The sequence below is a fragment of the Taudactylus pleione genome, unplaced genomic scaffold (assembly GCF_031769625.1).
Source record: "Taudactylus pleione unplaced genomic scaffold, aTauple2 ptg000003l, whole genome shotgun sequence".
Classification (NCBI taxonomy): Eukaryota; Metazoa; Chordata; class Amphibia; order Anura; family Myobatrachidae; genus Taudactylus; species Taudactylus pleione.
This window is the reverse complement of record NW_028284406.1, coordinates 2367504-2511682: the sequence shown is the minus strand read 5'-3', so window position 1 is coordinate 2511682 and position 144179 is coordinate 2367504. Positions and strand designations below refer to the sequence as shown.

The window sequence follows — 144179 nt, the reverse complement described above, 5'->3', positions numbered from 1 at the left end:
ATGAATTATTACCTTTCTTATTGAGCAAGGTGTGGACCCAAAACACAGTAAGGTTAATGTCATCTTATTGTTAATTTTAAATTTTTATTTATTCTGCATACTTTCTGCAGTAATTTTACTTATCTAGTGCATCTTTTCACAATCATTGAACATTTTATAACTTTAGGTTCTAGAAAATTGTAATTTAAAATAACTGAATTCATTATAATTTATAATTAAGTTAAAATTATATAATAACAATGTAGTTTATAAAAAAAGTCTAATATATTAATATTATAATCTAATAACATATTAATATTTAAAATATCTTAAAATAATACATAATCTAGACATATAGTTAATTTTTGAAAATAGTTATAAAATGACCTCATTAATACATTCTTTATTTCAAAATAAACGTTAACAATATTGATATGATGATTTCATTATACCTCACTATGTACCCAGGAAATACTCCCAATCTTATGAATTAATTACTTTCTAAACCTTGAAAATGCAACTGAAATTAACTACAGACTAAGTTAAAAATAAAAACAACAAATACAAATATTGTTTGTGGAACACAACAGGTGCAGTTTTGCAATTGATAGCTTTCTTGTATATTTTAAAAAGTTCTATTAATCATTTGCTATCTGAAAAAAGGCAATTTTTGTTCATACAGTTCTATAATTCTTAAATAGAATATAACAAATGTACATTTGTGTCTTTACAATATTTGGATGTGTTAAAAACATTTTCCTAATGTACAGTAATAAAGTGTAAGATATGCAAAGTGACAGATTACAGTGATTTAGCAAAAAGATTTAAAGCAGTAATTATTTTACAATACAAAACCAACCTGGTATTGCATTGTAAAAAATCATTGCTTTCAATCTTAGTGCTACAGTAATTTGCCGAATTCTCTGAACTTTGAATATGTTGCACACATTTGGGCCCATGTAAGAATATGTAGAGTTTGTAAGCAAAACTTCAGCCTCGTATTTGAAAATTTGGAAGAAGAGAAAAATTCAGGACAGCCTTGTAACCGAGAAATAAAAATATTCCAAGCTTTTATTTAGCTACCAATAATTTACCATGTTTTTTAGGTAAAAATTATTTAGACAAACGATTGGCATAAAATGTAAATTTAATTCATTTTCATGTTTTGGTGGCGGACAAAGCTGCAAACCCTTGAATGTTTCACTTCCAGTACAAGCAAAACAGTTTTAGAAGTAGCTAGTATTTGAGGGTGTTCTAGTGAAATTAATAAAATATGTAAAAAGATTAAAGGTTCCCATACATGCTGCAATTTTGATGGCCAATTTGGCTGTTTAAAACAAAAGGATGTTTGGCCCCTAAAAGAACTTGCATGTGGTACACAGTACAACCGCTCTTGTGGAGCACTGTCTGATACGGGCATTTGGCTCATGTGCGTGTCTGAATATAACCACACAAGTGTACATGTATTACAAGACACCTGGTGGCTCTGTGTTTGGTGAATGCAGGAGGACAGACATTTTCTGAGCTAAACCAAAAACAGTGCAGAACCAATGATATCACTGAGCAAAGAGATACTTTGAAACTGATTTAGAGGCGCACATAGCCGTGTTTTTATGCTAATGCAGCAACCAATGATCTTCCTAGTGAGGCGCCCACAGGCAGCTGCGCTAATCCGTCTTGGTGCATCTATATGTGTGTGTGTATATATATATATACACACACACACACACACAAACAAACACTATTTTTTTGTGGTAATGACGTACATATTTTTGTGTTTGACAGATTTACTTATGTTTGTTAAAATAAGAATTCATTAGTACAAAACTGTATTTTGTGAGAGTCTTTGATATCAATTTAAAATGTTGTGTGTTTTCATGAATTTGCATATTCATGTACATTATGACACTATGGTTAATTGCTTTGGTGCTCAAAATATGAGCAGTAAAATATTACATTTGCACATACCCGCTTGGTGCAAGTTTAGACTGATACTTAAATCTAGGAAATACGGTACAATGTTATAATAGCAACATTACTGTTGCGATGTGGCATCATTTAATTTATTGTATTTGCAATTTTATCAGTGGCTTATGTAACTTTTAAGTTAACTTGTCAACATCTATTATTATCTATTAGTATTTATATTATAGATGAATATTTCTTATCCAGAATTGGTTCGTATGCAATATGATGAGACAGAGGTTTTTGCCTTGATCAACATGACGAGAATTAATTATCGACTACAATAAAATAACATAGTCTACTATGACTATAGTCTAGACTCTAAGAGGAGCAGTACAAAGTGGATTCATTGCTGAGTTACAGTATATACTGTAGTTATACTGATATACAGCTGCAGTTAGCACATACAGTCTCCAATGATCCAAACATCAAAGTGGCACAACAAAAGGTCCTGCCACCTGAGGTGGTGCTCATGCCCTGATGAGCATCACTGGAGGAAGGATGACCTCTTTCACTATAAATGTATCCTATCGTCTTACAATGCTGCCCTTTCAATGGCAAAACAAACATACTGTATTTCTATAATATCCACCTAGTCTTTTGCCCTTCTGCTCCACGGGAGGTTTCTGTCCTCCCTGAGCTCGCCTTAGGACACATGTGTTACGGTTTGACAGGTGTACCGCCCCAGTCAAACTCCCCACCCTTCGCCTCTTTTCCACATTCATTGATCATTAATTTATCACCTGCTTTAAATACATAATTTACATAATTCAACAAGATATTTCTTCATGCAAGATCCAACACCCCCCACTCACCTCCTGCTATCATCCCCAATCCACCCTTTCATTTTATCCAGCCTCTGCACTCATCTCACCCTACAACCTACATACATCAGGCCCATGTGACCCTAGTTCCTCCTTATTTCTCCGCTACTTCTCCCCACGGCATGCCTGTCACTAGCTAACTTGTTTAACATATCTATTTTCACTTCTAGATTTGCATCCCCCCTTTTGCTCATCTCTCCAGTCCTAAAGAAACCATCTTTAGACCCATTCCCTCTCCTCAACTACCACACTATTCTATCTCTCATCTCATCTTAACTTCCAAACTACTTGAGGAACATGTGTATAACTGTCTATCTTTTTTTCTCTCCTTTCTCATATATCTGCTATGATGGCCTGCCCCAACATCCCACTGAGACCTCACAAAAGTGACCATTGATCTACTGACAATAAAGTTTAAAGGTTGCTCCTTCGTTCTGTCTATCTCAGACCATCCCCTTCCACTTGCAGTGTAGATTGAGGTACCAGAAGCTCCATTCTCAGTCCCTGTGCCCTTCTCACTGTATGCATATCCTCTTGGTTAGCTAATTCAATTAATGTGGCCTCCAGTACTACATGTACATTAATAACACTTGAGTCCATCTCTTCTCCCCTAACTAATCCCCTTCTGTACTATCTGTGCAACCAGCTGCCTCTCAGCTATTTCCTGAGGATCACTTCCCAGAGTGTCCACCTCCCTTCAAATCTCACTTACCTTCAACAACAGCCAAATTGCTTCAGTCTCCCAACCCATCTACTCCATTGTCTGCATCATTCTTCACATCCAGTCTCACTCCCAGTCCTGTCAACTCCACCTTCAAAGTATTGCAAGAATGAGCCTTTTTCTTACCAAAGATGCAACCAAATTTCTTATCCAATCTCTTATGATCTCCAGCCTTGGCTACTGCAACCTACCCCTGTCTGACATTCCTTTCATTCATGTGCCCCTGCTCCAATCCATCTACTGTAAAAGCTGTTGTCTATTGATATTTCTACCATCACTCTACGTAAACTGCACTACTCTGAAAACCCCTAGCATGACTCTCCATGTCCTCCAGCATCCAATACAAATTGCTCACCTTTATCCAGAAGACCTCAATGACAAAACCCCTTCTTATAGCTACTTCTTGATTCATCTCTGAAACCTTCCTGCAAGACCGCTATTCACTTATAAAATTCCCAATTATGCCACGGAGTCTCTCAAAAGCTTCAGTGATGTCTACAAACTGGACTCTACATGTCCTACTCACACTGGTGCACAACTGTCCCTATCTCCACTCTGAGCCATGCCCGCTCCTCTCAGCTGTGCCCCTTCTCATTGGAGTGGTTGGGTCTCCCTAATATTTATTTTCATATTTGTATTATTATTGTCTACCTTTTAGACCTCTGTTTTATGTATGTACCGTTTTCCCAACTGTCTCGCTCTACAGAGCACTTTAACGCCGTACAAACCAAACCTTACAATAATAGTAATAATAATACTAAAAATAATATATAAAGTGATAGCAATGAGTCGTGCTGCAGAGATTTTTTGCTACAAAACATGTATTTGTTTATGCTTCAAATTTGCAATACTATTAATAGGATATTTATACATTTCTATACAGTCAGTGCCTTATACTGTATGGTTCCGCTATGTGATTAATTCAGGGGTCTTCAACCTGTGGCCCGTTGAGCTCTGTCGGGTGGCCCGCCGACTGGGGGGAAGCTGTTCCATGTGGCCAGCCAACATGCTCCATTTGCCAGGCGCCCGCTGAGATATTGTTACCAGCGGGCGCCCGGCTCCCTACCTGCACCGCACCACCAGCCGGAGGCCGGAGCTCATTCCTGAGCTCCGGCTTCCAGCTCCCGCAGTGTGTGCAGTGCACTATGGGACAGACATCATGATATCTCTCCCATGGTTCACAGAAGAGCAGCCGGGTGGACTGGAGGCAGCAGACACGGGCGCGGGGTTTAAGGTAAATAGTAGTATTTTTTATTTTTTTTGTAAGCGGCTTCACTACTGGGGGCACTTCTACTAGGGTGCTTTACTATTAGGGGCACTACTACTAGGGGGCATTTCTATTAGGGACACTACTACTATGGGGCATTTCTATTAGGGGCACTAGTACTAGGGGCATTACTATTGGGGGCACTACTACTAGGGGACATTACTATTAGGGACACTACTACTAGGGGACATTTCTATTAGGGGCACTAGTACTGGGGGCATTACTACTGGGGGCACTAATACTGGGGCACCACTAATGGGGGCATTGCATAGGGGGCACTGCATAAGGGGCACCATTCCTGGGGGCACTACATAAGGGGCACTACCACTACTGGGGACACTGCATAAGTTGCATTACTGCTGTGGGAACTTCACTGCCACTACTAGGGGCACAGCTAATCAGGTACTACCACTACTGGGGATACAGCACATGGGATACTAACACTACTGAGGGCATGACATAAGGGGCACCACTACAGTGGGCATTGCTTTAGGGGCACAACTGCTGTGGGTATTGTATAAGGGGAACTACTACTGTGGGCATTATGTAAAAGGGGCACTGCTGTGTTTCATACATGAATAAGGGACACGACTATGTGGTGTAATGTGAATTGGGTGAATCAAGATTGTGCAATTGTGTGGCGTATAACTTAGTGGCCCTCGGGCTTTGTTGAATTTTTTTAAATGGCCCACACTGTAAAAGGTTGAAGACCTATGGGTTAATTGATTCTGATGGATTTGTTGTGTCATTATATCACCATCATCCAATATTAATCCTATGCCACTTACATTCGCAAATCTCTATTTTTTTTTGCTATATTTTATATTTAGTTCTGTGGTCTCTGATTTACAGTACTGTATTTTGTTTTATGCTTCTTTATAATATTAGTGAATACATGCAGATCTGCCACATTTAAGTGCTATATGCTATTTGGTGTTTATTTCTTATTTGTACCTGAAGATTGTTATTTTTTGTTGTTGTTTTATATTTTCCTTTTTTATGTATTGCATTTTTTTAGTGCAAATAGATTCTTATTAGTTTATAATAAACAAATTAACAAAAACTATTTTGGCTGTATATATTACAGTCTACAGACATATAGAAAATAGAGACATCTATATATATATATATATATATATATATATAATAAATAAATAACAAGATCATACAAAATAGTCGCAAAATAAATAAAAACAAAACCATAGCAAAAAAAAATAGGAGGGGTGGGAGGAGAATAAAGAAAAAAGGATAAAGGAAAAAGGAAGCAGCTCTGAATCGCACAGAGAGCAAAAGAGAAAGAAAATTAGATCCGCCAAGTCCAAAAGAACCAAATCAGTGCCGAAAACAGGGGACCGAGGACCCAGAAGGTTCTACATACCGTAAGAGGGTTTTAGGAGGGGTGAGAAGCGATAAAATCCCTATAGGTCCCTGAGTCCTTGAAATCCATCCAGTGGAACCAAGTATCCCTGAAAACGTATTGCATTTTTTTTTATTTTTTGCTGTTGCTTATCACTATGTCTGTTCATCTTCCCAGCTATTGTATAATTGCTTTGTTTTTAGCTATTTTGATCTATCTATCTATCTATCTATCTATCTATCTATCTATTTTCTTATCCCTTTACATGTACATTTGATCATGGGGAAGTGATGAATCTTAGGCAGGGGGAGCAACATAGATTTTATTTATGCTAACTAATTTTTCCTTCTTTTTTTTTATAGACAGCAACAAATAATCTAAACAATGTGTGGGACCAACGAAACTGTATTCACAGAGTTCTTACTTCTTGGATTCCACGATTTTCATAAAATCAAGACCCTACTGTTCTGCCTGTTCCTTGTGGTCTATCTCCTGATTGTAACTGAAAATTGTCTGATCATCACCTTGGTGTCAAAATGCCGCCATCTCAATATTCCCATGTACATATTGCTTAGGAATTTGGCATTAGCCGACCTTCTGTTGACTTCTAACATAACACCAAAAATGCTACATGTGACATGGGCAGAGGGAGCCATGATCTCCAGAACAGGCTGCTTCGTCCAGTACTACTTCCACTGCATTGCAACCTATACGCAGTCATTGATCCTCACCTCAATGGCGTTTGACCGATTTTTGGCTATCTGTTACCCCCTCCGCTATTCATCTCTAATGAGCCATAAACTCTGCTTTCATCTGGCTGTCTGGCCCTGGGCCACTGGAATCATTCTAATTCCAAGCGAGATGGTCTTAATAGGCCAACTGGGCTTTTGTCGCTCCAACATAATTGACCATTTCTTTTGTGATTTTTCTCCAATTTTAGAAATGGCCTCTACAGACGCCTACAAAGTGGTGTTTGAAGACTTTGTCCTTTCAATTCTCCTAGCATTTCTGCCATTTGTGCTTGTCATCATATCCTATGTCTGTATATTTATCGCTATTATTAAAATCGCGTCTAATGAGGGAAGGAAGAAAGCTTTCTCTACTTGCAGCTCCCACCTCGCCGCTGTGTGCACTTATTATGGGCCGTTAATTGCTATATATATGTTCCCAGTTGGTGGGAACACACCCTATGAAAATAAGCTGAAATCTCTGTTATACACAGCACTGACTCCATTAATTAACCCGATACTTTATAGCATGAGAAACCAGGAGATCAAGAAAGCATCACAGCAGCTATTTTGTAAGAAAAGAACATAAAGGAACCCTTAAGTCTACACAAAAGGGAATTGGTGGCACTTTATTAAATCAGTCTATCTACCAGCAGTGTAAAATGATTACCATGTAATATTGTGAAATGGATGTTTTTGCCATAGTTTAACGCACCAGGACATCCACATTGAGGGGCCTATTCATCATTATATAATTATCACTAGTGATAGTTACTTTTTAAACTCACTGCGAGTTTAAAAGAGGTTTTGGAGGCATTCATCATGCCTCACTAATAAAAGTATCACTTCCAAAAAGCTGCTCTTTTATGTGGAATCAGCTTTGGGGAAAATTTTCAGAAAAGTGATACTTTTCCCCTGTAGCTGAGGTATCCACAGGTATCCTCACTGCTGCATGCCCCTCCTTCAACTCCCCAGCCCCCAGTGTCCGTCCGGGCCCCCCTTCCACACGCTGGCACTGGTTTCTGTCCTGGCTCCCTTCACACCCGCGGCCACTGGTGTCCTCCCCCCCACCGCGGTGTGTGTCCCGGGCCCCCACCACCACTGCTGCTAGGTTGTTTAACACCAACATCCCCACCCGCTGGAGCCTGTGTCTGTTCCTGCCTGCCCCCTTTCCCCTCGTGGCTGCTGGTGTCCATTGCCCCCTCCATCCCCCGGCGCCGGCTGTGTCCATCCCCCATTCCCGTCGCGACTAACTACTGCAGTTGGACCCTCACTTCCCCCTTTTTTTCAGAACTTGATGAATGACCCTGACACTTATCTTTTACAAAACTATGTAAAAATTTAAATTTTCGCCTGCTTTTGTGAAATATAAGTGATGATGAATAGGCCCCTTAAACTCATTTGGACTTATTAGGATGAGTGAGATAACAGCATGACAACAGGAATAAATGTTTGCAGGATCAACAATGAGTTTAACAAATTGGCTAACTGGCAGCACTTGCTTTCAAGCAATAGAGCACAGGAATGAAGGATTCCAATGTTTCAGTTCCGTCTAATAGCACTTTCTTCAGACTTGAAAAGTCCTCGAGCGCTACCAGTCAGCTGGCATTTTATATTAGTATTATTATAGCAATAAAATTAGACTGTGTAAAAGGCAAGATGGCTTTGCTCGCAGCTTATATTCTATAGAAATATATGTGATGACTATATTACATTTCCAGGTATAAATGATATCTAAGAAATACATAAGCCAATACATAATGGCAATGTGCCTGAACTATACTAACTATGTGAAAAATCTAATAAATAAATATATACAATCTATGCACTGAGATAATTATACTGGTCAAAATTATGAATTTATTAATTGAAATAATAATAATAATAATAATAATAATAATAATAATAATTATGTGCAATACTCCACAAGATATTTAATTGGTAAGTTCCTTCCAATAATGGGCAAACACAGGATTTGTAAAGAGGGATTTCCATATGGTTGATTTTGGAAAAAAATAACACATACACAGTTTAGCTGTATGGCTACATGGGCATATTAATTTAAAGAAGACCCTAAAGAGTAAAGATCTTGTGTGATAATAGCAGTTTATAAGTCAAGCTCAGCCAGGCTCTGTATTCATTCCACAGCTGATGTACAGTCCCCTCCTTACAACATGTGCCACTGAACACAGCGCAATCATTTATTGCTTTTTAATGTGATACAGGTGAGCACAGAAGGTGCGTTACCTGCTGTCAGGAGCTCAATGGCCCATGGAAGCTGCCTGGGAGGAGCTCTCCTGTGCTCGGCCATCTATGTGGCTATGAGTATGTGCGGCAGCTCTGGTAACAGCCCGTTCGGAGCTCCGAGTGCGGCCCAATAAAATGGAGACAAAACTCTCTGGGCAAAATTTACTAAGCGGCGGTTTGATGGCGGTTTCTATTCTATTCTAAACCCCGGGGGTTTGGTGGCGGTTTCTATTCTATTCTAAACCCCGGGGGTTTGGTGGCGGTTTTGCATCGGTTTCTAAATGACAGCCCTGTTCAATTCTATTCTAAAATGTGTTTTGATGGCAGTTTTGCAGCGGTTTTGGGCTTAGAAAATCTGCAGAAAGCAAAACCGCCGCCAGACTACAGTCAAAACACATTTTAGAATAGAATAGAACAGGGCTGTCATTTAGAAACCACTGCAAAACCACCACCAAACCACCGGGGTTTAGAATAAAATAGAAACCGCCATCAAACCGTCGCTTAGTAATTTTTTCCCTCTGTCTCTCACAAAAAGATAACAATAATCGGTGCACTTGCGGAGATGGATCGGTCTGGCAGGGCGATTTCTAGGTGCTTAGAACCTTTTAATAAAGTTGGAATAATTATTGTAATCCACAATTATTCTCAGAGCAGTGCAGTAATTGTGACATTCATGCAAATACAAAACAAAACAAGAGATATGAGAAAAAAGTTCCACGATCACTCAATGAAATAGGTTAGTAGCTCCGTTATGTATAGATGTGCTTAAGAGGCAACCAATTGTATATATGCCAGTACTGTACAGTCTATCCCACCAATTTATGTCAGACAGAATTGAGGATGGTAGGAGCCACTTGCTTGGTAATTTGTGAAAGGAAATAAAAGTTCTTAACTATCAACCAGTAACAGCCAGAGAAATATGTCTAAATGCAGCATAACTGCGCAGTTAATGAATCAGGATGCATGCCGGATAACCAGCTTTCACCATCATCTCTTAATGATCCAATGAGGATTTCAGATCATCACTTTGAGAATAATAGTTTCTGGAGAAACTCCAAATTCTTCCTCTCGATCCACCTGAATGTATAACCAGATAAAGCTGCTGGACTTGAAAGATAGTTGCTCAATATGTACAGTAGCCACGTCAATGAAGCTTTCAACAAGTTGTTGATGTGCTGTATTAGATTCTTGATGCGTTTCATCATATAATCCCAATTTCTCCAGAGGGGTATAATGAGATATCACACCACAGTCCATATTAGTGATGAGGTAAAGTAGTTAATTCATTAAACACCATCTGTTATGGATGTTTCATATACACAGCGCACTAGTAATATTAAAAGATAATGTACATAATTATTATTTCAATTTACGATGGGGACCTGTCTATATCCTATGCTTGCTGCAGCTTTCAAGACAATGTCTTATGAGGTTGTAGAGCTTGGTGTAGTCCTTTTGTATGTTAAGATAGTGCTGGAGAGGCTCCACTGGAGCCAAATGCACAACCTCTTCAGCATCGCTAAGTGCAACATTTCTGACAGCTTGTTAGTAGGAATCCCATCAGTCTTTTTCAATAAATGAATAAACAGAAGTGATCTTATTATTATCCATAGCAGCATGATTTTTTTTTCTTTTTAAATTGTAATTTTAATTTTGAATAGTGGTAGTACAAATATGCAAAATAACAAAAAATATCAATCCAAAGATAAACCACTAAGTTTTGCAATAAGCATGGAAAGCATAATAAAAAATGAAAGAGGAGGAAGAAAAAAAAAAGAGAGACAGTTAGACAGACCGTAGGAAAGGATAAATTACGGAAACAGGAGAGGAAAAAGTGTGGGGAAAGGGGAGGCAGATGGATTGACCTCCAAAAGTAGAGTATCACAAGGAAAATGGGGTATGGGTGTAAATGTGTGTAGTCCAGGGTTCCCAGACCCAATAAAAGATCTTGGACAGTCGAGAAGTATGCTAGAGATGTGTACCAGATTCAACACCATTAAGCACCATTACACCATTACACCATTAAGCATAATAAATGATGGGGCTTTGTGATGTGGAGAACCATGTAGTAACTGATTTGATTTGTAGATTTCTTTGAATTATGACATATATGTTCCTGACCATCTTAATGAAGGTCCACCCCACTGAAATGCATGCAACTAGCCATATTCCTTTAAGAAGGATCCTTATACAGTTCTGCAACACTCAATTGTACAAAATCTAATTATGTAAAGTTTTGTACATGTATATAGCATATATCTCACACACCTAATTTGTAAATGATCTTATGGATCTAAAGTGATAATCCCTAAAACAATGGGCTCCTATGGAGACAATATTCTGTTCCGCCACCAAATCTCAAATTCTGAAAATCCATGTTAGCAGTTCTTCCCATGTTCTCTGTCTGTGTTTAACAGCAATGTCACTTATCTCCTCTGCGTATTTAATTTCTAGTGTCAGGTCTCACCGGCTGCTAAAACTGTCCACCTTTTGATTCCCACCTGTCTCTGAGTTATCTCCAATGCTTCCCATCTAGGTTGTGTGCTTGCAAAGGGATATTCTGTTGCAGTTTGGTAATATATGTAATGTCTATTTCAATCCCTAAAACAGAGTCAAAGAGCTTATTTCTAACCTTGGCCATGCCTGTTGTTTTATCCTAGTACATAGTCTAGCAACCTGTGTCTCTTACCCTGTGTTCTAAATTTTTATCTACAACCAGGGTCAGACTGGCCACAGGGGTACAGGGCAATCCACCGGTGGGCCCCATTGTTTTCTGAGGGCCCACCCCCTCCTTTAGGGATCAGGTTCCTGACTGTGCACTCTAATTATACATTATACATATGTTAATATACTGCACAGGACTATGGCGTATTTTATACAAGCTATTGCTGTTATTAATCTGGTACATTATCATGCATGCACTAGCAGTATTTACTACAGTATATACTGTATATATATTTTTAAAGGGGCCCAGACCATGCACTTTCTAATGGTTAGCCAAGCATCTGTGGAGGCTGGCCACACCCCTTCTGGAGGCTGGCCACACCTCTAAGTATGGGCCCCTATCACTGCATTCCTCCGGTGGGCCCTACATGCTCCAGTCCGCCACTGTCTACAACATTTACAACATATGTAATAGGGTCCAAAATTTCAGAGGCAGCAGGATTCCAGCGATCTAGGCTACAGATTTCTGTACACTGCAGATTCGAAACCATTTCACCCTAATAAATTCTATGGAAAGGAATGAGAACAAAGAATAACAGTAAATTAGATAATACAAGTTTTACTTTGCCTCAGTCTGGCAGAAAATCAGTACCCAAGTATAGTACCTAACAGTACCCAAGTATAGTACCTAATAGTATTATATGTACCTGCATTTTAGTAACCGAGATGAACAGTGATGCACGCATGAAACATTGAGGATTATCATTCCACAAGATTATTTCACCTAACCTGATCAAATTTGTTCAGACTTGAAACAAATAGTACATCTTTGATAAGTATTACTGTAGGGACAAACATATGGTTAACCTAGGAATTTCTCATGACTAGTAACCTTTCTTCATTGATTATTATCCTACTGTATTCACTGTAACTTGACACAGCAACAAAAATACAGTCTTTATTTATGTGAATAAAAAAACCAATTAATATATGTTGCCCATTAAGAGTTGTTTGCAAAGATAATATTTTTAATTTAATGCCCTAATTTTAATATGTTAAAATGTTATATTGTTCCCTGCTGAATATTTTTTTTTATATTGTACTTTATTATTGCAAAATTGAAGAACAATCAGAAAACATTTCATACATTAATTGCAATGTTCTCTGACTAATTATTATTATTATTATTATTATTATTATTATTATTATATAGTAATGGATATCAGGGCAGGATTTGGAACATCTGTGGCACTCTGAAGGATGGCACAATGACTTGTTTATTAAATTAATTAACTTAAAAATGATGGTTTCTTTTCTCTTGACTTTCATAAACTTATAATTAGTGCTCCAGGGATTTTATGGCATGCAGCACGCAATCAAATACAGAATAATGATTGTTTCTTTTAAACGTGAGACATGTATAAAAGGAAAAATACTAATGATCAGTTATTCTTTTCTTTTTGAACAAGGCTTGGACCTAAAACATAATAAGGTATATTGTCAATTTGTTATACTATATTTTGCATTATTTCTGTAGGAAGGGTCACAATCTCTAATTTGACCATTACAGCACATAATATTCTTGTTTTAGCACTGCTGTAATATTTTATAATTGCATGTTTAAAAAAATAAGAAATGTAAAATAAATAAATTCCCAATTAATTATAATTAAGTCAAGATATAATAATGATGTAGTTACTTATCTTAAAAAAATACATGTATAAAAATATTTACTTAAAAATGGATTAAAATAAAACATGATATTACTATTTATTTATTTTTCTCAGTAATATTTATTCAACTTAACTAAAACAACATTCATAGAATGCTCTTGTTATATCTCTCTGTATGTTATTAAAATAATATAATTTTGTTAATTAATTAAAACATTCCTAATCCTTGAAAAGGCAACTGAGATTGATTCAAGGTTGATTAACATGTCAAGATAACATAAAATCTAATTTTTTTATAGCAAATCTGTTGCAGCTTTTGGAAATATTCTGGTTTATTTAAAAATTTCTATTTATAACTCATTTGCTATTCTAATTCATAGTATGAAATATAAAAAAAAAACATACATTTTTTTTTACTATTTAAATAACTGGATGTGTTAAAAATAGATTGCTTTTAGTTTTTGAAAGCAGAAATTAGAAACTAAATTGTTTTGAGTTTATATTTCCCGCCATCAAAAATGTATGATATACAGTAGCTCATGTTCTTGAGTTGGCGATGGACAAAGTTGCAGATGCATCACTTCCAGAATGCACAAAACACATGTGGGAATAGACAGTGTTTGATGGTTCACAACTAAAATAAAACATGTTAAAAATAACATGAAGGGTTTCCATATAGTCTTTGACTTAAATGATAATTTTGTCAGTTTAAACCAAATGGGAGTGTGGTCGGCAGACAGTTTGTGCAGAGTAGTGCGCCAATGTTCTAATAGAGGGAAGTGAAATTATTACATTAACAATCATTTCACTTCTTACATATCGGAGGGATGGGCTTTCAGAGCTCCTGTCCCTGCTTGTGTGTTTTTGCTGTTTGTGTTTTACTTTGCATTTTCTTACTTTATTATGTTAGTGGATGCATGTAGCTTTTGTCTGTTTTCTGTGCTATATATCAATTTTGCATTTATGTTTTAGCTGTAACTAATGCTGTTTATTTGTTTTCTTTTCATTACTATTTTCTTGTCTCGTACTGATTTTCTCAATTGTTTTTTTTTTTAGTTTTTGGATTTATTGTGTGTACAGTATCTCTACACATTAATCCTATTTATATTGTCTATCTACTTGAACATTTGGGGAAAAAAAAGGAGATGCAGAGGGAGTGGTGGGTATGGGGTCTGGAATTGAGGGCAATGCAGAGACGCCACCTGCTCAAAGGCCCCTGCTCACCTGACAAACCTTTTACAGTATGTTCAAAGATTAAATAGAACAGAGTGAGGGGCCCCAGGTGAGACTGGCCTTGTGGGTTGCCTACCCACATTTTTTATATCGGACCCGGCAAAGCACTGTTTCTTTAGTATCCCCTATATGTGGAGCTGGACTTATAGGAGGGGAATCAATTTAGAATGATGAATACCTATATGAAAGATGCAAGGCTAGACTGCCTGCAGGGATGTCTTAACAGCATTGTATGCCCTGGGCAAAGCAATGCCCCTAACCACCCATTCGCGCAACTAAAAAATTTAAATGGTAAATAAAATTATACCATTAGATTTATTGGTATTTTCAACAACATCAACGTTTAGACATAAAAAACATTATGTAAAGTGAAAATAACGGACTACACCTCCCTCTTCTCCAGCTTGCAGTTCCTTCTAATGTATAGGGGGCCCTGTGAGAGGGGGCCCAAAGGGATGTGCCCCCTGTGCCATCCCTTAATCACGCTCTATGGCTGCAGGCTGCGGTGCAGGTAGTGCATGCTGTATGTATAATTCACTGTCAGAGAAGCCATTTATATGCCGACCGCTAGATCACGTCGACATAAGTCAACGTCGACATTTTAACTGTCGACAATTTGACCACGTTGACCATTTAACCATGTCGACCATTTGCAAGTTGACCATCTGGTGTTGATCTTTTGACTGTCTATCTAGACACTGTAGATCATCCATCCCTGTACCATAATGCAACCGAAGGTGGTGTCTGTGGACTCACCAATCAGTATTACTGCGTGTACGGACACTGACAGTGGGCCTCTCAGTCCTTGTGCATTCCGATGCATGGATGTACTCAAGGGAAGGACTTTGTATCGGCATTTGCATAAAGTCGCAGATGGGCGACCGCCAATAAATGCAGCTGCAGACGCTTCTGAACCCACCTCTGAATCAGGCCCTCTATGTGGAGTGCAGAGGGTCACATATGTGAGAATGACTCCCATGTGAACGTGCACTAAAGGACTCTGGCGAGTTGTTGGGGCTACAGACGTTGTGTATGTCCTAAGGCTCTAATGGTGAAACTTTCTCCAGCTCCCGGAATGTAAATGGTCGCTGGAGAATAATATAAATTCTAATCTTCATAACTTTATTCCTTTTAATTTTACAGACAATAACAAGCAATCTAAAACAATGTGCATGGTCAACGAAACCGATTTCACCGAATTCTTCCTTCTTGGATTCCACGATAGCCACAACATCAAGACCCTACTGTTCTTCCTGTTCCTAGTGGTCTATCTCCTGATAGTAACTGAAAATTGCCTGATCATCACCTTGGTGTCAACATGCCGCCATCTCAATATTCCCATGTACATATTCCTCAGAAATTTGGCATTGGCCGACCTGATGTTGACTTCTAACATGATACCAAAATTGCTGCAGGTGACATGGTCGCAAGGAGCTACGATATCTAAAACAGGCTGCTTTGTCCAGTTTTACTTCCACTGCATCGCAACCTACGCACAGTCACTGATCCTCCCAGTGATGGCGTTTGACCGATATCTGGCTATCTGTTACCCCCTCCACTATTCGTCTCTAATGAGCCACAAACTCTGCTTTCATCTGGCTGTCTGGCCCTGGGCCACTGGAATCATTCTAATGCCAAGTGAAATAGTCTTAATAGGCCAACTGGGCTTTTGTCGCTCCAACATAATTGACCATTTCTTTTGTGATTTTTCTCCAATTTTACAAATGGTCTCGACAGACGCCCATAATGTGGAGTTTGAAGACTTTTTCCTCACTATTCTTTTGTCGTGCCTTCCCTTTGCGCTCATCATTGCCTCCTATTTCTGTATATTAGTAGCTATTATAAAAATCACAACTAATGTTGGAAGGCAGAAAGCGTTCTCTACTTGCAGCTCCCACCTCGCCGCTGTGTGCACTTTTTATGGGCCATTATTTGCTATATACATGTTCCCAGTTGGTGGGAACACACCCTATGAGCATAAGGTGAAATCACTGTTATACACCACATTGACACCGTTAATGAACCCGCTACTTTACAGCATGAGAAACCAGGAGATCAAGAAAGCATCACAGCAGCTATTTTGCAGAAAAAGGATGAAAATTAATCCTTAGGTCTACGCAGAAAAAATAATTGTGGCACTTTTCTAAAAAAACATTCTTTCAGAGCTTTGACCAAATTTACAGCTCTGGGCAAGATTTTAGTGGGTGCCCCTTAAACCACGTGGTGAAGGGCCGCCACGCCCACTGGGCACTCCTCTGATGCAATGGTTCCCTAGATATCTGTCTCTTTGGCCTATGCCCAGAGCGGCTCTGCAGGCAGTCAAAAATGACTGCCATGCCATACAGTGTTACAGAAGTTTTTGGAAATATGTAATACTACAGGACATCCACATTTGAGGTCTGAAAATAGCTGCAGATTTCCGCTCGTATTAAGAGTCAGCTGCATGTGTGTGACTGCACAGCCCCTATACACCCACAGGTAAGAGCAGTCGTCATCACTTGTAGCACAGATTTGCATCAGCCCTATCCTGGGTGAGATCCATCTTAAATAGCCAGATCTATCAGTATGGGATGCAATCGGGAAACCGGCTGACGTGATCCCGACAGCCGGCTTCCCGACTGCTTTATCCCGGGCGTGGGTTAAATGACAGGCGTCTATATCTAGACGCATGTAATTTTCCCGATGCCGGGAGACAGCCATGGGGGGAGGAGGGTTAGGTTCAGCGCACCTGGGGGGGACTTAGGGTTAGGCACCCCCTGGGAGGGTTAGGGTTAGGCTAGGGGGAGGGAGTGTTAGGGTTAGGCACCCGCCCCAGGGGACTTAGGTTTAGGCAGCAGGGAAGGGGGGGCCAGGGTTAGGCACTTACAGGGAGGATTAGGGTTAGGCACTTGGGGGGGAGGTTAGGGTTAGGCACCCCTAAGGAGGGTTAGGGTTAGGGGGGTTAGGTTAGGTTAGTTATTACTTACCTGAGGACGATCGGAATTTCCAGCGCTGTCGGCCTGCCGCTGCCGGGATCTGTCCATCTGTCGGGCAGACGCTGCCGAGAATCTTTCGAGCAGATTCCATCAGTATGCCTGTGTATAGGCCGCAATTCATCCAACTGCCAAAGGCAAACTCATGCAAAGTGACAACTGCTGTCAAGTACACCCATTTATCCACAAGTGGAGATCCGGCTGGCTTCCATTCTACTTTGAACAGCTCCATAGGTCTGCAGAGATGCGAATAGGCACAGCATGCAAAATCGCAGAGGCGGCTGCTCTGCGTGTGGCTCCGACTCTGATCCTTAAATGCAATTGAATTTCAGATTACTGTTGGCAAGGAGCTTATACTGTATGTTTAAAGAGCCACCAATGCTAAAAATTAGATTGGTCAACAGGAGTATAGCTAGGGTTCTGAGCATTTCTGGCAAAGTTAGGGACTGGGTCCCCCTCCCCCATATTTTTGGAAAAACAAAAAATAACTTAAAATAGGGATTCATGTAACATAAAAAAGTATTTTATGATGGATATAATAAAATAATAATAATAATAATAATAATAATAATAATAATAATATTAGAGAAGTGCAGGATCTGAGCAGTGGCTTGGGCTTTCCCACCTTGCTCGGATTCTAAATCGAGGAAAAATGTCATTATCCTGGCATTGGATTCTCATGAATTTTGGAGTTTATATAAGTACAATTTTTTTGTACTACGGTACATCTGTGTGCTGTCCCCCAAGGAGTTTTTTGTTCACGTACATATAAGCGCTGTGACTGCACGCAGTGTCAGCTGAGCTGCGAATGAAAAACTAAAAAAAAGTGTTTTCTTCTATGGTTTGTACTACATCTGTGCGCTGTCCCCCAGTGCATTTTTTGTTCATGTACATATAAGCCCTGTGACTGCACGCAGTGTCAGTTGAGCTGCGAATTAAAAAAAAGTTGAAAAAAAAAAGTTTTTTACTATTGTTTGTACTACGTCTGTGTGCTGTCCCCCAGTGCATTTTTTGTTCATGTACATATAAGCTATGTGACTGCATGCAGTGTCAGCTGAGGTGCGAATTTAAAAAAGTTGAAAAAAAATATTTTCTTCTATTGTTGTTTGTACTACCTCAATATGGGTAATAAGGATCATTTAAGAGAAGAGCAGAAGCAGCAACCAAATACTAGCGCTGCAGCTGCTGCCACCAGTCATCATGCCGAATCCAATATTAGTCCTTCAACTTCATCTACTAAAGCCTCAGGGCATCCATATCTTTACAGTGGTACAGAAAAAAACACCTCTAGTAAAGAGAAAGTTTATTGCAGAAAAATATAAAATTGCCAACATGCCATTCACCACACATAGTGGCAAGGAAAGGCTCAGGCCTTGGCCTTTATTTATGAGTGGTGGTTCTGCAACTACTGTCAGTGAGGCATCTTCTTCTGTCTCTCATGACAATGCACTCAGAGTGTAGAAGAGGTGTCAAAAAAATTAAAACTGGAAAATCAGTGCTAAAAAAAGTAAAACCACAAAGCCAGTAGAACAAACTGTGTGTTCAGAAACATCTCAAATCCCTAAGGAGAGTCTGGGGGGCATATTCAATTGGGTGCGAGAATAGCAAAAAACCCACAGCTGCAGGATTTTTCCTGCAGGATTTTAGTTATTCAATTAGGTGCGTGTTTTTTTTTTTTTCACGCCAGGAGGTTTTCTGTCACGCGCCTCCAGAGCAAGCGTGATTTTTCCTAAAATCGTTATTTTTATGAAAAATCAGTGGGACTTGCTCTGGCACCCCGACTACACCCCCCCTTGGGACTGATTAAGTAATTGGAAGTTTCCAATTAGCTTAATTAGTCCTTAATTACTCACCTTCCAAAGTGCTGTCGTTGGGAGCCAGCTCTTCTGCAGCAGCAGTGAGTATGTAGTGTGTGTGGTGCTTGTAAGTGTGTATGAGTGACTGTGTGTGTGCATGAGTGTGTGTGACCCCCGGTGTATGTGTGCCCCCCCCCGGAATGGGCACTGGAATAACTACATCTCCCAGCAGCCCTTGCCCCTCCCACCATCCCCTGGAGCCTCCCAGGAGCCCCCGTGACTCCCAGCAGCCCCCTCTCCAGTAAGAAGAAAGAAGGGAGGCCACTGGGAGCCGCGGAGACCACCGGAGACCCCCAGCCAGGTAAGTGAAGAATTTTATTTTATTTTATTTACGTGGCGTGGGGTTTTCAGAGCTGAAAACCCTGTGACCACTATTTTTTTAATTGAATACCATAGGTAGCTACTCTATGTATCACTGCCTCCACTAAGAGGCATACTGGTGTCAACCTTTTAGAAAAACTCAGGGAAGTCATTGCAAAATGGTTACCCTGCTAGGACTCTCCTTGGGATTTGTGATTTCTGACAACACCGCAAATGTTGTGAGAGCATTACAGCTGGATAATTTTGAACATGTCCCATGTTTTGCTCACACAATCAATTTGGTGGTGCAGAATTATTTTAAAAATGACAGGACCATGCAGGAGATGATATATGTAGTCCCAAAATTTTTGGGACATTTTCAGCATTCAGCGGCTACATGTAGAAGATTGCAGCACCTGCAAGAATAGTTTAATTAAACCCTGCTGCCAGCTGAAGCACAAGGTACTAACAAGGTAGAGTTCCACCCTTTATATGTTTCTGAAGATTGTGGAACAGCAAAAAGCCATCCAAAACTAGACAACTAGCCATGACATAGGTAATATGTACCTTACTCCAGCACAGTGGAGAATACTTTCCATGTTGTGCAAGGTGCTGAACCCTTTGAAGTTGTCACCTGTGAAGTGATTTCAGGCACTGCCAGCTTGAGTCAGGTGATTCCCCTAATTAGACTTTCGGAAAAGCAGCTCGAGAAATGGAGGGAGGAGCTGAACTGAATCAATTCTTCTAAGTATGTGGGACTTGTAGATTAAGTTCTTTATTCGCTTCGCCAGGATCCAAGGGTTGTCAGCATCTTAAAATCAGAGCAATACATTTTGGCGACCATGCTTGATCCTAGATTTAAGTAGTACATTGTGTCTATCTTTCCAAGGGAAACAGATCTAATCATATGCAAAGAGCTGTTGGCGAGCAAGTTGTCAGCTCAAGCGGCATGTGACACAGCGACGTCTCCTCCTTCAGTTTCTCCGGCAACTGCGGCTACCAGGAAAAAACTCAGCTTTGCTAAGAGACCCATTGGTGATGCAGATGAGTCAACACAACATTTTTATATCTGGTTGGGTCTCAAAGAATTGCCTAAAATCTGTGACACAGTCACCTCTAAGAATGGTTGAAGATTATTTTATTGACAGCATCCAAATTGGCATGTCAGACAGTCTCTTTGACTATTGGCAGGAAAAAAAGGCAATTTGAAGGCCCTTGCACAAACTGTCTTAGCAATACTTAAGCTGCCCACCCCTCAGTGTGTACTCAGAAAGAGGTTTCAGCACAGCTGAGAACCTTGTCAGAAATCGGTCAAAGAGGCTACTTCCTCAAAATGAAAAAAGATGATGTTCATCAAAATGAACTACAAATTCCACAAGGAAGACCTTTATCGGTAATTACGTCAAAGTCCATAGGCAACTCTAATGATGGATTGCAGTGGGGATGAATTAATATCGTGTGAATAAGATGATGTACACACTGATGATGAGGGTGAGGATGATGACAATGATATCTTGTCTTTGTAGAGCCATTATGTACATAGAGATCATTGCCAGCTGCCTTTTGCCCAAACAAACCAATCACTTCAGCCACAAGTGGCAGTCCTTGTCGCTGAAGTGATTGGTCTGTTAAACTGTGCAGGGTAGGTGGAAGGGCCCAAGGACAAATCCATCTTGCACCTCTTTTCTTTGCATTATGCACTGCTTGGGGCATTGCTGACTGTCTTTTTGCATAGATGAAGAATATTTTTATAGTTGATTAAACTGTCATGCTGTCTGCCGCTGCAGTGCCATTCTGTTTTCTAGATGTGCCATGTTTCAATTTGAAGTGCCACAGCCACTGAAATCTTCTACATGCAGTGGATGAATGCAGAAAATTTTCAGAAATGTTTCTCCCCATATACAGCATCTCCTGAATGCCCCTTTAATTTTTTTTTTAAACTGGATCACCAAGTAGCTACACTGGGCAGGAACAGATGTGATTGAGAAAATGTTCTCCCCTCCTCCCTCATAAATTTGCTTCAGAATCCCAAAATTTTATAAAATTTGCTACCAATCAATCCTTCCTTTCTGTCCCTGCCTTCAACTACATACATACTCCATCTCCCATCTCTGATCTAGCTCTCAATTAATGAAAACATTCTTGGGATCTTATTATAGGGTTGTCTAGTTAAACTGCCATCCTGTCTGTCACTGCAGTGCCATTCTATTTCCTAGACATGCTGTGTTGGAAGTTGAACTGCCACATGTTTGTGCCTCCCACTTTTTAACCAGAAAAGAAAACAGTGTTAACAGCCAAGGATTCTTTACAAGGGTTACCAAGAAGTCAAGAAATTAAATGTTGCACTGCAGAGCTAGAAGCTCCAAATCAGCCTATCTTCCACAAACAAATGAAGTAATATATATTATATATCAAATAATTTAGGAGGCTGACCTGCTGACCATACTACCCCCCTTCCTACTTCATAAATTAGCTTCAGAATCCAAAAATGTAATTAAATTTATCACCAATCAATTCTTCCTTCATTTCCCTGCCTTCAGCTACATACATACTCCATCTCCCTCAGGCCTCTAAACTAGTTATTGATTAATGAAAACATTCTATAGCATCGTATAGTTTATATTAAACTGCCATGCTTTCTGCCACTTAGTGCCACTCTGTTTCCTAGATGTGCCATTTTTTGAAGTTGAACTGCCACGTGCTTGTGCCATCCACTGCTGTCACTTAGCTTAGTCAGCCAGCTAGCTCGGTCTAAACTTTTGGCCTAAACTGGATGAAAACACTATTGTGAGCTGTGATGTGGTCAAAATTGACTGGAAATTAATGTTATTGAGGTTAATAATCATGTAGGAACAAAACAGGCCCAAATTATGTGATTTTAGCAGTTTTTATCATAACCAAAATTTAATACAGATCCAAAACACAGGATGCGGAGCACATCTCTAAATAATATTAATAATAATAAACACTAACCTATTTCCTGCTTCTCCCAGTCGGCCTCCCCAGGTGCCTTTCTTCCAATTCCAAGTTGCTGCTCCCCTCAGGCTCCTCTTCTCTCTAGACTCCAAGTCTATAACATGACAGCTAGAAGCTGATTGGTTGCTATAGGCAACTTCTCCATTTTGATGCGTCTTCCCCTAGCAGTTTATCAATGACCTTCCTAGACCAGAGGTTTTCCAACTCCGCCATTACAGTCTGCTTTTTAAGGATATCCATGCTTGAGAACAGGTGACTTATTTAGTACTTCAGTCAATAAAAAATAGAATTATACATACATAGATGTGTCCATCTATAAACAATATTTATGTAACGAATCCTGTGCAAAACAAAATAATAGTCCAAAACTGATATCCTGATGGAAGTGTAGCAGGCCATAGAGGTTCATACAGTATATTAAATACTTTTTCAGATGGATTTCTAGTGGATAATCTAAAGGAAATGAAACAGGATATAGGGGTAGATGTATAAACCTTGGAAAGAGATAAAGTGGATAGAGATAAAGTACCAACCTCTGGTGGCTCCAGAGGTGGGACTGCAGCTCAGTCCAAAATTCATATAGGGGAGCCACACCAACTGCCACTCCAAATGCTGTCAAACATCGCCGGATGGGACTCACTGGCAGTTGGTGTGGCTCCCCTATTTAAATTTTGGACTGCGCTGCAGCCCCACCTCTGGAGCCACCACTGCTACCAACCAATAAACTCCTAACTGTCATTTTTCAAACAGCCTGTAAAGTGACAGTTAGGAGCTGATTGGCTGGTACTTTATCTCTCTCCACTATATAATACTCCAAGGCTTAGTGCATCTCTATATGTATAAACTTACCGGATTTGAAGAATCTCCAAGCATATCAAACTGTTCCGTTTGGCTAGGTAAATTTCCTACAATATGGGGGACAGAGTTTCCACCAATATTACCTCCATAAAAATCATTCGGAGGGCACAATACGATTAAGAGATTTTATTATAACATACAATAAAAGCAAATTAGTTACCCGTTCTTTAAAGATATTAAAAAAAGTGCTTATTTGGGGTACTAGATGTAAATACACCTTAACCTTGGAGTTTTGTTACTCTTTTTCTGGATTGAATATTGTTCCTGTTTCTGGCACCCAACCTGATAATTGAGATCTATCTATTTATCTATTGTACCAATCTGCTTACAAAGGAAGGGACTCGTTACACCGGTTGGCTTAGTCAGATGGCTTTACAAATGACACTAGCTATGCCTCACCAGCCCTAGCTATCGTCCAGCTGCTAGTCAGCGTCAGAAGCACTGCAGACCGGATCCCACTAACCTCTTATCCATCACACACTTCAGAGCAATCACACCTATGTAGTGCAGATGTGTATAATACCTCTCCTGTTGGAGACAGCAGGACCATTAACCCTGTCTGCTCCTAGGGAGCAAGTCCTGTTCTGGACATCAGAACGTGGCAAAGTACCCCCTTTGCCACGTACCCTTCCCCTTAGTTTTGCCATACTTGGCAAAGCAGATGCTGTACCTGGAAAAAAATTGCTTTTTCCTAATGCCCCCTTTCTTAGCTTTGCCAACTCTAGTGAATTGGCTGCCCTGGGAAGCGCAAACATTCGTGACAGGACATAAGCATTACTATGGAGAGCCCCAGCTCCATGTTCCACTACAAAGCTGAAATAAGGGCAGTTGTGCTGTCGCTGAAGTTTTGGACGAGGTCCTGTATCAGATGTAGTTTTGATTTTCCTGTCAGCTCCCTCTGTGGTCTGTTGAGGAGGGGGTCAAGGACGAAAGGGTCCGAACCTTCATGACAGAAGACTCTGCTGAGGAAATACTTTTTCCACCCACGGTTTTAACCGGTTGACGTAATAGATTTGCTCTATCCACTGTCTACCCAGCCATCATACTCTATAATTTACCGGTCCTACATCCTCGATCACTTCATAAGGTCCTTGCCCATTTTCATACAATTTGCTCTCTTGGGTGGGTAACAGGACAAGTATCTTGTCACCTGTATTAAAGGTACGTATGGTGGCTCGGGTATCATTTTTTTCCCACCCCTGTGCTTACTTTAAGTGTTGTTTTTCTAACGAAACTGGGATTATAGGAAGAGGTACCTGGGGAGCTAGGTAACCAGATTTAGGGGCAGTTTGTTGGCAGACTGTGCAAGCTTGGCAGTATCTCTTGAATGCCATGCAGATGCCCGGCCTGTAAAACCTCTGGAGCACCCAATTGAGAGTTTTCTCCTCTACCAAATGCCCTACTATAAGGTGTAGATGGTCTGCTGCCAAAACCAAAGGGACGTGTACCTGTGACCAGGGGTGTATCTAGGGGTCCGAGCGCCCATGGCAAAGTAAGGGACTGGCACCCCCATATTGTAATTATGGACAGCGCTCTGCAAAAGGGGTGTGGCCTTGTGGGGAAGGGACGTGTTCATGCATTAACTCCCCCAATTATAATTGCTCCACACAATACTGCACACTACTCGCATTACACTACAGCAGATTATGAATATGGCACTGCCAGAGTATGTACGTTATGCCACAGAGAGTCCATTCAAGTAGCACCCCTTATAACACATTATGCCATGCAGTAATTCCCCTTACACATTATGCCATGCAGTAATGCCTTTACACATAATGCCAAGAATCGTAATTCCTTTACACATAGCCACAATTTGTAATGCCCTCTCCCCCCTCCCGTGACTCCCTTCTCCTTCCTCTCGCCCCCTCCAGTGACTCACCTGCTGCTGTACCTCCAGGTTCAGGGCGCTCCCCTATGTCCCGGGACTCCTCCCCCCCAGCACATTGCGCGGCAGCGTCGACATCGCGGAGAGTGCCGCACCGGCATTCTGGGACTCGGGAGGCAGTGGGTGGGAGAGTGAGCTGCCATCATGACTCCACCGCGGTGGTCTCAGATGGCGGACGGGTGCCGTGCACCATCTATTTAGATGGCGTGCTGGCGGGGAAACTGCTCCTCTCCACACTGTATGATCATGCACGGCCCGACGTCATGACGTCACCGACGTGCTCTGATCCTATTGGTAGAACAGCAGGGGAGGTGGAGCTGTGGGACAAGATGCAGGTCCTACCGGTCAGGCAGAGGTAACGCATTCCTGACTGGGCGGACCAGCGAACTACTATGCGATTCTACACCTTGACCATGTGTGGCACTGCTAGGCGGCACCCCTACCTCGGCCGGCACCCCTGGCGAGTGCCATCCTGGCCAATGGGTAGATACGCCCCTGCCTGTGACACCAAGAGTTTATTAACTTTTTTCTATTGCACTACCAGTATCCTATATAGCAGGTTCCTTTCTATTATAAAGTAAGGTTCTCTCTCAGCCGGTCTTTCAGTCTTCAATACTACATTCACTTTCGCAAACATATCTGAAGGCACTTTTCAATCTTTTAACTGATCTCGAGCAAAGTCTTGGAGTGATACAGTCCTGGACTCTATTCTCCACCAGCTGGCAAGGTTTTTGTTTACTCCCATCCTTCTCTAACCGGGGCTTCTTCCTCATGTCTTCCGGAATGTGACGCTGGTCTGATTGCAGCCAAACCTGGTATGCAGGCTCTAGATATTGCTGCTTCTTGGTTTCTCTCTCCAGCTCCGGGGTATGAGTAACAGGATCATGGAGGTTCAGACGTCCAGCCGGTGATTCAGTTGCCGGCATGTCCGGACTGATCCGTTTGAGTATTATTTTCCGGAACAGGGGAAGTCTCGTCCCAGAATAAGGGGTATGGCAACCCTGGTGCTATTGCAGCTACAACTTGCACCATTCGTTCCCTCACGGAAACGGAAAGACAGACACAGATGATGCATAGAACTTTTACTGGTGGGTAACTGGTAACCGGAACGTCAGGCTTTCTGCAACTAGAGTGCTGGACACCAAGGTAACGTACTGGCTGAATTCATTAACACCAACACCATCTGTTGCTCAAGACAGGCACCCAGAATAGCAGAGGGCTACTAATGGATGAAGACATGGTCAAACAAACTGGGAACGCAGGGCCTCGTAACTCCACTGAAATATCCATCGGTTCCTGCAGATTTGATAAATTCCTCCGAAAAGTGCCCTGGTTCACCACACTCGAAGGACCCTTCTGGGGTCACCCTGCAGTCTAAAATCTTGTGCTGGTTTTAGCCTGAGAATTGGCCTGACAACCTTCTCCGCTGTCTGGGCCATATTTCCCAGGGTGTAATATCTTTGTTAACTTCGCCATGTTGTCCAGCTAAGCATGTGTGGCGAACTCCGGTCTATATTGACAGTCATAAAAACTTTGTGCCTTCCATGCTAGAATTGCGGCCTTTAACTGCTGATAATTCGCTGCCTGGGCTTTTGGCATATCCACATAGGCCCGCTGTGTTTCGCCCATCAAATAAGCAGCTAATTTCGACACCCACTCCTCTATTGGCCATTTAAGCTGAGTTGCCGTCCTCTCAGAGGACAACAGAAAGGCCTCTACATCATCTGAGAGTTTCATCTGCAGGCCCGTGTCCACCCAGTAGGAGCTGACTGACCTTTGCCGGCAACAATGTGTTGCTCTCCACCTGGTCCTCAGTGACGGCTAGCATTTGGCCCTGCTGAGCCTGTTGCCCGGGACATTCACATTTAGGGCCTGATTCTCAGTCACAGCACAGGGGCAGCATCTGCGGACACATTGCATGCTTGAAAATAGCTGCAGATGTCATCACTTTTAGCACAAAATTTGCAGCAGCTCTATCCTGGAAGCAGGAGATCCATCTTATATAGCCAGATCTATCAGTATGCCTGTGTATAGGCCACAATTCAGGCTAACCGCCAATGGCAAACTCATGCTAAATGACAGCTGTTGTCCAGTTGCATCTATCTATCCACAAGTGGAGATCCGGCGATGCGAATAGGCACAGCACGCAAAATGGCAGAGGTGGCTGCTCTGTGTGCGGCTCTGACTTGGGGCCTTAATCAGCAGTAAACGCAGCTGCGATTTTGTACGGAAAGCAGCTGCGAAAATATGCTAATGCTTTCCAAGGCTCAGCCGGCATAAAGACGCCCACTACTGCTTTCTCATATTTGTCCAAAGTCGCTCTTATGCGTAACCATTGGTACCATCGATGCACATCGGGCAGTCACGCAGAATTTACAACTGGTCTGACCAGTCGCAGACACTACAAGTCTACATAGAGCTCCCATGCTGAGAATGCAATCTCAGCAGGTAATTTATGCACGCCCATGAAACGGCGTTCAAACGTACAGACACGCCTGTGTATTTCTGACCCACCCGTCATCACGCCCAAACGCTGACAGCCTGTCACTCACTTTGCAATGGATTGCTTTGTGTGTCCGTAATCGCAATTGCGTTCACTACTGAATCAGGCCCTCAGATCCGTAAACACAACTGAATGTGAGATTACTGTTGGCACGGGGGGTATATGTTTAAAGAGCCATCAATTCTAAAAATGAAATTGGTCAAACATAAAAAAGGCTTCCTGTTACATGTACAAATATATGCGCAATACTGCCCACACATCAGGGTCGTATCTATAATGGGGGCTGGGTGTGTGGTACACATGGGCCTCTAGGTCCAAGGGAGCCCACACCGCACACCCTACACCCATATTTGTAATACTTACCTCTCCAGAGTCCCACATCCGCACTATCAGCGAGCCCCGGAGCGAGTGAATTTCTCATTCGCTGTAAAAATCGCCTGGAAAATGGCTGCCGTGGCCATTTTACCAGCAGTTTGCACATGAGCAGTAGAGAAATCGCTGGGAAAATGGCTGCCGCGCCATTTTCCTGGAGACCTGCGCTTGTGCTGTAGACTCCGGGCACAGACTAGTGCCCAGAGCCTACTGCTGTGGCGCTGCGCTCAGTAGCCCCGGGTGGAGACTGCATGCGGTCCCCCTCCTCTCTTAAAACGCCTCTGGGCTCAGGGGTCACAAATACTGTAGAGACACTCATATACAGGAAGTTTCATGTACTGTACAGAGACAGTCTAGTTTATTAAAGTACTTTATCTCATACATGCCTACTCTCCCGATTTGGCCGGGAGCCTCCCGAAAATCGGGTGCTGCTCCTGGTCCCCCGGAAAAGTAGGCAGTTCTCCCGACTTCTTCAGTCCCCCCGCAATGTAGCGCTAAACCCCCGCTGCGGAGGGGCTGATGACGCGATTTGCGTCATCATAACCCCGCCCCCTGCCTTGCAATGCCGGAAATATCGGCATTGTGTAGCGGGGCGGAGCATAAATGACGTGATTGCGTGGCTCCACCCCCAACCCCGCCCCTAAACAATGGTAATGTGTCTGGCCACGCCTCCTCTATACAGGCCGCGCCCCCTTGCTAAACCTACCTGGCTGCTTCCTCCAGGAGGAAGCAGCCAGGATGTAGGCAAGTATGCTTTATCTTTACCTCTCTTTTACCTCTCCGGAGTCCACATCGGCGCTATCAGTGGTGTGGGCCCCCCCTGGACCCAGAGGCCCGTGTGCACCGCACACCCTGCCCCCATTATAGATTCTAGGATGTGATGCTTAGTACATCCCGCCCAGAGAGAGAGAAAGAGAACACCTTTTATTTACAGCTTCATAAATTAGATATAAGTATCTGTAGCTGTATCCAAAAAATACCACTAAGTGGCAGTAGAGGCGCTCTGCAATAGATATGATAATATAGAACAGAAAATAGCACAGCTGCAGAGGGTAAAAGCAGTCCACAGATTCATTACACAAATGTCCACTAGATGGCAGATATAAATCTGTTTGTTGGAAGACTGGAGAAGGGAAATGTGAGCCGGACGCTATTTGCGCTCGCTCGTTCAGAAAAAAGGGCCGGCTATTTAAATTGAGCGCTCGCTCTTTGCGGTCTGTTGACGCCTCTATGTCTGAGCGAGCAAACGAAACATGCGCTCGCTATTTTGTAAAGACGCCCCCTGGCCGCTCGCATCCTACGTCATCTCCGCTATTTATTAGATTAATCGAGTACATCGAAAGGCGTCTGAACTGCTCGCAGTGCTTGTGGTTGGATTTTCCTACCGCAATCATGCGAACAGTTCAGGCTAAGAGACAACCAAGTGACGTGGCCGATGACGCTGCTTTGTTAATTATGCACACCCTTAAAACGCCTGTTTTGACCTTTTGGCACGCCTGCGTTCGGATCTCCACTCCCCGTTTTCAAGCACCTTCCCCTGTTACCACCCACAAACGCCTCATCCTGTCACTCAAATTAGCAGACACTCGCTATTTTGCGAGCGCTCGATTTCCAACCGCAATGACTGGTTGGCGCATGCGCAGTTGTGCGAACATCGCTCGGAGCGAACGAGTGGCCGCTTACGAGCGGCTCTGAATCAGGCCCTGTTGTATGATTTTGGCTGGGTCTGCTGTATTAACAGGGGCGTATCTACCCATTGGCCAGGATGGCACTTGCCAGGGGCGCCGACCAAAGGGGGGGCGCCGCCCGGCAGTGCCACCAGTAGCCAAGGGGTGGACAAGTCCCCCGGCCCCACAAGTGTAGGGCAGACTGCAGTGGTAGCGGTCTGCCCTTCACAGTTTACAAACACACATCCGTCAGCGGCGGCTGTGTGTTTGTAATAGCAGCCAGCCAATGAGAGTCAGACAGACTCTCATTTGCTACTGCGTCGTCCGCAGAGGGAGCCAGCAGGAGCTCACTAATGAATTACTATTGGGGGTGCTGCATATGGGGGGCGGCAGTCCATTACATTGCCAGGGGCACTTGAATCACTAGATACACCCCTGGGTATTAATCCCCTTTAGGAGCTGTACTTTGCTCGTAGTTGTTGTTTCATGTTCCCCTGTGTTTATAAGATATCTGTATTGTTTTACAGCACAAGAAACACTAAACCACAGCACCAATATAGATAAAAAGTTACCAACAATGTTTCCTATAAACAGGGATTACTATAGCACTCATTGAGGAGCGGCTCAAAGCTTCCTACAGGACCCACCATCAGACAGAGGGCCTGATTCAGACCGTTCGCAAGCGGGTCAATGGTTGCCCAGTGCGCACGTGCTGCGTGCGCAAGCCCCGTAGCGAGTGAGAACTTTACTCGCTATGGCGCTCGCAACAAAACGAGGCACTGTCGATGTTGATCGACAGTTCGCCCCGTTTTGTGGGCGGGTGGGGGGGTGGTGGCTGCACAAACGGAGGCGTTCCTGAAGGAATGCATTCCGTTTGTGGGCGGCCCTACTGATATCACTGGTGATGTCAGTAGTGAACTTCCTGCTCTATTAGAGCAGGAAGTCCACTCTGCATTGCGAGTGCTGAGACTCTACCTTAGGGTCTTCTCACAATGCCGATGGTCGCGATAATCGCGACCATCTCCAGCCCGCTCACACAAGCTGTGGGTGGACACCCACAGCTTAGTGAGCGGGCAGGAGAAAAAAAAAATAGAAATCCCCACCCTGATTGAGACTGAGCGCTCGCAAACAGCGAGCGCCTCTGAATCAGGCCCAGAGAACAGAGAAGAAGAGTTAGAAGAAAAGAATGGAATGAAAAAGGAAAAGGGAAGCAAAGAGGAACCAGTGAGACTGAGCCAAACAGCAATATTATCACTGTATGAGTCAGGTACTGCCCAGAAGGAAGGAAAGTATATTGATTTTTCGGGATGAAGTTGACATCTCGGCGGTCGGGATGCCGGTGCTCAGAATACTGGTGCCGGAATCCCGACTGCCAGGGCATCCTGACGATAAGTATTAGGTTGGGGGGGCATAGGTGTAAGGTTAGGTTTAGGCACTAGGGGGATGGTTAGGGTTAGGCACTAGGGGGATGGTTAGGGTTAGGCACTAGGGGGATGGTTAGGGTTAGGCTGCGGGGGAGGAGGGTTAGGATGCGAGGGGGGAAGATTAGGGTTAGGTTGCGGGAGAGGGTTGGGGTTAGGCTGCGGGAAAGGTGGCTTAGGGTTAAGGGGAGGGTTAGGGGGAGGGTTAGGGTAAGGCAACTTACCTTTGGCTGCCGGGATCCAGTACCCAGGCCTATTTTTCTTTGCTCTTTATGAGAAGCTGCCTGTGCCTCCTCACTGCGTCACCAGATGCAGACATCCTGGACCCGGCAGAGGGGTTCCGACAGCCATGCTGAGTAAGCAGTGTCTACAGATGCTACACTGAGATCGCAGATGCACGCAGGAGGTGTCGCATTTTACTGGTACGGTATTGTACAACGGCCTCCCTCCTGCGGCTGTGCAATACCATACCCTCCAACTATACTGTTTTAGCCGGTACAGTACCATTTTTTAATGGTCTGTACTGGCAAACGGGGCTGTACCATTTTGTACCGGGTTGGTACACTCGCCAGATTTATTAAGCAGTTAAGCAGCGCTGCTGGGACACAGAACTCCCGCAGTGCTGCTGAGTGACAGCCAGATCTTCTCCGACCTCCGTGCTTCTCTGTCCTGACCGTCGCCAGTGCCGGTATACAGAACATGCAGTATAACACTTACTGCAAGTTCTAAACCAGCCAGCGTCCGGGGCCTGCAGCCCCCATGGACACGCCCCTTTATACGTGACCACGCCCCTTTATCTGCGGTCACGCCCCCCATGTACCGGGTTCTTACTGGAAAATGTTTAATCAGCCCCAGTGTTTGGACCAGATTTTCTAGCACAGCAGACAGGAACTGCAACCATTTTGATTGCTGTCTTTTGCCCTTGACCAACAGAACCACTGAAGAATTAATCACACTTTGTATCCTCCCAAGATGGCCGCCACACACATGGGAATATGCCTTTTTCATTACTATTAGAACCTGGACACCTGCACTAGGGAAGCCAATTCTGGGTTCCTGGAAGTTTTCGAGTCCCGAAAATACCCGGGAGTGTAATCATTTAGGGGTATATTTAGAAGTGATGTTTAAGAAGTGATGTTGCCCATAACAACCAATCAGATTTTGCTTCTCATTTATCTAGCACCTTCTAGATGATAATACCTGGAATCTTATTGGTTGCTATGGGCAACATCACTTCTTAATAGAACTCCCATCTTAGTAAATCTACCCCATAGGGTCTGATTCAGATGTGGATACTGCTGCGTCTTCTGATGCCTCTTTTTGCAGAGTGGTAAATGCCAATCTCAGCCTTCCCTGTTCCAGCACCTGAATGTGGACCTGATTCAGAGCCGCTCGCAAAAAGCCATCACCCACAGCTTTTGCGCGTGGCCAGTGATGGTCACGATGGTCGCGACCCTTGTGGTAGGGTCTCATCTGCCGCAAGCCCCAGTGAGCTTCCGGCTTTAATAGAGCTGGAAGCTCACTACTGACATCACTGGTGATGTCAGTAGGGCCGCCCACAAATGGCAGGCGTTCCTTCAGGAATGCCTCCGTTTGTCCAGCCACCCCCCTCCCCGTCTACAAAATGGGGGCGAGCTGTCGATCAGCATTAACAGCCGCCCCATTTGTAGCGAGCCCCGGAGCAAGTGAATTTCTCATTCGCTCCGGGGCTTGCGCACGCGGCGCATGCACACTGCCCGGCCATCGACCCGCTTGCGAGTGCATAGCGCTTGTGAGCGGGTCTGAATCAGGCCCTGTGTGAGTCCTGGAACACCCACTCTCAGCGTCTCTGCACGCTGTAACACTGCTGGTGATTCTTGACACGCCACCATCGGTGCACCTTTATGTGCACCATTGACATGTGCACCACCGACGCTTGCACCAGCACTGTGGCAGCTGCAGCGTCTCCCTCTGAACATGGTCTCTGTGACTGCGGCTCTGCATCTGAGAGCCGCAGTCACATAACACTCCCATAACGCATTCACTTCAGACCACTTCCTAGTCACCGCATATAAGTCCAGCTTTTCTATTACAGGAACAATAATACATGACAAAGCCACATATGTCAAATTAAATTTAAATAACGTTTTATTGTAACTTTTTTGATTTACATTAAATACAAGAATACACACATATGTTACTGAATTTGCAAATAGGGGCAGCAATATCTTTATTAAACAACCCCTTACCAATGTACACTCCCCCAAAATCCCTACATATCCTATGATATAAATATAACAGAACTTTAACTAAGGGTTACATCTACTGTATATAAAAAATTAACTAAATAAAAAAACTAAAACTGTGCACCACCGCTTCCTCAGTAACTGGGACTTTCCTGTGCTGAGCTGACGGAGGGGCTTTACTATATGAGAACTTGCTTATTCGGGACTTTGGAGACATTGTCATAATAAAGCCCAAGCCAGGACTATAACGCCTCCAAGTGAGTTGGCACATGCTGGTATATATTACAGCATACTGGGGCAAACCCGCTCTCATAACTGGCATCTATACAAGTGGTATGTCATACAGTGACTGATGGGCTGATTTGCTACATTTATTTACACTGGGTTTATGTTGACACGGAACATTCTCCTAATTATATTCAACAATCCTTGCGGTGCAGACATTTGGAACACTGATTTCTCATTTCTATTAGCAGAATCCCCTTTCCTTTCCCTTTCTTTGATTATTATTAACATATATTTATACATATTTATATCAGCAATGTGTTTTATTTATTTAATGTTTTTCTCTTGTCTAAAAATAAATATATTTATTGATATGAGTATTTGAGACCTTAATTACTGAGGAAGCGGTGCGCAGTTTTAATTTTTTTAATTTAATTTTAATTTTAATTTTTTTTATTTGGTTGTTTTTGGTGGGCACTGTATAGCCTTTACTTTTATAACAGCTGCACTTTTTCCATTTAGTACTTTAATTAGCGCCAGTCTTGGTCTAAACTTTTGAGTGTTACATATACTGTATATAACTATATACATACTTGCCAACTCTCCCTGATTGTCAGGGAGACTCCCTGAAATAGTAGCAATCTCCCTGTCTCCCTGAAGAGTATATGTCATATACAAAAAAAAGAGAGATATGTACATTCAAATAGGATCATTAGTATAATTTCCCTGCATTGGTTATAAGTAGGGATGTGCAGGCTCGGATAGGTTCAAGTTTGCACGTGGAGTTCGGATTTTTCCCTCCAAAAAAACGGAACTCAGAACGAGGCAAAACGTCATCTTACATGGACGAACATCATCATTCCTGGACAAAAGTCCAGGAATGATGATGTTCGTCCATGTAAGATGACGTTTTGCCTCGTTCTGAGTTCCGTTTTTTTGGAGGGAAAAATCCGAACTCCACGTGCAAACTCGAACCTATCCGAGCCTGCACATCCCTAGTTATAAGGCACAATGATCCCTATGGCTACATGCATTTTCTGAAAAGCATCTGTGTGTTTTCATCAACACGTAGATCTTACTAACTGCTTTGGGGCTGCTTTGGGGCTCATTTACATTTGGATGCAATAAATGTTATGACACGCCTCTCAGATGTAGCAGTACACGCCCACTTTACCGCCGCGCTCATAGGTGCTGCTTTCACAATCTCCCTGAAATGCTTTTTCAAAAGTAGGCAAGTATGTGGAGATTTTCCAAGAAATCTGCAGGTCCGTAGGGAGGGGGGCGGGGTTAATTATGCAAATTGTGTCATATAACCCCGCCCCTCCTCATGGACCCGCAAATCCCGGGGATTTACTGTAAAGGGGTGGGGCCTAATGACGGCTGTAGCCTGGTCCCGCCCCCTGACTCTAAGAGCACATGGTCCTCTCTGGCTGCCCCCAGAAAAGACAATTTAAAAGTCGATAAGTATGCATTACTCTGAGCTGCTGTAAAGAAGCAGATCAACTACACGTTAGCCTGTTAGCCTCTTCTATGTAAATGATGGTTGTCATGAGCTGAAACACTCTGTGCTACTTTTAACATTGTAATGCATTGCTTGGCTGCTGGTTATTCTTGCTCCACGCATGGCATCTCTGGCAAGGCCGTGTCTAGCCACTTCTAGGTAGTGAATTCAATACGGACCTTGAACCTAGTTCAACGCACTTAAAAAAGACATGGCTTTCTCTTGCTGACAACTTGCAATCTACCCCAAGTGAGCAAGAATGAATATGGTGGATGTGACATTTTATTTTTAGCAAACATAAAAGGGCACCTTACAAAAATGACCCATATATTGCTCAGCGGGAGGATTTATGACCAGTGAGAAAACCAATTTGTCAACAGATGCTTAAAGCAAAGACGTACTGTACATCAGTTATAGGCCCCCATTTACTAATGAGTTTAATCACAAAACGAGTGATACATTTCACTGTGTAAGATAAATGGTGCTCCAGCCAATCAGCTCCCAACTGTCATTTTTCTAACAGTTGACAGTTGGGAGCTGATTGGCTGGAGCACCATTTATCATACACAGTGACATTTATCACTTGTTTTGGTGATAAAACTCGTTAGTAAATGAGGCCCATAGTAATCCCATCTACTGCAACCACTATTCTCAGCAACACTAAGGCATCTTCATGTGAATCTCCAATCACTGATGGTCTTGTGTCCAATGCTATAATTCGGAGGAGAGGGGATGAGCTTTGAATAATGACTTCATGCTAATTAGATTGCCGGTTATTCGGCTGTTGCTGAGCTAAGGGAAAAAATAGGACTTAACGGAAAAATCTATACCAGTATTCAAGTTTCCCTACAGTTATGTTTCCAAAACGGATCATTCTGCTTTATGGTGTTACAACTGCCCAATCATATCCAGCTATAAAAGTCTTTGACTTATGCGCGTTAATCCCCGTTTGTTCCGGATTGCAGCATGATTTTTCGCAAGAGCCAGAAATCTTCTTCTTTGCATGTATGTTGGCATCCCGTAACTGAGGACCCACAGGTATTCAGGGGATAGAATTTTTGTTGGCTTGTGATAAAGAAAATACTTGTTCAAATAGCTCTCATCTTGCCAGATAGCCTCAATGTTATTTCCCTTGTCTGTCATCATAGCGTTATGGCAGAAATTGGTCAATTTGTAGATCTCTTCTACCGAGCCACCAAAATATCCCCCAGCGTAGTAAAAGTCTCCCTCATCTGTAGGAATGCATGCCGTAGACTCTCGTCTGCGCTCATAGGTGAAACCCTCGCGAGGTGCTCCATAGAAGCCAGGATGAAGCGTGCCAAACACATCACTTAATATCTCCACCCCGACATGGTCACTGAACTCCATGTCTACGTCCACGCACACCAGGTAATCCACCTCACTGATGAACCGTTGGTGGGACTGATCTCGGATCATCTCCATGCGCCTCATGGACACATCCTGCCATCTCTTGTAGCTGGGAACCTCCAGGATGACCATGCGTCTGCCCTCACCGAGAGTTATATTGGGAATGTCACCGACACGGTCTGTAAACACGTAATAGTTGACTTTATGCCCCAACATGAAGAACTTTTCAGCGGTTTTAATAAAAGTCTGGACAAACACTGTGTACCTGAAAACAGAAAAAGCAAATACTATTATTTACTATTCACTAGTTCATACACTAGTATGGCAAAACATGGTGACTGTTAGAAAGCAGAGTGGTGTATCTCTTAGCTGTAAGCTACAGTAGATATCATGTCAGTTCTTGCTGCATCTGTTTTTGACTACTTGAACACTCCAAAGCTCTGATTGGATGCCAGTTGGTCTAATGCTGTAAAAATGTATACACTCTCTGATTGGCTGGGAGTTGGTTTAGCGTTGTGAACATTCTCAGACATCTACCGTATTAGCTACAGGTTCATTCTACTGTAGTTCCACCTTCAGTGCTACTGATACCCCTTTTCCACTAAAAACCCGGGTCTGACCTGGGTTTTTCGGACATGGGGCCTGATTCAGAAACACTCGCTAGATGCGTTCGCACACAGTGGCCAGCTGCCAAAGTATGCAAATCCCGCAATCACATGGCAAAACATTAGCACACACACTATGTCTTGGCGTGCGCTCGCGGTGTGTATTTAGATGCCCACCAGCCTGTCTTAAGACGCCCACTTTCCTTTAGTAATACACATCATCTCCAGGAAGTGTATTCAACAATCGGTAACATCGAGTAACATCGGACCCATACGCAGCACTTGTGGCTGACCATACCCTACCGCAAGCACTGTGAGTGCTTCAGTGTGTAATTCAGCCACGTGACGTGTATTAATGGCGTTAAGATGCACAGACACGCCTGCGTTCGCACCACCACACCCCCCATTTCCATCGATCAAATCCTGTCATCACCCACAAACGGCTCGTCCTGTCACGCATTCTAGCGAGGCGCCTTTGTACAGGGTGCGAGCGCTTCCCGATCGCATTGACTAGTTTGCGCACTGCGTCTTGTACTCATGCGCACATTGCAATCATCGGCAGGCTACGTGCGAACGCAGCCTAGCGAACAGGTCTGAATCGGGCCCATGGCTCCAACCCAGGTCAGACCCAGGTTAGACCCCGTCTACACTGCACCTTCAATCGGGGTTATTCTCAGGTCATTAAAAAAGAGGAAAAAGAAACTCTGTTTGGTGAGCACTCTAAGTTTTGGTAAATCTTATATAAAATAAAACATAACTTTTAATGTAGATAATTAATATAATTAGACTCACTGTTGTATAGAACACTCAAAATTTATATCCCCTTCTGGGTAATAGGTATACTTATCATGATAGAGGTTACCTGCGGGCATTCACTGATAAGTAAATTTTTACACTTGATGTATCTCGTATTAATGTAAACACGTTTGTTCAACTGTCATTTATACTATAGTACCATTGATCTGTTTAATTATATGTAGTTACTTCTCTTATTTGACAGGTTTATTTTCAGCATTCCCTATTATACCAGATGTAACTATCTATGCGGATTTCATCTGATTATATAGGGACTAATTTATATACGTCAGAATATCTATATATTTTGCTGGTATTACTAGGATATATATTATTCACGTTAATCCAGCTTTTTGTTTAGATCCATTAAATTGTATCCTGTTAAAATAAGGGATCATTGCATTAATAGGTAGTACACGTGTTAGCAGTTATTTGCTGCTCATATTGAGATACAAATAGGATTTAAATGTAGAGGTCACTTGCGGTTATACTCTGATACAATTAACATTGAAATACGCTGTATCCTATTTCAATTATCTACTTAACATTTCTTATATAACTATTTATCTTTTGTGACAACAAAGATATAGTTATATACATGCAGTCACTTTATCTTCTGACTAGTTGGCTCCATTACTAAATGGTATATCAGATGTAGTTATCTATACGGAAATTATCTGACCTACTATGTTTCATATGATGATTTCTTAGATATGTCCTAAGTGTCAATATTCTATACCACAATATTAAGGACACAATCTTTGTGAATGGAGTTCATTGTCTGTTTTCATTATTTACAACGTAGTAATTAATTGGCCTTATTACTAAATGTCACACCTGATGTAATTGTCTGGATGGAAATGAGCTGATTTATTGCAATTCATACAGTGACAATATGGGTGTATCCTAAATGTTATTATATTATATTGCAGTATTAGTGACATAACTTATGTGAATGGAATTTATTGCCTGTTTTCATCATTTACAATGTTAGAGCTGCATTTTCACTGAGATAGAATTTCATTCAGGATAGACATAGCGTTGAGTATTATTGATCTTTATTATTATCATATTTTATTATAATTGACGTTTGCTGTCACTTCTCTATCCCTCTATTAACTGATGGCTACCTCTGAGTTAGTAGTTCTCTCATTAGGGGTCCAATTCTACACAGTAAGACCCCTAACAGCAGAAATGAATACTTGAGTAACACTGCGGTTATACTGTTGTTTCTAAGGGCAACCAGCCTTTCCAGCAATCTCTCACTCCTCATAGATAGACCGTGGTCCAAGTGAGGAGAAGTAGAATGAGGTTTGGCAGTTCCTATGCCCGGACTTTTCTAAACCTAAATTAAAGATACTTTCATGCTGTATACTAGGGGATTAACTGATGCCTGTAGGGTTATGCTATTTAAGCAAGGATGTATTCACGATATGCTTTAGGGGATAAACCGATGTCTGCATAAATATGCTATTTAAGCTTGATTGTAATTGTCTTTTATTGTCTGTATATTTAGCTCTTTTTTGATATATAGGAGGGTGTTTGAAATTTACTAATATTATTGTGTATATTTACATATTTTGTATATGTCTAATAAAAATACACAGGATTTCTAGGATTTCAAGTGTATTAGATTTATAACAATTTTTTGATATTTTTTGTGATATAAATTTTTAGTGTTCTATACAACAGTGAGTCTAATTATATTAATTATCTACATTAAAAGTTATGTTTTATTTTATATAAGATTTACCAAAACTTAGAGTGCTCACCAAACAGAGTTTCTTTTTCCTCTTTTTTAATTACTTATGTACCTAACTCTAGTGAGCACCACCACTACCTGATATTTCATATATATTTACATTGATATAAATTATTCTGGGAATAGTGGCATAAATATTTACACCTCCATTTAAACTGCCTGTGCAACATTTTTTCCAATTTTCCCTTTCCCTTTGTTTGACACTTATTCTCAGGTCAGCCCGGTTCACTCTCAACCCGGGTTTGCCCTGCTGAACTTGTGAGGTCATAAAAAGTGGGAGATGACTTCTCCCCAACCACCAATCAGCTAATTTTAGGCATGACCCAGGTTGGATAACCCGGGTAGCGCCGTTTACACGGCACCATTACCCGGGTCCATCCTGGGTCCATCCCTGGCAGCTACCTGGGTTGGATTCCCAGGTCACTTGACTTGGGTTATTTTTCAGGGAATGTAGAAAAAGAATTACCTGCACAGATATGTAAGTCTCTTATAAGTCCTTCCTTACAATATTCACAACACTTTATATACTTGAGATAAGTAAATTGTTATTTTATATAGTATATACCGGAAAAGGTGCACCCTGGAATAGAAATAATAACATAAAAAAAATCCAAAGAGGAGAAGTAATTCCTTTATGGGGCACTCATGGACTTATTACTGAACACATTTTTAGTCATTATATCGACTGTTGTAGAAAGATTATTGTCTTTTAAAACTTAGCCTTTATTGGTATTATACTTAAAACCTCCACGAAATATTGAAAACAAATATGTGTATCACAAAAATTAAACCATGTGAAATTAAAATTCAATTAAACAATTAAACCACTATCTGTCTTCTGTATTTAATGTTCATTATTACATTGTATGTTATTTAAAGGTTATTCGGGTGTCTGTAGATCTGAGGACATATCGATATGTACCAATAATAATATTTTCATATATCACTAATATTTATACTAAATTTCCGTATCAATTAGTATCATTAAATACGAAGGTATGTATTGTACACATATAGGGTATAGGTATTAAGGTCTTGCAGGCAGTAATTCAATAGTTAAGTGTTTATGCCATTTCCCCTTTGCAATATATCATATAGAGAAACAGAATTTCATAAGAATTAATATATATCTGTATAATTATTCTCCAATAAAACTTGTATTGTATCACACAATCTCTGTGTTTTGGTATCTCTTGAAAAATACTCCACTGATATTGTATCTAATAAAAACTTTTATTTGCAGATCTTATTATACAATTTGTACTGAGGGATTGTTGTATATCTTAAAATACAGTATACAGATAACGCTGTCCCTTATATTTCATAAGATGTTGAATTACACCATAATGACAATCATAAGTACAAAATCAGGAGAGAGATTAAATATTGAATCACACAGTTATTGTGCTGAACTATATCCACTTGGCAACAAAATGTCCATGTATAAGTTGTATCTTTTTGTGCATACTCGAAAATTCTCTTTCTGCACATACATCCCTCTTAATTAGTATGTCTCATAGGCTCTTGGTCCTCTTATGGAAAATAAGTGCAGATTTTATTTATATATATTGCATATTTCCTCTAATGATTATTGACTTCAAGTGAAATAACCAATTAAATACATAAAGTATGGAATACTAATATAGGTTTGTTTCACATTCCTTCCAATGATTACTAACTCAGTTAGAATAACAGGTTTAGCACATGGTGTTCCTCCATATCATTTTCTCATTTACATTGACTGTCAAACATACGGAGGTAGGTTTAATACACGTGCGCCCGCTTATGTTGTCCACCTGTCTGACAGACACCCTTATCAACAATATACTTTCATAGTGGTTATTTAGTTAAAATTTGCTGAATACATAGCACACATTTAACAGCGTGTGCCGCGTATCTCCTATTAAGTTAGTATTTGCTGAATACATAGCACATATTGACGGCATGTGTCGCGTGTCTATTATCTCCTATTTAGTTAATATTTGCTGAATACATGGCCCACATTAACGGCGTGTGCAATATTTGCTAAATACATAGCACACATTAACGGCGTGTGCCGCGTGTCTCCTGACGCACGTTTCGCTTGAACAGCTTACTCATAGGGTCAACCCGTTCTCAGGGTTGACAGTTCTATTATACTGGCTGCTAGCCAATCACAGTGTTATTTACCTTGACAGACATTTTTTCGGACCAATCTTAGAGCTTTCCCTTAAATATTCCAAATAAGAGCCAATAAGAACTGCCTGTCAGCTTTCCTATTGGCTAAATAGCGTCCCTAGTAAATACACCTAATACATATACAGATAGGTGGGGATCTATTGTATAAATGAATGTGCGATTAGTACAAGATTCAGAAGAATATCACTTGCAGTTATTAGGGTTACCTGAGTTTATATACACTCCGTGCTGTTTATAGGGAATATGTATGAAGAATATAACGGACAGTCCATTTGGACCAATCATGAGGCTTTCTCCCAAATATTCCACATGGGAGCCAATAAGAACTGCCTGTCATCTTTCTCATTGGCTAAATAGCATCCCTAGTAAATAATCCTAATGGAATAGGGATCTAACGTATAGATAAACATTATGTACACTCGATGCATGATTTTGAAGAATACCATTTCGAGTTATTAGTGATTTACCCTAATTTATATATAATCCTTACTGTATATAGAGACTCCCCTTATTTCCCGTAACTGGAGTTTCCAATCACATGTACCTTATTTAATAATAAATTTTAACGACGATAACAAGTGAGAGGGAAAAAGACAGGGAATTAAGGGTCATCAACCTTACGACAAGAGATCTAGATGAGACACATATTAATGTCCTAAGTAAGGGTCTGTCTTTTTCTCCCATTACCCATTTTGACCGGTTCAAATGGGAAAAAGACCTGCAACTATTTGGTAGAAAACTCTTGTTAACTAAACACTATTCGCATGAATTTTCAAATCAGGATAATAAATCAAAATCTATGAATCCATCACAAACAATTGAAAGCTGGTCCCCCGAAGATATAGACGCATTATATATGTTGGAAGATCTTGTATATGTATTAGGAGTATTTACTAGGGACGCTATTTAGCCAATAGGAAAGCTGACAGGCAGTTCTTATTGGCTCTTATTTGGAATATTTAAGGGAAAGCTCTAAGATTGGTCCGAAAAAACGTCCGTCAAGGTAAATAACGCTGTGATTGGCTAGCAGTCAGTATAATAGAACTGTCAACCCTGAGAACGGGTTGACCCTATGAGTAAGCTGTTCAAGCGAAACGCACGTCAGGAGACACGCGGCACACGCCGTTAATGTGTAATGTGTATTTAGCAAATATTGCACACGCCGTTAATGTGGGCCATGTATTCAGCAAATATTGACTACAGAGGAGATAGGATACACGCGACACATGCCGTCAATATGTGCTATGTATTCAACAAATACTAACTTAATAGGAGATACGCGGCACACACTGTTAAATGTGTGCTATGTATTCAGCAAATTTTAACTAAATAACCACTATGAAAGTATATTGTTGATAAGGGTGTCTGTCAGACAGGTGGACAACATAAGCGGGCGCACGTGTATTAAACCTACCTCCGTATGTTTGACAGTCAATGTAAATGAGAAAATGATATGGAGGAACACCATGTGCTAAACCTGTTATTCTAACTGAGTTAGTAATCATTGGAAGGAATGTGAAACAAACCTATATTAGTATTCCATACTTTATGTATTTAATTGGTTATTTCACTTGAAGTCAATAATCATTAGAGGAAATATGCAATATATATAAATAAAATCTGCACTTATTTTCCATAAGAGGACCAAGAGCCTATGAGACATACTAATTAAGAGGGATGTATGTGCAGAAAGAGAATTTTCGAGTATGCACAAAAAGATACAACTTATACATGGACATTTTGTTGCCAAGTGGATATAGTTCAGCACAATAACTGTGTGATTCAATATTTAATCTCTCTCCTGATTTTGTACTTATGATTGTCATTATGGTGTAATTCAACATCTTATGAAATATAAGGGACAGCGTTATCTGTATACTGTATTTTAAGATATACAACAATCCCTCAGTACAAATTGTATGATAAGATCTGCAAATAAAAGTTTTTATTAGATACAATATCAGTGGAGTATTTTTCAAGAGATACCAAAACATGGAGATTGTGTGATACAATACAAGTTTTATTGGAGAATAATTATACAGATATATATTAATTCTTATGAAATTCTGTTTCTCTATATGATATATTGCAAAGGGGAAATGGCATAAACACTTAACTATTGAATTACTGCCTGCAAGACCTTAATACCTATACCCTATATGTGTACAATACATACCTTCGTATTTAATGATACTAATTGATACGGAAATTCAGAATAAATATTAGTGATATATGAAAATATTATTATTGGTTTATACATATGATAATCGATATGTCCTCAGATCTACAGACACCCGAATAACCTTTAAATAACATACAATGTAATAATGAACATTAAATACAGAAGACAGATAGTGGTTTAATTGTTTAATTGAATTTTAATTTCACATGGTTTAATTTTTGTGATACACATATTTGTTTTCAATATTTCGCGGAGGTTTTAAGTATAATACCAATAAAGGCTAAGTTTTAAAAGACAATAATCTTTCTACAACAGTCGATATAATGACTAAAAATGTGTTCAGTAATAAGTCCATGAGTGCCCCATAAAGGAATTACTTCTCCTCTTTGGATTTTTTTGATGTTATTTTTCAGGGACCCTTTTCTATGAGCTGTGACCCAGGCAAAAGGGGTATTATAGAAGAAAATTGCTGGGGTAAAAGAGGTACTCCCGCCCTAGTGATTCTCACAACTGCACATTGGTAATATTTCATGTGTTACAGGTAATATTAGATATTGGGGGAGATGTATCAAGACTTGGACAGTGATAAAGTGTAGAAGTTGCCCAATACAACCCATTGGCTTGTAACTACCAATTCAAAGACTGTGCCAGAAAATTCACAGTTAGAAGCTGATTGTTTACTTTGGGCGACTTCACCATCTTATCTCTCTCCAAGGCTTGGTACCTCGCCCCCATAGTCCGTAAGCATCCTACATTGAAGATCAGTCCATTTAAATATTAGCTGGTAAAGATGCAGAACAATGACTCTATAACTTACTTTTTAACAGCAAACACAGTGAGGCCAATGCGGACATTTCTCTGATGGAATTGTGCATTCAGTATGTCAAGATTATAGGTTCCATTCCATACAATTGGGGCAAACCAAGGAGTCATCATCAACACATCCGATCTCCTAAAAAGCAACAAAAACAGATCTCTTATTAGTTATATGTGAATAGATTAGAGAGATGCCGGCAAGCCTTTGCTATCAAAGTGCTGCCACAGTCTAGATAAGCTCAGTGGACCTCATTCAGAGTCAGTCGTTGCGGCCGCACGGTCGTACGCCACCGATGTTCGCTAAACTGCGCATGCGTAAAATTCGCAATGCGCGTGCGCAAACTAGCTATTACAATCAGAAATTGCTTTCTCCTTCAACTTGGCCAGGTCGTTAGTTTGAGTGACAGGATGAGGCGTTTGTGGGTGGTAACAGGGGAAGGTGCTTGTGAACGGGGGAGTGGAGATCCGAACGCAGGTGTGCCTGACTATGCAAACGGAGTTTTATGGGAGTGCATAATTAACTAAGTAGTGTCATGGCACATGTGACATGGGAGGTTTTTACACTGACTTGATCATAGTGCTTAAGAGAGGGTATGGTCAACCTTAAGGTCTACAACCAGCTCCGATGGTTCCCGATGGTCTCGATTAATCCTTATATGCCCGGAGATGACGTGTAATGGGAAAGAGAAGGGGGTGTGTTTTTAGTCTAACGGTCGCATCCTCCCCTCGCTCGTCCAGCTAATGATCCCATCTTAACGATGCAACTTGCGAGCGCTTCATTTGCATATCCGGCCCCTTTTACCTTACGACCGTGCGACCGCAATGACCGTCTCTGAATGAGGTCCAGTGTACCAGATTTCCAACCACACAACTATACATTTTGTAAAACATACTGTAGCAAACTTAAATAAGTCATTTGAAATACATATATACATAGCAAATAACAACCAGTTCACATGAGTGTTAAAAACCAATGAGAACAATGATATGTAAAAATAATGTTATCATTACTATTACCAGGGTTGGACTGGCCCATAGGCGTAGAGGGAAAACCCTCAGTGGGCTCCACTGCCTGAGGGCCCACTCCCTCCTCTAGGGATCAGATTCCATACTGTGCACTTGAATTATACATTATACATATGTTATATTATACTGCACAGTACGGAATCAGTATTTAAAGCCGGTTATTCGGATCAAATACCGACAGCGGAACACCAACAGACCTAATTCCCGACTGGGGCTGGTAAGTATCTTAACCCTACCCTCTCCCCCCCTAATCCTAACCCTCCCATAGTGGTGCCTAACCCTTACCTGCCCCCTTAGTGCCTAACCCTAACCTCCCCCCTTTAGTGCCTAAACCTAACCCCCCCTCCCCGCACCCTAAACCTAACCCTCCCGATGGGGGTGCCTAACCCTAACCACCCCTTTCCCTTCCCTAACCCTCCCAGGGGGGTGCCTTACCCTAAGTCCCCCCGGGGTCCACAACCCTAACCCTTCCCCCCCATGGCTAGACGCTAAAACACCCAGCTTACTTTTGTTCAGTATGCCCGGTGTCGGGATTTTGTAGTGGGGCTAATGATAGGCGTCAGGATTTCGACGCCTATCTTTTGTCCCCTGTCGGGCTATCAGTGTCAGGATATCGGCAGGCGGGATAGCTCCCGCTGGTGTCCTGGCTGCATCCCTACAGAATTATGGTGTATTTTCTAGAGTGCATTACTGTTATTAATCTGGTACATTATAATGCATGCACTATAAGTTTTTACTATATATATATATATATATATACTTATTTATAGAGGGGCCGAGACCGTGCACTCTCTAGTAGTTAGCCCTGCCTCACCCCTAAGTATGGGACTTTACAGCTGCATTCCCCTGGTGGGCCTTTTGTGCCCCAGTTGGACACTGCCTATTACTGATATTTAAATTGGGATCTTTGACTCTGCTTCTCCTGCTAAGTTTGACATGGATAAGAAATATTGTTATTATATCAACAACTCTGCTACTATATTAAAATTGCTTTACATTTCAATGGGCCTCTCCTTCAATTGTAGATGAGAGTCTACATAAAACACACAAATACATGGGTCTCAAGAACAGGAGAACATGCAAACGTATTTGTAAAGAATGTCTACAGCTGCCCCATACAACACTGGCTGTGCAGCCTCTGCTTTCATTAACAGATATGCGATAAAGCGCTAATAATTCATTTCATATGAGGTGTTATATAAGGTGGAAATGCGTTGGGTCATCAGACCAGTTCTCCAGGATCTGCAATCCACTTGATCAAAGAATAGTTTCCAGCGCACTAGTATTGGTGCTGATTTAGCTGGTATATTCAATAAAGCGGTGACAGGCTCTCCCTGTGCTTCACGCTTCTCTCAAGTGTGGACGGTGGAGAAACGCGTTAGAGGAGCCCGCAGCACAAGCCACTCTTACTTGGAGCACCTGTTGCCTGCCTGACAAGAATTTTAATCGAACCCACGGAGCCCTGTCACTCTCTCCCTCCCTCCAACGGCAGTGTGAGACTTGGACATCAAGCAGAAGCCCGACCAGGGTAAGATCTATATGGGATCTATTTGCTGCATTTACTACACCGGGATCCAGAGGAGGTTAGGAGTAGCGTGAAGTGCTGCAGGGGGTGTGCGACAAACTCCGGTCCCCTCTGCATCTAGCTCCAGCTCAGTGATGTCACTAGGATTGGTGTCACCCAGGGCGTCTACTCACCCTGTCACCCTCATCTCTGGACTCCTAGTGCATAGCTTGCGAAAGGGGACGTGGCCTCATTCCCACAAAGCTACACCCCCCGCTGTATGACTTTTGGAGGATGTGACCCTATTTTCATCATGCAGGGGGCTTGCCGAGCACTCCGGGGAGCGGTTGCTGCTATTTCCAAGTTGGAGAAAGGACCTCTGTGACGTAGACACCACGTGACTACTGCAGGAGGCTGGACAGCTCCTGCGTTACCATCCACTAGGGCATAGAGGGGGAATAAATATCTGTGGCGAGCACAGCGAGCCACCATGCCGGAAGCGTGGCGAGCGGAGCGAGCCCGTGAGGGGACACTTTTGGTCCCCTGTTACCATCCCCGCCCCTCCCCCTTTCAGGCCGAGTCATGTGGGTGTGACGTCACAGGGCCATCAGCCCTCTATAGTCTAGACCTAACCCTCCGGGAGCTGGCGGGCTGATGCACGCATGCGGGCATCATCCATCACTGCTATCACCGCTCTTTGGTGACACCATATGAGGGGTTGACTCCAAAATAGCAGTGCAGCTCTGTTATTTTGGTGTCACCCCCTCAGATGGTGACAGTCGGTGTGACCCGCACCCCACTAGTGACACCACTTCGCCAGCTCACCTTGACACCACTAAGTGCGCAGCAAGCTCCGGTACCAGCCACACCATGCTAAGTGTGTGTGCCAAGCTCCTGTAACCATCTCAATTCAGCAGTACATTAGCTGGCACCCCCTCTGTGTAGGTAGGATCTCACTGACAGTGCCACCAAAATCCACGTATCCCAGGCTGCAGCCTTATCAGCTTATTGGTTGATAAATTTGCTGCGCCTCAGAGTTGGACCTAAGTCCCGCTCTAAATAATGCCAATTATTTTTATTAATAGGTCTTCCAAATAAAGCCCTGCACAACAGGTTTAGTATAGGACATAGAGGGATGTACTAGGAAAGAGGATTTCAGTTAAAATATTTAAAGTTTGTATGTACTGTATTGGTCAATAACAGTGAGATGTATACTAAGTAGAAACACTTACGAAGGCTTCAAGGCGTTCGGCTTCTCATACAGCATTCTGAAAAGATGGACAAAAAGTTTGTAAGACTTCTGAGGTTCAAATGATTATTTTGGGTATGTTCCATTATATCTGCCTGTAACATGACGACATGTTCTGCATGTCGACACTGCGAATGTCGACATATTCAACTAGGGTTAGTTTACAATTAGGGTTAGGCTGTAATTAATGTTTGGCTATAATTAGGGTTAGAGTTAGTTTTAGTCCAAAATATCAGAGTCGACAAATGTTGACATTATGTCAGTGTCGACATTGTGATTATCTGTCAGCAATCTGAACTTGTTGAAATGGTGTCGACATAACAACATTCTGAAAGTCAACATATCATACCACACCCCATGTAACATGCACAAGAAAGCCTATTTCTCCATTTTATTGGCCTCTTGAATCATGCCACAAAGATACACTGATGCCAATGACATAATGAGTCAGAGCTTCTCCTCAGCAAATAGAAAACAGTGTATAGTTACTGTGGTACAAATCTATGGTTGCAGTCTGCCTAGGGGGCCAGACAGGACATGGCAAGGCTGCGGCAAGCTTCAGCTACCGTAGCCTTACCAAAGGGGCAACCGATAGTCGTGATGGTGATCCCAGGCTGCGACCTCAGATGCAGCAAGGAGGTATCAGACGCCTCCTACCACATTTGCCTTTTTGCAGGACAGAATTGTAAAGCCTCCTCCTAAAACATACAGGAACTACAACATTTGTGTTTATCAGAGAAGAGTTTTTACCTTTGGATGGCGAAATCTTCTAACAGATCCAGTTTTGAGATATTGGTGAGATTACTGATAGTGGGTCTGTGTGGAGAAAGGCAAGAGAAACACCCGGATTTATTCATGTAATAAAACAAAGCTCTACTAACAGTGAATTTTCTATTGGTTTAGTCTATTTCTGGCATTTGAACCCCAAACACTATCACTGTCCCACCTTAGTCCACAGATTCCTGATACCCACACTCAGTAGGATCCAGTGACATTACTGGTGCTTTCCATGGGGCACTGGTTCTAAGGCTCTGACAGAGCCAGAAGCTCTCCGGGGCTTACGACAAGTGAGACCCTACCCTAGGGTCTTGTCGTAAGTCCCGATGGTCGCGATGGTCTCTGACCATCGCGACCATCACCCGAGTGGTTGTTAGAGCTGTGGGTGTTAACCCACAGCCTAACGACCGCAACAGAGGCGGCCGGCCAGGATGCAAGTGGCCGCCCAGTTTCTGAGCGACCGCTTGCATCCTCCGACCGCCTCTGAATGAGGGCCAAAGTACCTGACAATCAACTCCTAACTGTCACTTTACAGCAGGGATGGGGAACCTCAGGCCCGGGGGCCGTATAAGGCCCGCGGAGACATTTGGTCTGGCCCTCTGAGCTTTTCTCTGCTAGCCTCATCTGGCTAGCAGGTTGTCTGGAGTGGCACCCTGCAGCCAGAATCTATGCAGCAGTGCCGCCAGGAACATCCTTAGGACACTTCAGACGGTCACACCGCTGCCCTTACAGCTCCCCGGAGCATCCTCAGGATGCTCCGGGCATTGTTGTAATCACCGGCGATTGTGGCTCTGCTCCGTGTGACGTCACATGAAGGGGGAGTGGCCTGCACCAGGCCCGCGAATAATGTTATATATATCAAAATGGCCCTCGGCAGACAAAAGGTTCCCTACCACTGCTTTACAGGCTGTGGGGCCTATTCATCAACACTAAAATAACGTTTTTAAGGACATTTTCCTTAAATAACGTTATTTTGGTATTCATGAACAGACTTAACACAGGAGATATCACAGAATTTGATGCAGTTACTATTCGCCACTGTGAGGTGGCGAATAGCAGAATCCACTTACCTGTATCAGCGTGTGCAGGTCCCCTGACGAGTCCCTCCGGCGCTCTGCTCCGTCCTCAGGCTCCGGAGGCTGGTCTGTCAGGTGTGCTCCCCAGCAGAGCACAAGAGAGTTTAGAAGAAGAAGAATTTTTTTTTTTTTTCTAATCTGTCATGTGGTCTGCTGGGAAACCACATGACAGACCAGCAGGACGGAGCCGGAGGCTGCTGCGCGGACAGGTAAGTCGGGGGGGGGGGGGATGGGGGGGTACGAAACTTAACGCATCTGTAGGCATTGCTGCTCATGCGCTGGTTTTACAGATGTAACAGCGCATGCGCAGCACTGTTTCCAGACACGATAAGGTAGTGTAGGCAGGGAAAAGTATCTATTTCCCGAAAAGCTGTCATCGCAAAAATGACAGCTTTTCGGAATAGATACTTATGGAGAGGTGGAATGATGAATTCCACCTATAATTAGCTAGAACTCCATGAGAGTTCTAAAGCTAATTATCTCCAGAGAATTTTAATGTTTAATGAATAGGCCCCTGTGTGTGAAAAAATGGCAGTTAGGAGCTGATTGTTTGGTACTTTATCTCTCTCCACTTTATCACTTTCCAAGGCTTAGTACATCTCCCTTTAAGTGAGGCGATTGCTGGGTGTAGAAGACATGGGGCTCTATTTATTAACATTATTTTTACTAAAATAAAGTGATAAAGGCTGTTTTATGTTTTCACACCCTTTTCACATTATTTTAGTATGACCTATAGTTATTACAGGGCAATTGGAGTAGAATTCCCTAAATTCTACTCCAACCCCTAAGTATCACTTATTTTTAGTAAGCAGATCGCATTTCCCATAATTGTAATGGGAAATGTGATCCGACCAGAGTTACTAAAAATAAATTGTAAAAAAATATCGGGGAAAGCGAGGTGGCATTATCCAGGGGATCGAGGTGGAGGTGGCGTTATCCAGGGTCTCCCCCGGTTACCGGCCTCCTACTCTGCTCTAACGGGGAGAGCAGAGCCGGGAGTCGGTCCCAGTAATCAGCTGTGTGGTCTAAACAGACCGCAAGCTGATTACTGTCAAAAAAAGAAAAAAAAAATTGTCAAAATTTTATTTTACTTACCTGACTCCAGGGACCGGTGATCGGGTCTCCGGTGATGTCTCCACTCCGGTCAGCTGGTCTCCCATAGTGCACTGCGGACCGGTCATCAGGTGATCGGGTCCCAGTGCAGTATGGGAGATCACCTGATCGGAGGCATGGAGAACATCACAGAGGGCCCGGAGCATGCAGGTAAGTGTAATTAAGGTAGAGGGTGGGTCGAGAGGGGTCTGCGATAATCTGGGCAGGGTTTAGCAATGGGGGTGGAGCTTAGCGCCGGGGGTAGCAGCGACGATCAGTCGGCGCATGCGCGGGCACTTTGTCACGGTATTTTTTGCATTTATCGCAAGCTCTGTCCCTGCAAGGGATTTGTAGTAAATCCCTATGATATTGCCTGAATTCGTAATTGGAATTCAGTCAATAATATCACACTACAATCTGCATTCAATATGCGGATTGTAGTAAATAGAGCCCATGGGACCTACATTTTCAGACCCTCTGCCATACTTGTAGATTACATCCACAATGGAGATTGCCACAATGCTTATAATGTTGTTTCATGATTCTCCTTTGTATCCCATAATACTTTTTGGGCTGTTTGGTCATTGATATCTATGAATTGTAACAGCACCAACTGCCCCGGCTAACGCCATACAGGTACTGATTACATGCGGGGGCTGGAGCAACTGAAGGAAAGTAAACGGAGTAATATGTTCTCTGATCAGATTTCTATCCACCCAACGTAGGTCGTAATCCCGACCGGCTTCCCGACTGTCTAATCCCGGCAAGTCTAATGACAGACTTAGAAATACCGACGCCTGTTATTAGACCTACGCCGGGAGCCCGACACCCGGCTTGCCGCTCGGAGGTAAGCTGGGCCCTGGGCGTGAACAGCCGCGCGGTGGGGGAGAGGGTTAGGTTATGGGCTCCCGGGGGGGATCTAGGGTTAGGCAACTCCCCGGGAGGTTAGGGTTATTAGGATTAGGATAGGGGAAGGTGAGGTTAGGGTTAGGCACCCCCTGGGAGACTTAGGGTTAGGCTGCGGGTTTAAGCACTTAGAGGGGGGTTAGGGTTAGGCACTTGGTGGGGGAGGTTAGGATTAGGCAGCCCTAAAGGAGGGTTAGGGTTAGGGGGTAGAATTAGATTAGTTTATACTTACCTTTGGACGTTTGGGATCTTCACCGCTGCCGGGCTTCCGCTGTCGCAGTGGCTATGCAGACCCATCACAGAGTGATTGACAGGAAGTGCCGTTTCTGGGTGGTGACGGGGAGGGAGTGGGCGACTGAATGCAAGCGTGCCAGTGTGTTCGCAAGCCGTTTCAGGGCCATGCATAAATTATCCACTGCGAAGCCATAAGCAGTGTGCAGTCTCATAGCGTGCGTGGCTGCTAGCAATTCCCGAGTAAGGTCAGAGCTTGTGCAACTGTGCGTATGAGTCCGATGGTACCCGATTGTACCAATGGTTTTGCTATTCTGCTAAGTATAACAGATTTGCGTATGGTAAAGTGGGCGTCCTTATGTGGTGCTGAGTATGAATTGCGATTGCAGTGGTTTAGCTTGCTATCGCAGTTGAACTGCGTGCATATGCAGTATTGCGATCAATAGTGAATCAGGCCCAGTGTCAGCAGTAAGATCGCCAGTAATAGGGATGTAACTAGCAATGCACCCAGCCGTTGTCATGTGACCCTTATGGTGCCCAGCAGTCCGTCCGTTTCCTGTTCCCCTCTCTGCACCATGGTGCCATCATGTGATAGTAGGTGCAACCAGAAGCTCATAGGATTATTCTCTCTCATCTTCAGGGGTCTATTTACTAAGCAGTGTTAGGAGACAGAGTGAAAAGTGATAAGGTGCCAGCCAATCAGCTCCCAACTGCCATCTCACAGGCTGTGATTGAAAAATGACAGTTGGGAGCTGATTGGCTGGCACCTTATCACTTTTCACTCTGTCTCCTAGTAAACAGACCCCATAGTCTACTCTTCACATGTGGTTTCATAGACACTACAAACTCAAATGGTGCCAAATTACCTATTCATGACATATATAATATGCAACTGAGTAGACATGTACAAAAAAACATGCTTACTCTTTGGGACAGAGAAATAGAAATCCGGTGTGCCATTCGTTGTGGCTTCCGGTGCTCTTCCCGCTGTACCTGAAACAACAAATCGCATAATTCATCAATTGAAAAAAAAAAAAGTGCAATAATTTGTTTTCCAATTCATTAGTCATTATGATACGGTATTACTCCTGGGGATAAATACACTATGGGCAAAATTTACTAAGCGGCGGTTTGATGGCGGTTTCTATTCTATTCTAAACCCCAGCGGTTTGGTGACAGTTTTGCAGCGGTTTCTAAATGACAGCCCTGTTCTATTCTATTCTAAAATGTGTTTTGACTGTGGTTTGGCGGACGTTTTTCTATCTGCAGATTTACAAAGGCCAAAACCGCTGCAAAACTGCCATCAAAACACATTTTAGAATAGAATAGAACAGGGCTGTCATTTAGAAACCGCTGCAAAATCCCCAGGGTTTAGAACAGAATAGAATCCGCCACCAAACCACTGGGGTTTAGAATGGAGTAGAAACTGCCGTCAAACCGCCGCTTAGAAAATTTTGCTCTAAGAATTGTGTTTGACTTCTAAACCAAATTGCTGGACAGTGTCTGCAGTTTAGAAGGTCAAAAACCTTAGAAGCCATGTTTTTGAGTGTTTATTTTGTTCCGATGGTGATACCGGTTTCTTCCGTGTGCGATTTTATTCGGATTGCCCATTTACAATAGACTCCGCAGCCAAATAGAAGTATTAATCCGCTGACAGTCCACAGCAGATCCAAAGCGCTGCACAGATTAGTGTGATCTGTGCAGGCTTTGGTGTTTTAAAGAGTAAAGAAAGGGTTCATTTAATTAAAAAAAAAGTCATAACCAACCCCGGATCTCTCAGCCTCTCTAGCAAATCATCCCCAAACTGATCAGCCCAGGCCTGGAATTCCTCCAGAAAAGAAGTCCCCCCTCCTGAGGAACCACCAACACTGGGCTGAAAGCCCAGGGCTATTCCCTGCATCCCTGCAGGAAATAGCCCTGTGTAAAAACACAAGTGCCAGCATGCACGGACACTAAGGGCCTGTCATCACCTGTACAGTGGCAAACGAAGGATTTCTGGAGGGGGTTTCCAAATGCTTGATTTTAGAGTGATGTGGCCAGTCCATAAAGAGGACATAATTAGTACTTATCCAGCTTTAATATGCATCATACAAAGTGTATTGTGTATCATAATCCCAGCATATACAGGACCAGTGATCACAGTAAGCCATTAGATGCGGCAGTAGGCCATCCTGCCTGAGCTGAATGTATTTATTGTAGATGTGGGCACCATTCCAGACTATTGGAGCAAGTCCGGGAGTCTGGAAGAGCAGCAGAAGAACCTAGCACTGCACTGGACATATATGTACATATTGGGCTCTATAGCAGTGTATCCCTAACAGTGAATGTTTTCCAGATCTTCTAGTTGGTGAACAGGTTATTTATTACTGGCTGATACATGTTAAAAGATCTTCAGGTGGTGCTAATTATTTCATTTGTGATACTGAGAAGAACATGCAGCACTAGTAACAATCTATTATATTACTATTTGTATTGTGGTCATGGTGTGGGCTGGGGAGGGGGGTTTCCAGGCAGACGGTACCCCCCCTGCATTTACCTATGCTGTAGTCTGCCTGTAAACAAAATATTAAAATAACGACAGTACATGGACACCAAATGGGGTATAACTTTATTTAAAAAATAAACAAATATTTCATACTCACCAGCTCATGGATTGAAGAGAAGCCGTTCCATGGGTAGGTAAGCATGACATTTTTGCTTATTTTTTTATAAAGATATATTCCCCATTCAGCTTCGTTGCCAATGTACTTTCATTATTTTAATATTTTCTTCACAGACAGATTACAGGTGACAGCAGGCCCTTAGTGTCCAGGCATGCTGGCACTTGTGGTTCTACAAGTGCCGGCATGCCAGGGCAGGCTTGCTGGGACCTGTAGTCCCACTGTAAAGAACAACATTAGAGTCTAATTTCACAAAATTAACCTCGCACCCACCGTCATCATTAGTGCATGGGGCAGGGACGCAGAGCCGGCTCCAGCAGGAGCCACGCCCTGTGCATAGAAGGACCGGAACACCCCAAACCTCACACACGGCTTTGTGTGGCCTAATTACCGTAGACTACGTGCCTCTTATACCCCTTTCAGACATACGACACGGGAAATTTCCTGCTCAGACCCAGGAATTTCCCCTGTGTAAAATCCCGGGTATTTGGTGGAGACTCCCCTTTCACACTACATAGTCTACCCGGGAAATTCCCGGGTAGACCCCTTTCAGACACAAGCCGGGTATTTCTGTTTTATACACACTGGATGTCTGATAATACCTAGTGTTGTTGGTGCTTATAGAAAGCGAGATGCCTGAGACTGCAGTGTGACAGACATTTATCCCACGCTGCTGCCGTAGCTTCCTTACCTCTCACTCTGACACGTCAGCGCCACAGCCTAATCCGGACATGTCCCCCGAGATGTGCGAGGGGAGAACGAGAGACTAGCCAGGCTAGAGCCACTACTGCCATTCTGTAACGGGTCCCCGGGCTGTAGTGACAGGGGAGGGCCACTCTTGGAGCCAGGTTAATGGCGCTGCGCTAGAGCCGAGCTCGGTGACCCCGTGAAACCCCCGCCCCAGTGACCCGGAGCCACCTCTTCTAGCATCCTGCCCCTCGTGTTGTCCAAGATGCCGGTGAAGAAGAGCTGCTGAGACACCAGTACCGGCCGGACTTCATTGCTGGTGAGGCTGCATCTATGACAGGAGTGACCGTCAGCCGGCCAATCAGAAGCTGCTTGGTGCTACTCGGGAGTAAATTCCCGGGTAGCACCATTCAGACATCAGCTGGGTAATTTCCCGGGACTTAAGTCCCGGGAAATTCCCTGGTCGATTGAAGGGGCGGCTACCCGGGAAGGTGTTCCCGGGTAGGTACTTTTCACACATACATGAGACCCGGGAATTTTGGTCGAGGCAGGCCAAAATCCCGGGATTCTCAGTATGTCTGAAAAGGGTATAAATGACGCTATTTGGCACGCCTCCCATTTAACATCAGGCTGGGGGCGAGCCCAGCACTACGTCAGTAACTGGGCTGCCCCCAGCTCTCTCCCTGCACCCATTCTTCTTCTCCGGGGCCAGCACCACCGCACAGCTGGAGGTGGAGGGCCAAACCTCCCGAACAGTGGGGCAGTGCCTGAAAAACGGGACTGTCCCTCTGAAACTGGAATGGTTGGGAGGGGTGCCTCGAGCCAGCCCTGCAGGGACGCACTGGGCTGCTGAGCAGCCATGGCAGACCACTTACGCACACCTCCACAAAAGGGGCATGACCTCACCTCAAAAGGGGCATGGTTACATCTCATGGGGGCGTGGTTACATCTCATGGGGGCGTGCCATGAGTCTCGCGGCACGCCCCCATCTGTCATTATCCCGGCCGAGCTGAGCGCCAGGAGATGGAGCTGCTCAGCCAGGATTTTAACACTTGACCGGACCATCTGGCCCTGTGCAGGGGAATAATACAACGCGGAGTATCTCCCTGCTATAGTGTAAGTCCCCAAGCTGGTTCAGTCCTGTGCTGGTTAGTGGGAAAATAGGGGGACCCCACACCGTTTTTTTCCCAATTTTCCAGTACCAGATCAGACTGAGAGGTCCAGGGCTGGTTATGCTTTTGGGGGCAGAAAAAGAGAGATTTGCCCCCAGAACACTGCAGCAAAAACAATACTTAAATCCTACATGATAATAGAGATTTAGAGGTATTAGTTACACACATTTGCAAATATATGAATAAGTGCCAGGTCAATATATATATATATATATATACTTCACTATCACCTTTTTCCCTCTTTCGTGTGATGCCCTGGGGATGGCCCTTGGCTGGAATTTTTTTGGGGTGCCTTGCTTCTCAGACGTGAACCCCTTAATGTTAGGGACGCCAGTATAGAGGAGCCTTGACGATTGGCCTGGCGCTTATTCATATATTTGCAAATGTGTGTAACTAATACCTCTAAATCTCTATTATTATGTAGGATTTAAGTATTGTTTTTGCTGCAGTGTGCTGGGGGGCAAATCTCTCTTTCTGTGTTCAGTGTAAACCCCGCCCTTTACAAGCACCTGTGTTATGCAATTAAGCTGATCTGAGCAACTACCATTTTTTTTGCAAGTTTGGAGAGGCATGAAGGCAGTCAGCATTAGGAGGATGTGCTGATGCTTATAGTGCCATGTGGAGGTTTTTTGGGGTACCTCCAAGGTAAGTTAGCTCTCAGCTTATATATGTACTGTTATCATGCAGTACATCAATTGTAATTATATGACCCAGAGTGGGTGTTACCATTATGTAGCAATAATTATTTTGGGGTGAGCGTTTGGGAGTGGGGCCCCCGGGGGGGTTCTGACTGGGCCTTTCTCATGACATCACCACTTAATTCACATAGAATACTTTTATCATTTCTCTATTTGTTTGTACATTATTTATGTCATTTTAATTCTTTATCATTTCATTAACACTTATTGATTTATCTTTACACATCTTTTCTTTATACTTCACTATCACCTTTTTCCCTTTTTCGTGTTATGCCCTGGGTTGAAATTTTTTTGGGTGCTTTGCTTCTCGGACGTGAACCCCTTAATGTTAGGGACGTCAGTATAGAGGAGCCTTGACGATTGGCCTGGCACTTATTCATATATTTGCAAATGTGTGTAACTAATACCTCTAACAGGGGTATTCAATATAGGAGCGAAAACATAGTTTTTGCGTTAATATCGCACCTATGACGTCATTATCGCAGGTTTTAGTTTTACACCGTATTCAATTCAAAAGACTTTTCGCAAGTTCGAAATGTCTTTGATAAAAAACGGGGATAACTTTTCACCATTGAATAGGTGTCGAAAAAAAGTGCAGAATTGGGGTTTAGGTGTGCAGACTTAAAAAAAATAGCCTGCACCCCTGGGAATGACATTTAAAAAAGAACTGTGTCAAAAAAAGTTTTACAAAAAAAATAGAGACACCCCAAAAAATGAATTTAAAAATTGGGATGAAAAAAAAAAATGGGAAAAAATTGTTTAACAATAGGGAAATAGGTTCAGGACTATTCTGCAAGTATATATAGATTTATAGCGGCAGGTGCACAATTGCAGAATTTTTAAAATATTACTTTAGGGACATCAAAATATGCTAGTACCCATTTTCATGTACCCCAAATTTGATGGGACCACTTATAAAAAACTAAAAAAATAACCTAAGTGCTCTTCTGCATCACTTCTTCAATGTCGGGAAAAAACACCTGCTGCGGCTATTTAAATCCCCGACTTTCAATTACAGGCTAAAACGGGGGTACCCATAGTGATCCCCCATGTTTTTACAACTTTAGGGGGGTCCTATAATTTTTTTAAGGAAAATTTCGTAACTTTACGCAAATCCCACTTCGCAGGCTCCCGTTTTTGTTAGTTTCATATTGAATACGGGGATAAGCGGGCACGCGCCAGATACTTTAACGCAGGTAAAATCTCCGATATGAAACGTAAACTTCGACAGCGAAGTTTACGTTTCATATTGAATACCCCTCTAAATCTCTATTATCATGTAGGATTTGTTTTTGCTGCAGTGTGCTGGGGGCAAATCTCTCTTTATGTGTTCAGTGTAAACTCCGCCCTTTACAAGCACCTGTGTTATGCAATTAAGCTGATCTGAGCAACTACCGTTTTTTTTTGGTTTTTTTTTTTTGCATGCTTTTGGGGGCGCCTGGGTCTGCCGCTGAGAGGGACAAATGTCCCCCTGAGCTGCCACGCAAAGTATTTTTTAATTTGGTTTTGAGGAGGGGCCTCCCTTTAGCACTTGGACCCCAGTTCTCGGCAACCCTGCCCTCACCAGTAGAGCGACATGAACTCACCAGTACAATGAGAGCAGCAGGAGAACTGTGCTATAGATCAAAACACAAATCCATTTCTTTTCGCAGCCAGTTTTGTCTGGAAGAAAAAGACAAATATGTGAGATAATGCCACAAACACAGTGAAATTACAGAGGAGATCTACATAAAGGGACAAATACTTGTACACGGTACTATATAAGTAATTATAGCATAGGAACTCAGTACAAGGAATGCAAACTGCTCATTTCCAGGTGACTCCAGGTGCAGTGCTGGCAACGCTGGGTCACACATAAGCAGGTAGGAGCCAGGGGCATATTTCCAATGGGTGCAAGGTGTGCGGTGCACACGAGCCCCTGGGTCCAAGGGGGCACCACACACTGCACCCAATTAAATATACTTACCTCTCTGTCAGCGCTGGCTGCAGAGCTGCTGAAAATAGTGGGAAAATGGCCACTGCGGCCATATTCCCGGTGATTCACGCATGCTCAGCAGAGATGTCCTAGGAACGTGGCGCCATGTTCCCAGAGACCTGCACATGTGCAGTGGACTTTGGCACAATGCTAGAGTCTACTACATTGTCGGAGAGGAGGGGGCACGAACGGAGCATACACACAGGCCCCTCCTCTCTTAAAGCGCCTCTGGTGGGAACCCTACTGTTCATTGACGTGGTGAGTCACTGCTTATTGCTACTGGCCAGTATGCCAATGAGTAGTGCTTGAACATAGGTCAATTTGATATATAGGGGTCTATTTGCTAAGCAGTGTTAGGAGACAGAGTGAAAAGTGATAAGGTGCCAGCCAATCAGCTCCTAACTGTCATCTCACACGCTGTGTTTGAAAAATGACAGTTGGGAGCTGATTGGCTGGCACCTCATCACTTATCACTCTGTCTCCTAACACTGCTTAGTAAATAGACCCCTAAGTCTCTGACTGTAGTAATAAGGAGGTTGCTCGCAAGCGGGTCGATGCTCCTCCACTGCGCATGCGCTACCTTCGGCATGTGCATGCATGAGCCCCAGCGAGCAACGGCAGCTCCGTCACTCCGGGGCTCACTACAAGACGGGTCGGCTTTCGATGTTAATTGACAGCACGCCCCATTTTGTAGGCGGGGAGGGGGGGTGGCTGCACAAATGCAGGCATTACCTTAGGAATGCCTGCCATTTGTGGGCGGCCCTACTGACATCACTAGTGATGTCAGTAGTGGACTTCCTGCTCTATTAGAGCAGGAAGTCCACTTGGGCTTGCGGGAGCTGAGACCCTCCCGCAGGGTCTCGCTGCAAGGCCGATGGTCGCGATAATCATGACCATCACCAGGCCGCTCCCACAGCTGTGCGAGCAGCCTGGTGTCCGGAAAAAAAAAAGGAATGCCCTGATTCAGAATGCCCTGATGCAAACAGCGTGCGCCTCTGAATCAGGCCCTTTATCTACCACCCCTAAATGAGTCGTTGGGTCCCCAATGTTTTCCTATATATATCTCCAGCTTGCGGGTTGTGCCATGGGGTCTAATATGGCCCCATCCTACGCGAACCTATATATATTTTCCATCGAACATGAGGTATTTTATGCTGAGCCTGATGTTGCATCTAAGATTTTGGCATTCTATCGTTTCAAAGAAGATCTGTTCATTGTGTGGGGTGGCAGCGCACTTGAGTTCTCTAATGTGATTGACAACTATAATAGTGTCACGTCTGAAACTGGAGAAGAGGACGTGGTGGGCCTCAGTTGGGGAAAGAAACGGAGACGAGGGGCCTGGATGTACGTTCTCCTCATCCACAGGTCTTGAGTGTTGGCAAGACCTGGGCAAAGGTGCGGAGTCTAACCCACAGGATGGTGTTCGCCAGTGACCCCCCCAATTGGAATATGGGCTTAGCTGTACCCCGTGAGCAGGTCGCGGTCCTTTGACCAGGTACCCAAGCCCTGCAGGGATAGAGACACTACACCCGTGGCCCAGCGAGGATATGCCTGTTAGGCACAACACAGTCCCTGAAAATACTGTATAGACAACAACTTGACACGAGGATCAAAAATGTCAATAAGGCTTTCAAAGTGGGAAGCAACTGATGGTTACTTGAGATGTCACCAGAGATAGAAGGCACATGGGTAGAGGTGGTAAATGTTGTAGCACGGATGTCCACGGGAGACGTGAGGCACACAGGTGGGGATGATCACACTGCTGCACAGGTATACACCAGAGACGTAAAGGCACACAGGTGAAGGTGGTAAAACTGCTGCACGGGTATTCACCAGAGACGTAAAGGCACACCGGTAAAGGTAGTAACACTGCTGCATGGGTATTCACCAGAGATGTTAAGGCACACAGGGAAAGGTGGTATCACTGCTGCTGTACGATGAATAGGAACCTGGACCGGGAACTCACTAAGTTCGCTAGGAGACAACCGATGTTCAGGCAATTTCCCATAACCTGTGGGACAGTTTTATACCCAGGGGAACCCTTAGACAGGTGCACAGCATCAGCTGGAAATGAGCCAATCAGGAGGAAGGATTCAGTCACATGGGCCGACTGTCATGGCGGCGCCCATGTCCGGATTTGAGATGCCGGACACCAGCCCTCCAGGAAGCCACAGCAAGTGGGGAGAATCCTCGGCTTCTCCCCCGCCGTCGCGCAGGCCGACCGACCACCCAGGAAGAAAGGGGAAGCCGGCGGTGCGGTAAGCGGGCGCCGATCCCCGGCTGAGCCCTGACAGTACCCCCTCCTTTAAGGGTGGGCACTGAACACCCACCAGGCTTATCTGGGAATCGCCTATGAAAACTCTGGATTAGTCGCGGAGCGTGTACATCAGAGGCTCTGATCCAGGCCCTTTCCTCGGGGCCGTAGCCCTTCCAATCGATGAGATATTGAAGGGTGTGGAATCTGTGCCGGGAATCCAAGATCTTTTCCACCTCAAATTCAGTGCCTTGTAATGTCTTGACTTGAGGCAATTTAGGGGAACACTTCTGAAAACGATTGAGCACCAGGGGCCGTAAGAGAGAGACGTGAAAAGTATTTGAAATCTTCATTTGAGGGGGAAGTTCCAATTTATAAGTTACTGGACTGATTATCTTAATGATACGATATGGACCGATAAAACGCGGAGCAAGTTTCATGGACGGGACTCTTAAGCGGATATTTTTGGAGGATAACCAGACCCTGTCCCCGACTCTCAACAGGGGAACCGCCAAACGTTTCCTGTCCGCAAATTTTTTGTAATTCCTAGAAGATTGCTTTAGGGATAAGTAAATTTTATTCCATAGAACTGAGAAGGATTGAATCTCTTGATTCACAGCTGGAACATCTATAGATGGAAGCTTCTGGAAATCTGGAACTCGTGGATGTCTACCAAAAACCGTAAAAAAAGGAGTGGATTTAGAGGAAGAATGAAATTTTAAGTTATGAGAAAACTCTGCCCATGGCAGGAGGTCCACCCAATCATCCTGGGAAGAAGACACAAAGAGCCTAATGAAGGTCTCCAGCTCTTGATTGACCCTTTCCGTTTGGCCATTCGACTGTGGGTGGTAGGCTGAGGAAAAGTTCAGTTTGATTCCACAGGTACTACACAGGGCTCTCCAGAATTTGGCTGTAAATTGAACACCTCGATCAGAGACTATTTCCCTGGGGAGACCGTGTAATCTGAAGATGTCTCGAATAAAAATTTTTGCCAATTGAGGAGCAGAAGGAAGGCCAACGAGCGGAATAAAATGTGCCATTTTAGAAAAGCGATCCACGACCACCCATACCGTGTTATGTCCCTTGCACCGAGGTAATTCGGAAATAAAATCCATTGAGATGTGGGTCCAAGGAGCAGTTGGGATAGACAAGGGATGAAGAGGACCAACCATCTGTCTACGTGGAGTTTTATGTTGGGCGCATTTGATACAGGAGCGGACAAACTCCATGACATCCTTCTTCATGGTCGGCCACCAGTACGATCGAAGTAAAAACTGGTAGGTCTTGGTGATTCCAGTGTGACCTGCGAACAAGGATGCATGAGCCCAAACCAGCAATTTTTTATGTAACTTAGGAGGTACAAAAATTTTACCAGGTGGCAAGGACACTACTTGAGTAGGAGCAAATACAATTGGGTCAAAAATGGAACGAACTTGAGAACACTCCTCCTCCTCCAAATTAGTCATGAAGGAGCGAGATAATGCATCAGCCTTCTTGTTCAACACACCAGGACGAAACTGGAGTTTTAAATCAAACCTAGAAAAAAAAAGTGACCATCGCGCCTGCCGGGCATTTAACCGGTGTGCAGTTTGTAGATAGATCAGATTCTTATGGTCTGTAATAATCGTGACAGGAAATTTGGCCCCTTCCAGAAGATACCGCCATTCCTCTAAGGCTAGGCGCATGGCTAGAAGTTCTTGGTCGCCAATAATATAATTTCTCTCAGCAGGGGAAAATTTACGGGAGAAAAATCCACAAGGATGCATCTTCCCATCTTCAGCAGACTGAGATAATACCGCGCCTACTCCAACGGAGGATGCGTCCACCTTCACAATGAATGGTTTGTCTATTTGAGGCTGACAGAGAATGGGAGCTCGAGAAAAGGCACCTTTTAGGTTTTGAAAGGCTTGTACTGCTGGAACAGACCATTTAGAAGGATTGGCTCCTTTCCTAGTGAGGGAGGTAATGGGTGCTACCAGTGTAGAAAAGTGTGGAATAAACCTCCTGTAATAGTTTGCGAATCCTAGAAAACGCTGAGTACCTTTTAATGACGTAGGCAAGGGCCATTCAGAGATTGCCTTTAGTTTATCAGGATCCATCTGGAGAGTCCCCCCGTAGATAATATGGCCTAAAAAAGGTACTGAAGTTTGGTGAAACATACATTTGGAAAGTTTCCCGAAGAGGTGATGAGTGCGAAGGCGGAACAATACCTCCCGTACATGAAGACGATGACTCTGTAAATCTCTGGAAAAGATTAAAATATCATCGAGATAAATCACAACAAATTTATGAAGAATATCCCGGAAGACCTCGTTGACGTAACCTTGAAAAATAGCTGGTGCATTACAAAGACCGAAGGGCATTACGAGGTACTCAAAGTGTCCGTCTCTGGTATTGAACGCGGTCTTCCACTTGTCCCTGGTCTTAATTCAAATCAGATTATACGCACCACGTAGATCCAGCTTCGTGAAAACCTGAGCCCCTTGAACCTTGTCAAACAGCTCTGAAATTAAAGGTAGTGGGTACCGATTTTTTATGGTGATTTGATTCAACCCTCGATAATCTATACAGGGCCGGAGTCCACCATCCTTCTTCCCTACAAAAAAGAAACCTGCCCCTGCAGGAGAAGAAGAAGGCCGAATGAATCCTTTAGCAAGGTTTTCCTTAATGTATTCCTCCATGGCCGCGGTCTCAGGTACGGACAAAGGGTAAACACGGCCACGTGGAGGACTTTTCCCAGGAAGCAAATCAATGGCACAATCCCAAGGTCGATGCGGAGGCAGTTTATCTGCGGCTTGTTCACAAAATACGTCAGCGAAGTCTTGATAAGCCTCGGGCAAGCCCGGCTGGGAGGGGTGTTTAGAAGACTCTGGTCGAAGGGACTTCTTAGCCGAGTTGGCAATCAACGCTTGGTTACATACTGGAACGACCTTGGTCAAACAATCTTGGAAACACTGTGAACCCCAGGATAGGATTTGCATAGCATCCCAGTTGAACACAGGATTGTGTTTTCTCAACCAGGGCAGCCCTAATACCAGCTCATAGGAGGATTCGGATAACACAAAAAATTCCAGCATTTCATGATGTAGGCACCCAATTTGGACAGACACCGGATGAGAGAGTGAAGAAATGGGTAACCCCACCAGAGTTTTACCATCTAGACCGGACAGTAACAATTTATTAGGTAGGGAAACGACTGGAATACCCAAGGTGTGAATCAGTCTCTCTGCAATAAAATTACCAGCAGCACCAGAATCAATTAAAGCGTGAACCTTTCTTGTCCTGGACTTATGGGAAAGCGACACTACTAAAAGACTTTCGGATAATTGGGATGGCTTGAGAATAACCCCCAACTGAATGCTCCCTACTTCAGTCAGGGTTTCGCATTTCCCGCAAGTAAAGGACAATTCCTCAGAATGTGGTTAGGTGCAGCGCAGTAGATACACAATTTATTTTGGAAGCGTCTATTGCGCTCTGCCGGGGTGAGTTTGGCTCTGTTGACCTGCATTGGTTTGTCTTCACTAGCTAGGGTGGGTATAGGCGGACTAACAGCTGAAGAGCGGACTGGTAGACGTTCACCTCTCCCCCTACTACCCCATCTTTCCCGATGGCGAAGGTCAATTTTGATACAGAGAGAGATAACGTCAGCGAAGGATTCTGGCAAATCTCTGGAGGCAAGCTCATCCTTCATCCTCTCAGAGAGTCCATGAAGGAAGGACGCTTTAAGAGCTTCCTCGTTCCATTTTAATTCAGATGCCAGGGTCTGAAATTGGACTACATACTGCCCCACGGACCGTGTGCCCTGTCGCACTCGGAGGAGGTCAGAGGATGCAGAAGCAGACCGGCCTGGCTCGTCAAAAATTCTCTTAAATGCGGAAACAAATTCCTCGTAGGTAGATACGATGGGGTCGGCCCGTTCCCATAACCAGTCTAATGCTGCTCCTGTTAATAATGAAATCACATATGCTACTTTGGCCCGAGACGTGGGAAAGTTCTGGGGAAGGCATTCGAATTGGATTTCACATTGGTTGATGAACCCGCGGCACCGCCTGGGGTCGCCATCAAACCTTTCTGGAGTGGCAAGCTGTAGTCGGGGTTTGGGAGTAGGAACCACCGGTGGAGGACCTGATGGAGAAGGTACAGGAACCACAGGCGGGGGAACCGGGAGAATAGAAGCCAACGTGGTTTGGATCGAAACCAGTTGCCTCGAGAGCTCCTGTAAGTACTGAGCCACTTGTTGTTGTTGCGCCTCCTGGTTGTCCATCCGAGAGGTCAACTCTTGCAGAGACCCAGTACCTTGGGATCCTGCAGCCTCCATTGGGCCTGAACAAACTGTCACATCTGAAACTGGACAAGAGGACGTGGTGGGCCTCAGTTGGGGAAAGAAACGGAGACGAGGGGCCTGGATGTACGTTCTCCTCATCCACAGGTCTTGAGTGTTGGCGAGACCTGGGCAAAGGTGCGGAGTCTAACCCACAGGATAGTGTTCGCCAGTGACCCCCCCAATTGGGATATGGGCTTAGCTGCACCCCGTGAGCAGGTCGCGGTCCTTTGACCAGGTACCCAAGCCCTGCAGGGATAGAGACACTACACCCGTGGCCCAGCGAGGATATGCCTGTTAGGCACAACACAGTCCCTGAAAATACTGTATAGACAACAACTTGACACGAGGATCAAAAACGTCAATAAGGCTTTCAAAGTGGGAAGCGACTCACGGTTACTTGAGACGTCACCAGAGATAGAAGGCACACCGGTAGAGGTGGTAAATGTTGTAGCACGGATGTCCACGGGAGACGTGAGGCACACAGGTGGGGATGATCACACTGCTGCATGGGTATACACCAGAGACGTAAAGGCACACAGGTGAAGGTGGTAACACTGCTGCACGGGTATTCACCAGAGACGTAAAGGCACACCGGTAAAGGTAGTAACACTGCTGCACGGGTATTCACCAGAGATGTTAAGGCACACAGGTAAAGGTGGTATCACTGCTGCACGGGTATTCACCAGAGACGTAAAGGCACACAGGTAAAGGTAGTAACACTGCTGCATAGGTATTCACCAGAGATGTTAAGGCACACAGGGAAAAGTGGTATCACTGCTGCTGTACGATGAATAGGAACCTGGACCCGGAACTCACTAAGGCACGCTAGGAGACAACCGATGTTCAGGCAATTTCCCATAACCTGTGGGACAGTTTTATACCCAGGGGAACCCTTAGACAGGTGCACAGCATTAGCTGGAAACAAACCAATCAGGAGGAAGGATTCAGTCACATGGGCCGACTGTCATGGCGGCGCCCATGTCCAGATTTGAGATGCTGGACACCAGCCCTCCAGGAAGCCACAGCAAGCGGGGAGAATCCTCAGCTTCTCCCCCGGCGTTGCGCAGGCCGACCGACCACCCAGGAAGAAAGGGGAAGCCGGCGGTGCGGTAAGCAGGCGCCGATCCCCGGCTGAGCCCTGACAAATAGGTCGAATAGACCGGTGAAATTCACGTATACTATAGACTTAAAGAGTGTGAATTTCTTGGATGTCACCATTACAAAAAACAATGGCAGATTGGTTCCTTCACTCTATACTAAGGCCACAGATAGGAATAATATCCTATTGGCAAGTAGTGCTCATCCTGCACCTCTTAAAAACGCATTACCATACTTGCAATTTTTGAGGGCATTGAGGATTGCGAGAGATAGAAAAGAAAGCATGACACAGCTAGACAGGATGTATGAGAAACTCCTACAGAGAGGTTATAAGAGAGAGGTTCTTGAGAAAGCTAAGATCAAAGCATTGTCTGTTCCTACTGACAAGCTATTACCGGGAGTTGTTAATCAGTCTAAGATTAAAGACATTAGAAATATTTGGGTCAACAAATTTAATCACATGATTACAAATATCAATCGTGAGGTGAAAAAATTATGGCCCATTGTCACCTCCGATAAAGTTCTCAAACCCCTTCAGAATACCACAATCATGTTTTGCTATCATACAGGTAAGAACCTCAAAGATTACTTGGTAGGTAATGACATCTCTGATCTAGGTAAAACGATAAAATCTACATTTTTGGGTAAACCTAAACTGGGTTGTTTCAGATGCCCGAATTGTATTACATGCAGTTCTTTGCAAACGGGCTCTAATTTTTTCCATCCATTTACAGGAGCTAAATATAACATCAGATACCATCTAACATGTACATCCAGTTTCATCGTTTATGCCATTACAGGTCCTTCTTCTAAAATGTACATCGGTAAAACCGAATGTACATTGAAAATTCGGATGGTACAGCATCACCCTGCGATTAGGGCAGCCTTAGCCACCGGTACTAGTGAACAGCCGGTTGCAAGGCATTTTGCCAAGGTCAAACACAATATTTCTACATTGAGGTATCGTATCATCGATCATATTCCGCCATTGGCTAGAGGAGGAGACCGTGCCAAAAGACTACTTCAGTGTGAGTCTAATTGGATAATAAGATTGGATACATTGTCACCTAGAGGCCTCAATGAAACATTGGGGTTACATTGTTTCATTTAAAGCAGCAATCCAGCACTACTGCATAGTCTAACTTGCTATTTAGTTTAGGCTGATGCTCTTGCTATTTATTACCTTTTTAGGCTGTGATGTATACTTTTCTGATTTGTTGGATTGTAAGCTCTATGGATGTAGAGGGGTTGACATCCGGGTGTTAGCACAAAATGTATTTACAATCTGGCATAAATAAATGGCATATTATGACATTTACTCCATGTGGTCGCAAATCAGCCATATACACTGGTTATTTGGTCCAGCCTATTAATATGGGTATTACATTGTTTAGATTATTTATACCACATTTGGCATGAATCCCTATTTTTGCTATAATGTTGCTCAGGTCATCTGACTATGGGCCTGATTCAGACCCACTCGCGAGCGGCTGTCCGCTCGCAAGTGGGTCGATGTTATGCACTGAGCATGCGCACGACGGAGGGAGCTCCGTCGTGCGCATGCGCCAGACGCGACGAGCGAAGGAAAGTCCTTCGCTCGTTGTGTCCGATCAAAGGGGGCGTGCTGTCAATGTTGATTGACAGCACGCCCCCTTTGGTGGGCGTGCCGGGGGCGTGCCTCCCTGACGGGGCCTTTCCCACGGGAACGCCTCCCGTCAGAAGCCGGCCCACTGACATCACTAGTGATGTCAGTGGGAGTGATTTTGGCTCTGATAGAGCCAAAATCACTCCGGAGCTTGCGGTTGAAAACCTCAACCGCAGGCTCTGGCTCGCAATTTCGATGGTCGCGATGGTCTCGACCATCGCGGCCATCACAAAGCACGCTCGTATAGCCTGTGGGTGGTGACCCACAGCTATACGAGCGTCCAGGAGGACGCTCCCTGAAAATGGAGCCCGGCCCTCATTCAGAGCGTGCGCTCTGCTCAGAGCGTACGGCTCTGAATGAGGGCCAATGTTCTGAGAAAACTATTTTTTAATTATGTGTATTTATGTTGTTTGTGCATGTATGTTGGTCATGTGTCTTTTAAGCTATTTACAGGGGTATTCAGTATGGGTGCGATAACATCGTTTTTGCGTTAATATCGGAGGTATGATGTCATTATCGCAGGTTTTACTTTTACACCGTATTCAATTTCAAAGACTTATCGCAGTTTTGAAAAGTCGAAGTTAAAAAACGGGGATAAGTTTTCACCATTGAATAGGTGTCGAAAAAAAGTGCAGAATTGGAGTTTAGGGGTGCAAGCTTAAAAAAAAATGTTGGGGAACAAAGTTAAAAAATAGCGAACTTACCTCAAATACCCCGTTGGGTGGAAATTGAAACTAAGTTGTGTAATGTTTCCTCCATATCCACAATCATAGGCTTGGCTTCACCTGATAGACCCCAATCTGCTCACTCACATCCGTTTATCTCCTTTACATGCTCTATATGGGATTACTGTAAATCACATTTTAACACCACCACCTACCCATCCCCCATTACCCCTATATGGTCGAACCCAGCATTCTCCCCAGGCTTCAACCTTGCCCGTTTTTCTCCATGGATTAAAGGTGGGGTCAGGGTGGTATCTGATCTCTGTGAGTCGGATGGATGCGCCCCTCTGGATTCCCTACAGAATAAATTTAATATATCTTCTGTTAATACTTTTACTTATATTCAAATACGTCACTTTATTAACTCTTTTCCCACCAATTCAATTGTTAGATCTTTAACACCTTGTGAGTCTTTATGTCTCCGTAATCCTCTTATGAAAGGCATTATATCTGTCATCTATAATCTAATTTTTGATTGTTAATATATCAGATGCACCTGGCCATGAACTTCAATGGGAAAAGGATTTAGGGAGCCCACCTGATGAGGGCACGTGGTCTGTGGTGCGAGAGAGGGTATCCAAATCTTCTATCTCCACCTTAATAAAGGAAAATGCTTACAAGATATACTACAGATGGTACCTGGTGCCTGCCCGCCTGCATAGAATGTATCACCTAGCATCTGATCATTGCTGGAGAGATTGCAGTGAGGCAGGCACCTACATTCACATATGATGGTCATGTCCTAAAATAGCCAAATTTTGGGATGAGGTTGCTGTCCTCCTCTCGGAAATACTAAAAATACCACTGACTAAATCTCCCTGGTCTTTTCTCCTTGGCTGTCCACTTGAGGGCCTCAACCCACATGCTGACAAGCTTTCTTCACATATCTTAAATGCAGCTCGATGTTTAGTTGCAAGGCACTGGAAAGATATCAACCCTCCTCCTCGCCAACAACTTATAAATAAAATCTGGCATGTGGCGGCCATGGAGAAAATTTCAGCTTACCTCCATAACACTTCCCATAAGTTTCTTATAGTTTGGGGTGACTGGTTTCTTTACAACAACACCACACCACATAGATCCCCACCCTCAGGCTTTTCGAACCTTCTACTTTAATGATCATAATCCACCTATTATCTGTCGAAGTCTGGACTCGGTCTCCTCTCTAACTCCCATATCCCCCTCAACATATTTTTCCCCTCTTTTCTTTTCTTTCCTTCTCTTTCTTTTTCATCTCTCTACCCCCTACGTAGTTCTGCTTTCCATGTATATTTTCCAATATTTTGTTTTGCTCTATATGATCTATTCTAATTAGTTTGGATTGTTGATATATGTGCTAACATGATATCATATTGTTTTATCGATCTGAATATTTCATATACCTCTTTATTGGATTATGTATAGTTGTATTATTTAATTTCTGTAAAACTACAAATAAACTTGTTAAAAAAAAATAAAAAAAATAGCGAACTTGACTCTGAGGGTGTCCCCAAGTATGCCCCAGGTGTTTTTTTCATTGCAGCTACTTGCGCAAGTGGGTTTTTCATTATTTTTTCAAGTCTGTTTAGCAACTTTAAAATATGCTGACCCCCATTTTCAAGTACCCCAAATTTGCTGGGCATAGTTATTTTTCCCCCCAAAAAATTCTAAATGCTTTTCTGCACCACTTTCTTCAAAGTCGCATTTATGCACTTGCCGCGGCTATTAGAAAGCCCGACTTCCTTCAGGAGGTAAAAATGGGGGTACCCATAGTGTTTCCCCATGTCTAGACATCATTAGGGGGTAACCTAGAATATTTCCCGAAAATTCCCATAAGGGGGACCTTATGTAATTTTTTTTCTAAATTGTTACAGATTTTTTTTACAGGTTAACAAAAACGGGAATTTTCCGGAAATATTCTAGGGACCCCCCTAATGATGTCTAGATATGGGGGATCACTATGGGTACCCCCATTTTTAACTACTGAATGAAGTCGGGGTTTCTAATAGCCGCGGCAGGAAAAAACACCTGGCAAAGGTATTTAAAAACATGACTTTCTTTTGCAGGCAAAAACGGGGTTACCCATAGTGATCCCCCATGTCTGGACATCTTTAGGGGGGTCCCAGGCATATTTCCCAAAAATTCCCGTTTTTTTCCTTAAATGGGGTCAAGTGTCATTTTTAAAAAAATAGGGATAATTTTTCAAATCACTATAGCAAGTGAAAAAAATGCAGAATAGGGGTTTGGGGGTGTAGGCTTATAAAAAATAGCCTGTAGTTTTGGGAATGTCCCCTTAAAAGGAAATGTAAAAAAAAAAATGTCCCCAAAAAAATCGGGACACCATTAAAAAAAAAAAAAAATGTTTTTGGGTTAAAAAAAAAAAAGTAGGAAAAAAATTACCAAACTAATGAAATTATTTCTGGTGGGGTCCCCAAGTATGGGGCAGGTGTTTTATTCATTGCGCAAAGTAGCGGCAGGTGCATTTTTGCAGAATTTTTAAAAATTACCTTTAGGGACTTAAAAATATGCTAGTACCCATTTTCATGTACCCCAAATTTGATGGGACCACTTAAAAAAACGAAAAAAAAAACCTAAGTGCTCTTCTGCATCACTTCTTCAATGTCGGGAAAAAAAACACCTGCGCGGCTATTTAAAAACCCCGACTTTCTTCTGCAGGCAAAAACGGGGGTATCCACAGTGATCCCTGAGGTCTGGACATCTTTAGGGGGCTCCTACAATTATTTCCAGAAAATTCCAGTTTTTTTTCGCCGATCCAAGTATCGCCGGGTCCCATTTTTGACGATTTCAAATTGAATACGGGGATAAGCGGGAGCGTGCCCGATACTTTAACGCAGGTAAAACCTCTGATATGAAACGTAAACTTCGACAGCGAAGTTTACGTTTCATATTGAATACCCCTGTATGTGTTGAGTGATGCTGCCATATATTTTGGCATGACCATCATGGGGTTTTAAGATTGTTATAATGTATCACTTATGTTTGGTATTTGTACTAACATGTAATGTCACATTTCATGCTGCTAATTAGCCCATCTATGTAATAAGGGTTATCGTCGTTCTGCGTTTACTGACTAATTTATTGTCACTGTATCAAGATTTGCTTGTTATTATTATTATTAGCCTTTATTTATATGGCTCCACAAGTGTTCCGCAGCGCCTTACATAGTACATAAAACTAATAAGTTGATGTATTACTATGGTTACACGGACCATTATGATGTAACTTCCAGTGCGACTGCCTCAGGGCGTAGGACACGTGGAGTAGCTAATGGGTTCACAAGAGAGGTGTTTGCTATATAAACTGGTAAGTGTTTGTATTTCTTTTGTATTGGCTTGATAAAAGTGCAGAAGCGCTGAAACGTTGCTACTGTATATATAGCTATGCTGTGTACTTGATTTATTTATCCGGAGTGCCGCCACTGGGATTTATATATATATATAAATATATAAATGTGTAGCTTGTCTATTTGGTATGCCTAGATGTGTTTCACAATCTATTGGTGTACTCATCATTATAGTTGAACAGGATCAGTTATTCATTTGTTTTCATTTTATGAGTTACTTGCATTTTATGTATCTGTCTAGCATTAGTGTATGTTTGGCATATTGAATATTGCTGTATTTTGCTGCAATGTGTAACCCCTCTTACGCCACTGTACAGTTTACTATGTACCTTCACCCAGACTTAACAATAGTAGTGAATATACAATAATAGCTTTGGCTCGCCTGGGTAAGACTATTGGGTCTGTAGTGTTATGTACCATATAATTTGTATGTTATTGGTGCAACACAGTTTATACACATCAGAGCCACATTTTGGTGCCCTGTGCTAGGAAGCGCATTGGTGCCCCCCCGCTACTTTAAGTAGGGACAGTCCAAAAAAAGGGACATGATCTCACAGGCAAGTGGTGTGACCACACAATAGTACCCCCAATTCACATTACATCACACAGTAGCCCCCCTAACAAATTACGCTACACATTAATGCTCCTCACACATTACGCCACACAGTTGTGCTCCTTACACATAATGCCACACAGTAGTGCCCCTTTCACATTATGCCACACAGTAATGCCCCTTGCAGTTACAGTGAGCAGGGAGGGAAAGGGGGGTTGAAGGGGTATCATGTTTGCATTGGAGGCAGTTACAGGGTGCAGTTGCAGGTGGGTGCACTTATAGCATGCAGGGGTAGAGTTGCATGGGGTTGCAGGGGTGTCACTTGCAATTGGTTAACAGTCACAAGGTGCAAGGGTGGAAGGTACAGGGTGTAGGGGGGTGGACTTACAGGGTGCAAGGGTGTCACTTGCATGAGGGCAATTACAGGGTGCAGAGGTGGCAGTTGCAGGGGTGCAGTTACAGTGTGCAATAGGGATAGTTGCATGGTGGGAAGGGGCAGTTGCAGGGTGTGGGGGTTTCAGTTGCAGGGTGGTCATTTTCACTGTACAGGTGATGTACTTACAGGGTGCAGGGGTAAAAGGTTCATGTTGCAGGGGTGGAAGGAACAGCGGGGGGCATCTGTTTATAACTATTCATTCCTAAATCTCACAATCACCCCCCTACCCCATCTCAGCTCCTCCTCTACCTGCTGCTTCACTAATGACCAGGGGAGAGGGGGGTTACTTACTGCTGCCAGTATTCTGCTGCTGCAGAGGGAGCTAATAGCCCCACAGTTCAGTAGGAGAAGGAGAACAGAGTAGGGACGGCCATCTGGGACTGGGAGCACTGCGGAGCTAAGTAAAGACCATGCACAGACGTGGTGAGGAGCTTTGTCAGTACTGGTAGCCCGCAGCGTGGAGACTGTTCTCTTGTGAGTTCAGGAGCTCAGAGCTGACCTGACCTCCACGCTGTGGGCTACTGACAGACACTGGGCTGGCGGGCTGCCAGTGTGGTGAGTGACATGCGACTGGGGGCGGGGCCACATACATCATTCGGCCCCACAGTCCAGCTGGCCAGTCACAGTGTGAAAGAACTGGGTATCCGGCAAATAGACATTGTGGAGACGGCCGGTTCCGCCCCCGGAGCATCTGCGCTCTGTGCGGGCACACCAGCTGCACCACCCTAGTTGCGGCCCTGATACACATGAGAACAAACCACCTGCTTTATTTTTTCCTTACACTCCAAGGGGTCTATTTACTAAGCAGTGTTAGGAGACAGAGTGAAAAATGATAAGAAAGTGATAAGGTGCCAGCCAATCAGCTCCCAACTGTCATTTTTCAAACACAGCGTGTGAGATGACAGTTGGGAGCTGATTGGCTGGCACCTTATCACTTTCTTATCACTTTTCACTGTCTCCTAACACTGCTTAGTAAATAGACCCCCAAGGCCGCTAGATACCTTTCAGTGCTCCTCCACATAAGCAAAACAATGAAATATATGGTTTCTTTATGTATAACTTCAGATAAATAAACATATTCCCACATTACAGAGTAATATAAGTAGAAGTTCTTTAAAGGCACACATGTTAACTGAACAGGATGGTAATGCAAAATATTGTAGTATATAGATTGATGTCCTATACACTTTGTTTAGTAGAAAATACTGCAACTGTTACGACAAGTTCATCTTATATATGTATAGACTAAGAATAATGATGTGATTTATCAAATAGGGTGCTGACCTCCTCTGAGAAACTGAATCGCTTTATTTATTTATTACTATTTATTACCAGTTATTTATATAGCGCGCACATATTCCGCAGCGCTGTACAGAGAATATTTGGCCATTTACATCAGTCCCTGCTCCAGTGGAGCTTACAGTCTATGGGCCTGATTCAGAGCTGCTCGCTGCTGGCGAGCGCTCGCTCTGAATCAGGGCGGGGATTTTTTAATTTTTTTCCCCTTCAGGCCGCTCGCTAAGCTGTGGGCGACCACCCACAGCTTTTGCGAGCGGCCTGGAGATGGTCGCGATCATCGGGCTTGCGAGGAGACCCTATGGTAGGGTCTCAGCTCTCGCAAGTGAGTGGACTCCCTGCTCTAATAGAGCATGTAGTCCACTACTGACATCACGAGTGATGTCAGTAGGGCCGTCCACAAACGCCAGGCATTCCTAAGGGAACGCCTGCGTTTGCCTAATGCCTACAAAACGGGGTGAGCTGTCAATCAACATAGGAAGCCGCCCAGTCTTGTAGTGAGCCCCGGAGCGACTGAACTTCAGTTGCTCGCGCATGCGCACGCCGGAGGTGGCGCATGCGCAGGGGGGCAAACATTGACCCACTTGCGAGCGCTGTGCGCTTGCGAGCAGGTCTGAATCAGCCCCTGTATTCCATATCACATGCTCACACACATACACACTATGGTTAATTTTGTTGGGAGCTAATTAACCTACCAGTATATTTTTTTTAATGTGGGAGGAAACCGGAGTACCCGGAGGAAACCCACGCAAGCACAGGGAGAATATACAAACTCCACACAGTTAGGGCCGGTGTGGGAATCGAACCCAACCCACAACCGCAGTGCTGCTAACCGTCTATGCTGCCTGAACATTAGTGTTTAGCTGCCCATTACTTTAACAAAGGTCTAACTGCCTCTGTAGGTTTAATCATTTACATTCCAAAGCATAGTTTATCTGTAGATCTTTCTTTTGAAGCTTTTTGTCCTTAACAAATATATAAGCGAGATCCAAACAATATAACAACCTTAAACGCACCTTTAGTTTGGTACACACAGTCAGTTTGGCTTTTTATTTTTTCCCACACCTTAGCGGAGAGGTGTACGGTAACTGTCTATGTGATGCGCAAGCAAGTATAAAAGCCAGAGCTAAGAGCTGTTAATTCTCAAAGGTTCTCCTATAATTCAGTGTTAGTGAACTTAAATTACACTTGGGGGTAAATTTACTAAAGTGAGAGTTTTTAGAAGTGAGTTTTAGAAGAGATGTTGCCCATAGCAACCAATCAGATTCTACTTAACATTTAACTAGCAGCTTCTAGAAGATAATAGCTTGAATCTGATTGGTTGCTATGGACAACATCTCTTCTAAAACTCACTTCTAAAAACTCTTACTTTAGTAAATTTACCCCTTGGTCCTGTCTTCCTGCAGAAGAGTATCCAATTGTTTAAGGATACAAATGTTTCTGTTTTGTTACTAAGGGGCCTATTCATTATGCTAATTATCGCGGTCCGAACAGACCCCAATAATTAACACTCTAACTCACCGCGGATTCTGGAGCAATTCATCATTGCTCTGGTGCGGTGACAGCTGATGCGAAATTAGCTGTCCCCGCGAGTGGCTTCACTGCTTCTTTTTGGAGCAGTGATGGGAGCGCGCATGCGCAGAAGAGCCCCGACATCCGGCCAGACAGGGGCGAAAGGGATCCGAAAGGACATATATAATGTCTGTTGATTACTTTGCGGGAGGGGGGGAGGGGCAGAGTATATATGTAATTATAATGATTCGCATCATTTTAGCCCGGCCCCCCACTCGCGGACCCAAAAATTCCAGGTGAAATCTCCCCATCCTGCCCACTTCACTAGGAAGTGGGCGGGATATGGGTGATATGCCTACTCTACCCGAAAAATCGGGAACCTCCCGCGGTTTTCTGGAGAGTAGGCATGTATGGAAACCTAACCTCCCCATACCCTAAACCCAACCCTCCCCCCTTAGTGCCTGACCCTAACCTTACTCCTAGTGCCGTATCCAGACTGTTTCAGTCCAAGTCCGGATCCAGACTGGTTCAGTCCAAGCCCGGATCCAGACTGGTTCAGTCCAAGCCCGGATCCAGACTGGTTAAGTCTAAGTCCGGATCCAGACTGGTTCAGTCCAAGTGCGGATCCAGACTGGTTCAGTCCAAGACCGTTCTCAGACCGGTTCAGTCTAAGTACGGATCCAGACCGGCTCAGTCCAAGTCCGGATCCAGTCCGGTTCAGTCCAATTCCAGATCCAGTCCGGTTCAGTTCAGATCCAGTCTGGTAAAGTCCAAGTCTGGATTCAGTTCGGTTCAGTCCAAGTCTGGATCCAGTCCGGTTCATTCCAAGTCCAGATCTAGTCCGGTTCAGTCCAAATCTGAATCCAGTGCTGTTCTGTTCCAAATCAGATCAGGTCCAATTCAGTCCAAGTCCAGATCCAGTCCGGTGTAGTCCAAGCCCGGTACTGGTCCGGTGCATTCCAACCTTTGGTCTAATCTGGAGTAGTCCAAATCTGGTAGTAGTCGGTTACAGCCCAAGTTACCCAAAGTAGCTAGAGGCTTCAAGTCTCGTACATTTTTTCGGACCCCGGCAAATTAGTTTGTTCCTATATATACCCCCCCACCTTCCTTCTTCTATTCCCTTGCACATCTCTCACACATGCAAAGAAACTTCATCAAGCCAGCGAGCTTCCAGCATGCGGTACCTTCTCCTATCATACTCTCTGAACCCAGCCCAAATTCACAAAAACCCACCAGCATGACAGTTGAGCTCTCAAGGGGGAACTACAGACTGACTGTTTAGTGTAATGCTCCCCCTTATATACCCCAGACTACCACAGCACAACCTGCCTTTTCCCTCCTGCATGGCGAGCCCTAGCATGCACTACCCTATATTAACAGGAGGTAATTTTCCACTGGGTGAGCTCGTGCCACTCCTGTTGCATTCTATGAGCTGCTCATGCTGCACTGACTTCTACCACAAGCAATGTAAATAAGCACTTCATATAATACAATAAATGTTTATAATATACAATTAAATTATTATAAGTCATCCATTCACTGTGTACACATACCATATAATTTAATTTTATACATTTTAACAATTACTATTGTACCCTACAAACTTCCCTCTTGACTACTGAGGTGACTTTACACTATATATATACTGTATATGTGAGGTATAATTTATACATTTTCTCATATATATAATTATATTACCTCAGGTCACCATGTAATTATGCATTTTTATATATGTTACCTAAAACCATATATGTATATAAAATCAGATTTAATTTTCACTTTTTTTATTTTTATATATCACCCTTTTCATGAATTACTTCAGTGAATATCTATTTATAATGTTATGCATAAACTTTCTGTCAGCTATATGTCAATGTGGGCTACAAATGTTTATGAGAATTATATAGTTTTGCTTATGATTTGTTTTACAAATGTTGTTTATATTGCTATGAAGACTATGTGTATTTGTAGCTTGTCTTTTTTGCATGCCTACTTTAGCTGTGTTTCATAATCTATTGGTGTATTCATTCTTATAGTTGAAAAGGAGCAGTTATTATTAACTCCTATTTGTGTTCATTTTATGAGTTATTTGCATTATGTGCATTTGTGTAGTATTAGTTTATGTTTGGCATATTGAATATTGCTTTATTGTGCTGCAATGTTTATGAGTATTATATAATTTTGCTCAAGATTCGATTTACAAATGTTTTTTATATTACTCTGAAAGCTATGTGTATACCAGGGGCATAAGATCATGCCAGGTGTCCGGAGGAAAAATACTGTAGATGGTGGTGCCTCCATTCCCTGGTGGCTCCGGGTTGCTCCAGTCCCCCAGTGTCTCTCTAGATCCAGCCAGCCCCCCCAGTGTCTCTCCAGCCAGCCCCCCACTGTCTCTCCAACAAGCACCCAACTGTCTCTCCAGCCAGCCCCCCTCTATCTCTCCAGTCAGTCCCCACTGTCTCTCCTGCCAGCCCCCACTGTCTCTCCAGTCAGCCACCCTCTGTCTCTCCAGTAGGACCCCACTATCTCCGCTGCCACCCCCAGCGTCTCCCCAGCCAGCACCCCCAGTGTCTCTCCAGCCAGTCCCCCTTTCTCTCCAGATTTCTCACTGCAAATTCCCAGAGAGCAAATGCAGGCAAATACGTTGGCAGATATGCTCTTATCCAGAAAGTAGAACTCATTAATGGGGAGGCAGGTTGTGGCAGGGAAGGTGAGTTCTTATGTAGTCTGAGTACAGAAAGGTGTGCTTCAGCAAATGAGGTCCAATGCAGTCCTGCTGAAACTCACATGGGTGTCAGGCAGTAAAAAGAATATCTGTAGCCGCTGCCGGGATGTAGTTATCAGACCAGTAGACGGCATGCTGCCGGTCTGAATCCCGACGCTGAAAGTCCGACACAAGACTTAAGATAGGTGTCAAAATGCCAACGCCTATCTTAATCCTGATGCTGGAATCCAGAAGGACACCAGCCGGAAAGAGGTAAGTCCGGGGCGCCCTTAGCTGTTACCCGTGGGGGAGGGAGTGTTAGGTTTAGGCAGCATAGCAGGGTTAGGGTTAGATTTGGGTGGGGGGATGGTTAGGGTTAGGCACCACTGGGGGGGTTAGGTTTAGGAACTAAGGGGGGAGGGTTAGGTTTAGGCACGAAGGGGGAAGACAGGTTTATGCACTAACGGGGAGGGTTAGGATGCGGGGTGGGTAGGGTTAAGGTTAGGCTACATGAAGGGAAGGTTAGGGTTAGAGGAAACAGGGGGAAGGGTAAGCATACTTACCTGACCCCTGTCATGATACCAACCATTGGGTTGCCGCTGTCAGTATTTTGACAGGAGGCATCCCGACAGCCATCATTACATACCGATTCCCCGCTACCAGAGGCTGGTGCAAATATCTGTGCTGATAATAATTATCAGCAGCAGCTAAGATCGTTGCAGTGGTTGATGGTGTTTAAGCACGTAACTGGCTAACATTTTTTCCAACGATGGTTTAGCCATTGATGCTTAAGTTCTGAACAAAATCAATCTTCCGCTGCATCGGAAAATCAATAGAAACGATGATCAGGACTGACTTGGGGAAAGAGGCATTAGGGTTGGCCATCAGTGGGCTGTACATTGATGGCCATCCCTACGAGGCACTATTATGTTTATACAAAATGGAGGCAGACTGGAGGCAGGCTGGCTTGCTTAGTCCTCTGCAGCCGCCAGGTATACAATGACGGTGCAGCTCTCAGTAGATTTTCCCACTCTCTGCAGCCACCGAGCATACACAGTGAATGGTCAGTCTTAATTTGTCGGTGGCTGCTCCTATGCAGCTACTGAGTATACAGTGGGGGGGACAGGAGCAGCTCTCAGTAGATCAGCACATCCGGAGGTGCAGAGGGACTCCAGATGTGCCGATTATCTTCCAGCAGCCGCTCGCTGGGCATTTATGACTGGTCACATCTGATGCAACCATGCCAGGCAAGTGGTTAAAAATAATTATGTTAAAAAAATGGAATCTCAACTCCCAAGGAGCTTACAGCCTAGGGCTGGTGACAGGGGCGTTTTAAGAGAGGAGGGGGCCCGCGTTCACTCCCCGTCTGGGGCCCCCTCCTCTCTCCCTGGCTGCTGTCAGCGATCTGAGTCTGTGCCCGAAGTCTACTGCGCATGCGCAGGTCACAGGAAAAATGGCGCAGCAGCCATTTTCCTGGTGATTTCCTACTGCGCATGTGCAAAACGACCAGGAAAATGGCCACGGCGGCCATTTTCCAGGAGTTTTGTATAGCGCTACTCCGTGGGACTTCGAAGAGGTAAGTACCCCAGGGGCCCGTATTCACCTATTATAAATACGCCCTTGGCTGGTGGACTTTATGGCTTGTTACAGCCAAGTTTGTCTTAGCCTAGTGATGGAAGTGGTGTTTTTTTTTCAAGGGGATCCAATGCGGTTTGTGCCACTACCAGTCTGGGCTGTGAGCGCTAGTGCTGGTATCACTTAGAGGGCTGGGCCATATTCTTAATAGCGTATCATGCTTATATAAATGCACACATATACTCCTATAGGCTGAGCCACATGGATCTGTAGGTTCCATGTATTATGCATACAGCAGCATATGTGCTATTTTATTCTACGCTTTTCCTGGGCTTTTCCCTTCAATTTTGCCGTTAAGTCTCTTTTAGCCCAAAAATGTTCAGTGGTGGAGGCTTATCGGAGCGAGATTTTATATTTATTTGTTTTGCTTTGGTCAGAAATCATGCTTTTGGATACCCCCTATGTTTACCCCTGCCACAAGCCCTCGGACAGTTCTTTTATATCTGCCTCCTTATCGTTTTGGCAGCGACTCCAGTAAACTAGAATTTTATGTCATTCAAGCTGGTAAAAGTTTAATAGCAAAGTTCAGGAAACAACCTTCACCCCTTACCTGGCTTAAAGTTAAATACAGATTCTGATTCATAGCCAGGAAGCTATGACATGACACACTAGTTATATAGACCTGCCTACAGGCCCGCAACGTCCGGGAGACTCCCCATTTCTCCTAGACACCCGCACCTTGCCCACTTCCCCAGTGAAGTGAGCGCGGGGAGGAGGGATGACTTGTTTCTCTGTGGACCTCCCCTCCAGGACCAGAAGGGAGGTTACAAATGTTGGCTAGTATATGTTTACATGGTAAGGAAGATAAACTTAATCAGATGTGTGATTCTTGGTTTACATAGACTTCAGAGAATACAAGAGCTTCATGAATGCTGCATGCAGAAAAATAGGTACTGAGAGTCTGATTCAGAAGTGCACACAAATACCATCCTGACTGTGATTCTGTACGCACCATTGCTGTGAAATTAGGCTAATGATTTCGCTGATGTCTTGTGCACAGAGGGCCTGATTCAGCAAGGAACGCACGCGCGCCCCCGTCCGCTGCGAGAATATGCTAATCAATGCATATGCACGGAGACCGCAGCACAAGATGCAGACCCCCAGCCCCTTACTAAGCCGCCCATCTCCCTTTACTCACAGCCTGATCAGCACGCAAGATAGCGTAAACATCGGTAACATCGAGAACCATCGGACTCATTAGCATAATAGTGGTCGACCTGACCTGCCGCAGGAATTTGCCCGCTTCCTGTGTACAGCTTACGGTATGCCGCTGCACTGCCTTAATTATGCATGCACCTATAACTGCGTTATAATGCCTGCGTTTGCCTGACCACCCCCTATCACAACCCACAAACGGCACTACCTGTCAATCAGTTTTGGAAGGGTCTGCGTACACATTGTGTGTTGTCTAAGTACCATAACCCGATAGCACTGGCAAGTTCGCGTTCGCGCAGTGCGATGCATGCGCAGAGCAAAAACATTTGGGCGAGTGCGTGGGTTCTCTCCTGTGCATTCCTTGCTGAATCAGGCCCAGAGACTGCAAACTCCGGCGTCTCACATCCACCGCTTGCGTACAAATGATGAACTATCGGGAACATCAGTTGCACATCGAACATCTGAACGACCCAGTGCTGTCTCAGAATGTCCATCGCACCTAAGACGCCGGGGCCTCTGCAGCTGCGCACGAGTCCAAAAAAGTTGAAGTGTAGAAAACAGTTCTGACATGCCTGCGTTTTTTGTAGCCACCCCCTGTTACACTGACTGCCCGTCACTCACTTTGCAAACAAAATCCCTGGTGCGGACGCTATCTGAAACTCATCGCAGCGCATGCGCAGTAAAGCTTTGGTATATGTGCAGTAGCCAAAACTCGCTCCACTGCCTGCGACATTGACACTGCGTTCACCTCTAACTCATGCCCTAAGTACATTCTCAGTTGTTTTGTAGGAACACGGTATCTTTGAAGAACATATGACACACTTTTTTATTGTTTTTACTTCTCCTCGCCCTTTTCCTTATTACCCTACTGTATAAAATTCTAATCCATGTAAAAGACATAATAAATATTTTATTGCGCTTTCCATTATACGGCTGGCCATGTTGTTATTTAGTTATCTCGAAATAAAAAGATTGTTTAAAACACAGTACAAGGAAAGTGGGCAAACACTGGTCAGTGAATGATGGAACATTTGGAGAAGTTCCTACTTTTTTATGTATGTGCCTTGTGATTTCAGGTGCTGTGAGGTGGTCAAAATTGACTGGAAATGAATGTTCTTAATGTTAATAATACTAGAAACAAAAGCAGGCCCAAGTTACATGATTTTAGTTGTTTTTTCTTTTTTTCTTAACAATTTTTAAAGAAATCCAAAACTAAAACCATAACTGAAACCAAACCAAAACACTTGAGGTTGGTTTTGCCAAAACCAAAACAAAGGTGTGACCAGTGGCGGCTCCAGAGGTGGGACTGCAGCACAGTACAAAATTCAATTAGAGGAGCCACACCAACTGCCACCCCAAATGCTGCCAAACATCACTGGCAGTTGGTGTGGCTCCCCTATTTGAAGTCAGGACTGCGCTGCAGCCACAACTCTGGAGCCGTGACTGGACAGGGTAATGATTTAGAACTAAAACCAAGACGTGGGGGTCTGTGCACATCGCAGTTTTCTTGTTTGCTCATTTGTTTATGTACTATGTAAGGCGCTGCAGAGTCCTTGTGGTGCCATATGAATAAAGGATAATAATAATAATAATAATAATAATAATAATCTCTAGTAAAAACACAGAAGGCTGATTCTGCTCCCAGCCTACGGAGCTGCCCAAAAATGTCCCAAAAATTGTAGCGAATATAACTTTTGTTACCTTCTCTGCTCTGAGAGACACTATAAACATTGTGAGGGTATATTTCAAAGTACCCCATATGTACCTAATGATAAAATGGACTTTTCTTCTTCCTCTACTTGGGGGCACAGGGAGGATGATGGGTATAGATTCGGTGGAGTCTGGGCATCAAATAGTCAATTTTAATTACCCAGCAGCCCAGGGCCCCTTTCCCCTTATATCTGTTTTACGGCAGGGCAGTGAAAGACGTCCTATTGGTGCCCTCACTTCTGCTCCAGCATCCCCAGTGCTGGGGGGGTACTCACCTTCTGGAGCCCATAGCTGCAGCCAGACAAAGGGGGGCAGATAAGCTTGCAGGGTGCTGCATACTCGCAGCTTTACACTGCCAGTGTCGAGATCAATGGCTGAGTTTGTAGTGTTGGTCCAGGGTCCCTGCTCTGTACACTAGACCACCAGAATGGGAACACTGCTTGTAGTGGTAGCGGCCATTGCCCTGGGGTCCAAACCAAAGGGCAAGGCAGGCTCCTCCTGATAGCCCCTCCCCCACATCTGAGCATGCTCTCTCAGTGCAGACAGTCTATCTCAGGTGTTCACCTCTCATCTCTCCCCTCCTAATTAAAGCTGGGCGGCCAGTTTAATTGCATTGCCATTCATTTCAATGACCGATATGTCGGCCGGTGTGTACCCAGCATAACCCTCATACTTGCCGTTACAAGTTGTTGTCATTCTGACCTGTTGGGATCCCGTAGCCGGCATCCTGACCAGCGGCATTCTGAATGTCAGGATACCAACTACATCACCCCTTGAAGATGTGGCCAATAGAAGAGTAGTACAGTAGGTGTGTATCAATATGTAACCCAATGTCACAACTCTGGCTAGTTTTTCACCTTTTGCCTTGAGACTTACCCCTGTCAGCTGTCCCGTGGATCTGTTTGTGCAATTCGCCTGGGAGATCTGCTCTAAATCATACTGGCTGTAACACTTCTGTGATTGCATTTGTACTGAGCTACTTTCCACATTGATTATTCACCTGGGCTCTCCTCTGTCTGTGAACACTGCTAGGCTTGATTGGAATTGCAGGTGTAGTTCTGACTCTCAGTGCTGCAGATATGTTTGCCCTCCACTACTCTGAATGCTACTGCCAGACCACCTGACTGTATCCACCAATTCCTGCTAGACCCAGAGTATAAAGATCCTCCTCTGATAGCACGCATCTGGAAATCCTGCTGGTTCCTGATCAGTTCATTCGGCAATCCGACCGATAGCTATACCTGGTACGTCCGGATATCCTGATGGTTCCCGATCAGTTCATTCGGCAATCCGGCCAATAGCTATACCTGGAACATCCAGAAACCCTACTAGTTCCCAGGCCAGTGCATAATGTCCATTGCTGTTGCATGACTTATGATCCTGAGTTCCCTGTGTGTTACCAGTGCTTACCAGCACAGCGAATGATACTCCAGTCCGGAGTGATATTCCAAGTCCATTCCACGATACTCCAGTCCGGAGTGATATTCCAAGTCCATTCCACAATACTTCAGTCCAGAGTGGTATTCCAAGTCCATTCCACGATACTCCAGTCCAGAGTGAAATTCCAAGTCCATTCTATGATACTCCAGTCCGGAGTGGTATTCTAAGTCCATTCCATGATACTCCAGTCTGGAGTGATATTCCAAGTCCATTCCACGATACTCCAGTCAGGAGTGGTATTCCAAGTCCATTCTACGATACTCCAGTCCGGAGTGATATTCAAAGTCCATTCCACGATACTCCAGTCTGGAGTGATATTCCAAGTCAAATCACACTACTCCAGTCCAGAGTCAAGTTCCAAGTTCATCAGTTCAATTCACATTGCTCCAGTCCGGAGTCAAGTTCCAAGTTCATCAGTTCAATTCACATTGCTCCAGTCCGGAGCCAAGTTCCAAGTTCACCTGTTCTATTCTCATTACTCCAGTCCAGAGTCAAGTTCCAAGTTCACCAGCTCAGTCCACGTTACTCCAGTCCGGAGTCCAAGTCCAAGTTCTTCAGTCCGATCCACATTATTCCAGTCCAGAGTCAAGTTCCAAATCCTTCAAGTCCAAACCTCGTTACTCCTGTCCGGAGATCCAGTACCAGTTCACTTAAGTTTCAAGTCTACCGTTTCTTTTCCAGGTTCAGCGATTATTGGAAGACTCTTCCCTTCAGTCTATTCAGCTAATCTTCCTGCCGGTCCCAGTCCGGTTCCTCCAAGGCACCTACTGATATCCTGTCCAGCTCAGCAAGTCTTCCTGCCGGTCCTGGTCTGGTTCCTCCAAGTTTTCTACTGGTTCCACTCCAACGTTACAAGTTTCCTGTTCCTGTCATTTATCACCAAAGGCAGTTCTCACTGCTATACAATTCTTTTGCAAATAGAGCTATTTACCTCAACCATGGTTCCAGTCAAGCCGGTCTCCGCTGAATCCACTTCAACACCTGAGTCAGGTAATTCTCAGAATCCAACCGTGACACCCAAATGCTGTGCAGTTACCATGCATTTTTCATTGGCTAAGAGTGGTCACTGTCTGTCCATGAATAACTATCATCACATACATATTTTTGTTTAAGAACTTGGCCTAAAGTTACCTGACTTCTTTTTTTGGTGACCCCGACGTAATGAATTGATTTAAAACTACAGGTATACCTGCAAAATATTGATCTCTTTCTACTCACCATGCTCAGAGCCTATAATATTTCCTGTATTTTTCCCTTTCTCGCCTTGGCACTCCCAAGCGCTATCCGTGATTATTTTGAGTTTGCCGCTACACACTAGGGACCTCATTCAGAGGCGGTCGCAAGAAGCGATTGTTCTCTCTGAATGAGGGCAGGCGCTTCTGTTTTTTTGGTGCGACCTCCTGGTCGCAAGCTAAGCTGTGGGTTACCACCCACAGCTTAGCTAGCGACCAGGGTGATGGTCACAATGGTGATCACCATTGCGACCATCGGGGCTTGCGACCAGACCCTAAGGTTGGGTCTGGGCACTCGCAAACCCCAGGGAGCTTCCTGCTCTGATGGAGCTGGAAACTCCCCACTGACATCACTGATGATGTCAGTGCGGCCGCCCACAAACCAGTAGGCGTTCCTAAAGGAACACCTCTGTTTTGGAAACCACCCCCCCGGCCCGCCTGCAAAAAGCGGCGAGCTGTCGATCAACATTGACAGCCGCCCCTTTTGCAGCGAGCTCCGGAGCAAGAGAGTTTCTCCCTCGCTCCGGGGCTTGCGCACGCGCAGTGCGGCCGCTGCGCGTGCACAGGGCCACCAACCAACATCGGTGCTTGCGACCGGGTCTGAATGACCCCCTAGATGCTCTCAAATATTTTTCTTGATTATTTTATTTGTTCCATGGGCTGTGCCATGGTTCACAAGGAGGGATGTGTGGAGTTTTAAACTTTAAAGGTGGTTTTAGGTTTCATAATTCTATCAATGTATAAATATTTGCGAATCTGCATTTATCAGTTTTTTTGCTTTGGTAAACATGGACCATATAAGTACAATAGTTGGTTATCTACATTATGTGTATTGTATCTAAGCAATTTTATGTTACAGTATACAATATTTATTTAAAGGTCCTGTTATCACTGATAAGTAGACATGCCTTGATAAGCTTCCACTACCCACGCTAATGTCCTGGAACTTATCACGTGTGAAAGAAATTGTTCATGATAAATTAAACCTAAGAAGTTAAAGAGCAAAATTGTCACCTCAGGCAGACATATTTGCTTAGCAAATCACCTAATGTAAAATGTTTACTTATTAGGAGAAAAACTGTAGTTACATGCACTATACACAGATAACAAGTAACCTGGCTGATAGAGAATTATTAAAAGATTATCAACCAATCTGCTCCTAACTGTCACTTTACAGGCTGTGTTTGAAAAATGACAGTTAGGAAGCTGATTGGTCAGTACTTCTCTAGACAAGCTTTCATGAATATCTCCCCCCTTCCCCTTAACAATAATATCATTCAGTATATAGCATTTGGATTTGTTGCTGTCATAGCCAATATAAGGACTGCAGCAGTATTTAAAAAACAGGCTTTTGTGTATCACTTTATACAGGAAGGGTACGGGATGTCGGATCTCGGTATCCCGGTGGTCAGAATTCCGACGTCGGCTTCCCGACAGAGTTAGGATACTGACACATTGGTAGGTATTCTAAACCTCCCCCTCTCCCTACCCTAACCCTCCCCCCCTACTGTCTGAACCTAACCTCCCTCTTCCTGCACCCTAAACCTAACCCTCCCCCCTAAGTGCCTAACCCTAACCTCTTACCCTAACCCTCCCCTAGTGCCTAACCCTAACCTCTTACCCTAACCCTCTCCTAGTGCCTAACCCTAACCTCTTACCCTAACCCTCCCCTAGTGCCTAACCCTAACCTCCCCTAGTGCCTAACCCTAACCTCTTACCCTAACCCTCCCCTAGTGCCTAACCCTAACCTCTTACCCTAACCCTCTCCCTAACCCCGCTGCTTACCTTCGGAATTGTCGGGATTCAGGTGCCAGAATCCACGCAGTGAGGATATTGACTGACTACCCTTTATACCGTTGTCAAAGGAAGTTTTACATGTGTTAAAGGATTTAATTTTCTTGACTAATTCAGAACTCATAAACCAGATCCAGACTGAGGGGTCTATTCATTATCACTTCATTTCTACAAAAGCAGGTGAAAATGCACATTTTTACCTACTTTTGTAGAAATTAAGTATTGGGGCTATTCATTATAAAGGTAATGCCGGACATATCGCAGATATCTCCTACTTACCTTTCACTATCGATCTGGCCCGGCTTCCCCATACACTAGTATGGGGATCTAAATTTATCAAGCTCCGAAAATACAATATTTTTGGAGCGTGACTGCTAGAGCATTTGCCAGGTGTTTGCTCCCAAACCCTGCTCTTTCCCTATGGGAAGGAGTCCCAGGTGGCCAAGAGGGATCCTTTCGGATCCCTCTGCCCCTGTCCAGTTCCTTCCCTTACCTGTCTCTTGAAGATGTGGGCAATAGAATAGTATTTGGTGTGTATAAATTAAGGGTGTGCACCGGCCACTTTTCGTGTTTTGTGTTTTGGTTTTGGATCTGGATCTTTCTTCGTGTTTTGGATCTGGATTGGTTTTGCCAAAACCACCCTTCCGTGTTTTGGGTTCTGGGTTTTGTGTTTTGGATCTGTATTTTTTTTTAAAGAAAGCATAAAAACAGCTAAAATCACAGAGTTTGTGGGTTTTTCTGTTCCTATGCTATTATTAACCTCAATAATCTTAATTTCCACTCATTTCCAGTCTATTCTGAACACCTCACACCTCACAATAATGTTTTTATGTCCAAAAGGCTATGCTAAGCGACACGAGTGGGCGGCACAAACACGTGGCCCATCTAGGAGTGGCACTGCAGTGGCAGACAGGATGGCAGTTTGAAAAACTAGGCCCCAAACAGTACATAATGCAAAGAAAAAAAAGAGGTGCAAGATGGAATTGTCCTTGAGCCCTCCCACCCACTCTTATGTTGTATAAACAGGACATGCACACTTTAACAAACCAATCATTTCAATGCCAGGGTCTGCCACACGACTGTGGCTGAAATGATTGGTTCGTTTGGGCCCCCACAAAACAAGCTGGCAATTAATCTGTCCCTGCACAATCTGGCTCTACGGAGGCAAGATGTCGTCCTCATCCTCCTCATCCACCGATTCCTCACCCTCTTCAGTGTTGTGTACATCCTCATCCTCACAGACTATTAACTCGTCCCCACTGGAATCCACCATCACAGGTCCCTCTGTACGTTCTGGAGGCTGGTCTCCCTGGAAGAGTTGATAATTGATTTTTATGAACATCATCTTCTCCACATTTTCTGGAAGCAACCTCCTACGCCTTTTGCTGACAAGGTTCCCGGCTGCACTAAACACTCTTTCAAAGTACACACTGGAGGGGGGGGCAACTCAGGTAAAATAGAGCCAGTTTGTACAGGGGCCTCCAAATTGCCTCATTTTCCTGCCAGTACATGTCCGGACTGTCTGCCTACTTGTAATCCTTTAACAGACAGACGCACGCTTGTCGCTGCTGCTTTAAGGATGCAGGTGCGGCTACAGCCCACACAATTCTCAAAGACAGAAAAAAATTAATTTTTTATTTTTTGTGGAGCGCACTTTGAGGGTTACACCACCCTTTAACAGACAGACGCACGCTTGTCGCTGCTGCTTTGAGGATGCAGGTGCGGCTACTGCGCATACATTTCACACACAAACACAGAAAAAAAGATTATTTTATTTTGCTTGGAGCGCACTTTGGGGGTTACACCACCCTTTAACAGACAGACACACGCTTGTCGCTGCTGCTTTGAGGATGCAGGTGCGGCTACAGCCCACACATTTCACAAAGACAGAAAAAAAAAGAAGAATTTTTTTATTGTTTGTGGAGCGCACTTTGAGGGTTACACCACACTTTAACAGACAGACGCACGCTTGTCGTTGCTGCTTTGAGGATGCAGGTGGAATCTAGATGGGATTTGGAACCGAGGACACACTACCTCCATCAATTGTCTAAATCCCACTGCACTAATGGCGGATACCGGACGCACGTCTAACACCAACATAGCAGTCAAGGCCTCAGTTATACGTTTTGCTTCAGGATGACTGCTGTCGTACTTCATCCTCCTCGCTAAGGACTGTTGGAGGGTCAATTGTTTAGTAAAAGTGGTGGTGTTCCTACTTTCTCTCTGGGATGATGAACACCTCCCAGCAGCAGCTTCAGCACTAGGAGGAAGTGGTTCTTGATCTTTCCCTATTTTATTTTTATCGGAGAAAGTTTGGTCCTCCATTTATGTTATATTGATATATACGTGCGGCTAAGGCGCACACAAACACAGAAAATAATTTTTTATTTTTGTTGGACACTAGTGCACTTTGTAGGTTACACCACCCTTTAAGAAATGAGCCAGCCGGCCCTTTACTTATGGGACACAGGCGCACGCTTGGCGCTGCTCCTTTGTTGATGCACGTGCAGCCACAGTGCACACAATTCACAAACACAGAAAATATTTTTTTTATTTTGTTTGGAGTGTCCTTTGGGGGTTACAGAACCCTTTAACGGACAAGCCAGCCGGCCCTTTACTTATGACACAGGCGCACGCTTGGCACTACTTTGTTGATGCATGTGCTGCTACTGCGCACACAATTCACAAACACAAAAAAATATATATTTTTATTTTGTTTGGAGTGCCCTTTGGGGGTTACAGTACCCTTTAACGGAAAAGCCAGCTGGCCCTTTACTTATGGGACACAGGTGCACGCTTGGCGCTGCTCCTTTGTTGATGCACGTGCAGCCACAGTGCACACAATTCACAAACACAGAAAATATTTTTTTATTTGGTTGAAGTGCACTTTGGGGGTTACAGCACCCTTTAATGGTCAAGCCAGCTGGCCCTTTACTTATGACACAGGCACACGCTTGGCACTACTTTGTTGATGCACATGCGGCTACTGCGCACACAATTCACAAACACAGAAAAAATATTTTTTTTGCACTTGGGGGGAGCACTCCTGATGGACAGAGCACCCCCTGGACAACACTACAGCACCCCTTTAGGACTGGGACACTGCACAGGACTTTGGAGTGGACACAGCCCCTGCGGACAACTGACTGCACAACACAGTCCAGCCAGCCCCTATGGACTTTGGAGGAGTGGACACAGCCCCTATGGACAACAGCAGCACAGCACAGCACAACACTACACTACACTACACTACACAGCCCAGCCAGCCCTAACTCCCACCCTCCCTCTTCACTGTCCACAGCCGAATGAGAAAATGGCGCCGACGCAGGTACCTTATATAGAATCCAAAACCCGCGAGACCCGGAAGGCAGGATGATGACGTTTTGCCTCGATTTCAGATCCGAGTCAGGCGGGAAAAGTCGAGCCTGACTCGGATCGGCCTCGGATCGGGGGGGCTCAGGGGGGGTTTGGATTTCAGAAATCCGAACCCGCTCACCCCTAGTATATATATATATAACCTAAATGCTGTGATGGTACCATTCGTTTTCATTTTCATCTGCTAAGAGTGGTCGCTGTCTGTCCATGAATAAATCTCATCACATACATATTTTCTTTTAAAGAACTTTCCTTAAAGATATCTCACTTCTTCATCAAGAATGGAGGTGAAGTGATAGAGTGACCACCACGCTATATAATATCTTGAGTGACTTACTCTTAATAACTTAATGGCGCATGCATAATTATCCAAGAGGTATGTTTGTCGAGTTTCATTGTTATGTTCACCTGTTCAGAGTCAGACATTATTTCTTATATCACTTGCGTAAACTCTATTAAATTATACTGCTGACAAAATGGAATTAATATCAATGTAATAAAAGAGGTTGAAATAAATAAAATGAATGATGGTCATTGGCAGATTTTACCTAGGGGCAGCATCCTCCCAGTTAAATCTGCCACCTCTAGTAATACAGTGAGACAAAGAGTCTTCCGGCAGTGGCATCCTATTAGAAGTGCTAGCCAGTCAGGCAGCCCCAAGTAGAGAAAGCACCTCCCCCATGGGCTGCCTGTCCGGGCCATGATTACCAATAGGAAGCCACTGTCCTGCCTTTCCGTGAGCCCTATCCGCCTTGTAGGAGCTGCAGCCGATGCAGTCCCAAGAAGCTGATTTTGTGTGCATGCGCCGGTTGCAGACCCTGCCAGACGCATTCCGCATGTGCTATACACCTGGCAGTTGTTGAAGAGAACAGGGGCTGGACCATTGCTCAAACTGCAGCACACGGGCAGATGATCCCCCTCATAAAAAAATTAGGAGACGTCACTGATGATGGACATATGTTACGATATGGCAGCGGTTAGAAACAACCACTGAATGGATAAAGTATAATTAGTATTGAAAAAGCATTGAATATGGCTACAAGTAAAAGGAGAATATGAAGTGTCTTTTCCCCCAATGTTGACACTAAATATTAGTTCATCCCCAGCATTGCAGATTCGGTGGTGCACATAATCCGCATGCAAAGTCAGTGTTCACGTAGTTAAACAATTATTTGCAAGTGCACATGCATGAAAAGTTTTGAAAGTTCCTACGACGCCTGCGTTACACAGAGTGTGCGCTCAAGGGTGCCGCTGCGATCGGGACAGACGATAACAGAAAAGTGATGGCAAATCTATGTGGGCTGCTGTGCGGTCATCGGGAGGTGGCTACTAGTGCACGTATAAATGGTCCGTTCAGTGGGTAGGCTGTTGTCAGAAGGAGAACTGCAACTGCCATAGGGCTGTCACAATTTTTGATGGTGTGACCCAAGAGTTAAAGTGGACCGGAACGGGGCGGAACTGCGTTCCATCGCTTCTATTTGGAGACAAAACCAGTTCTGCCTCCTCCGGTCCACCTCAGCCCGGCGCCGCAGAGAGTCTCCAATTGCTGAGCGCTTGCTGAGGTTTTGTTACCAGCGGGCGCCCAGCTCCTTCCCCACAGCGCCAGCAGCAGTCGGAGGCTGGAGTTCACTCCTGAGCACCGGCTTCCGGCTCCTGCAATGGGCACTATGGAGTCTATTTACTAAGCAGTGTTAGGAGACAGAGTGAAAAGTGATAAGGTGCCAGCCAATCAGCAGCCAACTGCCATATCACAGGCTGTGTTTGAAAAATGACAGTTGGGATTTGATTGGCTGGCACCTTATCACTTTTCACTCTGTCTCCTAACACTGCTTAGTAAATAGACCCCTACGGGAGAGACGTCATGACGTCTCTCCCACAGTTCTGAGGAGCAGCCTGTCGGACGGCCGCGGACGCAGGAGTGGGGCTTAAGGTAAGTATTGTGGGTTTTTTTTTTGTGTAAGCGGCACTACTACTACAGGGGGCATTACTATTGGGGGCATTACTATTGGGGGCACTACTACAGGGAGCATTACTACAGGGAGCATTACTACTGGGGGCCGGACTGGGACTAAAAATAGGCCCTGGCATTTAACCCACACAGGCCCACCTCAGCGTTAGCATATGGCTCCTGGCATAGACTCCTCCCCTTACTATTCCTGACTCCTCCTTCTTAGTCTATGCTCTTACTAATATAATTAATATTAGAACATACAAGTGTACATAGTTCTCTGTATGAAAAATACACACATCACGCTCATCGTGACCACATATGTCATTTGCACCATGGTAAAGATAACCATCACTTTTCTTAATCCCACTATATTAAAATACACAACACTCCAAACAAGAGATTTGAACACCAAACCTCCTTTACCATAATCCATACCTCCCAACTTTAGTCTAGCAAAAGAGTGAACACTCAGCGCACCTCCAAAATTAGGGGGTGTGGTCTCACAGCTAAGGGGTGTGGCCTTGCAGGAAATGTGAGCCATGTCTGTGTAATGCAGCAGTAGTAACATTGTATTATATTACTATTTCTATTGTGGTCATGGTGTGTGCTGGGGAGGGGGGTTTCCAGGCAGATGAAACCCCCCCTGCGTTTGCCTATGGCTCCACCAGCTGCTGGGCATACCCCAGAGTCCCTGTCTTCTGTGAATAGATGCCAAGCACATGTGCATAGCATCTATTCACCACATGCTCTGAGAGCAGCCCACAGTTGGGATGGCAGGAGAGCCAAAATCGGGTCAGTTGGGAGGAATGCATAAACAAGACACTTAACTTATGAGCTATCAGTAATAGTGTAACATATGTGTAGCTTTTTAATAACAACTTTAACCCCCCCCACCTGCTCACCCTGTATTTTAAATACACAATGCTTAGTATGCCATGAAGGGAACTAATGTAATCTACACAGATCTGCTTAAATGTACCGATCTAAAATAACAATTACAACCAGTTTACTCATAGCTAGAATGACTAAGATTGCTACACAGGAGCAAATAGTTCAAGTGTTACGTGTCTGACAGTGGTAGAGGCACACTGAGCACTGGGTGTTTTTATCACACACGTTTACCTCCACCCAGCAGTGTAATGCTGGGTACACACTGGCCGATCAATTGATCGGCCAATATATCGTGCCCCCGTCGGCCACTGTATACATACGATATGTCTGTGAACAACATCATTCACAGACATATCGCATTGGGCGTGCTGCACAGCCAATGAACAGATATGTCTGCAGATATATCTGTCCATCGGCAATCGCCCCTACTCAGGGGCGCTGAGAGGGGTGGGGAGCGCACAAAACCCCCCAAAAACACACCTGAATACCTGCTCCTGCCACCATCAGCTCCTCTGTCCTCCCGCTCTGCATGATGGGAGAGGCGTCATGACATCTCTCCTATCACCCACTGTGGGAGCCGGAAGGCGGGGCTCATGAGTGAGCACCAGCCTGGCTCCCTCAGTTGGCGGCGGTGTGTTTGTTACTATGTAGTGCGGACCACTCTCACTGCGGTCAGACTACACTTAAAAACTGTGGGGACCGGGGGACAGTGCCAGAGGGTGCAGTGGTGCTGTTGGATGCAGGAGGATATGGACCACTGTACCACAGCGGGCCCCGGTGCAAGTCACCGGCTGCACCGCCGCTAGTTCCACCACTGGTTGGAAGGTTATCAAAGTGAAGAAAAAGAAAATATGTGATGCTATGTGTGACTGTAAGAGGGATGTAATTAGATAGGGAAGCTATGAAGGTTATGTGGGCGGTTCTGGAATCTGATAAATTGTCTGAAGAGGTGAGGTTTCAGGGAATGCTTGAAGGTTTAGAGACTAGCGAAGAGTCTTATTGTAAGATGTAAATTTTTACATTAGCATTAAAGTAATCCCACATCATTCTACTGATAAAGTATTTCAGATTGAGAGAAGAGGTGTCAATATATTTTCCCATTTCTTTTAAACCTGACCTGATGTTCTAATCTTTCATATTGGTGAATTATCACAAGTGTGAATCTTATAAAAAGTAACATATGTAGGAGAAGCTTAAGGAGAGGATCTGTCATCTGCCACTTGAGCCGACATCTTGCTCTCAAGGAGCTGTTTATGTCTCTTAAAATCTGTCTCTTAAAATCTGAGTCAGCTGCAAAGCAAGACATTACATAATTTACTGACTAATCTTACATACTTACTGTAATCCCAGCATTAATTCAATAAAAAAAGGGAGTTTGCTGTGCTCAATCTAAGATGTATGGGAAAAATATGTGGGTGTAATAAGAGAAAATTTTTCTGAATTATATATACAAATGAATCACATATCACATAAAATGTGCATGCACAAATGGAAAACAACAAGAATAGAAACAAAAAAAGAAAAAAGAAAACATATAAAAACAAAGTTTGGGACGCCTTCTCTTTGTAAGTACCGCTCACCAACCCTTATATCTGCATATGCAGTGCAGTAACTTTGTATATTTAAACTCAGCTGCTGGCACGAAACATTGTCATACACAAGACATACATCTATTGTGTACAAACATTGATGTTGCAGCATTTTACACGCCCAAATTCCAGGGACATGAGGAACAAGGAGGGTTCATTCTATAATTCTGATTTTTCATACCGATATTGAAGAGACACAATATTTGTTTTTCTTTGTTTTCTTTTTGTTTCTATTATTTTTGTTTTCTATTTAACTGCGCACGCACATTTTATGCGATATGTGATTCATTTGTATTTATAATTCAGTACCTTTTTCTCTTATTACACGGTCACCCACATGTCTCTCTGGCATTTTTCCCATACCTCTTAGATTGAGTGCAGCAAACTCTCTTTTTCTATTTCATTTCTGTCTAGTAAAGCTGGGATCAGCTTTTTTGCCTGCAACCATCCAAGATGATACATGGGTGTGCATTCACTATACCTCTTGCGTTTAAATCCCAGGATTAAGAATGGCTGCCAAAATACAGTGATCCACTTTCAAGTTGCTGCAAACCCTTGGTATATATAGAGGCACATTAACGTGCAGCCACAAGTCTTCAGCAGCTCTTTGCTATCAGATATGTGATTATACTGTTGCTCACAGAGCAATATCCAACTGTGGGCCTCATTCAGAAGCTGGATTAATATAGATATAGATATCAGGTACGCTCAACTGATTGGAATTCGTTTTAAAAGAAAACTAGCCTAAAGGCCCCCATACATCAGCAATCTGAAAACCACAATTGAACAATTTGAAGATTTATTGCCTGATCTTAGGATTTCCCAATCGAGCAATCTGCGCCCATACACTACAGATCTTTTTCAGTGATTTGCAGATCAATTGCAGCAAACACAGATCTGGCAATCTTGAAAGACCCATCATTTTGCTAGAAACAGTCTGCAAATCTGCTGATCATGTCCATCCATACACTAGCAATCTACAGCCCCAATCGATCTGTGAAATCCAACATGTTGAACAATCTGATTAAACAATTCCAATCACTTTTTGGTTGCAATCTGCGATCTGTGAAGCCCATACATTGCAGATTTTTATACACAATCGATTGCAAATTGCACGATTGCTGCAATCCATCTCTGATGTATGGGGGCCTTCAGACTGTAGTGTAAAAACAAAAAACAATTTATTAATTTGTACAATATCTAAAGGCCCCCATACATCAGAGATTGATTGCAACAATCGTGCAATTTGCAATCGATTGTGTATAAAAATCTGCAATGTATGGGCTTCACAGATCGCAGATTGCAACCAAAAAGTGATTGGAATTGTTTAATCAGATTGTCCAAAATGTTGGATTTCACAGATCGATTGGGACTGTAGATTGCTAGTGTATGGACATGATCAGCAGATTTGCAGACCGTTTCTAGCAAAATGATGGGCCTTTCAAGATTGCCAGATCTGTGTTTGCTGCAATCGATCTGCAAATCACTGAAAAAGATCTGTAGTGTATGGGCGCAGATTGCTCGATTGGGAAATCCTAAGATCGGGCAATAAATCTTCAAATTGTTCAATTGTGGTTTTCAGATTGCTGATGTATGGGGGCCTTAAATCTATATATAAAGGCCCCCATACATCAGAGATGGATTGCAGCAATCATGCAATTTGCAATCGATTGTGTATAAAAATCTGCAATGTATGGGCTTCACAGATTGCAGATTGCAACCAAAAAGAGATTGGAATTGTTAAATCAGATTGTCCAACATGTTGGATTTCACAGATGGATTGGGGCTGTAGATTGCTAGTGTATGGCCATGATCAGCAGATTTGCAGACCGTTACCAGTAAAATGATGGGCCTTTCAAGATTGTCCGATCTGTGTTTTCTGCAATCGTTTTGCAAATCACTGAAAAAGATCTGTAATGTATTGGCGCAGATTGCTCGATTGGGAAATCCTAAAATCGGGCAATAAATCTTCAGATTGTTCAATTGTGGTTTTGAGATTGCTGATGTATGGGGGCCTTGACACCTGTGTCCTATGATTCCCTTGCTCACTGCGGGGGGGTCAGTTTCTCTTGCAGGGATCAACTTTCCGTATGATCTGTGCTATAAGCAACTGTCATACGTTCCCCGAAAGGTTATTAAGCCGTCTTCAGTGAGTACTAATTAAAAACAATCTAAAATATACAGTATATATATTAGGTCGGTGATTCCCAACCTCGGTCCTCAAGGCACACTAACAGTCCTGGTTTTAGTGATATCCATGATTGTGCACAGAAGGTTCAATCAAAATAACTGAGGCACTAATTAAGTCACCTGTGCTCAAGTATGGCTATCCCTAAAACCTGGACTGTTAAGGCCCCCGTACATCAGAGATTGATTGCAGCAATCGTGCAATTTGCAATCGATTGTGTATAAAAATCTTTCCCTTTTTCAATCGATTGCTGATTGCAGAGATGCCACAATCGATTGAAAAAGGTAAAGATTTTTATACACAATCGATTGCAAATTGCATGATTGCTGCAATCGATCTCTGATGTATGGGGGCCTTTAGTGTGCCTTGAGGACCGTGGTTGGGAACCCCTGTATTAGGTACTTCTCTACTTGTTTCACTGTGATTTACTTCTTCTCGAATCGGCTCAAATCGAATGCAGTGAAAACCGTTTTTTCACTGCATTTACTGTTATTCGATTTGTTTTGCGATTTGCAAAACAAATTCGATTTGAGTCGGTTTTGAACAGTGATTGGCTGTTCGATTTGGCATGTTCATGTCCAAATCGAACTGCAAATCACCATTCAAAACGAACTGCGAACTGCAAATTCCCGACACGATAGAACTGCTTCATACTTTCACTTTCAGCATGAGCAGTTCGTTCTCACACAGATACATGCAGACATCAGTGAGATACCTGCATGTATCTGCCTGGAAAAAATTACTTAAGAGTTAAAGTTTATCCTGCGGCTCCCACCATTGAGTTCATTGGAGGAGCCATTCGTTGGCTGAGAGGCGGGGCCTAACCTCTCTCAGCCAATGAACGCACAGACACGGAGCTTCAAAGGAGGAAGCCGCGTCTGTGCGCTTCATTCGGGAGGGAATAATCGTTCTGGTTAGAATGATTTATTATTTCTATTTTTACACATCACTCACACAATCAACCCGCCACCTAGGCTTGGGGTGCCCTGGAGAGGGAGACCCTGATATTTGAAGGGGTCTCAAACTCCCCAGGGATCCCTGGCCTGGGCTGACTAGCGGTCAGGGCTGATGCTGCGGCTGGGGGGCCCGGTGATATGGCTCCCCTGGCTATGGCATCAGTCTCCCATTAGAAAGGGTCCACGGCTGGTCCTGTGATTTATAGGGATACCCTACGCAAATTTTACCCTGTAAATCCAGAACCAGCCCTGCTTCCCATAGCCCAGTGCTGGTCGTACTGAGTGCAGGGAGACCCTACGTCATTTTTCCCCTGTACTTAGTCAGCCACACCTGGGTTTCAGCAGGCCGGGACTGGTTCTGATTTGGGGGGGAACCTCACGTCAATTTTTTTCTATCTTTTAACTGTTTAATGACTTTATTCAGTCAGATACATGCAGGCATCTCACTGATGTCTGCATGTGTCTGTCTCAATCCGACCTGCTCATGCTCAAATCGAAAGCATGAAGCAGGTCTATTCTATTGGGGATTTGAAGTTCAATTTGAAGTCCGATTTTGAGGTCGATTTCAAATCGAATGATAGTAAATAAAGGTTTTGTGTGTTGGGCTATGTAAAAGTACCAATGTTTTTCCGATGGTTGATTTGAGGCCGATTTGACTCAAAATTCGATTTGAAGTCCGATTTTACATTCAATTTGACCTTTAGTAAATACCCAAAAGCAAAATCGAATACAAATCGAATGAAAATCGCACCTCAAATCACTCAAAATACCAAATCGACCTTTAGTAAATTTACCCCCAATTGTTTCAGTCCCAAGTAAACCCCCAGTCACTTAGGCTGTTTAAGTTTAGACAACTCAACAGCTTTGTGGGAGTCTGAGTTATCTGTTCACCGCTGATTCAGCATCTTGCGGTGTGCTCACATGGCCATTCCTCTTTCTTCAGTCTGGGGATGTTACTGTACACAGAGCGCTCCGGTTTCTGCAGTCTGGGGATGTTACTGTACACAGAGCGCTCCAGTTTCTGCAGTCTGGTGATGTTATTGTACACAGAGTATTCTGGTTTCTGCAGTCTGGGGATGTTACTGTACACAGAGCGCTCCGGTTTCTGCAGTCTGGGGATGTTACTGTACACAGAGCGTTCCGGTTTCTGCAGTCTGGGGATGTTACTGTACACAGAGCGCTCCGGTTTCTGCAGTCTGGGGATGTTACTGTACACAGAGCGTTCCGATTTCTGCAGTCTGGGGATGTTACTGTACAAAGAGCGTTCCGGTTTCTGCAGTCTGGGGATGTTACTGTACACAGAGCGTTACGGTTTCTGCAGTCTGGGGATGTTACTGTACACAGAGCGCTCCGGTTTCTGCAGGCTTGTGGTGGTGGTAGATTACAGGTGTCACCGCACTCTCCTCCAGGAAGGAGCAGATCTTTTAAAACTAGCAAAACACCAAAACTAAAATACACTATGGGCCTGATTCAGACCCACTCGCGAGCGGCTGTCCGCTCGCAAGTGGGTCGATGTTATGGACTGAGCATGCGCACGACGGAGGGAGCTCCGTCGTGCGCATGCGCCAGACGCGACGAGCGAAGGAAAGTCCTTCGCTCGTTGTGTCCGATCAAAGGGGGCGTGCTGTCAATGGAGGCCGGCCCTCATTCAGAGCGTGCGCTCTGCTCAGAGCGTACGGCTCTGAATGAGGGCCTATGTTGATGTTATTTCAGAATGAGAATCAGACTGACCTTTCAAAATCTATTGGTCAACAATCAGACTTGCCTACTTTTGAAAAATAATTTCAGGGAGATTGTGAAAGCAACACCTATAAGCGCGGCGGTAAAGTTGGCGTGTACTGCTACATCTGAGGGGCGTGTCATAAATTTGGCTTACATTAAAAAGACACAAGCCCAAAAGCAGTTAGTAAGAGCTATTTGTCCATGAAAACACACTGATACTTCTCTGAAAATGCATGTAGCCATAGGGATCATTGTGCCTTATACCCAGGGCAGGGAAATTATACTAATGATCCCATTTGAATGTATATAATTTTATATAACAGCTACATAATGGGGGTTGCTACTATTTCAGGGAGTCTCCCTGACAATGAGGGAGAGTTGGCAAGTATGTCAACAATTAATCTAACACCAGGAGCCAATAAGGCTTCTGTCATTTTTTCATTAATTAGTCACTTCTTATTCAAGCACTGGGAAACAGCAGAAACACTACGAGGTATAGTAAATAGAGCCCTGATTGTTTAAGGCTAACGAGGTATTATGAATGAAACCATCAGCACTCAAAATATATATTTAAAACTAGCAAAACATCTTTATTAAAATACACTATGTTGATGTGATTTCAGACTGATTCTTAAAAATATATTGGTCCGCAATGAATCTAATACCAGGAGCTAATGAGGCTTCTGTCATTTAAATATATATTGTTTACTTCTTATTCAAACACTGGGAAACAGCAGACACACCATGAGGTCTTTTTACATATTACTTTACTCAAGCTCTGTGAGACAGCATAACTGATGGGAGAACATACAGGCAAGATCCATTGTAATGTCAGATTTTAAAAGATGTAATATAACCATTATTCAATTAAAACAGCAGCTGCCCTATTTAAGCGGATGAACAATAGACCCATGGACACACCTTCCCTGAAGAAGGCCAATCAGAGGCCGATACGCTTTGGGACACTTCGCACAGACCTAATACAGACACCACTGTATACTGTCCTATATGGAGAAACAGCACTAACCAGCGCTGCTAGCAGAGGTGCGATTCTCATCTGAGCCTGATTAAAAGATCTGCTCATTCCTGGAGGAGAGTGCGGTGACACATGTAATCTACCACTAAGCCTGCAGAAACCGGAGCGCTCTGTGTACAGTAACATCTCTCGCTGTCTCCCTGGAGAGTCTAGCAATCTCCCTGATTGCACCTAACCCCCATTATGTAGCTGTTATATAAAATTATATACATTCAAATGGGATCATTAGTATAATTTCCCTGCCCTGGATATAAGGCACAATGATCCCTATGGCTACATGCATTTTCAGAGAAGTATCAGTGTGTTTTCATGGACAAATAGCTCTTACTAACAGCTTTTGGGCTTGTGTCTTTTTAATGTAAGCCAAATTTATGACACGCCCCTCAGATGTAGCAGTACACGCCAACTTTACCGCCGCGCTTATAGGTGTTGCTTTCACAATCTCCCTGAAATTATTTTTCAAAAGTAGGCAAGTCTGATTGTTGACCAATAGATTTTGAAAGGTCAGTCTGATTCTCATTCTGAAATAACATCAACATAGTGTATTTTAGTTTTGGTGTTTTGCTAGTTTTAAAAGATCTGCTCCTTCCTGGAGGAGAGTGCGGTGACACCTGTAATCTACCACCACCGCAAGCCTGCAGAAACCGGAGCGCTCTGTGTACAGTAACATCCCCAGACTGCAGAAACCGTAACGCTCTGTGTACAGTAACATCCCCAGACTGCAGAAACCGTAACGCTCTGTGTACAGTAACATCCCCAGACTGCAGAAACCGGAGCGCTCTGTGTACAGTAACATCCCCAGACTGCAGAAACCAGAGCGCTCTGTGTACAGTAACATCCCCAGACTGCAGAAACCGGAGCGCTCTGTGTACAGTAACATACCCTCCAACATTTCATTGAGAAAACCCGGTACAGGGGCGTAACCACGATGAAAAGGGGGCGTGGTTACATTTAAAGGGCGTGTCTACAGGGCTGTACATGGGGGCTGGAGGTAGCAGGCACTGGCTGGGCTCTGGCTTCTGATCACCGGCGCTGGCATAATTACGTCAGCGTCAGTGCTGACTGCACTACAGACCACCAGGGAGGACGCAGCGGAGCCGGCTGTCACTCAGCAGCGCTGCTGGAGTCCTGTATCCCAGCAGCGCTGCTAAAGAATTCAGGAGATTGTACCCCACCGGTACAAAATGGTACAGCCTCTGTTGCCGGTACAGACCTTTAAAAAACGGTACTGTACCGGCTATATCGGTATAGTTGGAGGGTATGCAGTAACATCCCCAGACTGCAGAAAGAGGAATGGCCACATGGCCAAGATCCTGATTCAGCGGTGAACAGACAACTCAGACTCCCACAAAGCTGTTGAGTTGTCTAAACTTAAACCATTAACCTTAACGAAGGTGGCTACTGAAGCTTTGACTATACTGGACAGATACCATCAGGATTATTACTCAAAACAACTACCCAACTACTAACCTGATTAAAATCTGTGACACCAAGAGCACGTGCAACACTTTCCTTCAAGTAGCTTTACAGGTGAATACAAAGGGAGTGGTAAGTAAATGTGCGGGCCGCTGCCTAAAGTACGTAGCACCCACCTTTTCCCTTACCTCCTCTGACAACTACATAGCAGTACCCGTGGGGGACGTATGATAAAAGCCCCTAAGCAGAGATCATACGGAGAGCTACCCCTGAAGGAGACGCTGACACCCCACAGTGACACAAGGAGAGTAATAATATATACTGTATATTTTAGATTGTTTAATTAGTACTCACTGAAGACGGCTTAATGACCTTTCGGGGAACGTAGCACAGACCATACGGAAAGTTGATCCCTTGAAGAGAAACTGACCCCCAAGCAGATATTGTACAAATTAATAAATTGTTTTTTGTTTTTACACTACAGTCTAAGGCTAGTTTTCTTCAACACAAATTCCAATCAGTTGAGCGCACCTGATATCTATATCTATATTAATCCATTGTCTTAGCGAGGTGGACCCCTCTTTGTTGGGGGCTGCCACAGATTGTGGAACTAGTCCAACAGTTCCCAGAGCGCAGTTTACCCTAATTGAGCTATACTTATTCAGAAGCTGCAGTCGTTTGGGGGCGGGAATCGTTTTACAAAATGAGGAACGTGTCAGTGCCGTTTTGTAGATGTGCCAAGGAAGGGGCTGCATCCTCCGATGCAGATTTACTGGCTTCTGCGGAGTGATTACACCGGATATCCTGAGAAACCTAAGGGTGACGCGATGCTGCAACGTAAGGTCACAGAAGCCGGCAGCGTGCGTCTTTTCACACGAGATGCCTCCAGCGGCATTTGCATACTTTCGCACAACCTCTGCGTACAAAGAGCCTGTGGGAATAACGTGCATCTCTGAATCAGGCCGTGTAACCATTTGGATTTTTTAACAAGAAAAACATCCTCCTGATAAAATGCTACTAAACCAATGTAACAAGCACTCTGTGGCCTAAAAAAATGGGTTGGGTACAGGATCCAGATGGTCAGAATACCAACAGACGTTTGTAAGTATTACAACCCTTACCCTAACCAACCCTTCCCATAGCCTAACCCTAACCTTCCCCTCCAGTAGCCTAACCCTAACTTTCCCGTCCCATAGCCTAATGCTAACCCTTCCCTCCTGCAGCCTAACCCTAACTAACCCCTTCCCATAGCCTAACCCTAACCCACCCCTCCAGTAGCCTAACCCTAACTTTCCCGTCCCGTAGCCTAATGCTAACCCTTCCCTCCTGCAGCCTAACCCTAACTAACCCCTCCCGTAGCCTAACCCTAACCAACCCCTCCCGTATATTATATTTAAAGTGGGGGACGTGGTTCATATGTGAATTACCGATAATTTAGGAGTTTTGAGATCATCGTAATTATTTTATTTTCACCTTCACTTTTTGTTTCACTAATTTGATTTTAATTTTTATATTTCGCTGGCGCTATTTTACGATGTCATTAAAAGTTATATTTTAACATTATATCACATTTCTAACTTGCTGTAATATTATATTTACATTACTTATATTGAGGTTGATGAGTGCCCCACTTAGGAATACTTTTCTTTCCAGTGTATATAACAACGTACTGTATATACAGTAAACTGCTCAATAGATAAGCACTGATGGCAGCATACATAAAACAATATAATCTCTGTTTTATCACCATAGAGTCATAGGTTTGTAGTAGCACAATGAGGGAGTGGCTGGATACACTGGAGGATGATTTATCTATAAACCATTCACAACCCTTGCCTCCAGCAGACATTTACATGTAACGAGAGTCACAGAACACGGTTTGGTAAATTGCTCAATTGCAGGTGAACTGACTCAAAGGCGTCAAAGTCAGGCCTTTATGATATATAAAAATAGCTGTGTACATATATACAGAACCGTATCTTTATTTGTCTTCTTACTATTGACATTGTTACTATTATGCAGAGATGTGCGCGGACTGCGGTTTTTTGGTCTCAGCTCTAATTCATCATCGTGTTTTGGTTTTGATTTTGTCAAAACCACCATCAAGTGTTTTGGTTCGGATTCGGTTTTGGATTCCTTAAAAATCGTTGAAAATTGATACAAAAAAAAAAATCGGTACAAATCGATAAAAAATCGATAAATCATGTACTGTAATTTGGACCTATATACATGCAATCCAAAATCCAAGTTCGGTTTTTAAATCCGATTTCTGAACTGACAGCAGAACCAAACTAGGACTTGATTTGGCTCGGAATCCCTAAGTTCTCGTGTGTTCGTATTTCAGGAAAAACTGGACCGCACATCATTAGTTGAAACATGACGCATCCAACCTGGAAACTGTGGACTATAAAGGCTGCACCATAAATGTACAACAAATCTTAATGCTTTACACCTAACATCACCATAGCGCTGCATTGCTCTACCCATAACAGTCACCCAAAGGTCTGAAGCTTAACTAATTGATTAACATTAAGACAAGTAGCTTCAGACCAGTAAGCCTTACATCAGTAGTGGGAAAAATAATGGAAACACTAATAAAAGAAAGAGTGGTGGAATATCTCAAATCCAACAATTTACAGGATCCCAAACAGCATGGATTTACTCAGGGGAGATCGTGCCAAACAAATCTTATTGACTTTTTTGACTTGGTGACAAAAGTAATAGATCAAGGGGGGGGCGTAGATGTAGCTTATCTAGACTTTAGTATGGCTGTTGACACGCTCCCACATCGCAGACTGATAAACTGGAAAGCATGGGATTGGATTCTATGACTGTTGAATGTATAAGATCTTGGTTGCAGGATAGGAAACAGAGAGCTGTAGTAAATGGAGAGTATTCATGGGAGGGAAAGGTTCACCAGTGGAGTACCCCAGGGATCTGTACTTGGGCCACTGCTTTTTAATATCTATGTTGGTGATATTGCAAATAATATTAAAGGGAAAGTATGCCTTTTTGCAGATGCCACAAAACTATGCAACAGAGTAGACACAGCAGGAGGGGTAAAACCAATGACTGAGGGTCTGGGTAGACTACAGGAATGGGCAAGAACATGGCAACTACAGTTTAATGTCAAAAAATGCAAAATCATGCACTTGGGTCCCAATAACCTAAAGGCTAAATATAGTATCAAGGACACTATAATGGAAAATACAGAGGAGGAAAGGGATTTAGGAGTCACCATTTCAGATGACTTGAAGGCAGGCAAGCAATGTACCAAAGTAATGAGGAAGGCAAGTCAGATGCTTGGTTGCATAGGGAGAGGAATCAGTAGCAGGAAAAAGAAGTGATAATGCCACTGTATAGTTCCTTGGTATGGCCTCATCTAGAATACTGTGTTCAGTTCTGGAGGCCTTATCTCCAGAAGGATATAGACACATTAGAGACTGTACAAAGAAGGGTAACTAAAATGGTGCATGGCCTACAGCCTAGAACTTATCCAGAAAGGCTAAAATATCTTAATATGTATAGTTTGGAACAGAGAAGGGAAAGGGGGGACATGATAGAAACTTTCACATACATGAAGGGTTTTAACAAGGGACAGGAGGGAAGCATTCTTCAAAGGAAGAGATGTACAAGAACACGAGGACATGCACTGAGACTGGAGGGAGGTAGGCTCAGAGGAAATTTGAGGAAAAATTACTTCACAGTAAGGGTAGTGGATAAGTGGAATAGCCTCCCAGCAGAGGTGGTTGAAGCTAAAACGGTGGAACAATTTCAACATGCTTCGGATAGGCATAAGAATATCCTTAAGAGAGATGTAAGGAGCAAATAGGGTTGAAGTTGCCTAAAGTATACATGAAAAGGGGCAGACTAGATGGGCCAAGTGGTTCTTATCTGCCATCAAATTCTATGTTTCTATGTTTCTAACACATGTAGGCTCAGATTTATTAACGAGTGATATTCTTGTTATCACTCATTACTAATCTTAAATGGTGCTCCAACCAATCAGCTCCTAACTGTCATGTGTTTGAAAATGACAGTTAGGAGGTGATTGGTTGGAGCACCGTTTAAGCTTAGTGATGAGTGATAATAAGAATATCACTTGTTAATAAATCTGGGCCATATTTACAGAAACATTTCCATGGAGATTTAATGCTTGTTATTGATTACTAACATACAGAGGGACTGATGCTGAGTTAGGATTAGAGCAAAAACAGAACCAGTGATACCTCTTTTAAACCTCAGCTAAAACCCAGGTTATTTCAGGGTAAACCCGGGTTACTGCTAGGTGTAAAAGGGGACAGGGTTTGATTCCCGGGTCGAGTGACCTGGCAATCCAACTCAGGTAGCTTGCAGGGTTTAACATGGGAACGACCCATGCAACCCTGCAGTGTCAACGGGAACACGAGACGTCCAACCCGGTTCCTGTTTACAGCATGACGACTTCCGGGACTCTAACCCTAACCCTTACTCTAGCCTACCCTTCCGCACCCTAACCCTCTCCTAGTGCCTAACCCTAACATCCCCTCCCACAGCCTTACCCTATCCCTCTCCTAGTGCCCAACCATAACCTACACCTCCCGCACCCTAACCCTAACCATCCCCCAGTGCCTAACCCTCACCCTGTTGCTGAACCCTCCCACAGTGCCATTATGCATGAACTGTCTCTGCACCTGCACTGCTGAGCAAGACCATAGAGCTCGGCAGCGTGACACAGTTCCCCCTACCTGCAGGACTGCTGGGAGTGCGACACTGACCTCATGATGTCACGTCATGCTCCCTGCCGAAGAAAGGAGCCACCGGCCGTGAGGGAGACCTAGACAAGCTAACAGGACCATGCAAACGGTAAGAGATGGGGACACAGGCTGGAAAGACAAGGGGGTGGAAAGGGGGCAGGTGGCTTGTAAGACGGGGCAGGAGGCTGGAAAGACAAGGGGCGGAAAGGGGGCAGAATACTGGAAAGACAAGGGGGCAGGAGGCTGTAAAGAAAAGGGAGCAGGAGGCTGGAAAGACAAGGGGGCTGGAAAGACAAGGGGTGGAAGGCTGGAAAGACAAGGGGCAGAAGGCCGGAGGGCCATAAGGCAGAAAGCTTAGGTGACATGGGGCAGGAGGTGACACAGGGACCAGGAGACTAGAATGATACAGAGTAGTAGGCTTGAATGACACATCAAGCTGGAGGTGACACAGGACAGGGGGCAAGAGAGATACAGGAGGCTAGAGGGAATATGGGGCAGGAGGCTGGAGATGACGCAGGGAGCTGGAAGTGATATGGTGCAGGAGGCTGGAGGGGACATGGGACAGGAGGTGACACAGGGAGTAGGAGGCTGCTGGAAACATGGGGCAGAAAGCTGGAATGGCACAGGGATCTGAAGGTAACACAGGGCAGGAGGCTGGAATGACGCAGGGATCTGGAGGGGAGACGGGGCAGGAAGCTGGAATGTTGCAGGGATCTGGAGGTGACACAGGGAGCAGGAGGCTGAAGATAACACGGGGTATGTAGCTGGAAAGACATGGGCATAGATGGGATATGGAGCAGGAGGCAGGAGTGACACATGGGCAGGGGACTGGAGGGACGCAGGTGGTGAGTCTGGTTGAACCTTTGTTGTATGATAATGACATTAATTATATTCCTACACAAACAGGCATCTTCTGGACAATGAGATTTCCTACATGAATAGTGAATAACGAGTGAAAACATCGTCTGCCCGGGGAGGATCAATTTCTTTAGAGGTTCCCCATTGCAAAGAAACCACCATATAGGTAAGGTCAGGTGTATTTTTTATTTCATATTCACATGCTGTGCCTGAGCCAAATATATTAGAATTGTACATAGTACATGCGTCGGGATTTTGGAATTACAGAGAGAGAGTCCAATGAGCTACAAAGATGTAGAAAAGCAGTTCCACAGATAACATTTATTTTGTTGCAGATCATTGCTCTGTTTTTTCTCTGCAATTCCAAAACCCCAGCACATGTACAGTACCATGGGCAATTCTATTTGGTACAGGTACTATGCAAACAGTCCAATCACAGTGATCCCCCTTCTCATCCTACCCAGTGCTACCCCATCCAGCCCAGTGTCCCCCACCATCTCACTGATTCCCCCATCCCAGTGTCTTCCCCCTTCCCTCCCCAACCAGCCCACTGCCTACATCTAAATGCCCCTCGGCAAAGCCCCCTCCAAGCCAGTCCGGTCACAGTGTTCCTCCATCATTCAGCCCAGTGTACCCCTTCTCCAGCCTGGTATTCCCCTCTTCCACCACCATCTCACTGCACTTTTTCCATCCAGCACAGTGCCCCCCTATATATCACCCACTGCCTCTCCCCATTATCCTCACCCTGTCACCCACTGCCTCTCCCTGTCACTGTCTCCCTGGCATCACCCACTGCCTCTCCCTGTCACCCTCTCCCCGTCACCATCTGCCTCTCCTTTTCATCACTATCTCTCTCCTGTCACCCTCTGCTTTCTAAAAGGCACCCTCTCCCATCACTGTCTGCTTCTACCTATCACCCACTGCCTCTTCCAGTCACACTTCCAGTCACCCACTACCTCTCCTTTCCCACTATCCCTACCAGTCACTTATCTCTCCTGCCAGCCACTGCCTCTCCCTGTCATCCACCACATCACCCTCTGCCTCTCCATCTCCAACTATCTCTACCAGTCACCTATCTCTCTGGCAGCCACTGTCTCTCCCCGTCATCCACCACATCAATCTCTGCCTCTCCATCTCCCACTATCTCTACCAGTGACCTATCTCTCCTGCAAGCCACTGTCTCTCCTTGTCATCCACCACATCACCCTCTGCCTCTCCCTGTCATGCTCTGTCTCCCTCTTGCATCACTATCTCCTCATTACTCTCTCTCTTCTATCACCCTCTGCCCTCTGTAAGGCACCACCCTCTAGCTGTCACCTTCTTCTTCTTCTCCCTATCACCCATTACCTCTTCCCCTCACCCTCTGCCTCCCTCCTGCATCACTATCTCCCCATTACTCTCTCTTCTATCACCCTTTGCCCTTTAAAAGGCATCACTCTCTCCCTGTCATCTTCTGCTTCTCCCTATCACCCACTACCTCTTCCCCTCACCCTCTCCCCATCACCCACTGCCTCTTCCCATCACCCTCTCCCCATTACCCACTGCCTCTTCCCATCACCCTCTCCCCATTACCCACTGCCTCTTCCCCTCACCCTCTCCCCATCACCCACTGCCTCTTCCCATCACCCTCTCCCCATTACCCACTGCCTCTTCCCATCACCCTCTCCCTGTCACTTACTGCCTCTCCCTGTCATCCTCTACATTACCCAAAGTCACCCCCTTGGAATCACCCTCTGCCTCCCCATTACCCATTCCCTGTCATCACAACTGCCTCTCCCTGGCATCACCCATTGCCTCTACCACAAGGGCGTGACTTGTGGATACAGCATTCCCTTTGAGGCCATTCCCCTTGTCGTGAGGCCACACCTACCTTCCCAGGGGCTTGCGCAAAAAATCCGCCTCCCCTTACGTCATGGTGCCGCCCCTGCTCGTGCGTCACCTCTCACCCAGCCATCCAGGGCCACCCTCCTGCTCCACTTCCTACCTATGTCATGCCTGTCCTGTACAATAAAGTGCTTCTTGTTAGCCGGTGTGACAGAACATCATAACTTCATGCCGCGTCACTAAATAAGAGAGAAGCCGCAGCATGTGAGGAATTGGGAGCAGCTAGAACGAAATAATAAGAAGAGTGAGGTAACTACGGTAAGTGTCTGGGGTTGTGGGGGGAGGAGGGGCTGCCTATTTTGGCAGTCCCAGGCCCCATAATTTCTGATGGCAGCCCTGCCTCCTGCAGCCCAACCATCCCCCAGTGCCTAACATTAACCTCCCCTCCGGCTGCTTAACCCTAACCCTCCCCTAGTGCCTAACCTAACCCTCCCATAGCCAAATCCTCGCCTAGTGCCTAAGCCTCACCCTAGGGCCTAATGATAAATCTCCACCAGTGTCTAGCTCTAACCCTCCCCCTAGTGCCTAACCCTAACCCACCCCCAGTGCCTAATCCTAACCTACTTTTCCCGCAGCCTAACCCTCCCCCAGTACCTAACCCTCCCCCTTTGCCTAACCCTTCCCTAGTGCCTAAACCTAACCTACCCCTCCCGCAGCCTAACCCTAACCCTCCCCTAGTGCCTAACCCTCCCCCTAGTACCTAACACTAAATCTCCACCAGTGTGTACAGTAACTCTAACCATTCCCCTAGTGCCTAACCCTAACCTACCCTTTGTGCCTAACCCTAACCTATCCCTCCCGCTGCCTAACCCACCTCAAGTGCCTAACCCTATCTCTCCCCCTGTGCCTAATCCTAACCTACTCCTCCCGCAGCCTAACCCTCTCCCAGTACCTAACCCTCCCCCTGTGCCTAACTCTACCCCTAGAGCCTAACCCAAACCTTGACCCTTAACCCTAAGCCCCCCCTGACCCTAATACTTACCTACACAATCTGTTGGTATTGTGGCCATTAGCATGCTGACTTTATAGGGTATAGGGTTCTGTTAATCAATGGGAGAAGAGCTTCCTCCTATCATGTGGAAAACGTGGAAACTTCTTATCTCATTTTTAAGAAGGAAAGTGAGTGCATGTACCACTGGCTGTCCTATGCTATCATTATCATCATCATCATCATCTCAGGGTGGTATTCTTTCATTTGCTAATGTTATTAAAATAGTTTTTGTTTTCTATTATTTTTTCTTTTATACTAATTTACATTTTTAATGAAACTGCAGCAGGATGGAGAAGCCCTAGTGGAGATTCAATAAGTAGCAAAGCTCCTTCTGCTGCACACATAGCGGGTAATTACGGGATGAGATCATCACACCTTTTTTGTTTGCATGCTTGTATATGCATTCATATGGACACTGATGCATGGGTTTCAACTGCTATGTTCTTTATTCAGCCATTTGCAAACAATAGACATACTGTACACAAGACTAGACTAAACCCACATCCAAGCATTCCCCATGGTCCTAGGGACTGTCACTGACGATTCAGGCTTGCACATACAAGTTAGGGAGTGTCTACAAACATTAGGCACATCTAATGCAATAACATCACAACACCGGTAATTTATTAGCACCTCTAAGGGTTGCAAGCAAAATTCTCCTGCCCATCAGAACCTCTCGGCTAATTGAATCTCCCCCTGTGCCTAATCCTAATCTACTCCTCCTGCAGCCTAACCCTCCCCTAGTACCTAATCCTCCCACTGTGCCTAACCCTATCCTACTCCTCCCGCAGCCTAACCCTAACCCACCCACAGTGCCTAATCCTAACCTACTCTTCCCGCAGCCTAACCCAACCCCAGTGCCTACCCCTAACCCTCCTCCTGTGCCTAACCCTAACCCTCATTCTGTGCCTAACCCTAACCCTGTACCTTACCCTGACCCTGTGCCTAACCCTAACCCTCCCCAAGTGCCTAACCCTAACCCTCCCCCTGTGCCTAACCCTAACCCTCCTCCTGAGCCTAACCCTCCTCCTGAGCCTAACCCTCCCCCTGTGCCTAACCCTACTCCTGTGCCTAACCCTCCCCCAGTACCTAATCCTAACCTACTGCTCCCGCAGCCTAACTCTACACCAGTGCCTAAGCCTAACCCTACTCCTGTGCCTAACCCTAACCCTCCCCCTGTGCCTAAACCTCCCCCTGTGCCTAACCCTACTCCTGTGCTTAACCCTCCCCCAGTACCTAATCCTAACCTACTGCTCCCGCAGCCTAATCCTACCCCCCTGCCTAACCCTAACCCTGTGCCTAACCCTAACCCTCCCCCTGTGCCTAACCCTACCCCAGTGCCTAACCCTAACCCTTTGCCTAATCCAAACCTACTCCTCCTGCAGCTTAACCTGCCCCCAGTGCCTAACCCTCACCTACCCTTTCTTGTAGTGTAACCCAAACCCTCCCCTTGTGCCTAACCCTAACCTATTGCTGCATCCAAGCTGTAACCACCCCGTAAAATGTTGACATTTCAGAATTGTTGATATTGTGAACATGTCAACATTCTTAAGATGTTCACATGTTCCAATGACGACATCATAACTGTCCACATTGTCGTGTCGACATTGTAATTGCCAACACAATAACTGTATCCCTTTTGTGTGTGTTTTATCCAGCGCCCTGATATTGCTATTTATTATTGTAATGTGATTTGCATTGACTTGTTTACGGAATCCAAACTGCTCCGAACACTGGATGTTCCCGTCTGACTCGGATCCCACTTCGAGGCCGAACGTCATCCTCCCGACGTCAGATTCTTGAGAGACTTGGTTCTATTTAAGTTGTTGTGACCTGGACTTGGCACCATTTCACTGTTCACTCGCATGCTGCGCACAGTTCCGCAAAGGCTCTCTACTTAAAAGTGGCTGTGTCCAGATCCAGAGTGGCTGTGCTGTTAAGTGACTGTGGGGCACACTGATCCAGAGTGGCTGTGCTGTTAAGTGACTGTGGAGACACACTGATCCAGAGTGGTTTTGCTGTTAAGTGACTGTGGGGGCACACTGATCCAGAGTGGCTGTGTTGTTAAGTGACTGTGGGGGCACACTGATCCAGAGTGGCTGTGCTGTTAAGTGACTGTGGGGGCACACTGATCCAGAGTGACTGTGCTGTTAAGTGACTGTGGGGGCACACTGATCCAGAGTGGCTGTGCTGTTAAGTGACTGTGGGGACATACTGATCCAGAGTGGCTGTGCTGTTAAGTGATTGTGGGGGAACACTGATCCAGAGTGGCTGTGCTGTTAAGTGACTGTACTGTGGGGGCACACTGATTCAGAGTGGATGTGCTGTTAATTGACTGTAGGGGCACACTGATCCAGAGTGGCTGTGCTGTTAAGTGATTGTGGGGACACACTGATCCAGTGTGGCTGTGCTGTTAAGTGACTGTGGGGGCACACTGCACGCTGCATGGCTGTAGTAGCCTGTGTCCGACTCCAGACCCACAAGTGGCTTTGCTGCAGTGTTAAGTGACTGTGTATGTGTAAGGGGACACACTGCACACTGATGTATGCTGCGCTACTCTGCTGATTAAAGTGGTTGTGTCCAGACTCACAAGTAACTGTGTGTACAAGGTATGCTGCACTGTACTCATGCCCATCTGCTCTATTGTAAAAAAAAGTAAAATAATATTTTGAAAAAAAGTAAAAAAAAAAATAATAAAAGTAAAAAAAAAACAACATTTTTTTTGTGCTGTATCCCATTGTGCACTGTACAAGCACCGGATGACGAATCCCAGCAAAAATGGTCCAGCGCACTTCCCTAGTTTGAACAACCTATTATTTGTGCAATATAAGGGTTGCTAGTAAAAGGCAGGATGGTGATCCAAAGACATATACAGGAATTAATTGCCGTGATGCAATGGCCGTAAAACAATAATCCTTGACCTATTGCATTAATATTGACACGTCTATCCCACCGGGTATTCTTTCAACACTGGCAAAACACAGAGCAAACATCAAGTTTTAAAGACCTGGAAAAACCATTGGTCTAATCCGTCTGACATCCTGCTGCTGCTGCATGCTTATATGATATCTATTTATTTATTTATTACCAGTTATTTATATAGCGCACACATATTCCGCAGCGCTTTACAGAGAGTATTTGCCCATTCACATCAGCCCCTGTCCCAGTGGAGCTTACAATCTATGGGCCTGATTCAGACCCACTCGCGAGCGGCTGTCCGCTCGCAAGTGGGTCGGTGTTATGCACTGAGCATGCGCACGACGGAGGGAGCTCCGTCGTGCGCATGCGCCAGACGCGACGAGCGAAGGAAAGTCCTTCGCTCGTTGTGTCCGATCAAAGGGGGCGTGCTGTCAATGTTGATTGACAGCACGCCCCCTTTGGTGGGCGTGCCGGGAGTGTGCCTCCCTGACGGGGGCGTTCCCACGGGAACGCCTCCCGTCAGAAGCCGGCCCACTGACATCACTAGTGATGTCAGTGGGAGTGATTTTGGCTCTGATAGAGCCAAAATCACTCCGGAGCTTGCGGTTGAAAACCTCAACCGCAGGCTCCGGCTCGCAATTTCGATGGTCGCGATGGTCTCGACCATCGCGGCCATCACAAAGCACGCTCGTATAGCCTGTGGGTGGTGACCCACAGCTATACGAGCGTCCAGGAGGACACTCCATGAAAATGGAGCCCGGCCCTCATTCAGAGCGTGCGCTCTGCTCAGAGCGTACGGCTCTGAATGAGGGCCCATGTTCCCTATCACATGCGCACACAGACACACTAGGGTTAATTTGTGTTGGGAGCCAATTAACCTACCAGTATATTTTCAGAGTGGCTGCAGGTGCTGGCTGAACAGGGGCTGAATATGTATCTGGTTTCATGACGTCTCATGTTATTGCTTCATAAAGGAAAATGGGCAAACACTTGTTAAATTACTCCGGAATTTGAAATGATAACTCCTCAACTCCTGTTAACTATTTGAGCATAAACTGAAAAGTGTATGACGTGAAAATTCATATTGTACAGAATAAAGCGGAACATTTGCCCTCTAATCTAAAAATCATTCAGCTGTGCCACTTATGTACCAATGTAAAGTCACATAATCAGCCACAATACAGCGTGGGGATTGTTTAAAATTGTTATACATTAATGTGAATGATAGTATCAGGTTGATTGGGAGTACTCCTGGTTAAAGCAGTATTATGCTGTGTTACTCAACAAGACAAATCAGCATTCTGTATGTAATGCCAGGATTGAAGGGTCTATTAAGTTGAGAAAAACCCCTTCTCCTGTGGATTCACTTGGGAAAGGTTTTTTCTCAACTGTTTTCAATATTATTATTATTATTATTATTATTATTACTACTACTACTACTACTAATACTAATACTAATAATAATAATAATAATAATAAAAAAATATTTAAACCTAAATGGTGAAAACCCTGTGCTGTAATGTGGTTTTATAGATGTATCCTTTTATCGTATGTGATGTCCAATATTTGTTTGGTTTATCTTGTTAAACTGTATCAGAGATAATAGTTTTAACAGATATGTGTGTGTGTGTACTGTATATGTATATATATATTCTCTCTCTCTCTCTCGACTTTTATTATTTGCTTTTTTTGCTATCTTTGCCTCTGATTAGATCTTACGCCATGCGAACACTCAGGCCGTGCCAGCCTTAAAAGTAAAGTTGGGTACACACCTAGCATATATATCTACAGATGATGGTTGTTCATGCACACTGAACAACCATCATCTTCTATCTCTCTGCAGGTCCCGCTGGCCAGGGGTCGCCCCGATACTCCCTCACCGTGGCTGCCATTGTAAGTGTTCGGGCAGTCGGCAGACCGCCCATACACACAGTACGATTAGCAGATATATCTGCCAGCGGCTGTGCAGCACAGTCAACGTGATATGTCTGTGAAAAGTGTGGCGTTCACAGACATATCGCTGGTACACACTGGCCGACTGGCGCACAATTTATTGGCCGATATATCTGCCAGTGTATACCTTCATAAGTATGTTATTTGTTTTTTCATAGACATTGCTAGGTGATTGACCGTTGTACTGGTCAATTGCATTCATATGTTCAAAAGAACTGTCTGATTGTAACAGTAGTCATTTATCACAAGTACAGTGTATAATTATTGTAACACTGTGACAGGGAGGAAAGATCGGTCACTACACCGTCACTTGGAATAACTTACAGCATTGAAATTCTTGATTGTGAAATAGTTTCTTATCCAGATTTTTTATTTATTTAACATTTTTTTTACTTAAAACAGCAAAGTGCATATAATAAAATCACAAACGGAATAACAGAGGTTACCAAGATAAAACACACGAGAAGAGATCATAGAATACAACTAGATACCTCTGCGGACCCCTCTGCCACCTTCTGGGGGCCAGGGATAGCATCTACCGTACCCTCTTAAAACCAGTGACTGCAGACCCTCCAGCATTACCCCTTCTACCTCTTTCTAAATGCTCCCAGACATCCCACTGGATTTACTGTTGCAGTTGCCTGGGCAGAATGAATTCATGAGAAGGGAGTTTTTAAAACATCAATTAATTAATTCAACACAGTTAACTGCAATGGTAAATTAAGGGAACAACTTATGACAAAGTATATGATATTAGGGGAAAGGGGGGCAGCTGGAGGGTATGGAAAGGACGTTTGGGGTTGGATACAGCACAAGATATAATACTCACAATACTATAAATGATTCATAGGCAGCATTTAGTTTTCCCCAGGCTCCCCCCATCCCAGTTTGTCCCCCATGCCCCCTTCAGAAAACCCTTTTGTGATAGTTATTAGATGTACTCACTTTTGTCCAGATTCATGGTGACAGAGCTATGAGGAAATCAGTATCCACAGACTGCTACGCACTAGCTTGATGTCTGAGATGACTGTACCTGGTGAGCAGTACAGTAGGTGTGGTGACTTATCCCCTTTCAGGTAAAAGAAAACACTAGACTGGGACTGAAGGGAAAAGGCTGCTCACTTTTATTATACACACATATATATATATATATATATATATGAGTGGCAGAACTAGCGGCGGTGTAACCGGTGGCTTGCACCGGTGCACGCTGCATCCAACAGCGCCGGTGCACCCTCCGCCAGCCCCGGGTAGTACCTTCGTACTACCCAGCGGCGGTGTGTTTGTTTTGGCAGCCAATGAGAGTCAGACAGACACTCGCACACTCTGCCAGACGTGGCTACGCCCCCTTCCCTAAAAAAGTAAAAAAAAACATTTTGCAGCGCTGCTTCGCGCTGGGAAGAGGGGTCTCTAAGCCCCCTCAGCCCGGCACAAAACCAGGGGGGGCATGATCAATGTGATCGCTCCCCCCCGCAGGCATAGGAGACTGCTCGTGGCTGCTGCTCAGCAGCCACGAGCAGTCTCCCACTGCAGCTCAGCTGCTGTGAGGGAGGGGCGGCACCGGACCCGGGCCCCCACTGTACCCGCTCGCCCCCCTCTCGGCGCCCCTGCACCTATAGTATTACTTATCTCTCCGGAGTCCCACATCGGCGCAGGGGTCCGACGCTGTAAAAACGTCTGGAAAATGTCCACCGCGGCCATTTGCCTGTCGTTTGCGCATGCGCAGTACAGGAAAAATGACCGCCGCTATTTTCCCGGTGACCTGCGCATACTCTATAGATTCTGGGCACACCCTAATGCCCAGAGTCTATAACTCCGCCGCTGGCCGTGCACAGCTCAGTGCGCTGCTGGCCGCCAGACGGAGAGGAGGGGGCCCGTGTCAGAGACTGCACACGGGCCCCCTCCTCTCTAGAAATACCCCTGCACTGCACATAGGGGGGACTACTACTGGGGGCAGTGTACATAGCGGGACTACTACTGGTGGCACTGTACATAGGGGCAGGGCTGCCATCAGAAATTCTGGGGCCCAGTACTGAAAAAATAGGTAGGGCCCCCTAGAGGTGAGCGGAGCTGTGGATAATGTGGGTGGAGCTATTTTGGGAGCGGGACATCAATTGGTGTGTAATCCAATTTAAAAATTCTCACAGTTTGGGCGGTGAGGGAAGTCTGGTTGGACTAGGGGGGACAAAGGGCTGGGAAGGGCGGGGCAGACAGGCTGGACTAGGGGGTGCAGGGAAGGCTGGTTTGATTGGGGAAGGGAAGACAGACTGGTTGGACTAAGAAGGGTCACAGAAAGGCTGGCTGGACTCGGGCAGGGCAGGGAAGACAGGCTGGCTGGACTGAGGGATGCAGGAAAGACTGGCTGGACTGGGGGAGGGGCAGGGCAGGGAAGGCAGACTGGCTGGACTAGGGGGACGCAGGGAAGACTGGCTGGACTAAGTGGACGCAGGAAAGACTGGCTGGACTAAGTGGATGCAGGGAAGACTGGCTGGACTAAGGGGACACAGGGAAGACTGGCTGGACTAAGGGGACGCAGGGAAGACTGGCTGGACTAATTGGATGCAGGGAAGGCTGGCTGGACTACGGGGACGCAGGGAAGGCTGGCTGGACTAAGGGGACACAGAGAAGACTGGCTGGACTGGGGGAGGGGCAGGGCAGGGAAGGCAGACTGGCTGGACTAGGGGGACGCAGGGAAGGCTGGCTGGACTAAGGGGACGCAGGGAAGACTGGCTGGACTAAGTGGACGCAGGGAAGACTGGCTGGACTAAGGGGATGCAGGGAAGGCTGGCTGGACTACGGGGACGCAGAGAAGACTGGCTGGATTGGGGGAGGGGCAGGGCAGGGAAGGCAGACTGGCATTCACTAGAAGGCTGGCTGGACTGGGGGGGGTGCGGATAGGGGAAGGCTGGCTGGCTGGACTGGGGGGTAGCAGGAAATACTGGCTGGACTAGAGCAGGGTAGACAGGACAGGTGCCAATTACCTGGTTTCTCCATAACAATCACAGGCTCCAGCGCCAGCGGCATTTCCTGAGGGAGAGGGGGCCCTCGTGGCAGCGGGGAGGAATACACGGGCATCAGGCACTGGGAGGAATAAAGATCATCAACTTAGCAGCGGCATTTGAAATAAGCCGATCAGGAGCGGTATGGAGCCGACCACAAGCCAATCACAGCTCGCGTAACGGCGGCCAAGCAGGAGTGGCCGCTCCTGATTGGCTGTCGTTCCACAAGCTGTGATTGGCTCACGGACAGCTCCATATATCAAGTGCAGCTGCCATGCTGTGCCTATGCTCCTTTTCCCTGCCACCAGTGTATTACTCCTTGCTGCCACCGGGGCCCCCTCTCTCTCCGGGCTCGGGACTGGAGTCCAAACAGTCCCCCCCTGATGGCGGCCCTGCATAGGGGGAACTACTACTGGGGGCACTATGTAAGGGGCACTACTGGGGGCACTGCATAGGGGTACCACTACGTTGAGCACTGCATAGGGGGGCCCAAAGCATATTCTTACACCTGGGCACACCAGTCTCTAGTTCCGCCACTGTATAATATATATATATATATATATATATCTGGGCAAATGGGTGTCACTCATTATTATGTGATGTCATCCAACAGGTTCCCTGGGTCAAAGTTCTGCCTGGCGCACTCCACCATGACGTCCGACCGGGACCCCAACCACTCCATTAGGCCCTCTGTGAAGTTTTCATCCAAATCCATCCAGTGGAAGTCTCAGATTAGGCTCCGTGGTCAAAGTTCTGCCCAGCGTACAGCACCAACGGGTGGTCCGACCGGCATCCTAAACCCCATTCAACCTGGCCAGGATCCAACTGGACCACCTCACGTTGGTTTCATCCCAGTTGCTGCAGGGATGTCCGAATGCATAACCGGACAGTCAAACAAACAGACAAACAAACAAGCAAACAGACCAATTAATTTTATATATAAGATATATTCTATTAAAGCACAGCTACAGCTGCATCCAACAGATACTGCATTATTCTGTCTGAACGAACTGTATAAATAGTTTTGCCTACAGCAGAGAGGAGAAAAATCTCATCTATTGTACATTTATATAAAAGTATGAAAGTCCTATTACTCTGCCCTGTGGTCTGTACATGCTACAGCGCTGTCAACACTTGCGTGGTACAATGTGTGAAATTTCCTGGCTAGATGCGGAAAAATTTGAATATTTACAGTGTTGGAAAATGTTGGTAGTCTCTAACCCAGGGGGGTCAGCAACAACCACAACCACACACAATGGACACGGAATAGCTTTACGTGGCACGCCAGAGGCTTCGAAGATTTACCAGCTAGATCCGATATGTAAGTTCTAGACTTCAATTTAGGCCTCAATATTTTGCAATTAAAAGAGCAATATGTTTATTTGTTCAGTTACAGATAGCAAACAATGCCAATTAGCCTAAACTGGCCGATTTACCTATAAGCTAGGTTGGTGTATTGGTCTTGCCGGCTGCCACCAACTTTTTGATCCTATAGCTCTCACTACCTCCCCCACTCTCGGCAGTGTTTGTGTTCAGTAACGTGGCAACACTACTAAGTGATTTATATATCTTAAGTGTGGCGTCTTGTGATACAGTTACAGTAATTTAATTATTTTTTGTGTCCAAAACACATGGCTAGAGAATGGTGGCAGGGGCACTCTGAGTATACTTAATAATAGGTCCAGAAACCTTATGTGTTCATTGCTTCAGTTTTATCAACTTTCATCAGTGAAGAAGTTTACATGTATTGTGGAGGGCACGGGGCAAAATGTTTATTATACGGGTCCAAGTGCCGAGCATTTTCGGAGCTATATATACTGAGTGGGGCTTTAATTTGGCCCCTGGCAACTTCTATAGTGTACACCTGAAGGTAAAAAGGGGTGTGGTCACTTCTAAATCGGGCGTGGCCATATCACATGTGGTGTTCCGTGAGTCATGAGGTACTTGGGAGGTGGTCCTGCTTGGCCAGACATTCTTACAGCTGGACAGGCCCATCTGACCATGGGCTCTTCTGACATTCACCAGATGGCAAGTCCCGCCCCGTACATATACATATGTATGTAGGTGGAAAACTGCCACACTGACCTTTATTAGATTTTGGCCAGTAGGCTGATAGCAAAAGGTTGCACACCCTTGTTCTACCGCTTTGCCCATTGGTTCCCAAAATGGAAGGTACTATCCTCTTGGGGCACTGGCCTTACATAGAGGTGATGCTGGGAATGAGTAAAAGGAACCAAGGGGGCTGTGGCCTGACAAAGTTTGGGAGCCACTGCTAAATATCCACCAAATGAAGGCAGGAAGACTGAGCATAACCATTACTTCCAGAAAACAACATGGATTCTCCAATGAATCGTTACCTATACAACACTTTACACTAAATGTGTCCCACTTGCTATTAGCATTTTTAGAAAATAAAAATTCCTTCTAATCCTCTGCAAACTCTGGGCCTGATTCAGACCCACTCGCGAGCGCACAGCACAGCGGGTCGATGGTTCCTCACTGCACAAGTACATGCCAGAGCCGGCTCCGGCATGCACATGCGCGAGACCCGGCCAGCGGCGGGCGCTCCTTCGCTACGGGTCTCACACCTAAAGGGGGCGGCTGTCTATTTTGATTGACAGCTCGCCCCATTTTGGAGGCAGGCAGGGGGGGTGGCTACACAAACGGAGGCGGAGGTTTGCGGTCCTTACCGGAGAGAGGGCGCTGTGGCGCGGTCCTTCTGTCGGGGGAGCTGGCGTGTGTAGACTGGCATTGGCTGTATGCAGAGGTCTGCCAGCATGGGGCCATCCTGGCAAGGGTAAGTCTAGTGGCATCTCTGCGTCACGGCTGTCTGGGATCACCATGTTGTCTTTGGCCATGTGACATAGCAGGCCAATTGTCTGCTCTCTCTGGCCTATCACGTTCCGCTAATGGGTACTTAAGTGTGTTTGGAGCTCCCTGTAGTTGCCAGTGCAACGTGTTCACAGCGTAGCTGTGAGAGAGTTCTCTGAGCTCCTGAAACCTAAACTTGTGCTCTGGTGCTTGCCCTAGCTCCTGCATAGCCTGCATTGCTCTGCCTTGCCTTGCTCTCCGCTGAGATCAGCCCTGCACATTCCACCAGACCCATTCCTGTCTGAACCTGTCTCCTCAGTTAACCCATTTCTGCGCAACCATCATCACAGCATTACCGGATATCCCCTTCAGCCACTATTCAGCAAACCAGAATTTCCACTTTACTCTCACAGTCTATCTGGATTCATCTCTGTCACTGATCTGGACGTTCATTTACTCCCATTCACTACATACGAACATTCACATTAAACAACCCACCTTTCAGCTTAAACCTGTTACGGTGTCTGCTCCTGTTTCCACCCCGGATCCACAACAAACACAGACTCTGACACACCCGAGATTGTAATCTCGTTTTTTAGTAACTTCCAGAGTTGTATCTTTTTCATGAAAAGTACTTCAGAGTTTGGCCGATGGTGAGTTTATTTGAGTTTGCAATTTCACCCGGGTTTTACAGTGAAAAGAGAAAAATCTCTCCCAAACTCACCCGAGTTTATCTTTAGTAAATATGCGAGATGAAAAAAATGCCTAAACTCACCCGAGATTGCAATCTCACCAAACTCGAATCTTAGTAAATTTACCTCGTAGTGTTTATTTCTCATGGTATCTCTCGTCAGTGCACTCTTGATGTATCCTGTTCCACATGTGCTTTAAACTTGACATATATATATTTCTCATGATATTGTATATCCCATCCAAATGTTTCTTAATGTATCTTATCATAATTGCCACTCAGGTCTGACATATGGATATCCCATGGTGTAACGTATGCATATATTCTTCATTATGAATCAACCCCGTATTTATAACAGAATTATATGGTATATGTTATAGTATATGCAGACTGGGGTTTTCGCACCTTAGGCAAAACTAAAAAATACACCAATGTACAGATACCACAACTCCAGATAAATACAATATATTGAATCATTACCCCAAATATATAGGAGTGATGACATCTTTATGACATAAACAATAGCATCCTGTCGTGAATAGCATTAAACTGAAAGGCTGTATTTATACTAAATATAAATAAATACATATAAACATTTGAGAGTGGATGCAATATTTACATTTTTTTCTTAGTATTGTCTCACATTTGTATCACTTCAACACATTTTTTGCACTTTATATTTCGCTGGCCATAAAATTTTAAAGGATCAATTAAAGGTAATACTTTATGTATTTTCTTGGGTCACCACAATAGAGAGTCTTCAATTAGATAATTCTATATATTAACAGTTCGTGAGCGCCCCTTGTTGGAACACTGTTTCTTTTCTTTTTGCTTATGTAACCTGGGCAAAGAGTAAAAAGAGCTAGCAAAGCACTAACAGCTAATTACTTCATACATGCCCTAGTGGCTGATAACAGATTGTGACCTTAAAGCTGGAATCTAGCCCAATAACCTTAACGCTAATTAATAAAGACACATGAGAAGTGGCAAAATGAGAATGGCCAGCTAACAATATTGCCACTTCATTAATTCAGACTAAACTTTCAACAAGCGTTGGAACGGGCCAACAGCCAGTGTGACATCAAACAAAGGAAATCTGGTATCCAACGACCATACCATTGACAGGTTCCAGACCCGCCCAGGAGGACGGTATCGCTGACCCCACTTGTTGGAATCCACCTGAATCATGCATTGAAGTGGCACAAAGAAACCAAGGTATCCAACTCCCGTTCCAGTGACACATTCCAGACCCACCCAGTAGGGTGGCACTGTTGACCACTGTAAGGTGAAATCAGCTTAAACCATGTATTGAAGCACAGAACACCTCAACAAACTAATGCAGCAAGATGGCCACTGAACTGCCCTTCTCTCCTGCCAACCCCAAAGCTGAGAAAACAAACAGGGAAACAAAAAGGGAAATGGGTTGGGAATTCGGGAAACAAAGAGGCATCAGAACCAGTGCCATTAGTATATCAATGATTCTTGTTGGGGGGGGGTGCACTAAAGCAAATGTATTTAAAAGCCATAGGAGTACATTTATTGGCAGCGCAGGCCTTGGAATGTTGGTGGACAGAAACATCTTCGCAATGTGGTAGAGGGTACAACTGACAGTGCATCATGAAAGCATACCCAATGGCGGGACTGTCTTTCATGGAGGCCCAATTTCATCAGGGGTGGATTGCAGTAAGAATGTATACAGTAATACTTTTCTCCCAGTGTTGGCCATGACCTTAGCCATGGCACAAAAAGGACACATGCAGCCTTCAAAAACTCCCAGTGCCAAAGCAGAAAGTCTTGTATGTTGGACGAATAACTCAAATGCCCAAACTCTCATATCCATACCCTTCTAATCCAAACGGCAGTGTCATTCGTGTACCCAATTCCACCGGCCACCATTGCTGGTCAAGATTTTACTTTCTACTTTAAGGGCAGGCTTGATAAGCTCTAATATGAACTAGTATCTTCTTAAAAACCTGCTCGATTCCTTTCCCGCACCCTCTCTACATTTGACCACAAGTGAAGAAAAATCTTCCATCATCTTCCCTTCCCACTTTACACTCCCTCCAGTCAGCCCTATCCATTAACTCGTAGTCATTCATTGTCTCCTTTGCTGATCCTAGCCTTAGGTAACATCAGTTACCCACCAATGTACAATTCTCTCTTGTATTACCATCCCATCATTTACCATCTCCTGCCAAGCTTGTTCACATAACCTATTGGACCCTCCTTAGTCAGGCTTACATTCAAAACACTCCATATAGACAACACTGACCAACTTTAGTCACTGCTAAATATTAAGGCTACTGCTCTCCTTTAATTCTCCTTGACATTTCGGCTGCATTCGACAAAACTGACCAATCACTTTTCATACAAGCAATGCATTCCCTAGGTCTTCAGGTTAGCAACCTATCCTGGTTGTCATCATAACTATCAAGATGCTGCATCATTTTGGGGCTGATTCTGATTCGCACACAAAAAGCAAACGCAGCAGCGTATACTGGCGGTCGACCATCTATGACTTTATTCAAAAACCACTACAAACTCCTGCCCTTGTGTACATCCATGTGCAAAGACTGGGATGCCCACTACTAGCGCCCATGCACGCTGTGACACCGATTGGTGCGTACTTAGGGCCTGATTCAGAGAGGGACAGAATTGCGCAGTTGCACACAAGCGGCTGTGCAATTCCGTCCATTTATAATGGAAATGCAGAAGGAGGTGTCACACACCTCCTTGCTGCGTCTACGTGATCCCAGCGGAACAATCGCAACCATCTTTCGCGATTGTTGTCCCTTGGGCCAGTCTGCGGGAGCTGAAGCTTGCTGCAACCTGCCCAGGCTCTGGAAGCTTGCGAGGCCATGAAGTCTGCGTGCACCCACGCAGACTCTGGCCTCATCCCTCCCGGAAAACAGGAGCCACACGCCCCCATTTCTGGGAACGCTGCCAGGGAACACCCCCCGCTCCGTCTCTTGAATGCCTCAGCCTGTCAGTCAGGAGTCACCGGCCGTCACGCTACTCCGATGTGCGCGCTCTCGCAAGATCACATGATCCTCAGTACTGAATTCCCTGAGAAAGGCCCAGTGGGCGATACGCGTTGGAGCAATACACCCACCCGCATTGAAGCAACAATAGCACACTACCATCAAGTCTCCTAGCGCCTAGCGAGCAGAGCGACCGGCTCTGGAGCGTGACCACTGAGGACCACGTGATCTTGCGAGAGCGCGGCACCTCAGAGTAGCATGAGGGACCGGTGATCCCATTGATACCAGGAAGCGTGCAGCAGTACACGCAGACGACTAGAGGCAAACAAGATGGTAAAGAAGGAAGACAGAGACAGCGCTTACCAGGAGGTGAGCGCTACATTGGGTAAGTTGTGCACCCGGCGGACACGGGACGCCACTCCACCAGACACAGCTCCCGGACACCACAACACATGTTTAATGTTTACTGGTTCATGTTATACAAACAGGTAAACCCTGTAAAACAGAACACCCAGTTAGGGTCCTAACTAGAAACTTTAATCCCGTTCAGGGTATCTCACTAACTAAAATCTGAATAGGCAAACGCAGGGGGGGTTCCGTCTGCCTGGAAACCCCCCCACCCCAGCACACACTATGACCACAATAGAAATAGTAATATAATAGAATGTTACTACTGCTGCATGTTCTTCTCAGTATCACAAATGAAATAATTGGCACCACCTGTGGATCTTTTAAAATGTCAGCCAGTAATAAATATACCTGTGCACCATCTAGGAGATGTGGAAAACATGCACCGTTAGGGGTGCACTGCTATAGACCATCTATAGGGTTAATTATTAATACTGTGTAATAATACACTATCCGGTGCATAAGGAGACCAATATGTACATATATGTCCAGGGCAGTGCTAAGTTTTTCTGCTGCTCCCCCAGACTCCCAGACTTGCTCCAGTGCTCAGGAATGGTGCCCACATCTGAAATAATTACATTATTACATTAAAGGCAGGATGGCCCTACTGCCGCATCTAAAGGGTTACTGTGATCGCTGGTCCTGTATATGCTGGAATTATGACACACAATATACTTTGTATGTAACATATTAAAGCTGGATAAGTGCTAATTACAGTATGTCCTCTTCATGGACCGGCCACACTCACTCTAAAATCAAGCATTTGGAAACCCCCCTCTAGAAATCCTGCGTTTGCCACTGATCCGGGTCAGGGTATCCACAATAACTTTAAATATTTTAAGGATAAATGTTTAAAACCTTGTTATATGTTCAAAATTGGAGCAGTGTGACTCCATAAGTATCTAGCTGTAGAATTTAAAAAAAACAAAATAAAATAGACACTTATATAGACATACAACTGCTCAGGTGTACATTTATTCCTCAAAACCCACAATAGGGGACACTAATACACCAATTTAACCCTAATTAGCGCAGACCTCCCATTTTTCCATTTTTACAAAGTGGAGTAGTTGCCCAAAAAATTAATGAAGGAAAAACTTCAGAAAACATTTGAGAAATAAAAAATAAATGAAAAATATCTGAGGAGGAAATTGCACAATAAAGAGGGGATTATAGTTCCTGCACCAATTTTAAATTTTTGCTGGTTATGGGTGGTTAATAAGGTTCCCAAAAGTTGCACTGAGCTCTAAGCAGAGATTCACGGGTACAATTATACCCCTTTTACACCAGAGCAAAAACCTGGGTTTTTGCTGGGTCTACCCAGGTCGCAGCTCAGTGTAAAAGGGTTCCTGAAAAATAACCCAGGTCAAGTGACCCAGCAATCCAACCCAGGTAGCTACCAGGGTTGGACCCAGGATGGACCCGGGTAATGGTGCAGTGTAAACGGTGCAACCCGGGTTATCTGACCTGGGTAATGCCTAAAATGAGCTGATTGGTGGTTGTGGGGCAGTCACCTCCCACTTTTTATGACCTCACAGGTTTAGCAGGGCAGACCTGAGTTCAGTGTGCACAGGGCTGACCTGGGAGTAACCCAGATCGAAGGTGCAGTGTAAATGGGTTTGACCTGGGTCTGACCAGGGTTGCAACCATCTCCAAAAACCCAGGTCGGACCTGGGTTTTTGGTGGAAAAGAGGTATTAGTAACCTTTGTTTTTTGTTTTTTTTTGGGCGGTTTTCCATTGGTTTTGCAATCCCCCCAATCACTAAAGCTAAAACTGATGGAAAATACAGTAATGTTACCTCATATACGATAGGTGCTGGGTAGGATGGATATCTATACCGGATATAATATAAAAAAATGTATTGCAACGTTTGTCAAAATAGGCTTTACTCTGCCTGTAGAAACGGAATCTGTATGGATGACTGCCGGACGTCAGCCCGGTGGATGAAATTCCAATGCCGGCAGATCGAAGGGAGAAGATCCCGACAGGGCAGGTAAGTACCCCTCTCCCCTGACTAAAAAAAATCTATTGAAGTAGCACAGTGAAGTAAATTGTGCTGACCTGTCATCCTTAGGTTTGGTTATATAGTCGTGGACAGTTTTGTGCTTCTTTTTGTGTACATATTTAAATTACATTGGCCATAAAGAATTTGATTTGGTGCTGGATCACCAACCTGAGGCACCCCTGCAAGTGTCTCGAGGCACCCGCGGCACACAGTTTGGGAACCACTGCCCTAGCCCAATCCTAACCCTCCCGGAGGGGGGTACCTAAACCTAAGTCCCCCTGGGAGTCCCTAAACCTAACCCCCCCGCGGCTAACAGGTCCCGACGCCCGGATTACCTACGTTTAGTATGCCAGGCGTCTGGATTTCGGCGTGGGGCTAATGATAGGCGTCGGTATTTACATGCCTATCATTAGTCCCATGCCAGGATTTCACTGTTGGGAAGCCGGTGGTCGGCATTTCGACCGCCGGCTTCTTGACTACATACCGTAGAAACATCCAGATATGTCCTCATACATCTTTGCTCTGAACGCGACATTCAGGCTCCCTAGTTGCGGGCATGTAAATACGCCTGTGGGCACGTCATGCAATACACAGCTTAACCACTGGGTGGCGTATGCTTCACTGATGAAAACTACAGTACCAAATACAATACTGTAGCAGTGGATGGAGATATGTGACAGGCGGCCAATCACATACTGTACACTACTACTGCTCGCACAACATTGCACAAGAGGTGTTCTCCTTTACAGTACTGCAGAGAGATGGCTTTGCCGCTAATCGCGATAGACATTGTGGCCAGCAGCTTGTTCAGCTTGCTCATCGGTACACATACGGTATTACACGGAACTGGCTGTGGTGTAAAGACGCACTTTAAGCTTTCAATAAAAGGAGATTTGTAGTGTCGTGTATCCCTGCCTGTTACACTGCTATTATAGGCACTGAACACCAGTCATAGACAACAGGAGTAAATCATCTTCCCTGTAGCCTCTGTGGGTAAAGCTGGGCATACACGGCCAGATAAAATGTCTGCATATGGCAGGCTGCCATTTTATCTGGCAGCCTGCCAGCCGCAGATGTCAGCGGCATACACTGAGATTTCTCACAGTGTATTAGCCCGACATCTGCGCTCCGCCCCCGGGGGAGGAGACATTTCCCTGTTCCCAGGGCCATAGCTAGGGTAGTGCGGCCGGTGCCATCGCACAGGGCACCACAGGTCAGGGGGCGCTGTTTGGGGCTGTCAAATTTCTATTTATTATCATTCTCACTTGTAGCTTCCTCTTATTTCATCCCCAGCATCTCCTGGCCTCTCCTATCTCTTCCCTGGCCCTTCCCCATGAGGCCATGGCCCTTTTTTAGGTGCATTATGTCCGTTTGAAAAATGAGGGGGGCGCCAATGCTCTTTCTGGCACAGGGCACCAAAAAGTCTAGTTACGGCTCTGCCTGTTCCTTCCATGGGAAGGAACTGTCTGTCTGTCGGCCGTGGCTGGGCATACACTGCCCGATGAGAGCGACAGTTTACCGGTAAATATCGCATTGGACGGCATGCTGGACAATCAGGCATACCCGACCGAGCAATATTTAACCCTCGGTCGCCCCCACGCATGCTACAATAATCGGGGCGATCCGCGGATATCGGGCGGATCGCCCCGATAATTGTAGCGTGTATAGCCAGCTTTAGTGGTAAAGGTGTTTGTTTAACACAGCTGTCAACTGGGGTTCCATTCCCATGAAGGCCAGGTGCATTGTGCAACGTGATGTTGTAATCACTATTATTTTATCTACAGTATATATATTCTTTACATTTCACCTTTGCATTTCTCTGCACCAAACATTTGGCAATCAAGACACACTGTACTGTGTGAAACATTGCACAAAACCAGTATACCACATGTTGGTTTACCTTTACACAATATATTGTTTGTCGTGTTCAAATTTTAATGGTAGGTACAGTATGCTGAAATGTAAACGTAAGGTCTGCAAATATTTGTACATTATCATTTCCTTTAAGGAAGTGAGGCTGGGAATGGGTCCTCAGGGTGTGGGCATGTAGGTCCTCTCTGCTCCTTTTCCCTGTCCCCCTCCAAGTAAATGAGTAACAAATAGCACAAGAAGACAACCAAGCAGGGTCGTCTTTAGAGAGGAGGGGGCCTGTGTGCGTCCCCCGTCAGGGGGCCCCCTCATCTCACCCCGGCAGCCAACTGACTCGGCTGACCGGCCACCGCAGAATAAGTAGACTCTGGGCACTAGAGTATGGCCAGAGTCTACTGCGCGGCCGCCATTTTCCCGGTGATTTCCTCACAGCGCATGCAGGCAGTGGGAGCCATTTTCTGGCGTTTTGAGCAGCTGTGAGGGAACCGATGCGGGACCTTGGAGAGGTAAGATTTAGATAATATGGGTGCACCGCACACCCTGCACCCATTATAGATACGCCCTGCAGACAAGACAACAAACAATGAAAAATAAAACCTACACTAACACTACACTCCTGACAAACACACCACAGGCACACACAAATAAATACAGATGGAACGGAAAATAAAAAATACACCAGACAAAAAAAATAAAACAAACTATTAAACTCAACAAGACTCAGACAAGACTACACCTCTCACCTACTACCACCAACCACCAAACTACCCTCACCATGTGGCATTGCTTGTTGTGGTGGGGGTGGGTTTATAGGGGGTTCCATGATGGAGAAGTTGCACGTGGTATGTTTTACCCTATAGAAAACCACCAGAAAGTGTTGGTCTATTTGTGGTCTATTTTTGGTTGGTTTTGTTGTCGGATTTGACGTCAGTTTTCATCGGAAGTGTCAAAACCGCCAACAAAGCTGAAGTCAAAACCGGCAGGCATCGCTGTTAGTTTTCAATTAGCACTATGGGCAACATCTCCACTTCTAAAAAAACCCACTTTATTAAAGATACCCCTATGTATCTATCCTAATTGAATTGACCCCTGTGTATCTATTTATACAGATCATAATAGGATACTATAGGGGTCTATTTACTAAGCAGTGTTAGGAGACAGAGTGAAAAGTGATAAGGTGCCAGCCAATCAGCTCCCAACTGTCATTTTACAAACACAGCCTGTGAGATGACAGTTGGGAGCTGATTGGCAGGCACCTTATCACTTTCTTATCACTTTTCACTCTGTCTCCTAACCCTGCTTAGTAAATAGACCCCTTAGTCTCTAATACGGCTGTGATATCTGTTACAGCATACAGTAGCTGCAGTATAGAATTTTTTTTATTGATATCGTTCCGTCTCATTTCCTAAGCTGTGTCATTGTCTTTCACAGCGTGATGGTCATATTTATGTTGTTATAATAATGATGTCACGTATAGCTTTTATATATTTATGTTGTTATAATAATGATGTCACGTATAGCTTTTATATATTTATGTTGTTATAATAATGATGTCACGTATAGCTTTTATATATTTATGTTGTTATAATAATGATGTCACGTATAGCTTTTATATATTTATGTTGTTATAATAATGATGTCACGTATAGCTTTTATATATTTATGTTGTTATAATAATGATGTCACGTATAGCTTTTATATATTTATGTTGTTGTTATAATAATGTCATGTATTGACAGCAGGACTGGATGTCTTTTGCTGGATATGATAGTAGTTACTGCATGTCTGCAGTAAGATAGTTTGCTAATATTATTTGTATTAAATGTCACACCTTAACCTGTGTAATAGATTTTTACAGCGTGACTTCAGTTCTTTTTATGTCACCGATTGATCTGTATAATTGTTTTGCACAGCGTGGCTGCTTCTTCTCTCCCATGTCTGTTAAAGGCTGTCATAAGCTGTACTATTGCATTGCTGTTTCCAATTGACAATATAGGGCCAGACATGACGGCCCTTGCAGATCGGCGCTGCAAGGGCCATGGCGGCGGCAATGGACGATGGTGCGGGGATGTGCCAAGATTTCCGGCATTGTAAATCAGGGGAAGGGGCTACGATGGTGCTATTCAGATCCCTGGGGGGGTGGTGGGAGCACCACCCAATTGATTGGAGACTGCCCGTTTTTGGTAGAGAGTCGGCAGGTGTGTATAGAGCCTGATTCAGAGGATCTATAACTGCGCATTCGGTTGTACTTAAACCATGGAGTCTGCGCTACATCAGGCCCTGGGGTGTTTGGCGTTTCTAGAGAGGAGGGGGCCTTGTGCAGTCTCCGACACGGGCCCCCTCCTCTCTGTCCGGTGGCCAGCAGCACACTGAGCTGTGCGCTGCCAGCGCCGGAGTTATAGACTCTGGGCACTAGAGTGCGCCCAGCTTCTATAGAGTATGCACAGGTCACCGGGAAAATGGCCACGGCGGCCATTTTCCCTGTACTGCGCATGCGCAAACGAGGTGAAAATGGCAGCCGCGGCCATTTTCCAGTCATTTTCAGAGTGCAGGCCCTCCGCTCCAACGTGGGACTCCGTAGAGGTAAGTATGCTATGGGTGCAGGGTGTGCGGTGCGGGGCCCCCCTGGACCCAGGGGCCCGTGTGCCCCGCACACCCTGTACTCATTATAGATACGCCTCTGATCAGGCCCTACTGTATAGTGTCTATTGGGAGCAGCAATGCAATAGTATTTTTCTGTGATCTGTGTAACGCCAATATAGGAAAGATATATTTCTGCAACATTGTAATAATATATATTAAGATTGACATTAACACAGAGAAACAAGGACAATAAACAAGTTCTTATAAATGTGTGACTTCCATAAATGACCAGTTATTTATATAGCGCACACATATTCCGCAGTGCTTTACAGAGAATATTTGGCCATTCACACCAGTCCCTGCCCCAGTGGAGCTTACAATCTATGGCCCTCATTCAGAGCCGCTCGCAATTAGCGCTCGCTCGTTCATAAAAAGGGGGTGGCTATTCAAATGAACCGTTCGCTCTTTGCGGTCTGTTGCCGCCTCCATGTCTGAACGAGCGAGCAAAACATACGCTCGTTTATTTGATAAAAACGCCCCCTGGCCGCTCGCATCATACGTCATGTCCGCTATTTATTAGATTAATCGAGTACATCGAACAGCGTATGAACTGCTCGCTATTCTTGTGGTTGGTTTTTTCAACCACAATATTGCGAGCAGTTCTGACTATAAAATAACCCAGTGACGTGGTGAATGACCCTGCTGTATTAATTATGCACACCCATAAAATGCCCGCTTTCCCTTTAAGCACGCCTGCGTTCTGATCTCCACTCCCCCTTTTCAAGCACCTTCCCCTGTTACCACCCACATACGCCTCATTCTGTCACTCAAAATAGCAGGCACTCGCTATATAGCGTACAAACGATTTTCGGCCGCACTGACTGGTTCGCGCATGCGTACTAAAAACCGTACGCATGCGCAGATGTGTGAACATCGCTCAGAACGAGTGTACGGCCGCTAGTGAGCGGCTCTGAATGAGGGCCTATATTCCCTATCACATGTGCACACACATACACACTAGGGTTAATTTGTGTTGGGAGCCAATTAACCTACCAGTATATTTTGGAGTGTGGGAGGAAACCGGAGTACCCGGAGGAAACCCACGCAAGCACAGGGAGAATATACAAACTCCGCATAGGAAGGGCCGTGGTGGGAATCGAACCCATGACCTCAGTGCTGTGAGGCAGTAATGCTAACCATTACACCATCTGTGCTGCCCATCCTTGCAATTCCTGTGTGGAGAAGAATTCCTGTATAACATCTTATGTATGCTGATATTCCCCTTCTATCCGAAGGCAGGGTCTTTTTTAAGACTGAGAGCAATAAACACCGTTGCCTTTACTCTGACTATATCTGTACCCTACGACCAACAAAATTGCGCCAAAACGCTATTCCGTTCTGCTGCTGTTCTGGGTAAGAGCTCAGCATCTCCAAGTTCAAGCCCTCTCCCAAGCTACCGTGCAGAGCTGGTCCATTGCGAGGGATCAGGTGGGAACAGCCGACACCAAACAGGAGGTGTGTCTACAGTTAGTCGACGCATACGCAGCAGAGCGGTTCTAGGTGCCGGCGGTAGGAGCCTGAGGGTAACGTAAAAAGCGGTTCCAAATGCCGATGGTAGAGTTTGGTGGTGGCAGCATCAGTACACGCCCACAGCAGAGTGGGCGGAGTCAGTAACAGGCGGTCACTGACAGTGAGTGGGAGTCCGAAAGCGCTAACCCGTGACCAGGGCCAGCCTAGACGAAAGGCGTCCGGTCACCTTAATCATTATTCTAATGACTAACTCCTCAGAAAGTGACAAGCTATTCATGTACACGCAACTTGAAAAAACATTTACATACATTTACCAATCTATTCAGTACATTCTGCCTCTCATCCGGTACATACCGCGGTTGATTACACCGGTATGAACTTAGAAATGCAATTTATATCGTAAAGGACGGCTCTCCCGATAAGAACTGTCTTTTGTGATGCCCACGGATAGAGAGATTTCCGGGTTTAACACCCAGAAGTCCCTCTGGTGTACTTCTGTTCATGTGCAGAAGGACGTGCGCCGCGAGCTGGGTGGAAGGGGTCCTGATAAGAAGCCCTAGGCTTCTACTGGGTAACGCCATATGAAGATATCATTACCCACTGGGACAACAAAGCCAGTGGCGTAAGTTCATCCCAGACGCCCGGAGGCAAGTTATAATTTGGTGCCCGTCACAGCCGCTGACACTGTAATGTAGCAAATCGCATGCAGACAGGCTATAGATAGACGAAGGCAGCAGCTGATGGTCTGACACGCAGCTCTCCACTAGTGTATGGTGGCTTCTCAGGTGCCGTGAAGGGCCATGACGGTACACTCTGGGTACATAGTTGCAGCACTAAATGGGGTGAATATGTTGTGGACAATGGAGGAGGTTCCCCCTGCAGAGCTGGAGCCCGGTGGCAGGTGTCTCCATTGTCTCCCATAGTTCTGCCCCTGGACAAAGCACCGGAATGCATCACAGTCTGGTGCTTAGTACATCTGAGAAATGCAGTCAAACCTCTGAAAACCGGTTTTTCAGGGTTTCTACCACATTTTTCAATTTAGTACAGTAAATTCCGCCCTAAGTGCCAGCGGCAGACAACTTTACTGTTATTAATTCTATTTTAAGACATCACTAATTTATTGCTTTAACTATATGTGAATATTTTATTAGTAACAGCCCAGTTATACCCATAGGCGAAACTAGAAATCAGGTAATGGGTGGTCCTAGTTTTAGCACCATGTCAGATATTGTGTTACAGTGGTTATGTAAGGGGCACTACTGGCCGCAGGCACTGAATAGGGAGGACTACTACTATCACTACTGCTTGAGGGGGATTGCTACTTGAGACACTGTATAAGGGGCACTACTGGGGGCCTGCATGAGGGGGACCACTACTGGGGGCACTGCATAGGGGGGACTGTATAAGGGGTACTACCTAGGGGGAACAGTATAAGGGTGCACTACTGGGGGCACTGTATAAGGATGCACTACTAGAGGCACTGTATAAGGGGCACTACTGGGGGCCTGCATGAGGGGGACCACTACTGGGGGCACTGCATAGGGGGGACTGTATAAGGGGTACTACCTAGGGGGAACAGTATAAGGGGGCACTACTGGGGGCACTGTATAAGGATGCACTACTAGAGGCACTGTATAAGGGGCACTACTGGGGGCCTGCATGAGGGGGACCACTACTGGGGGCACTGCATAGGGGGGACTGTATAAGGGGTACTACCTAGGGGGAACAGTATAAGGGGGCACTACTGGGGGCACTGTATAAGGATGCACTACTAGAGGCACTGTATAAAGGGCACTACTGGGGGCACTGTATAAGGGGCACTACTGGGGCACTACTACATGGGACACTGCTACTGGGAACATTGCATAAGGGGCATTATCATATATTGAGGAAACTCCCTTGGTTTATTTCTATGGAAACTACACCAAGATTAGCCCTCCTGCCAATCCTGACACACCCTTGTCTCCCCCTTAATAGAGGGACCCCGTTCTTTTCATGTCTTATTTAATAGTTGGCCAAAGGTACAGGAGAAAGCGCTATATGTTATGTTTATCTGTGTAAACTGATGAGTAATGTAAGGTAATGTAATAATACTTGTTTTGTGTGTATTCATTTGAGTCTAAGTGACAATTAAAGTTTATTCATTGTAATGTGAATATAATTGAATGTCAAGCTCAATTATTCTAATAAATCCTATAACATTTGTTTAAAACTTCATCACCTTGGGTGGTTACTTAAATAACTAGTTGAATTAATATCATAGTAATGTTCTGTCTAGATAATCACAGCAGATACATACACTATTAGGGTATAAATGTAAAACAAATCTAGTGGAATAAAGTATATAATTACTATATATAGCTACATTTTAAGTGGATTAACCCAAGCGGACCCCTACAACAGCCTAATACAGATTAGGGGTCTATTTACTAAGCCTTGAGTGGAGATAAAGTGAATGGAGATAAAGTACCAACCAACCAGTTCCTGTCATTTTTCAAACACAGCCTATAATGTGACAGTTAGGAGCTGATTGGCTGGTACTTCATCTCCTTTCACCTTATCTCCATCTAATGCTTAGTAAACAGAAATTGGCTGGAGGCGCTGAATACTTGATAACCCCAGATGGTTAATGTTACATATAGTTTGAAATGCAAGGACCCATGCTAATTAAAAGCACCCAAGGGCAGGTGTGATGGGTGCTTCTCTGGCAGAAGGTGTAGAGTGTACTTAATATACACAAAAACAGAAGAAATGGGGGGGGGGGGCACTAGACTGCACAACTTAATTTTTAACAAAATATTGGGTGCTGCCATGCTGAGACTTGTAGTGCTACGCATAAAATAGAAAATGCAGATGCACACTCTAAGCGCTAAGAATACAGATAATCTGATAATCAAATCAATTATAATAAACTCTACAATTTTAATGGAGTATAAAAAGGTTTATTTGGCCAAAAATGTATGCCCAACTTCCACGTTATGGTGCCCTCATCCTATGGGTTCCTGAGATCCTTAATACTGACACATTATATCAATTTATCCAGGACTTACCTATAATATTGCTCATTCCAATGTGCAGTTTAAAATGTAGGTGGGAGGGGTGCTAGTCAGGCAGAAGGTGTCTCTACCTTCAAGTGTACTTAGTATGGTCATTGCATTGTAGGTGGACATGCATTTTTGACCAAACATGTGCTAAGAAGCCTGATGTAAGTCCAGCCATTGGGCACGTTACGAAACGCGTTGAGATGACTTTGGGAATGATTACCATTCTCTGCTACTTGTGACCTGAACCAGTGTCATTTCAAATTAGCTCTACATATAGTTCTTAGATTAACCTGTTTTAGATATTACCTACAGTATTAAATGTATTTTTTTTAAACATACTTTATTGGTGCCTTCTCTCCCTGTTTTTATCCACAAATCAAATTGAGTGACAGTGTGGATTCAAGGACAGAGCCAATTCCGTCCTTTGGTACAAGCACATGGATTTTGCTTAAACAAAGTGCATTTTGTAAATTGTGATTTTTTTTTTTTTAAGCACTTTTTTGAAGTTGTTTTATTTGAGCACTGTGCATTATGGAGTATCGTTATTTGTGATACACTTGTTTGCAGTGCTTTATTCTGTTCACTAGTTAACACTGCACAGGAGTAGGGTTATTGAGTGTCTTCATTTATTTTATTTTATATATACACTACTGACTGGTATACACATATTATTTTTTTCTATGCACCATTAATTACTGAGATCAGTAGCCGGCGTTAGTTACCGCGGCCCCTGCAGGTGCTGCTCCTTCAAGCCTGACCTGTTTGACGGCGGGGGTCGCTGGTTGCGATGGCTGTGATGTCAACCGCCATGACCCACTTGCAGCTGCTCCCAGACGCAGGACCTGGTGTGATCATGTCCAGCAGGCTCCGGCTAGTGTTGCCATACTGAGGCAGGGCCACTGACAGGCCGGGCGAACGGGCTCTGTCAGTGGCCCTGCCTCCGTTAGCAGAGGAGGCAGGCGCCATATTGGAAATTTGCAGTGGGCGGAGCCAGCACCCCATGCGTCGGCCCTCACTAGTACAATGCCTGGGGATACAATAGCAGCTCAGGCTGCTTCCCCTGAGCCTTTAACCCTTCCATTGCCTGTGGCTGCTAATGCTCCACAGGCTCCTGCCCCCAGGCTGCTCGCAGTAGCTCCCTCCCCTGTTCATGTGGTTGCTCCTGCTGTGTCCCCAGCGCTGGACCCTATTGCTTTAATGGGGCTTCATTTCCAACATGGCCACTGTATTTGCCCGTGTTGGCGGCCATGCTCCCTAATGCCACACAATCCGAACCACCAACTCCTGTTGCTCCTCTTGCTGCTGGTTCTTGGCAAGGGTTTACCCCTGGGGGCAGTTTGCCTGCTTCAGCACTCGCTCGTCCACTTGTGACGAAAAAAGCCACAGCCGATAGCGCCGATGCGGGGGTGGTCCGCTGCGCTAACACTGTGGTGCTGCGAGGGCTCCGTCCTAGTATTAGGGACAAGGGTCGGTACGGCGATGTGTTCTCCCTCACTGATAAAATGAGGAAGGATTTGCGGGCTGTGAAGCGCAAAGGTGGTATAGGCCTGGAAGCCTTCCAGTCCTATTCCAATTGGCAGGCGGGGATATTTGTGTTCTCCACATGCTATTTGGAGACTCGCCCCACAGAGTAACCAAATATTATCAGGTATTTTCACCTTAAACACAGCATGTATAGGTCAGGTAGATGGGTGGCCTGGCATGTTTACGACGAAGAGTTTCATCGTAAGCAGGTCAGGCTTACAATTATTGACTTTGGGTGCAAGGATGTTGAGGTGTGGCTTGATGTCACTCAGGGTTCGCGCTTGCCTCCTGCCACAGCTAACCAACAGCACAAATTAGGCACGGGTCGACCTGAACCCTCAGCCAGGAGCAAGGGTAAGTGCTTCGCTTTCAACTGTGCTCAGTGTCCTTTTAGGCAACTGTGTCATTTTCAACACCTCTGCATCAAATGTGGAGAGGGCCACCCCGCGTCTGGCTGCTCAAAACCCTTTGCTGCCACAGCATCCAAGAAAACAGCCGGATCCAGAGCTGCTAGCTAAACTTTTTCACCAGTTGATTTGGATGCCATGGCCAAGTGGTTAGTGTGGTACTCAAACAAAGTTGATGCACAATTTTTGAGCGATGGTTTTAAGTTGGGTTTCCGTTTGTCGGTTGTTTCGGTTGTGCCCGTTGGTTCTCCAAGGAACCTCCAGTCAGCAAGAGAGCTGTTATTGCTCATCGTTAAGGACAAGGTCCTTAAGGCAGTGCATTTGGACAGCATGATTGGACCCTTCCCTGATCCGCCTCTAGCAGATTTTGTGCTGTCCCCTGTTGTCGTTGTCCCTAAGAAAGTGCCTGGGTCTTTTCAGCTCATTTAGCATCTCTCTTACCCATCCGGCAGATCAGTTAATGACGCCATCCTGCAGGAACTTTGCTCGGTGGCTTATCAATCTTTTTAACAGGCGCTTGAGCTGGTCCGGGCTCATGGTCCTGGTGCTTTGATGGGTAAGGTGGACGTTGAATCGACTTTTCGTTTGCTTCCCTTGCATCCTGACTCATTTAGGTATATGGGTTTTCGCTTGGATGATGGATACTGCATAGACAAGTGCTTGCCTATGGGGTGTTCGGTGTCATGTGCCTTTTTTGAAACATTCAGCTCTTTTCTGCATTGGTGTGTAGAGGCTGGGTCTGGGGGGCACGGTATCGCGCATTTTCTAGATTACTTTTTGTGCGTTGGTCTTGCTGATTCCCCTCATTTTGGTTACTTGCTGGATTCCATTCAGACACTTATTTCTTTTTTTGGGGTTCTGATTGCCAGCGATAAAACTTTAGGCCTTCTTACTCGACAGTCCTACTTGGGTATCGAAATCGATACCTTGGATGGATGCTGCCACCTACCAGCTGACAAGATCCTACAGTTGAAGGATGCCATTCAGGTTTGCTTGGTTGCTGGGAAGGTAATGCTGCATCAAGCTCAATCTCTTTTGGGCTTGCTGAACTTCACCTGCTGTTTTATTCTCATGGGTAGGGTTTTCTCCTGTAAACTGGAGAGGGCCACTGCGGGAGTCCATAGAGCACACCATTTTATTAGGCCCTCTGCAGAAATCAAGCGAGACCTCTTTATTTGGCCCTCTTTTTCTGGCTGATTTTAATGGTGTTCTCTAGTGGCTGCCTCCAGCAGTCCCCAGCTCCCAATGGCAGTTTTTTCACTGACGCGGCAGGTTCCTCTGGGCTTGGTTGTCACTTGGAAGAGGCTTGGTGTGCAGCCTCCTGGCCTATGGAGTGGTTTTCCAAGGGCCTTACCAGAGATCTGTTGCTGCTGGAACTGTTCCTGATCATGGTGGTGTTGGAACTGTGGGGTCGAAAGTTGCGCGATAGGAGCATCATCTTTAGATGAGATAACCTTGGAGTCATGCACCCTCTTCGCTGCCGGCATTGCATTTGCTTGCTCAGCTGGTGTTGTGCTGCTTGCAATTTAACATTGTTTTCAAAGCATTCCACGTCCCGGGTTCAGAAAATGACATTGCCGATGCGCTTTTGCGCTTCCAGTGGGACAGGTTTAGGGTTCTTGCACCCGAGGTTTGTTTGGTTGGCGAACTTTGCCCTCTTTATGTTTGGTAGGTCATAGAGCCGGCATGGAGGGCCTAGCTGAGCAATCCCTCGCTCCTGCATACGGTGGTCCTATCAGAAAGTGTGGACAGAATGGTAGACTTACCTCCAGCGCCGCAGACATAGAGGTGAGAGCAAGCATCGCTCGATGCTATCTTTAATTTGGGGTCTCTATGTCTCCTGTCGGTCTCGGGCGACTGTCTCCCGGATTCTGGCTGGTATTTCTTTGTTTTCGCATTTAAAAGGGTATCCTGACCTTACTAAGAGCTTTATAATCATTAAGGCTCTTAAGGGCTGGGCATGCTCCGCCCCTCATCCAGTCGATAAGAGGCGTCACACCGATATCCCACTTGCAGTTGTTGTTTCTAATTTTGAGGTTCACCTTTTCCATATGGCGTTTTCCATGGCTTTTCATGGTGCCTTTCAAGTATTGGAGCTAGTTGTTCCTGCTAAATTAACGTCACCATCCATGCTCTGCTCCCAGGGCCGGCCCAAGTCCAAATTTTTTGATAAGCGAGTATATTTTTTGGTGCCTCCCCTATGCAGTGCCCCTTTTACAGTGCCCCCAGTAGTGGTCCCCCCTGTGCAGTGCCCCTTTTGCCCCCAGTAGTAAGCTCCTTATATAGTGCCCCCAGTAGTAGTCCCCCTATGCAGTGCCCCAGTAGTGGTAACCCCTATGCAGTGCCCCTTATATAGTGCCCATAGAAGTGGTCCCCCCTGTGCCCCCAGTAGTGGTACCCCCTATTCAGTGCCCCTTATATAATGCCCCCAGTAGCAGTACCCCCTATGTAGTGCCCCCAACAGTGGTACCCCTTATGCAGTGGCCCCAGTTGTAGTTCCCCCCCTATGCAGTACCCCCAGTATTGACCTTTATATAGTGCCCCCAGTAGTGGTCCCTCAATGCTGTGCCTCCAGTGGTACTCCCCCCCTTGTAGTGCCCCAGTGGTAGTCCCCCCCTTGTAGTAGTCCCCCCCTTGTTGTGCCCCCAGTGGAGGTTCCCCCCCTATGCAATGCCCCAGTAGTAGCCACCCCCTTGTAGTAGTCCCCCCCTAGTAGTAGTCCCCCCCTTGTTGTGCCGCCAGTGGAGGTTCCCCCCCTATGTAGTGCCCCAGTAGTAGCCACCCCCTTGTAGTAGTCCCCCCCTAGTAGTAGCCACCCCCTTGTAGTAGTCCCCCCTAGTAGTAGTCCCCCCCTTGTTGTGCCGCCAGTAGAGGTTCCCCCCCTATGTAGTGCCCCAGTAGCAGCCACCCCCTTGTAGTAGTCCCCCCTTTGTAGTAGTCCCCCACTTGTTGTGCTCCCAGTGAAGGTTCACCCCCTTTGCAGTGCCCCAGTAGTAACCCCCCCCGGAGTAGACACACATGTAACAAAAATAAAAGCAATTACCTGAATCCTCACTCCCGCTCCGGCCGCCGCCATCCTCTCCTCAGTCCGTCCTCCTAGGTCACATCTCTCCCATTACTCACTGCGTGAGCCAGAAAGTTCCTGCCCGGCTCTGGCAGTGGGCGCAGTAGACAATGAGAGTCTGACTGAGTCTCATTGGCTGCTAATCAAAACAAACACACAGCTGCCGGCGCCGACGGCTGTGTGTTTGTCACTGTGTAGTGGTGACCGAACTCCGTCCAGTCAGCGCTACATGCGTGGTGCAGCTGTGTCACAGAGAAACAGTCTGCCCACGGCCCGCATGGTCGCAGCTGAGGTGCCCTCCACTATGTGGCGCCCTACTCAGCTGCGTACCATGCGTAATGGTAGAACCGGCCCTGTCCGCTTCGACGCATGTATCAGGGAGAGTGCAGTGTTGTGCAAAATTAGGTGTTCTATAATCCGACCAAACGGGTCCTGGCTGTTGGGTCTCCCGGATATTCTAAGAGAGTAGATGGGTCTGCTATAACAGAAGACTGTGACCGTCTATTATAATTAATTATTAGAAGTACCTATAGGTGTGGGTGGAGGTCAGTCCACACAATGAATAATGTATCCAGGAATTGGTATATTAGACAGAATGAATTGCTGAATAATACAAGGTTAATAGACCAGGTATGCGAGGTGTGTAGCAGATTCAACAGATCCAGCCAGGAACATGAGGGGCTTAATACAGGTTGTGTGCTGTACAGTGAGACACACACCTGTGTTAGTGCACAGTGATGACAGAAGAGTACTTAGCGCA

General features: G+C 44.9%; 1 protein-coding gene across 3 annotated transcripts; it reads right to left on the bottom strand.

The window, feature by feature from the left end:
* Window positions 1–35993: 35993 nt before the first annotated feature.
* LOC148543431 (histo-blood group ABO system transferase-like) lies at window positions 35994–118523 on the bottom strand. Of its 3 annotated transcripts, none has more exons than XM_088455380.1 (7): window positions 118448–118523; window positions 59793–59868; window positions 53914–53982; window positions 49658–49723; window positions 48891–48926; window positions 45130–45264; window positions 35994–37055 (listed from the first exon to the last, which is right to left on the bottom strand). In XM_088455380.1, exons 1-7 carry the CDS (start codon window positions 118461–118463, stop codon window positions 36335–36337), a joined length of 1119 nt encoding a protein of 372 aa, XP_088311506.1. In that variant the 5' UTR covers window positions 118464–118523; the 3' UTR covers window positions 35994–36334. The 3 variants fall into 3 exon arrangements, with proteins under 3 accessions (XP_088311506.1, XP_088312029.1, XP_088312660.1); XM_088455903.1 differs by lacking the exon at window positions 118448–118523 and adding an exon at window positions 70397–70517; XM_088456534.1 differs by lacking the exon at window positions 118448–118523 and adding an exon at window positions 67151–67176.
* Window positions 118524–144179: the final 25656 nt, after the last annotated feature.

Coding starts and splice junctions, on each gene's coding strand:
- LOC148543431 (XM_088455380.1), bottom strand. Junction 49,724..53,913: donor CTATTTCTCTGTCCCAAAGA/GTAAGCATGTTT, acceptor TTCTCCACACAG/ACCCACTATCAGTAATCTCA. Junction 48,927..49,657: donor GAAGATTTCGCCATCCAAAG/GTAAAAACTCTT, acceptor CCATCTTTTCAG/AATGCTGTATGAGAAGCCGA.